Here is a 113,481-nt window from a genome sequence, read left to right on the forward strand (position 1 = left end):
TGGAACAGAATTGAAACACCAGAAATCAATCCAAACAGCTACAGCCAACTCATATTTGATCAAGGATCTAAAACCAATCCCTGGAGTAAGGACAGTCTATTCAATAAATGGTGCTGGGAAAATTGGATTTCTATGTGCAGAAGCATGAAGCAAGACCCCTACCTTTCACCTTACACAAAAATTCAATCAACATGGATTAAAGACTTAAATCTACGACCTGACACCATCAAATTATTAGAGAGCATTGGAAAAACCCTGCAAGATATATGTACCAGCAATGACTTCTTGGAAAACACCCCAGAAGCACAGGCAGTCAAAGCCAAAATCAACTATTGGTATTGCTTCAAATTGAGAAGTTTCTGTACTGCAAAAGAAACAGTCAGGAGAGTGAAGAGACAACCGACAGAATGGGAAAAAAATATTTGCAAACTATGCAACAGATAAAGGGTTAATAACCAGAATCTACAAAGAGATCAAGAAACTCCACAAAAACAAAACCAACAACCCACTTAAGAGATGGGCCAAGGACCTCAATAGACATTTTTCAAAAGAGGAAATCCAAATGGCCAACAGGCACATGAAAAAATGTTCAAGATCACTAGCAATCAGGGAAATGCAAATCAAAACCACAATGAGGTTTCACCTCACCCCGGTCAGAATGGCTCACATTCAGAAATCTACCAACAACAGATGCTGGCGAGGATGTGGGGAAAAAGGGACACTAACCCACTGTTGGTGGGAATGCAAATTGGTTAAGCCACTATGGAAGTCCGTCTGGAGATTCCTCAGAAACCTGTAGATAACCCTACCATTCAACCCAGCCATCCCACTCCTTGGAATTTACCCAAAGGAAATTAAATTGGCAAACAAAAAAGCTGTCTGCACATTAATGTTTATTGCAGCTCAATTCACAATAGCTAAGACCTAGAACCAACCCAAACGCCCATCAACAGTAGACTGGATAAAGAAATTATGGGACATGTACTCTATAGAATACTATACAGCAGTCAAAAACAACGAAACCCAGTCATTTGCAACAAAATGGAGGAATTTGGAAAACATCATGCTGAGTGAACTGAGCCAGTCCCAAAGGGACAAATATCATATGTTCTCCCTTATCGGCGACTACTAACTGAGCACCAAGGGGGAAACTTGTCGAAATGAAATGGACACTATGAGAAACAGTGACTTGATCAGCTCTTGTCCTGACTGTTGATGTACAATGTAATACTTTATCCATTTTAGTATTTTTTTTTGGTTCTAGTACCATTGGTTGAACTCTGTAATTAACACACAATTATTCTTAGGTGTTTAAATTTTAACTGAAAAGTGATCCTTGTTAGGAATTTGGAAAACATTATGCTGAGTGTAATAAGCCAATCCCAAAGGGACAAATACCACTTGTTCTCCTTGATAGGTGACAACTAACTGAGCACAAAAAAGGAAACCTGTTAAAGTGAAATGAACACTATGAGAAACGGTGACTTGATCAGTCCTCACCCTGACTGTTGATGAGTAACTTGATATGTTTTCCCTCTTAGTATTTTTTTTGTTTGTTCTACTTAATACTTTTGGTTGAATACTGTAATCAATACACAATTCTTCTTAAGTGCTGAAACTTAACTGAAAAGTGATCACTGTTAAATATAAGAGTGGGAATAAGAGAGGGAAGAGATGTGCAATTCGAGACATGCTCAAGCTGACTTACCTCAAACGGTAGAGTTAGAAACATACCAGGGGATTCCAATTCAATCCCATCAAGGTGGCATGTACCAATGCCATCTCACTAGTCCCAGTGATCAATTTTTGTTCACAATTGATCATAATGATAGGACTAAGAACTAAAGGGATCACAGAAACAAGAATAGTGTCTGCAAATACTAGCTGATAGAATAAAAAAGGGAGAGAATGATCCAACATGGGAAGTGAGATACACAGCAGACCCATAGAATGGCAGATGTCCTAAACAACACTCTGGCCTCAGAATCAGCCCTTAAGGCATGCGGATCCGGCTGAAAAGCCCATGAGAGTATTTCAGGCATGGAAAGCCAAGACACTCTGGGAAAAAAAAACTAAATGAAAGATCTCTGCGAGTGAGATCCCAGTGGAAAGAATGGGTCATCAAAGAAGGAAGTACCTTTCTCTGAAGGGAGGAAAGAACTTCCACTTTGACCATGGCCTTTTCTAAATATGATCAGAGTCAGTGAACTCAGGGGGCTTCCATAGCCTTGGCAGCTCATGACAAGAGCCTAGGGTGATTACTGAGGCCATAAACAAGAGTGTCATTTTGTTAACAACAGGAGTCACTGTGCACTTACTCCTCATGTAGGATCTCTGTCCTTAATGTGCTGTACATTGTGATTTAATGCTATAACGAGTACTCACAGTATTTTTCACTTTGTGTTTCTATGTGGGTGCAAACTGTTGAAATCTTTACTTAATATATGCTAAACTGATCTTCTGTATATAAAGAGAAACGAAAATGAATCTTGATGTGAATGGAAGGGGAGAGGGAGTGGGAAAGGGGAGGGTTGCAGGTGGGAGGGACGTTATGGGGGGATCCATTGTAATCCATAAGCTGTACTTTGGAAATTTATATTCATTAAATAAAAGTTTGAAAGCAAAAAAAAATGTGAGATCCCCTTGGAGGAGAGCCACCAGCTTTTGCTGATTCTATCTTTAAGGAGCATCTTTACCCTCCAGGATGCAGTAAGTCAAATGGGCAAGGCAGCGAACAGTGTATTCAGCTCACACTGCATGTACACAGTCACAAAGACACTGTTTGCACACAAGAGCTCACTTTCAAGAAACACTGGAAGGATGAACAAGGATGGATATACCAAAACGGATGGGGAAAGAATCGATGATGGGAACAAGTCAGAGTTCTCTGAGTAAAACTTACTATATATGGCTTGGGTTTTGAATTACATTACTGTTCTTTCTACAAGGTCAAACAAACATAAAAGGCAAATTCTAATATTGAAAATAAAAGTACGTATCCAATATATCAAATTCATAAGAATCAACAGAAAATGACTCATTAATAGTAAACTGGTAATATGCTGAGTGGGACAAAAAAATTGCAAAGTAGTATTTAGTTTCATTCAAATGTCTAACTTTTGGCAATTCTGCTATTGTACTTCTGAAACAATATACATACATGGTAGGACAAAAAATATGAGCCAAGATTTTCAGTGTTAGAAAAAATACACAATGACAAAATTAAAGAACTTAACACTACAGATTTTTAACTTTGACTTGGGACTGTCAACATGAATTCTTGATTAACACACACCCATATACCTTCCTTAAGCCCTGGTGACTGAAGACACAGAAACCATGATGTATCAGGCGAAATGAAGACCAGTGGTTCAGATGTGGGTTTCTAAATATCCTCCCTTAGTAACATGAACCTGAAACCCTTGAAGAAATGCCTGATTGCAAGTCGACAGCAGGTAAAGCACAAGATGAGAGCAGAAAACCTTGCTGTGACAGAAAGCAAGGGCCCCCCCCCCAGTCTAGGACTATTTGACCATCATAAAGGATGAACAACCATAACTGACTGTAAAACACCCAATAAATAAAAATCCACGAGTCCACAGTAATAATTCCCCAAAGGAGGGAAATAATGATTATTGGGAGAAATGGAACTGGAACTTGTTTAAAACTACAGCAGTAGTCTGCTAGATTAAATTGGGCTCTTCAACAGGAGAAAAATGAACATTTTCACTTCTTTCAAATCAAATAATATCCTAGCTGGAATTGTCAGAAGTTACAAATTAATCATAACTTCTTAATTACCTGTCACTCCCTGTCTTCGTGGAGGAACGACACAGGACCCTGCATTGTTCTTTTGTCTGCTCGGCCCTCCCCGGGTTTGCTGCTGGTTCTTCCCGGGTTGGCTACTGTCCCTTCCACCTCCGTGGAAGGGCGGTTCCCCCTGGCCACTTTCCCCACTTCCGCAGGGGAGTGGCACACCGCCGGCCGGCTCTCTCGGGGGCTGCACAGGTGTTCCCTCAGATGTTCCTGGTGCATGCTGTCTCTCTCCTCCTTTATAGTCCTCTTCCACCAATCCCAACTCTGCTACCCACACGCCGAGTACGCTGCTCTCCTCCAATCAGGAGTAGGTCCTACAGTTTATTGGTTGAACTGGAGGCAGCTGTGTAGAGGCTGTTTCTCCCTTCTCAGCGCCATATTGTGGGAAAGCAGATGCATAGAATAAGTCTTAATTCCAGTAACAGTATAGTCCGAGTTGCTCCCCACAATTACCCCTGCACAATTCACGGATAACTGCATGGAACCAAATTTGTAACTAGGAACTTCCAATCAAACCCTCACCACCACAAAATCCCCTTTGTCAGAAGGCAGCTCTGTGCAACTGCACTCTCGGACACTAGGTAGATCTGTGCCTGCTTCTTGGTTTGGTAAGTTTGGCTCAAGAACAAGGAAATTTGTCTTTCTGTTCCTGTTAGCTAAAGACTTCACATTCACTTTTCCTAAATAGTGATGCAAGGCCCAATTAAGAGCTGCAATAAAGCTCAAAGCTAAGGCACTGCACAGTGTCCCCAGCAATGCTGTGCTCTCTCTTGGCACTGGAAGGCCCTGGGAACCTGGGCTAAAATGTGTGCAGCTCTGTTTCTGCTCTGTGAGGCCACCTTGCTCCTGTTGGAACTTGAACCTCACGTTGGAGTGACATGAAGAATCATGCATATAGGCTCTCCTTGCCAGACTATATTCCAATCTGAGGCCCCGAATCATAGGTATTACGATGGTAAGGACAAAAACCCTTCAGTGAGTTCTAAGCCTCCAATCGAAGATTAAACTATCTTGTGCAGAATTTGGGTGCTGCTGTTATTTATGCCCACTGCAGTAGAGATAGTTGTGGGGGAATGAGAAGCCCTGACATCTATAACTACATAATCAATTATCTGGCAAGACAGACTCATTTCATTGCACTGGACATTTAAACTAATAAAAATATTCCATTTGATTACACTCAGATCTGAGGATCTAATAATACTTCCAAATACAAACATCTCCTTGTACTAATTTTATTCATTTCAAGCTTCCTTCTCATTTCTTAGACATTAAAATGGCCAAAAGGGGCTTATTTGGGGGCATAGCACTGTCCCCCACCACTGCCTTCCTGTTCAGTCTTACCACCTGCTATCTGGGGAGGAGCATAAGTGCTGACCCCTGTCAATCCTATCAGAGACTTCCACTGAGGAAGGGGCAGTCGGGGGCTGGTTTGAGATGAGTCAATGCGTACAGATGGGCTCTACAGAGGAACATGGGAGTGCAGTGGGCAGGGAGGTGGTCAGTGTTAGGATTCACCAAATACACTAGAGACGCAAAAATGGTAACAGATAAATGTCCACAGATACTTTCAAAATAAAACAATACTCAGACAAGATGAAATCATACCACTTTATATCCAATTCCCTATTCTAGAGTTAAAATGCAACATGTGCCACAATGCTGAATTCTTCCACACTAGACATGACAGATTTTATATCTGCAATCTTTTAAACCCGAGACAGACCCTACCAAACCAGTCTTTCTGGTAGTTAATAGCTTTAGTAGTAAGACACAACTGAGTTATCTCCAAGGCAAATCTTTATGATACCAATAACCAGTAAATAGGGAGATACTAGAAATATGCAGCTTAGTAAGCCACAGTGAACCTTGAAGTGGAGGAGCAGTGCACTGGATTTTTAATTGGTGAGTAAATTATTTCACCAGCAATTCCAATGTGGTCTTGCTTTCTCAGTGTATTTCTCCTAAAATAGATTCCTCTAAATGGGTCCCAGTGAGACTTAAAACTCTGAGACTGACGGCAAATCTTGACTTGGATTCATCTCTGAGGGCATAAAGGAAGATGGTCTGTTGTTCAGACAATGGCCTCAGTATTTATTTGATATGCATCAAGTTTTATGATATGAAATAAATTCAGAGAGTCAAAAAAATTAGTCATGGTGGGGCTATATAGTAACTCTGGAGTTTGCCCTGATTACATCTAACCTGTAGAAAGGTATGAGAATAATGTTTCATGTGTCCTGTGGAATACATCAGCACATCCAGAGACTCAGGGGTCTCAGCACAGAAGACCTGGCAATTTGAAAGAAATTTAGGAGAGAACACCAACACAGGCAACCCCTGGGCCACACCAACATGGAATACCTTGCTCCACAGGATGTGGTCTTTGATTCCCTACTTCATGACGACATTCCTTTTAATTATGCCAGATTTCCTCATTTTTGTCAATCTAATATGCATGTCTGTGGTTGCTAATCACAATGGGTGCTTTTCCACGTTTATTGGTCATTCAGTTTTCCTCTGCAGTTAAATGACCTTTCTTATCCCGTGCCCAAATTTCTATCTGGTTGTATTTTTTCTTATCCATGGTCACACATTCTTTATATACCACAGCAATGACTCCTTTTCGAATTACAAAAATCTTCTCTAAGTCTGGTTTATCCTTCATGGTACAAATTTTATATGACTTTAAATATATTTTCAAAACGTTGGGTGTTCCAAGATGGTAGAATAGCAACAGGGCAGTCTGCTCTAGGCTAGACAAAATTAGTAGGAAAAAAGTGGAGAAAGTACACTGTCTGGGGAAAGCTGCAGGGCAGACTGCAGTGGGAGGTCCTGTGACAGCAGTGGAAATGACGTGGACTTGAGTGGAAGGTGCACTCGTGCAGTATGAGCGTGAACACAACAAAGGACCCGGCAGCTTGCTCTGGCGAGCAAGGATAGGTCAGACTAAGTGGGCCCACCCAGTGCTGATGCAGCTGGAGGCAGAGCCTAGTAGGTTACTTTTTGAGTTTGGCCTGGAACCTTCAGGGGAGTGGGGTAACCAGGGGTAACTAATCACCCAGAGGAAAAATAAAGAGCAGTGTGTGTGTCTCTCCCCATATCCCCCTGCCACCAACATCAACACCCTGTGGCCAGATGTGGGAGGGCTGGTGCCATTTTGAATAAATTATCCCTATTTGTAGATGGCATGATTCTATAGATAGGGGATCCAAACAACTCCACACTAAGACACTACTGGAACTCATATACGAGTTTGGTAAAGCAGCAGGATACAAAATCAACAATACAAACATCAATAGCCTTTGAATACACAGATAATGCATGGCTGAGAATATTAAGATCGATCCCATTCACAATAGCTACAAAAAAATCTAATAACTTGGAATAAATTTAACAAAGGACATCAAAGATCTCTGCGATGAAAATTACAAATCATTAAAAAATATGACATAAAAAAGTGAAAAATATTCCATGTTCATAGAATGGATGAATCATCATCAAAATGTCTGTTCTACTGGAAGCAATTTTCAGATTCAGTGTGATCCCAAAGTACCAACAACATTTTTAGATCTAGAAAAAAATGATTTTAAAATTATAGGGAAACACAAGAAACCCCAAAAACTACAGCAATTTTAAACAATAAAAACAAAGCTGGAAAAAGCCCATGAGAGTATTTCAGGCATGGAAAGCCAAGACACTCTGGCAAAGAAAAAAAATGACATAAATGAAAAATCTCTGAGATCCCAGTGAAAAGAACGGGCCATCAAAGAAGGAGGTACCTTTCTCTGAAGGGAGGAGAGAACTTCCACTTTGACTATGGCCCTGTCTAAATAAGATCGAAGTCGGCAAACTCAAAAGGCTTCCATAGCCTTGACAGTTCATGACAAGAGCCTCGGGTGATTACTGACACCATAAACAAGAGTGTCAATTGTTAAATCAACAGGAGTCACTGTGCACTTACTCCTCATGTAGGATCTCTGTCCTTAATGTGTTGTACTATGTGAATTAACAGTATAACTATTAACTCAAACAGCGCTTTATACTTTGTGTATCTGTGTGGGTGCAAACTGTTGAAATCTTTACTTAGTATATACTAAGTTGATCTTCTGTATATAAAGATAATTGAAAATGAATCTTGATGAAGAATGGGATGGGAGAGAGAGTGGGAGATGGGATGGTTGCAGGTGGGAGGGAGGTTATGGGGGGAAAAGCCGCTATAATCCAAAAGTTGTACTTTGTTTTTTTTTAAAGCTTTTATTTAATATAAATTTCCAAAGCTGTAAGCATCACAATACCTGATCTCAAAAAATACTACAGGGTAGTTATAATCAGAACAGCTGGGTACTGGCACAAAAACAGATGTATAGACCAATGGAACAGAATAGAAACTCCAGAAATCCACACGTCTACAACCAACTTATCTCAATCCTTAGAGTCTTTTCAACAAATGTTGCTTGGAAAACTAAATATCTGCATGCAAAAGTATAAAACAAGACCGCTACCTTACACCTTACACAAAAACCCACTCAAAATGGATCAGAGACCTAAATCTATGAACTGATACCATCAAATTACTCAAGAACATTGGAAACCCTACAAGACATTGTCATAGGGGAAGATTTCTTGGAACAGACCATAGAAGCATAGACAAAGTCAAAATTTACAAATGGGATTGCCTCAAACTGAGAAGCTCCTGCACAGCTAAAGAAGCATTCAGCAAAGTGAAGAGGCAACTGACAAAGAGGAAGAAAATATCTGCAAACTATGCAACTGACAATGGATTAATTTCCAGAATCTAAAGAGTTCAAGAAACTAAACAGCCACAAAATAAACATCCTAGTTCAAGAAACTAAACAACCACAAAGCAACCTAGTTAAGAAATGGGCAAAGGACCTGAACAGCCATTTTTCAAGAGAGAAATTCAAGCGGCCAATAGACATGGAAAAATGGTCAGGATCACTAGCCATCAGGGAAATAGAAATCAAAACCACATTGATGTTTCACCTCACCCTGAAAGAATGGCTTTCATACAGAAACCAACCAACAACAAATGTTGAGGAGAATATGGGGAAAAGGGTACCCTAATCCACTGTTGGGATTATAAACTGGTGCAGCCACTTTGGAAGACAGTGTGGAGATTATAGACCTTACATATTACCCATTTATCTCACTCCTGGAAATTTGCCCAAATAACATGAAATGAGCATATGAAACATTTATCTGTACATCCATGTTCATTGCAGCTCAACTTACAATAGCTAAGATATGGAATCAACCCAGATGTCCATCAACTGAACAGATAAAGAAATTCTGGTATATATACACTATGGAATACTACACAGTGGTTAAAAATGAAGTCCTGTCATTTGCAACAAAATGGAGAAAACTGGAAACTATTATACTTAGTGAAATAAACCAGTGCCCATAAGACAAATACCATATGTTCTCTCTTATCTGTGATAACAGAGTACCTAAAAGGTATTCTATAGGAGTGAAACTGACACTTTTGAGATGCGATGATTTTGAACAGCCCTTTTCTTGACTGTTGATGAATAATTTTTTTTTCTGAGTACTATTTGTTGAACCCTCTACTTAGTGTTGGGTTAACCTTACAAGTATAAAGGTAACTGAAAATAAAAATTTAAAAAATAAGGTTGGGAATGGCAGAAAAGGAGGAAGAAGGGTGACAGTATCGGGGGGGAGAAGGTAGGCTGGGAAGAATCACTATGTTCTTATATTTGTGTATATGAAATACATGAAGTTTGTATTCCTTAAATAAAATTTTATAAAAGCTTTGATATTTTTTTCTTCAAGTCATAAACCTATTTTCCTGTGTATTCTAAATTACCATTGCAAAGTTTTAATACTTTTGATGGACTTCAAACTTAATTGTTTCTATGGTGAGATGATTTCTATTACTTTCCCCCATATGTAAACCTACTATATCTTTACTTTTTAATATAAACACAGATTATCATGTACATCATAGATACAGTTCTAAGGATATAATACTTTACTTCCTGCCTCTCTCCCTGTTCTCCCTTCGCTTCTTTCAGTTTTTACAATAGCATACTTTGTTATAATCACAGTCTTAATGTTGTACTATAGTGTTCAATAAGTAAAAGCTAGAAAGACCTCCGTTCCACAGAAATATAGACAATGGCTATAATCAAATTATGAATGTCCATTTCACTTATACATTCTGGTCTTTCATACTGTATAATTTTCCCAAATCCATTTGCTGAAAAGGCTGTATTTTCTTCAGGGAGTGATTTTTGCTCATTTCTCAAGTATCAGTTGATTATACATGTGTTCATTAATTTATGGGGTTTGTATTCTGTTCTATTGGTACACATGTCTATTCATATACCAGTACCAGGCTCTTTTGATTATAACTGCCCTATCTTGAAATCTGGTATTGTGATGCCCCAGACCTTGTTGTTATTGGTTTACATTATTTTAGCTATTCTGGATCTTTTGTGTTTCCATGTGAATTTTAGGATTTTTTTCTAGATCTGAGAAGAATGTCCTTGGTATTTTTATTGGGATCACATTGAATCTGTAAATTGCCTTGGCTGGTATGGACATTTTGGTATTAATTCTTCCAATATGTGGATATAGAAGATTTTTTCCATTGTTTTGTCTTCTATTTTTTCCTTAATGCTTTATAATTGTAGAGATCTTTCACCTCCTTTGATAAATTTTCCCAAGATATTTAAATTTTTTGTAGCTTCTGTGAATGGGACTGATCTTATAAGTTCTCAGCCATAGCACTGTTTGTGTGTACAAATACTGTTGATTCTTTTGTGTTGATTTTGGTAGATTCTTTTCATTCTATATATTTATGTATCTATCAACAATGACCTTGCCTAAGTAAGATTGAAGTCAGCGAACTCAAAAGGCTTCCATAGCCTTGGCAGCTTATAACAAGAGCCTAGGGAGATTACTGACACCATAAACAAGAGTGTCAATTTGTTAAGTCAACAACAGGAGTCACTGTGCACTTACTCCTCATGTAGGATCTGTCCTTAATGTGTTGTTCAATGTGAATTAATGCTATAACTAGTACTCGAACAGTATTTTATACTTTGTGTTCTGTGTGGGTGCAAACTGTTGAAATCTTTACTTATTATATACTAAATTGATCTTCTGTATATAAAGAGAATTGAAAATGATTCTTGATGTGAATGGAATGGGAGAGGGAGAGGAAGTTAGGAGGGTTGCGGGTGGGAGGGAAGTTATGGGGGGGGGAGCCATTGTAATCCATAAACTGTACTTTGGAAATTTATATTTACTAAATAAAAGTTAAAAAAGGATAATTTGAATTTCTCCTTTCCAATTTTTATCCCATTGATTTCTTTTTATTTCCTAATGGCTCTGGTAAAACTTCCAGAATCATACTGAATAGCAATGGTGAGAGTGGGCAGCCTGGAATTGCTTCCAGCTTTTCCCCATTCAATATGATGCTGGCTGTGGGTTTGTCGTATTTTGCCCTGATTATGTTTAGGTATATTCCTACTATACCCAATTTGGATAGGGTTTTATCATGAAAGTATATTGTATTTTATCAAATGCTTTCTCTGCATAAATTAGATAGTCATATGGGTTTTGTTCTTCAATGTTTTAATGTGATGTATGACCTTATATGATTTGCATATGTTGGGCATTCCTATATCCCAGGGGTAAATCCCACTTGCTCTGTGTGAATGATTTATCCTATGTGTTGTTGGATTCAATTAGCTAGTATTTTGTTTCAGGTCTTTTTTTTTTTTTTTTTTGCATCTGTGTTCATCAGTGATATTGGTCTATAGTTTTCTTTCTTAGTTGTATGCTTTCCTGGTTTTAGTAGTAAGGTAATACTGGCTTCATGGAGGAGCTTGGGTGGATTACCTCCCTTTCAATTGTTTAGAACAGTTTCAGAAGAATTAAAAGTAGTTCTTTAAAAGTTTCATAGAATTCAGCAGTGAAGCCATCTGGTCCTGGGATTTCTTTGTTGGGAGGGTCTTTATAACTGATTCAATTACCATCTTGCTTAATGATCTGTTTAGGTTTTCTATGTTTTCATGTCTCAATTTTGGTAGATTGTATGTGCACAGGAATCTATCGATTTCTTCCAGATTTTCCAATTTGTTGGCATATAGCTGTTTGTAGTAATTCCCGATAAGTGTTCTAACCCATTGTGATTTTGCATTCTTTTAGAATTCCTAAGACACATCTGTGCAGTCATTTGATAGTATATCGTATAACCCAAACACTGTTTTTTCTATTTTCTTCTTTTTATTTCCCCGTTTGAAATATTTCCAAAGATTTGACCTCTAGATTGAATACCCTTACTTCTACCTCAAAAAGTCTGCTGTTAAGACCTTCTAGGAGGGAGGGGCCAAGATTGCGGTATAGTAACAGGACATTCTGAGTCCTGTGGGGAAAAACAGATAATAAGAAGAGTGGATATAAGTGGCAACAGAATTGCAAAAAGTTCATGCAGAGTAGCCCAGGAGTCCAACAGAGAAAGCTCAGATCCACACTAAGGGAGCAAAGAGGAAAGAGAAGTGGAGGAGATTCAGCAAAGGCACAATAGAGAGACCAAAATGAGGAGATTGGCGCCTCTTCCACCAGGCAACCAGGTGGAGGTTATGAGTCCATGGAGCTGAGGATAGCAGCAGGCAGGGAAGCTTGGTGAACTGTGTTTGAAGATCCAAGTAGGAAGAAGGAGAAATCATAGGGGAACAAGCAGAGAGGATGGGCACACTATGGTCCATCTATGTCTCCTCCCTCCCCTCAACTGGACCTACAGCTGGGGGGAGAATCCATATTGATTGTTTACATTTTTGATTGTAATCATGGAGTTGCTGTGTCTGCCTCCCATGCACATACCCATCAATTGCAGGGACCACCTCACAACACCCTCAACCTGGGAATGAGGATCACAACTTTTCAGAGTGATTTATGCCCCACCACACAAGCTATACAACAAGGAGTAGTCCTAAACAGAGAGAACCTGAGCTCCTTTCACCCACCAGTGAGAAGTGAGCCCAGCCCCCATTAGGTAGGGCTTAGTGCACCAAAGCCCTGGCACCTGCCTTCATCATGATCTAGAAGTAAACAGCACTCCAGGAGAAAGTGGAAGCATGCAGCCCTGCCAAAGTACATAGCAGCTCATGGCAGAGGGAAATCGCAGGACAGGCACAAAGTCACAATTTAAAGATAAAATCAACCAGAAATGCCAAAGAACCAAGGAAAAACCATGAATAACAGTAAGCGAGACTATGAGTCCCCAAAGGAACAATATAATTCTTCAATAATGGTGGCTGAAGAGATCAAGGATGTACCAGAAAAAGAATTCAGAAAATTAACCGTCAGATTACTTAGAAGCAATCAGAAAAAAATTCATGACCTAAATGAAAAGTGCTTCCAAGAAACGGAGATTTTAAAGAGAATACAGAATGAAATACTGGAAATGAAGAATTGAATAGACTAAATAAAAAATGCAGTGGAAAGTTTTAGCAATAGAATAGATGAGAAAGAAGAAAGAATATCAGAACTAGAAGACAAATTTCTGGAAATAATACAGTTAGACCAAATACAAAAGAAGAAATTAGAAAATTGACAATCATAGTTGGAGATATACAAGACTCTATAAAATGACCCAACTTATGGATCCTAGGAATTCTGGAAGGTGTGGAAAGAGAATGGATTAGAAGTCCTTCTTAAGATGAAATAATAACAGAGAACTTCCCCAACCTGGACAAAGAGACATGCAAGTACTAGAAATACACAGAACTCCCCATAGACACTAACAGAAAAGGACTTCACCACGGCACATTGTAGCAAAACATAAAGAAGGGATCTTAAAATGTGCAGCAGAGAAACAACAAATCATATTCAGAGGAAACCCAAATAGACTCACTCTGGACTTCTCATTGCAAACCCTTCAGGCAAGCAGACAGTGGCGAGATATATTCCTAGCCCTAGGAGAAAAAAAACACTCTGAACCCAGAATACTGTATCTTGTAAAACTCTCATTTATGAATGAAGGAGAAATAAGGATCCTGCACAACAGGCAGAAATGAAAAGAATTTGTAACTACTCACCAGCCCTACAAAAGATGCTCAAGGATGTGCTACATGCAGAAATACAAAAACAGGAACATCAATACAATTTCCTTTTTTTTTTCATCATACTGTATGTTGAACTCTTTACATAACAGAGTTAATCATATGTATATAACATCAATTGAAAAAAAGATCCCAGTAAAAATTTAGAGGGGGAATAACAGAAGGAGGAAGTAGGCTATAATTGTAAAGCTGTATAGTTCTGCATACAGTCCTATAGACTTACTTCTAATGGTACAGCCTAAAACCCTGCCATGGGAAAGGTAAAAGTGATCATATAAATAACATCAAGTGCCTGATAATTTTTATATATATATATATAAATTTCTATATATATATATATAATTAAAAAGGAGGGAATCCACACAGCAGACTCTTAGAATGATATTTGCTGTAAACAACACTCTGACCTCAGAATCAACTCTTAAGGCTTCCTGGTCTGGCTGAAAGGACCGTGAGAGCATTTCAGGCATGGAAAGCCAAAACTCTGTGGCAAAATATATCCTACACAAAGGATCTCTGTGAGACCTCACTGGAAAGAAGGGGCCATCAAAGAAGGATGTACTTTTCTCTGAAGGAGGAGAGAACTTTCACTTTCCTTATGGCCATGTCCAAATACTGATGGAGTCTGGTCACAAAAGGGTTCCATAACCTTGGCAGCCCATGGCAAGAGCCTTGGATGATTACTAACATCATAAATAAGAGTGTCAATTGTTAAATGAACAACAGAAGTCACTGTGCACTCACTCCCCATGGAGGACCTCCGTCCTTAAGGAGTTATGCTATGAGTGTTGACTGGCGAACTTGTTCTCAAATTGTACTCTATATGTTGTGTATGGATGAAAACTGTTGAAATCTGTACTTAACATAGAGTTGGTCCTCTGTATATAAAATTGAAAATGAACCATAATGAAGATGGAGATGGCAGAGGGAGTCAGGGTGGGAAGGTAGGTATGAGGGAAAGGGTTACTATATTCCTAAAGTTGTACCTATGAAAAATGCATTCATTAAATAAAAGCTTAAAAAATAAATGAAAATAACTTACAGGCTAGTGCATGGAAAAAAGTCAAAATCAACATGATACAATGTCATTGGGCAGCTGCTATAGGAACATACACAGAAAATAAAGATTTCCTGTTGACTTATAGATTCAGAAAACCAGGGTTGGAGGTGGAGGATGTGGCACAGACAGTTCAGCAGTCACTTGGGATTCTTGCAACCCATATCAAGTGCCTAGGTTGAGTCCCACCTTTACTTCTGATCCAGCTGCCTGCTAATGCATATCCTGGGAGGAAAGCAGATAATGGCTCAAGTTCTTGGTTTCCTGCTACCCAAGTGGGAAAACCTGATTTAGTTGTTGGCTCCTGGCATTAGCCTGCCTCAATCCCAACTATTGTGGACATCTGGGAAATGAGCCACCAGATGGAAGACCTCTCTCTCATTCTGCCATTCTGCCTTTCAAAAATGGGGGCTGTCCCTGTGGCATAGCAGGATAAGCTGCTTTCTCCAGTGCCAGCATCTCATCAGACACCGGTTCAATTCCCAGCTGTTCCACTTTTGATCCACCCCCCCTATTAATGTGCCTGGAAAAACAATGAAGGATGACCCAAGTGCTTGGGCCCCTGCACCCACATGGGAGCTCTGGATGGAGTTCTTGGTGCCTTGTATCACCCTGGTCCAGACCCGCCTGTTGCAGCCATCTGGGGAGTGAATCAGTGGATGGAGGTCTCCCTCTGTCTTGCCCTCTATTTAATGTGAAAGGCAGATTTACATAAATATTTTCAATATATTAAAACATTTTAAAACATGAAAATCAGGGTTAGATTTTGCAGGATTCTCAATTCTTCTGGAATTTTCTCACTAAGAAATTATGTGCCAAATTTAATTATTCTCTTTTGTTTTTAAACTTCAACTGCATAAATACTGGTATGGAAAAAGCTTTGAAATTAATGCTGAACCTGTTACAGAGGAATATTTTTAATGACAAAATTCACAGAATAGCATAGATACTTTAAATTAAGTGAAATACTTTTGGCTATAGTTTTTATTATTTAAAATCAATATTGTATCATGAACTATTGATTTCCCTTATCTTTTTAAATAATAATTATTTCATTTTAAAAAGCTTTGTTTTATTTAAAAGGCAGAGACAGAGAGTGCAGGTCAGAGTCAGACAGAGATTCTCCATCCTTTTGGTTCATTCCCTGAACTCCTGCAACAGTTGAGGCTGGCCCAGGCTGAAGGCAGGAGACCCAAATTCAATCTTCAATGGGGATGGCAGGGCCCCAATCATCCAAGCCATCACCTGGCAAATCCCAGAGCACACACCAATAGGAATTAAGAATCATGTGTAGATCCAAGGTGCAAACCTAGGCCCCTCTGATATGGGATGCAACAAACAACATCCCAAGTGCTTCACCAAATGCCCACTCAAGTACTCAATCTTTAACCATAATTTGCATTCTGCAGGTGTTCATGACAGATGAAGATATGGGGGAGAGTAGACAGATGGAGGTTGGATAAGGAGTACCAAAACACAGGTAGACAGGACGAATAAGTCCTAGTGTTATGCAACGTAGTCAGTTGACATAGTTCAAAATAACCTGTTACATATTTTATGAACAAGAAGGAGAGGTTTGAAGATTCCAAATATAAAGGACAGGGAGAGGGAAATGTTAATTTCTATGGACAAGTACCCATTGTATACATATTTTGAAATGTGCAAACAGTATTAATTTAAAAACGCTTTTTAAATATTAAGGGAGAAAAATATGTTTATATAAGACAAAATAGTTTTTCACAATTGTGTTTAAACTCTTACATGGATAAGTGAGAGAAAGAGTAATACATTCAGGTTTTATGGCTATCTGGGGAAGAGTAAGTTCGGTTTCTATGACTTATTTTTGGGGAGGGATGAGGGATGAAATTAGGACAGCAAAAGGTCAGAGGGAAACTTGGGGGCAGCACTGTGGCCTCCACCTGCAGTGCCAGCATCCCATATGGGTGCCAGTTTATATTCCAGCTGATCCTCTTCCAACCCATATCTTTGCTGCTTATGGCCTGGGAAAGCAGTGTATGACGGCCCAAGTGCTTGGGCCCCTGCACCCACCTGGGAGATCCAGAAAAGTCTCCTGAATCCTGGCATCAGATCCACCCAGCTCCTGCCATTATGACCATTTGGGATGTAAACAACCAGATGGAAGAACTTTCTGTCTCTCCCTCTCTCTGTGATTCTACCTCTCAAATAAATAAATAAAATCATATTTAAAAAGACATGGAGTCAATCCAGATGTCCATCAACAGATGACTAGATAAGGAAAACGTAAAATATATACACTATTGCATCCTACTCATCCATAAACAGAATGAAATCATGTCTTTTGTAACAAAATGGGTGCACCTGGAAATCATTATACTTAGTGAAATAAGATAGTACCAAAAAGACAAATGTGTTTTCTCTAGTTTTTGGTGCCTAATGTACAGAGTACAAAAAATATTTGAGTGAAATTGACCTTTTGAGAGTATCAATACTCCTAAGTAACAGTGGCTGTTTTTCTACTTATTATCTGTTGATTTCTTAGGGGAGGGTTAAGTTTGTGATTATTGACTGAGGGTTCCAAGATGGCAGAACAGTGACAGGACAGTCCGAATCATGTGGGGCAAAAATACTAATTAAAACAAGGATAGAAACTACATGCCTGAGATAAAGCCGAGGGGAATCTGCAGCAGGAAAACCATTGAGTACAGCAGAGATGATTCAGGACAGCATTGAAGAGCAAATAAGGAAAAAAAAAACAGCAGAGGTCTGGACCCAGAGAAGAGTGCCGGCCCCGGGGGACCAGGTGAGAGGGGGAATCCAGGGGCCTGTGAACCTGCAGGCAGCAGCAGGAAGGAGTGCTTAGTTAACTGCTACTGAAGTTCCAGGCTGGGAAAAATTAAACGACCAAATAGTAAGGTGGCACCTTCCTCCCCCTCCCCTGCAGGGACCAGCAGCCGGCCGTTGAGGAGAAACCACTCTGTTCCTTTGGGTTTTTTTCCATTTCTGTTCTCAGGCAGGTGGCATATGGCAAGGGGAAGCCCTGCCTGTTGAAAGCTGGTGCCCATCCACCACCATGGAGAAGTGAGCTGGGCTCCTGTAGATGGTGGCTCTGTGCACGTGCCGGCAACCCACACTCCTATAACAGCACATAACAGAGGAAACTGTACTCACAGGAAATCAGGAAATATGCCACAGATCAAATGTGTAGTTTTTTTTAAGCAGTGTGAGCTAGTGCTGAAAATACCAGAGACTAACAACAGGGCATCCTGCAGCTGTGAGAAGGACAGATCACAACTGAGGTGAATACCATCCCTCTATCCCATAACCACAGGAGAGCTACAAAGCACCATGAGGGCCTTACCTTGGATACTTGCTCCACCTTGGAATACTGAACAGTGCAAGCAGGCCACACCCAGCACACACCTCTTGGTACTCACTGAAAGTATAGATGTCCCAAGCCACAGAGATAGAAAATAAAGAAAAACAACCAAATCAAAAAAACCTACATAAATGCCAAAAAAAAAAAAAGAAAGAAACTTGACTAGGGGAGGCATTAAGAGTCCCCAAAAGGAACTCTATGATGTTTCAACAGAAGGTGAAGATGAAGAGATGAGGATATGCCAGAATCAGAATTCAGAAAATTAATCATCACGTGATTAGAAGCTATCAGAAGCAAATTCATGAAATAAATGAAATTTTTTCCCATGAAATTTAGATATCAAAGAGAAATCAGAATGAAATACTAGAAATGAAGAACTCAGGGGCCGGCACTGTAGTGCAGCAGGTTAAAGCCCTGGCGTGAAGCACCAGCTTCCCATATGGTCACTGGTTCTAGTCCCAGCTGCTCCTCTTCCAATCCAGCTCTCTGCTATGGCCTGGGAAAGCAGCAGAAGATCACCCAAATCTTTGGGCCCCTGCACCCGTGTGGGAGACCTGGAAGAAGCTCCTGACTCCTGGATTCGGATCAGTGCAGGTCCAGCCATTGCTGCCATCTGGGGAGTGAACCATCAGATGGAAGACCTCTCTTTCTTTCTGCCTCTCCTCTCTGTGTAACTCTGACTTTCAAATAAATAAATCTTTGAAAAAAAGAACAATAGATCAAACAAAAATGTAGTGGGAAGTCTTAACAACAAAGTAGGAGAGACAGAAGAAAGAATATCAAATCTGGAAGACAAATTTCTGGAAATTTTAGTCACACTAAAAAAGGGAGAAATTAGAAAACTAAAACACACTGTTGGAAATCTACAAGATAATACCAAAAAGACCCAACATATGGGTCCTAGGAATTCCTGAAAGTGTGGAAAGAGATAAGGGATTAGAAGGCCTTTTTATTGAAATAATAAAGAGAAAACTTCCAATTTGGAGAACCAAGTACAGGAAGCATGCAGAACTCCTAACAGACATGACCAGAAAAGATCTTCAGCACGACACACTGTAGTAAATCTGTCTACTGTAAAACATGAAGATTCTAAAATGTGCACAAGAGAAATGCCAGATCACATATAGAGGAACCCCAATTAGACTCACAGCAGACTGCTCATCAGAAACCCGACAGACTAGGAGAGAATGGCAAGATATATTCCAAGTACTTACAGAAAAAAAAATTGTCAACCCAGGAGACTATATCCCACAAGGATCTCATTTATGAATGAACATGAAATAAAGATCTTCTATAACAAATAGAAATTGAAGGAATTTTAACTACCTGCACAGACCTTTAAAAGATGCTCAAAGATGTGATACAAACAGAAACACAGAAACACAGAAACAGGAACATCACTAAGAAATAAGGTGAAGGCAGAAAATCACCCAGTAAAAGTACAAAAGAAACCCAAATAAAAAATATGACTATTAATGGAAATATGGCAGGGCAAAGTCTTTACTTATCAATAATCACCTTGAATGTAAATGGTCTCAATTCTCCAGTTACAAGACAAAAATTGGCTGAATGAATTAAAAAAGAAAACCCAACTATTTGCTGCCTACAAGAAACACATCTCACCAGCAATGATGCATGCAAAGTGAAAGGATGGAAAGAGTTAATCCATGCCAACAGAAACCAAAAAAAGAGCTGGTGTTGCCATCCTAATATCAGACAAAACAGACTTTAACACAAAAACTATTAATAAAGAAGGGCACTATATAATAATTAAGGAATCAATCCAGCAGGAGAATATATTATAAATGTATATGCACCTAATTACAGGGCACCTGAATATGTAAAAAGAAATGTTAATGGACTTAAAGTGAGACAGACTCAAATACAATAATAATGGGGGCTTCAGTACCCTACTTTCAGCAATGGACACATCAACCAGACAGAAAATCAGCAAGGAGACAAACAATCTACACTATAGATCAAATAGACCTAATAGATATCTACAGAGCTTACCACCCTACAGCCACAGAATACAGATTCTTCTCACCAGTGCATGGAACATTCTCTAGGATTAAGTACGTGCTACACCATAAAGCAATCTCAACACATTAAAAAATATCAAAATCATACCATGCATATTCTCTGTCCAGAATAGAATGAAGTTGATAATCAGTAACTCAGGAATACCCAGAACATATGCAAATACATGGAGACTGAACAACATGTTCCTTAATGAACAGTGGGCCATTGAAGAAACCAAAAGAGAAATAAAATTTCTGGAAACAAATGAAGATGACAATATAGCATAATAAAACTAAGAGCACAGCAAAAGCAGTGTTAAGAGGAAAGTTTATAGCAATTGGAGCCTACATCAGGAAATCAAATAAATGAGCTGTCAACAAACAATTGGAAAGGCATCAAATAAATGAGCTGTCAACAAACTACAAATGCTGGTGAGGATGTGAGGAATACCAGGTACCCTAAACTACTGTTGCTGGGAATGTAAACTGGTAAAGCCACTATGGAAGACAGTGTGGAGATACCTTTGAGGTCTGAATATAGACCTACCATATAACCCAGCCATCCTATTCCTGGAAATCTACCCAAGTAAATGAAATCAGCTAATGAAAGAGCTATCTGTACCTCCATGTTTATACCAGTTCAATTTAGAACAGCAAAGACATGGAATCAACCCAATTTCCTGGCAACTAAAAACTGGATAAAGAAATTATGGCATATGTACACTATGTAATACTACACAGCAGGAAAAAAACAAATCCTGGTCATTTGCAACAAAATGGGTGAAACTGAAAATCATACTTGGTGAAACAGAATTTGTTCTTTGGGACTGGCTTCTGTTCTCCCTGACCTGTGATACCTGAGCACCTTAAAGACAACATGTGGAAATGAAATAGACACTTAGAAGCAATGATTTGGAACAGCCCTTCTCTCAACTGTTGAGGAGCTTTTTATTCTGTATTTTTGTTTCTCTTTTCCTTTATAATATTTTTCTTATCTTTTATTTTCATACAATTCATTGCATGCTATAACAGAGTTAATCATAGATGTAAATTATTAAAATGCAAATTAACAAAGTTAATCATAGGTGTATAAAGTTAAATGTAAACAGATCTTAGTAAAGAATAAGAGAATAAGAAAGGGAAGATGAAGGGGGGTGGGAATGTGGGTAGGAGGGTGGGTGCAGTAGAAGAATTACCAAGATCCTAAATATGTAATTGAGAAATGTATGAAGTTCACAACTGCAAAGCAGTATAGCCCTACATACATTCCTATGGACTTACTTCTAAGGGAAGTAACAACTAGCCATAGGATCCCAAAATCCTTCAAGCTGGTTGATAAAAATAGCGGCTTAAGTATTATAAAGATCAAATGGATAGGAATAAGAGGCAAAGTGACCTTACAGATAGGATCAAGTAAATAGGACTAAGTGTTTGGAAACAATAGAATTAAAAAGGAGTGAAGGCAGCCGGCGCCGCGGCTCACTAGGCTAATCCTCCACCTAGCGGCGCTGGCACACCGGGTTCTAGTCCCGGTCGGGGCGCCGGATTCTGTCCCGGTTGCCCCTCTTCCAGGCCGGCCCCCTGCTGTGGCCCGGGAGTGCAGTGGAGGATGGCCCAGGTGCTTGGGCCCTGCACCCCATGGGAGACCAGGAAAAGCACCTGGCTCCTGGCTCCTGCCACCGGATCGGCGCGGTGCACCGGCCGCAGCGCGCCGGCCGCAGCGGCCATTGGAGGGTGAACCAACGGCAAAGGAAGACCTTTCTCTCTGTCTCTCTGTCCACTCTGCCTGTCAAAAAAAAAAAAAGAAAAGAAAAAGAAAAAGAAAAAGAAAAAAAAAAAGGAGTGAAGGCTCCACCACGGGAACAGTCCATACAGCAGACTCATAGAATGACAATCACTTTAAGTAGCATTCTGACCTCAGAGTCAGGCCTAAAGGCATTCCATTCTGGCTATAAAGCCAGGAGGGGGGCCATTTCAAGCATGGAAAGCCAAGACACTATGGGGAAAAAACGTCCTCCATGAAGGAACCCTGTGGGTGAGATCCTAGTGGAAAGAAATGGCCACGAAAGGAGGATGTACTTTTCTCTGAAAGGAGGAGAGAACTTCCACTTTGCTTATGGCCTTGTCAAGCCAGTGGATCCAAAAGGCTTCTGTAGCCAAGGCAGCTCATATCAAGAGCACTGGGTGATCACTGATGTCATACATAGGAGTGTTGTTAAATAAACAAGAGACACTGTGTACTAACTTGCCATGCAGGACCTCTGTCCCCAAACAGTTGTATCATGAGACTTAATAGTAAAACCTGTTCAATAATCACTTCCATTTAGTGTACTAAATGGAGGATATTATGTCTCATAAGAGCTCTGAGAGCTCATAAGAGATGTACCATCCTTGGGTTCTTCTTTAAAGATAATTTTCTAAAAGAAGGGGGAGGAAGGAAGGAAAGGAGAAAGCAGGGGAATGAAAACACTTTTGAGAAGCAGTCACACAGAACAGCCCTTGTCTAGACTGTTGAAGAACAGTTCTCTTAGGTTTTTTTATTCCATTCTTTTTTTCTTTCCTTTTCTTTCTCGGACTAAACAGGAGAGGGAGAAGGAAGGATAGTGGTCAGTGGGTGGGAGAGTGGGTACGGTGGGAAGAATTACTTTGTTCCTAATGCTGTATTTATGAGATATATACAAATAAAATAAACTGAAAGTTTGTCATTGTAAAAATTAAAAGAAAAAATAAGGAAAGAGGAGGGAGGATGGGAATGTAAGGTAGGTGGTAGTGTAAGACATTTCACTGTGCCTCAATCTGTAATTATGAAATACGTCACATTTGTTCACCTTTTATAAATAAAAAAGTTTAAAAAGATTACAAAGACACCCCCAAAATGATTTTTGTCCCTGGGACTGTGCATTTCTGTAATGAGCACCTAAATATCCAACTGGATTTGGAGTCAGCAACAGTTGAAGACTGGAAGAAGTTTGAAGAGGCTGAGAAGGAGAACTGCAAAGGCACTGTGAACAGAACCAGGACACTGATACTGCCAGCGAAGGCTCAGCAGGTACTGAGGGGCACTGACAAATTTAAAATCCCAGTGTCTCTAATTGGCTAAGTATCAGTGGAGCACTTACAGTAAGATAGGATGTGTGATCTAGAAAAATATGTAAAATATATCAAAAGTAAAATTCTGTGACGTTCTCCATAAACATTTGCTCTGGTTCACTGAGTAACAGCAATATACACATGTTTGGGGAAAAGTGCCTGCTGCATTTTTACAAGAAAATAAAAATTTCCTTAATATTTTAAAGCAGTGTTTCTCCCTATGTGTTTTTCAATGGACATTTATTCCACCTCAGCCACTATGCTGCACTCCATAAAGAATACTTAGATACATATGAGAGTTTTAATCACCAACAGCTTAAAAGGGAGAAAAACAGTTTGCGGCCCCCCATATATAAAACAAAATGACATGAGATTTGGGAAGAAGTAATTACAATTGAGTTTCAGGTTAACATGAAATTTTATAACATCAGAGTCTGGTAAACTGGATCCCATCTTATTTAAATCAATATTCACATTTTTGGGGAAAATGCTAAAGAATACCAAATAATATTGGAAACAAAGGTTTCTAAACACCAGAATATGCTTAAATATCAGTTAGATAGTTATGACCATATTCCAACAAGGCTCTGTGGTCATAATTAGTAAAAAAAATTAGAACAAGAAGAAATGGAAATTTTCATAAATAGGGCAGCACTTTTCAAAGAGCTACAGGAATCCCATGGAGCATACAAGGTCTGATCATTTTAGCTCAGCAACACTAAATTTGAGCAGCTTGAGTAGCTTTTAATGAACTGGTGCTGAAGTTATGAATTCCCTTCTTTCAGGGGACAGACCAGGACACTTTCTGGGACTCCCAGTCTGTTGAGCTTATCAGCAACAGCATAAGAAAGGACTACCTGGTGCCATGAACCTCTGGGTGGCCTCCACAAAGCTCAGAAAGCTTTTTGATTGTTGAAAATCTCTCTTCTTCAAATCTTGTCATGGAAAAGCAGTCCTGTCTGTAGCAGCTGTCCAAGCACTCTGGACTTCCCAGAGTCTAAAGATTCCACAGTAGTCAGGACCACTCACCATTATGATGTCAGGATTCTAAGGCTCATGCCGTAACTGACAAACTCACAAGCTGACACACCGGCTTCGTTGGTTTTGGCCCCATATTTCAATTATTCCAAACTAATCTAAGATTGCTATTGATCCATAGTAAATTTGAAGAATTAAAACAGAGATTAAGAATCTTTCATCTACTTCCCAAAATGATAGTATTTCCCAAAACTATAATTGTGCCATATTATCCTGTATACAATGTTATATACAATATTATAACAAACAGGTGTTTGCTTTTTCTTTAAGGATTTATTTTATTTGAAAGAGTACAGGCTACTCTGCGGCTCACTAGGCTAGTCCTCCGCCTGCAGCACCTGCACCCCAGGTTCTAGTCCCGATCGGGGCGCTGGATTCTGTCCCAGTTGCTCCTCTTCCAGTCCAGCTCTCTGCTGTGGCCCAGGAGTGCAGTGGAGGATGGCCCAGTTCCTTGGGCCCTGCACCCCATGGGAGACCAGGAGAGGCACCTGGCTCCTTGCTGCGGATCAGCGCAGTGCACCAGCTGCAGTGGCCATTGGGGGGGCGAACCAACGGAAAAAAGGAAGACCTTTCTCTGTCTCACTGTCCAAGCTGCCTGTCCAAAAAAAAAAAAAAACAGTACACACAGAGAGAGAGAGAGAATATCAATTTTCATCCCCCAGCTCATCCCCCAAATTTATGACACAGCCAGGGCCTAGCCAGGAGCTCTATCCTGGTCTCCCACATGATAGCAATGGCCCATGTACTTTGGCCATATTTCAGTGCATTCCCATGTATATAAGCAGAAAGATGGGTGAGAAGGAGAGCAGCAGAGACTCAAGCCTGCATTCTGTTACGGGATGCTGGCATCACAAGCAGCAACTTAATGAACTATGCCACAATGCCAGCCCCCAAAATCAGGGCTGTGATCCATTTGGTTGTTTCTGTAGAAGCACCAAAGGCTGAGTAATATGTAAACAAAGGGTGTTATTTATCCTAAAGTTGTGGAGGCAGAAAGGTCACGATCAGGTGCCCACTGGTTCAGTTGCTCTTCCTGGCCTGCAGACATCTTCTTGCTGTGTCTTTGCATGGCAGGGAGAGAGAAAGCGCTGAGGGCTTCAACATGGGAATTTCGGAAGACACAGTTCCATCCAAAGAAATCTATTTTCATTTACTGCATTCAATAGTGGCTTTTCTGCCCCAAGGCCAAATAGACAGTACAAATAATACCAATGTTTCAGCACACAAAAACACAGAACTATTTTCTTCATTCTATGTGTTTCCTTACAATTAGAAATGGGGGCTGAATTGTCAACATAGAAAAGAACGTTGTGCCATAGCAATAGCTGGAGCTTTGGGATCAAACCATGTGGTTTTGAATCTGCATTCATTACTTACTGCCTATGGGATACGGGCAAATCAGTTATTCTGTTAAAGTTTCAGTGTCTGTGTCTGCACCCAGAGATGATGGTCAGAGCTCCTTCAGTGTGTCAGGATGATTGCATGAGGTTAGACTACAGAGAACTGAGGGTCCTACCTAACACAGCCATCCCATGAATATCAGGTATGTCCTGAGACAGGAAGACGTCTTGCAAATTCACAGACTGCATCACAGAGGTTTTCCATGCCCAAAGAGAAGGAGAGGGAGCAGGTGGCAGAATCAAACCCAATGAGTAATGACAAGTTCAAAGCTCCTGGGCAGGTAGTGCAGGGACAGCATCTCATTTCCTCAACATCACTTGGGAGGGAAGAATCACTGTTTCCTTCTGCAGACAGAGAACCTGGGGCTCCGTGGAGTTCACTGGGAGCCGCATGTCTAACAGTTTGTGGTCAGGATCCTGGAACTCCCAGGTCACACAGCGTTTCCACAGCTCGGCACTGCTCTCCCCCACAGAGGAGGGAAGACAGGCTCGCCTATGTGAATTCACATCCTGTCCAGGCAGGCTGCAGAGTCCTGTGCCTGGCACGTACCTGAGGCTTCATCACTGTCTCTGGACGTGGTGCTCATTCAAACCCACTCACTCTGCTCCCTGACAAGGCTGGTTCCGGACCCCTTAGGCTCTGTGGGCAGCTTGGTGCCGGCTCTCAGGCAGCAAGTCTGCATATGCCACCAGGGCTGGCAGTAGACCTCTGTTCCTTTAAGGAGCCGGATCTGGTGCTTCAGACAGGCTGAGAGGAGCAGTCAGGACTGAGAGAAGGGCTCGGATGATTCACTTACTGGTGTCTACTTGTGTCCACCTTCATGACAAAGGCCAGGCTCTCAACTGTGACTCCTTCCAACAACTTTTTCTGGGGCTGGTAGTGTGGTGCAATGTGTTCAGTCACTGTGCACAAGTGCCAGCATCCCATGTAGGACTGCTAGTTTGAGTTCTGGTTGCTCTGCTTCTGATCCCACTTCCTACTGATTAGCCTGAGAAAGCATCTAGACCCAGCCACCCACATGGGAGACACAGAGCTCTGGGCACAAGGCTTCAGGTCCTGGCCATTCCCTAGCCCTGGCAACCATTTGAGGAGTAAACCAATACATGGAAGATTTCTGTTTCTCCCTCTTTCTGTGACTCTTTCAAATAAACAAATATTTAAAAACAAATAACAAAAAGCCTGCTCAGGCTGATCTCCATCCTGGGTCACTGTCGCCGTGAGTAACCTTCTCTACCACTGCTGTTACTCGGGACTCTCATTCTTGCTCCATGAAGGGCACCACTGTCCTTTGCTGCCCTCTGCTGATATCACTGGAAGTCATATTTAGCTTTTCAGGCCCTTGGCTCAGGGCAAGGACTTTAATAAGATGAGTAGAACCTGGAGTGCTAAAGTAGGAAAGAGATATAGCAGGTTATGTCAGACACCAATGTACTCACTTTAATAGACTTCACCAACTATATCTTCCCCTCCAATATGCTCAAACTGGTGCTAAAAGTTTTGAGCTCCTCAAAAATCTTGGACCGCCATCCTGGGAGCAAGACGTTTTCAGACCTATGGAAAGTGCTTCCTCAAAACAACCTTCTGACCACCTCACTGACCCCTCAAATGGATGATCTGATGTCCCCAGAAGACATTGCAAACTGGCTCAGTGAAGGCTCAGATGAAAGGCTGTGAACACTAGCAGCTCTTGAACCAGAGGCCCCTGCACTTCCTGTGTCCTGTCACCCTCTGTCCCTTCTCCAAAGACCCACCATGGCTCTATGGTTTCTGGCTGGGTTTTCTGCACCAAGGAATGGCCAAGTCTGCCACTTGTGTATTCCACCTCCCTCAACAAGCTGCTTTGCCCTGTGCTACTGTGGGTTGACTCGGCACCCCCGCCTGGCACCCGTGTCTGGGCCACACACATGTACAAGAAATCTCAATGCATGGAGGTAGTTGTGAGGCGCTGCTCCCACCCCCACTGCTGTGCTGATAGCGATGGTCTGGTCCTGCTCAGCTTCTCATCCAGGTGGAAAGGCACATGCATGCCGAGTGTTGGATGGCAGAAATGCTTCCTGGCGTAGTTCTGAAGGTACCATCACCCGCTATAACAATTACATGTGTAACAGCCCCTGCATGGAAGGCAGCAGCCAGCGGCCCATCCTCTCCATGATCACACTGGAAGCCTCCAGTGGGAAGCTGGTGTCACAGAACAGCTCTGAGGTGCACATCTCTGCCTGTCCTGAGAGTGACTGTAGCACAGAGGAAGGAAATTTTAGCAAGAGAGGGGTCCCTTCCCCAGAGCTGCCCCTAGGAGATAACCAGCACCAGCTGTTTCTCTCTCCAGCCAAAGTAACCACAGGATGGAGAACGTTTCACTCTTAAGATCCATGGGCAGGTTCCAAGATGGCTGAATAGAGGAAATGACATACTGCCTTAGGCTAGGGAAAAACAGTAACAAAAAAGTGGAGAAAGTGCATTCCTAGGGGAGAGTTGGAAAGAAACCTGCAGTAGAAGTTCTATAGAAAAAAAAAAGAGGAACACCATGGGTCAGCATCGAAGGTCCAGACGCATAGCAACAAGCACAGACAGAAAACATAACTTCCTGCAGCCCAGAGCCAGAAGAAGTGCCGGCTTTGGAGAGTGAGGTAAGACTAGACTGCAGCAGCCTGGTGATAGTGCTGGAGGGAGAGCCTAGTGGAGCAGACTACCATTGAGTCTGACCTACAGTCCTAAGCAGGAGAGAGTGCCTGCCTAACCCAGAGAAATATGCAAATTTCTTTCTCCCTATTCTCACACAAGTGTGCCCAGCAACAAGTAGGAGAGACACAACTTTGAAAGTAGTAGCTACTGTGGCAGTTCTTGAGGACTTATGACTCAAGGATTTTACCACAAGGAAAAAACTATGTTCCTCACTGAGTCTGGCTAGGACCATTGATGGGGGCTGGATACCCATGTAGGACTGTGCAGTGCCCCCAGACTCTCAACATCACAGGCCCTGGGGATCAAACTGCCAAGGGGTATCACTGACATGCAGCCTGCTCTGGGAACTTCTCTGCTCACTCCATGGACTGGACAAGCTCAAAAGGGTATAGTAGACCCTCTATCCCCCACGATTCTGGGAGCCTTGTGTGCCTGAAACTGTGGGGACTCTGACTACACAGTAGGGCTCAGGGTGTAGCTGGGTCTCTTTGCCATCACTGTGTCTGCCATCTGAGGAACAGAGCTCTCTGACTGTCTGGGTGAGTCACTGCAGCCGATTCTGTACTCACAATGAGAACTGTACAAATATGTTGTGTGATTCATGCACCAGTGCAGAAGAACGTTTCATCCACTGTGGGATAATTCTGAAAGTACAAACAGCTAAATGCTAATCATCTGGAAAATCTAGAAGAAATCACTGGATTCCTGGACACATAAATTGAGCCATGAAGACATATTAAACCTACATAGACCAAGACAGAGATTGAATTAGTCATAAAGACACTCCCAATAAAGAAAAGCCCAAGACCACATGGCTTCACTTGCTGAATTCTACCAGACATTTAAAGACGAACTAAGGCAAATTCTTCTCAATCTATTCAAAAAATTGAAAGGGACAGAATCCTCCCAAACTTATTCTAAGAGGCCAGCATCATCTTCATTCCTAAACCAGAAAAAGATTCAACAGAAAAAGATAACTATAGACCAATTTCTCTGGTGAACATAGATGCAAAAATCCTCAACAAAATATCTGCTAATCAAATCCAACAAAACATCAGAAGAATCATTCACCCGGACCAAGTGGGATTTATCCCTGGTATACACGGATGGTTCAATATCCACAAGTCAATATGTGATAAATCACATTAACAAACTGAAGATTGAAAGTTACATGATTATCTCAGCAGATGCAGAGAAAGCATTTGATAAAATATAACATCCTTTCACGATGAAAACCTTAAGCAAATTGAGTACAGAAGGAACATTCCTCAACACAATCAAGGCAGTTTATGACAAACCAACAGCTAGCATCTTATTGAATGGTGAAAAGTGGGAATATTTCTACAAAGATCTAGACCCAGACAAGGATGCCCACATTCACTACTGCTATTCTATACATTCCTGGAAGTTTTAGCAAGAGCCATTTGGCCAGAACAAGAAATCAAACTGATACAAATGGCAAGAAGGAAGTCAAATTATTCAATATTTTCAGGTGACATGGTCCTATATATAGGGGAACCAAAATACTCCAGTAAGAGACTGTTTGAACTCATTAAATTATTTGGTGAGGGGGAGGTCAAGATGGTGGTATAGCAGCAAGATGTGCAGAGTCGAGCAGAGAAAAATTGATGAATAGAGGGGACAGTCAGGTGATGGAACCACAAAAGTTTGGCTAGAGTGACGTGGGAGCATGCCAGAGAGTGTGGGGGTCCACCCCAGGGCAGGTAGAGGGGCCCAGAACTGCAAAAAGGGAATGACAAAAAAAAAAAAAAAACAGCAGGAGGACAGTAGCAGCAGCCTCTACCACCGCTGCCGCTGCCACCAGTGCCTCCGACCCAACCTGGGACGTACAAGTGAAACACACGCATGGTTGAGTGGGGAAGAAAATCAAAACAAAGTGAATAGCACCCATGGGAAGAGGGCACGATCCAGGGGGACGAACTGAGAAATTAAACACGCCAGGATCCCTCGGTGCCTCTGCCCACCCCCCCAATCAGAGCTGCAGCAGGCAGAGAGCAGCCTTCTTGTTTGTTTACATTTGGGCGTGAAAGGGTGGGCTCTGTTTTCGCCCTCCAAATGAGGGAATTTCAGTGGCGGGGAGCGACTCCCCACTCGTCACACAGGGGGCGCAGTGATGGGGGTCTGAACAACGAGGCCCAGGCACTTTAGGGTGAACAAAGGAACAGGGAAACTGGCCCCAGGGGGCGAAGCTTGGCACCTCAAAGCCCTTGCACCAGCCTACTCAAGTTACCAGAAATAAACAAACGCTAGAAGGTAGAGCTGCCTGCTTACACTGGCTATCAGTACAGACCCATAGCAGCCCATAGCAGAGGAAAATCAACCTGAAAATAAAGCCAAACAGAAATGCTGAAGAGCAAAGGAAAAATCCTGAATAAGAATATAGAAGAACCTATGAACTCACCAATGGAGCAGGCTAAACCATCCATAATAGAGGCTGAAGAATTTGAAGTCATGCCAGAAAAAGAATTCAGAAAATTAATAATCAGATTACTTAGAAGCAATGAGAAACAGATTCAAGATCTGAACGAAAAGCATGCCCAAGGATTAGAGATCCTGAAGAGAAGCCAGAATGAAATACTGGAAATGAAAAACTCAATCGACCATATAAAAAACACTATGGAATCCCTCAAAAATCAAACAGATGAAATAGAAGAGTGAATATCAGAACTCGAAGACAAACTTCCAAAAAATACAGTCAGATCAAACACAGGAAGAAGAAATTAGAAAATTAAAAAATATGGTTGGAGACCTACAAGTTCCAATCAATCGTTGTAATGTCTGGATAATAGGAATCCCTGAGGGTGTGGAAAGAGAATGGATTGGAAGGCATTTTCAATGAAATACTATCAGAAAACTTCCAACAGAGTCAGATTGATAATAACAACCAAATTCAACAAATAGGAGCCCCAACAAGTTATACCAGAAGTGAAATTCACCTAGACACATTGTGGCAAAACTCAGCTCAGTGAAACACAAAGAACAAATCCCAACATGTGCCAGAGAGAAATGACAAAGCACATTCAGGGGTAATTTAATCAGACTCACCCCAGACTTCTCATCACAAACACTACAGGCAAGGAGACAATGGCATGATATATTCCAAGTTTTAAAAGACAAAAAATGCCAACCTAGAATACTAGACCCTGCAAAGCTATCATTTATGAATTAAGGGGAAATAAAGATCTCCACGACAAACAGAAACAAATAATTTGTATCCTCGCGTGCAACCCTTCAACACTGGCTCAAAGACATGCTGCACACAGAAACACAAAAACAAGAACTTCACTGCAAAAAAAAAAAAAAGGCTAGTGTAGAAAATGACACAACTAAGCTACAAACAAATCTCAAAATATATCAACATCTCGTTTCAGGAAACATGACTGGAAAAATACAGTACTTAATAGTCACACTGAATGTAAATGGCCTCAACTCTACTACCAAGAGACACAGACTAGCTGATTGTATAAAAAAAAGAGACTCCATCTATATGCTGCCTTCAGGAGACACACCTTATCAGCAAAGATGCATGCAGACTGAAAGTGAAAGGATGGAAGAAAATATTCAAAGCTAACAGAAATCAAAAAAGAGCTGGTGTGGCCATCCTAATATCAGACAAAATAGACTTTAACATAAAAACTATTAAAAGAGACAAAGAAGGGAATTATATAATGATTAAAGGATCAATCCAACATGACGACATTTCTATTATAAATGTATATGCACCTAATTACAGGGCACCTGGATACTTGAAAGAATTACTAAAGGACTTAAAGGGTGATATAGACTCAAATACAATAGTAACAGGGGACTTCAACACCCAACTCTCACCAAGGGACAGATCAACTAGACAGAAAATCAACAAGGAAACAGAGATAATTGATGCTATAGACCAAATAGACCTAGTAGATATCTTGAGAGCCTTCTACCCCACAGCCACAGAGTTCACATATTTCACCCCAGTACATGGAATGTATTCTAGGATCGACTATATGCTAGGCCATAAAGGGAGCCTCAACAAATTCAAAAAAATTAAAACTATACCATGCATCTTCTCAGATCATAGCACAGTGAAACTCGAAATCAACAACCCAAGAATCTCTAAACCATATGCAAACACATGGAGAATGGACAACATGATTCTGAATGAAAAGTGGGTCATAGAAGAAAAAGAAAAATCAAAAGATTTCTAGAAACAAATGAAAATGACAACACAACCTATCAAAACTTGTGGGATACAGCAAAAGCAGTGCTAAGAGGAAAGTTTATAGCAATTGGTGCCTATATGAAGAAATTGGAAAGGAACCAAAGCAAATGACCTCTCCATGCATCTCAAAGATTTAGAAAAACAGCAGCAAATCAAACCCAAACACCGCAGAAAAAAAGAAATACTAAAGATTAGAGAAGAAATAAACAGAATTGAAATAAAAAAATACGAAAGATCAACAAAACCAAGAGCTGGTTCTTTGAAAAAGTAAACAAAATAGACACACCATTGGTCCAACTAACCAAAAAAAGGAGAAAACCCAAATCTGTAAAATTAAACATGGTAATGGTTACAACAACAGATACAGAGAAAGAAAACTATAGACCTATCTCCCTGATGAACATAGATGCAAAAAAAAAACTCAACAAAATCCTGGCAAACCAAATCAACTATATATCATAAAGATCATTCACCCGGACCAAGTGGGATTTATCCCTGGTATGCAGGGATGGTTCAAAAATCACAAATCAATGTGACACAAAAATCATATGATTATCTCAATAGATGCAGAGAAAGAATTTGACAAAACACAATACCTTTTCATGATGAAAACTCTAAGCAAATTGGGTATAGAAGGAACACTCCTCAATACAATTAAGGCAATTTATGATAAACCAATGGCCAGCATCACACTGAATGGGGAAAAGTTGGAGGCATTTCCATTGAAAACTAGACCCAGACAGGAATGCCCACTCTCACCATTGCTATTCAATATAGTCCTAGAAGTGTTAGCCAGAGCCATCAGGCAAGAAAAAGAAATTAAAGGGATACAAATGGGAAAGGAGAAAGTCAAACTATCCCTATCCAGGTACTGGTACAAAAACAGATGGATAGACCAATGGAACAGAATAAAAACACCAGAGATCAATCCAAACATCTATAACCAACTCATATATATAGGACATGGTCCTATATATAGGGGATCCAATAAATTTCTCTAAGAGACTATTGGAATTCATAGAAGAGTTTGGTAAAGTAGCAGGATACAAACTCAGTGCTCAGAAATCAACAGCCTTTGTATACATAGACAATGCCATGGCCAAGGAAGAACTTCTAAAATCAACCCCATTCACAATAACAAAAGAAAATCAAGTACCTTGGGATAAATTTAACCAAGGTGTCAAAGATCTCTATGATGAAAATTACAAAACATTAAAGAAAGAAATAGAATAAGACAAAAAAAAATGGAAAAATCTGCCCTGTTCATGGATTGGAAGAATCAACATCAAAATGTCCATTCTCCCAAAAGCAATTTATAGATTCAATGCAATACCAATCAAAATACCAAAGTCATTCTTCACAGACCTAGAAAAAATGATGCTGAAATTCATATGGAGAAACAGGAGACTGCAAATAGCTAAAGCAATTCTTTACAATAAAAACAAAGCTGTAGGCATCACAATTCCAGATGTCAAGACATACTACAGGGCAGTAATATTCAAAACAGCCTGGTACTGGTACAAAAACAGATGGATAGACCAATGGAACAGAATAGAAACACCAGAGATCAATCCAAACATCTAACCAACTCATATTCGACAAAGGACCTTATAAAACCAACCCCTGGAACAAGGATAGCCTCTTCAACAAATGGTGCTGGGAAAACTGGATGTCCACATGTCAAAGTATGAAGCAAGAATCCTACCTTACACCTTATACAAAAATCAACTCAACATGGATCAAAGAACTAGAGATACACGACTACATAATGAAACTAATTGAGAGCATAGAGGAAATCCTTCAAGACATTGGAACAGGCAAAGAATTCCTGGAGAAAACCCCAGAGGCACGGGTAATCAAAGATAAAATAAAGAAATGGGATTACCTCAAATTGAAGAGATTCTTTACAGCAAAACAAACAGTCAGGAAATTGAAGAGGCAACCAATAGAATGGGAGATGTTATTTGCAAACTACACAGCTGATAAAGGATTAACAACTAGAATCTATAAAATGATCAAGACTCCACAGCAACAAAACAAATAACCCATGCAAGAGATGGGCCAAGGAACTCAATAGACATTTTTCAAAAGTGGAAATCCAAATGGCCAACAGACACATGAAAAAATGCTCAGGGTCACTAGACATCAGGAAAATGCAAATCAAAACCACAATGAGGTTTCACCTCACCCCGGTTAGAATGGCTCACATTCAGAAATCCAACAACAAACGCTGGCGAGGATGTGAGGAAAAAGGGACACTAACCCACTGTTGGTGGGAATGCAAACTGGTTAAGCCACTATGGAAGTCAGTCTGGAGATTCCTCAGAAACCTGAATATAACCCTACCGTTCAACCCAGCCATCCCACTCCTTCGAATTTACCCAAAGGAAATTAAATTGGCAAATAAAAGAGCTGTCTGCAACTTAATGTTTATTGCAGCTCAATTCACAATAGCTAAGACATAGAATCAACCTAAATACCCATCAGCAGTAGACTGGATAAAGAAATTATGGGATATGCACTCTATAGAATACTATACAGCAGTAAAAAAAATGAAATCTTGTCATTTGCAACAAAATGGAGGAATCTGGAAAACATCATGCTGAGTGCAATAAGCCAGTCCCAAAGGGACAAATATCATATGTTCTACCTGATCGGTGACAACTAAGCACCAAAAAGGAAACCTGTTGAAGTGAAATGGACCCTATGAGAAACAATGACTTGATCAGCCTTTGTGCTGTCAATGAACAACTTAATACTTTATCCTTTTTAGTATTTTTTGTTCTATTTAATACTATTGGTTGAACTCTGTAATTAACACACAATTATTCTTAGGTGCTTAAATTTAACTGAGAAGTGATCCCTGTTAAATATAAGAGTGGGAATAAGAGAGGGAGGAGATGTACAGTTCAGCACATGCTCAATCGGACTTTCCCCAAATGGCAGAGTTGGAAATGTGCCAGGGGATTCCAATTCAATCCCATCAAGGTGACATGTACCAAGGCCATCTCACTAGTCCAAGTCATCAATTTCTGTTCACAATTGATCATACTGATAGGACTAAGAGAAGAGTCAAAGGGACCACATAAAAAAGACCAGTGTCTGCAAGTAATAATTGATAGAATTAAAAAGGAGAGAACGATCCAACATGGGAAGCAGGATACACAGCAGACTCATAGACTGGCAGATGTCCTGAACAGCACTCTGGCCTCAGAATCAGCCCTTAAGGCATTCGGATATGGCTGAAGAGCCCATGAGAGTATTTCAGGCATGGAAAGCCAAGACACTCTCGCAAAAAAAAAAAAAAAATGACCTATATGAAAGATCTCTGAGATCCCAGGGGAAAGAACGGGCCATCAAAGGAGGAGGTACCTTTCTCTGAATGGAGGAGAGAACTTCCACTTTGACTATGACCTTGTCTAAATAAGATCAAAGTCAGCGAACTCAAGAGGCTTCCATAGCCTTGGCAACTCATGACTAGAGCCTAGGGAGATTACTGACGCCATAAACAAGAGTGTCAATTGTTAAATCAACAATATGAGTCACTGTGCACTTACTCCTCATGTAGGATCTCTGTCCTTAATGTGTTGTACTATGTGAATCAATGGTATAAGTAATCAAACAGTACTTTATACTTTGTTTCTGTGTGGGTACAAACTGTTGAAATCTTTACTTAGCATATACTAACTTGACCTTCTGTATATAAAGATAATTGAAAGTGAATCTTGATGTGAATGGGATGGGAGAGGGAGTGGGAGATGGGAGGGTTGCAGGTGGAAGGGAAGTTATGGGGGGGGAGCCACTGTAATTCAAAAGCTGTACTTTGGAAATTTATATTTATTAAGTAAAAGTTAAAAATACACATGATTGAAAAAAATATTAAAATATGAAGTGAATTAAAGCCAAATATGTCATAATCTGTGGTATGTATCTGTAACAATGCTTAGATGTAAAATTGTAGCATTAAATGTTTTCATTTAAAATAAGAATGTTAATTTTATCATTTACGTTTCTACCTCAAAAATAACAGGAACAAGATTAAACCAGTAAATGGAAAGAAGAAATTAATAGAACTGAAATTGATCAAATAGAAATGTACAATATCATTGTAAGTTTAAAAAAAAAAAGGCTGCCTTTTTCAGATGAAGGAAATTGTAGGCTCTAAAGAATGAATGATTAAGAAAAACTTGATACAGATTTAGCAATATCAAAGAGAAGAGGCAACAGTAATATAGACCCCAAATACATTGAAAAGTTTGAAATTTTTTAAGAGTTTTATACCAATTTAATCAATGTCTTAGTGAAATGGCAAATTCCTTGAAAAATAAAACCATAATGCTTGTTCTAGACAATACAGATTGGGGGAAAGCCACTGTAATCCTTAAGCTGTACTTTGGAAATTTATATTTATTATATAAAAGTTAAAGAAATTAATTTTTTTAAAAATTTATCCATAAGGAAATTTCTAGTTCCAGATGACTTTATTGGTGAATTCTACCAAAATTTAAGGAAGAAATAATGATGATTCTTAAATCCTCTTCACAAGATAGAAAATATGGTACATTTCCCAAATATATCTTGTGAGTGCAGCTTTACTTTTGACCTAGTCCTATCAACATATTGAAAAACATTTTTGGGGCCAGCGCGGTGGCTCAATAGGCTAATCTTCCACCTAGCGGCACCAGCACACCGGGTTCTAGTCCCGGTCGGGACGCTGGATTCTGTCCCGGTTGCCCCTCTTCCAGGCCAGCTCTCTGCTATGGCCCGGGAGTGCAGTGGAGGATGGCCCAAGTGCTTGGGCCCTGCAACCCATGGGAGACCAGGAGAAGCACCTGGCTCCTGCCTTTGGATAGGTGCGGTGCACCAGCCGCAGTGCGCCGGCTGCGGAGGCCATTGGAGGGTGAACCAACTCTCTCTCACTGTCCACTCTGCCTGTCAAACAAAAAAAAAGAAAGAAAAATATTTTTGGGTTACCATTAACGTTCTTTTGGAAGCCAATCTGAAAATCTCAAATCCCTACTTGGAATTTTATAACATGTAAATTTGATCTAATTACAAATATACTTTGAGCATAAATAAAAAATGCATCAGAAAATTTTTGCACTATATATAAAAGCTAATATTCATCACTGTGAAGTCTATTATAGGAATACAAGTTTACCCTAATATTGACAATTATTCAGTGTAAGTCACCACATTAACAGAAAAAAGGAAACAAATGATTATGTCAAAGATAAGAAAATTGCATATGATGCATATTGATGCACATTCATGATAAAAGTCTCTCAGTATACTATGATTAGTCTGAGAGCATCAGTGAAAACTACAGGTAAAATTATCCTTGTAATGAGACAGTAGAAATAAGGCAAGAATTTCCAAACAATTTTTATTAACACTAGACTTCTTACCTTACTGTAAGTACAATATGGTCAGAAGATGAAATACTTGTATATATAGTAGGATGAAAAAACTAAACCTTTCTTAGCTTATGACAAAATCACCAATATATAATATACTAAACAATCTACCCAAAGTCCCAAAACTCAGTGAATTCAGCAAAGTTGTTGGACACAGTTTACAAAATTTTTCATATTAGCAATAAATAAGTGGAAATTGAAATTAAGAAATTAAAACATTTTAAGAACATACTGAAAATCTTTGTCAAATGAATTGGTAGGAATTCTGTGAATTTAACAATTTTGTGACTTTTAAAAATTATGAGTGAAGTTTAACATCTTTTCACTTGAGCATTATTCTAGCACTTGCCTGTTTTCCTGATGAATTATGGTCTTAACATTTTCTTTGTTGGACTCTTTGTTTATTGCAGCATTAAGCCTTTGGCTATAATATAAATTAAAAACAACATCAACAATGCTAAACATTAAGTTTAAAAACTTAGAAATAAATGTACCAAATTATGTGCATTTTCTGTGCATCTGTAACTTTAAAAATGCTGCAACATAATTGGTGAATAAATGGACAAATGCAGTGTTCATGAAGATTTAGTTGTCAATTCTGCTGCTGCTATGGCAGCACATGTACTAAAATTGAAATGACAGAGAAGATTAGCATGGCCCTTAAAGCAAGGATGACAAACAAGTTCATGAAGCATTTCATATTTTTCCTGTGATAACTAATAGGGTAGCAAAAATGTATAATATTAGATGTGAAACTGACATTTTGCGATTCAATGTTTGTTTACAACCCTCTTCTCTGCTGTTGAGGAACAGTATTATTTTCTTCTTACTATTTGTTGCTCCCTTTACTTAGTGAAAGGTTAATCCTATGAGTATAAAGTAAACTGAAAGTAGATCATCGTAAAATTTAACAGAGAATAAGAGAGGAAGAAGGAGGAAGGGTGAGAGGGTGGGTGGGAAGAATCACTATGTTCCTAAATCTGTATATATGAAAGACACATAATTTGTTTACCTTAAATAAAATAAAATATATGAAAAGGAAAAAAAGAATACAGCAGTAAAAAAGAAATCCTATCATTTGCAACAAAATGGAGGAATCTGAAAAACATCATGCTGAGTGAAATAAACCAGTCCAAAAGGGACAAATATCATATGTTCTCCATGACAGATGACAGCTAACCAAGCACCTAAAAGGAAACCTGTCGAAGGACACTAGGAGAAACAATGACCAGATAAGCCCTTGTCTTGATTGTTGAAGAACTTACTATTTTATTCCTTTTAGTATTTTTTGGTTTTTGTTCTACTTAATACCATTGGTTGAACTCTAATACACAATTATTCTTAGGTATTTAAAATTAACTGAAAAGTGATCCCTGTTAAGAGTGGGAATGAGAGAGCAAGGAGATGTACAGTTCGGCACATGCTCACTCAGACTTACCTCCAGTGGCAGAGCTAGAAATGTGCCAGGGGATTCCAATTCAATCCCATCAAGTTGGCATGTACCAATACCATCTTACTTAAGTGATCAGTTTAAGTACATAATTGATCAAAAAAATAGGTTAAGTATTGAAGTGATTTCACAAATAAGACCAGTGTCTGCAAATAATGAAGGATAGAATTAAAAGGGAGAGAATGATCCTGCGGGAGAAGCAGGATACGCAACAAATTCATAGAATGGCAAATCCCCAAACAGCACTCTGGCCTCAGAATCAACCCTTGGGGCATTCAGATCTGGCTAAAAGGCCCAAGAGAGTCTCGCAGGCATGGAAAGCCACGACACAGTGGCAAAAACGACCTGAGTGAAAGATCTCGGTGAATGAGATCCTAGCAGAAAAATGGGCCATCAAAGGAGGCACCTTTCTTGGAAGGGAGGAAGGAACCTCCACTGTGATATGGCCTTGGCTAAATAAGTTCAGAGTTGGTGAACTCAAGAGGCTTCTGTAGCCTTGGAAACTCATGACAAGAGCCTCGGGTGATTACTGATGGCATAAACAAGAGTGTCAATTGTTAAATCAACAACAGGAGTCACTGTGCACCTGCTCCCCATGTAGGATCTCTGTCCTTAATGTGTTGTACTATGAGAATTAATGGTAAAACTAATTGAACAGTACTCTATATCTTGTGCAGTTGTGTGGGTGCAGTCTGTTGAAATCTTTGCTTTTATATACTAAGTTGATCTTCTGTGTATAAATATAATTGAAAATGAAACGTGATGAAGAGTGGGATGGGAGAGGGAGTAGGAGATGGGATGGCTGTGGGTGGGAGGGAGGTTGGGGGGGAAAAACAATGCAAAAGTTACACTTTATTTTTTAAATAAATATAAATTACAAAGTATTTGGTAACATTGTGGGAAATAAACGTAACACAGCAATCAATAGCTTTTGTATACACAAATGCAATGGCTGAGAAAGAACTTCTAAGATCAATCCAATTCACAACAGCTACAGAAAAAATTAAATGTGCTAGAATACATTTAACCAAGGAGGTGAGAGATCTCTGATGAAAATAACAAAACATTAAATAAAGAAATAAGAATTTTTCATGTTAGTGGATTGAAAAATTAATATAATAAAAACCCCCATACTTCACAAAGCCACTTACTGATTCAATGTGATCCCAATCTAAATGCCTATGATAGTCTCCTCATCTAGAAAAAATGGTACTAAAATTCACATGGAAACAAAAGAGACCCAAATAGTAAAGCAATCTTATACAACAAAAACAAAGCCAGACTCATAATAACAGATTGAGACAAATTCAAGGCAGTTTATACTAAAAACACACACACACACACACACACACACACACCTGATACTGGCATAAAAATAGATATGTAGACCAATGGAACAGAATAGAAACTTCAGATATTAATCCATGCATCTACAACCTAGAATTTGAAAACCGTGCTAAAATTAATCCCTGGAGAAAGGACAGTCTCTTCAACAAATGGTGCTGGGAAAACTGTTTCCACATGCAGAAGTATGAAATTAGACCCCTACGTTACATCACAAAAGTAAACTCAAATGGATCAAGGATCTAAATCTATGACCTTATACCATGAAATTACTAGAGAAGAATATTGGGGAAACTCTACAAGATATTGGCACAGGCAAAGACTTCTTGGAAAAGTGCCCCAGAAGCACATGCAATTAAAGCCAAAAGGGACACTAGTTCACTGTTGGTGGGAATGCAAACTGGTAAAGCCACTATGGAAGACAGTTTGGAGAGTCCTCAGAAACCTGAATAAAGCACTACCATACAACCCAGCCATCCCACTCCTTCGAATTTACCCAAAGGAAACTAAATTGGCAAATAAAAGAGCTGTCTGCACCTCAATGTTTATTGCAGCTCAATTCACAATAGCTAAGACATAGAATCAACCTAAATGCCCATCAAGAGTAGACTGGGTAAAGAAATTATGGGATATGCACTCTATAGAATACTATACAGCAGTAAAAAAAAATCTGGTCATTTGCAACAAAATGGAGGAATCTGAAAAACATCATGCTAAGTGAAATAAGCCAGTCCCAAAGGGACAAATATCATATGTTCACCCTGATCAGACAACTAACTGAGCACCAAAAAGGAAACCTGTTGAAGTGAAATGGACACTATGAGAAACAATGACCAGATCAACCCTTGTCCTAACTGTCAGGAACAACTTACTATTTCATTCCTTTTAGTATTTTTTTTTGTTCTACTTAATACCATTGGTTGAACTCTAATTAATACACAATTATTCTTAGTCATTTAAAATTAACTGAAAAGTGATCCCTGTTAAATATAAGAGTGGGAATAAGATAGAGAGATGTACAGTTTAGCACATGCTCACTTGGACTTACACCTAATGGTAGAGCTAGAAACATGCCTAGGGATTCCAATTCAGTCCCATCAAGGTGGCATGTACCAATGCCATCTCACTAGTCAAAGTGATCAGTTTAAGTTCATAATTGATCAAAAAGATATTAAGTGTCAAAGGGATTAAATAAGACCAGTGTCTGCAAATAATAATTGATAGAATTAAAAAGTAGAGAATGATCCTACATGGGAAGTGGGATACACAGCAGACTCATAGAATAACAAACTTCATACACTTCTAAACAGCACTTCTAAACTTCTAAATAGCACTCTGGCCTCAGAATCGGCCCTTAAAGCATTCAGATCTGGTTGAAAAGCCCATGAGAGTTTTGCAGGCATGAAAGCCAAGACACTGTGGCAAAAAAAATGACTTACATAAAAGATATCTGTGAGTGAGATCCCAGGGGAAAGAACAGGCCATCAAAGGAGGAGGTACCTTCTTCTGAAGAGAGGAGAGAACTTCCACTTTGACTATGACCTTGTCTAAATAAGATTGGAGTAGGTGAACTCAAGAGGTTTCCATAGCCTTGGCAGCTCATGACAAGAGCCTCGGGTGATTACTGAAGTCATAAATAAGAGTGTCAATTGTTAAATCAACAACAGGAGTCACTGTGCACTTACTCCCCATGTAGGATCTCTGTCCTTAATGTGCTGTACTATGCGAATTAACGGTAAAACTACTACTCAAACAGTGCTCTATATCTTGTGCAGTTGTGTGGGTGCAGTCTGTTGAAATCTAATTAGCATATACTAACTTGATCTTCTGTATATAAAGATAACTGAAAATGAATCTTGATGAAGAATGGGTGGGAGAGGGAGTGGGAGATGGGATGATTGCAGGTGGGGAAGGTTATAGGGGGAAAGAGCTATAATTCAGAAGTTGTACTTTGGAAATTTATATTTTTAAATAAAAGCTGAAAAAAAGCCAAAATTGATAAGCAGTATTATATCAAGCTGAGAAGCTCCTGCACTGCAAAGGAAACATTTAGTAAAGTGAAAAGGATGGGAAAAAATACTTGCAGGCTATGAAACTGATGAAGGATTAATATCCAGAATCTATTAGGAGCTCAAGAAAATCAACAAAACAGAAGTCCTGTTAAGAAAAGGGCAAAGGACTTGAATAGTAATTTTTCAGAAGAGGGAAATCAGACACATGTAAAAACATTCAGGACCACTATGCATCAGGAAGTTCAAATCAAAACTATGAGGTTTTACCTCACCCCATTTAGTATGGTTCTCATATAGAAATCAACAAACAATAAATAGATGTGGGGAAAAGGTACCCTAATCCACTGTTGTAGGAATGTGAACTAGTACAGCCATTGTGGAAGACAGTATGGAGATACTTCAGAAGTCAGAAAATAGATATACCATATGACCCAGTAATCTAACTCTGGGAATTGACCAGTAGTCAAAGGCAAATGAAATCAGCATATGACAGAGTTATCTGTACCCCCCGTGGTTACTGCAGCTCAATTCACAATAGCTAAGATATGGAATCAACCCAGATGTCCATCAACTGATTGGATAAAGATATTAAGGTTTATATAGGTATATATACACTATGGAACACTATTCAGCCATAAAACAAATACAATCCTGTCATTTGCAACAAAACAGATGCAACCTGAAACTATTGTACTTGGTGAAATAAGCCAGTCTCAATAAGACAAATACCCTATATTTTCCCTGATCTGTGGTAATTAGTAGAGTACCAAAAACATAGTATCCAAGAGTGATATTCACATTTTGAACTTCTATGATTGATAACAGTCCTTGTCCCTGTTGAAAAGTGTTTTTTTATTCTTTCTACTTGTTGAACTCTTTACTTATATAAGGTTAATCTTAGCAGTGCAAAGTAAACTAAAAGTAGATCACTGTAAAAATTAAGAGAGGGAATGATAGAGTTTAAGAGGAAGAAAGATAAGGAGGGGTGGGAGCATAGGCAGGAATGAGTGTAGGCAGGGAAGTATTACTGTGTTCCTGAATCTGTGTATATGAGATTTTCCCTCTCAGCCTCTACAAACTTCCTCCAGTCTCCACTTTTTGCTGACTCCAACTCCATGTTCAGATATTTAGGTGCTCTTTACAGAAACGCAGTCTAAGGGAGTGAAATCATTTTTTATGCAGTTACAATAATTATGAGAAACTTAGAGTATTAAGATCACAGGGATGTATTGATATAGGCTTGATGGTGAAAAGATTATTTGATTTTCTCTGGGTCCTCAGCTTAAGGTCTGCTAGGCCTGGTCATGGTGATAGCAAGCTACACTTCTTACTGGAATCCCTGGGCCACGATATGCTTAGGAGTTCATCTAAATTTTGGGTGAATTCAGTTATCTGAGAGTGAATTACTGAGGTTTCTCTTTCCCTACTAGCTGTAACCTGGGGGTGATGTTTGCTCCTGGGAGCTGGCTGTGTCCTGTCTCAGGTTTCCATTTGGGAAACACATAGATTGGAGACCTCCGCCTTTCAATATAAAAAAGGAAAGTTATTTTTAAAAATCACCATTAAAAGGTCAAGAAAGACAATGAAACAAATAATAGTAAGTTAAAACTCTTACATTGAGTTATTAATAGATTCAGGAATAAACCAACATCTTCACACTCTTGGTCCAGAGCTTTTTCACTAGCAAGCACCAGCCTACTAAGTGTGATTAGATGGGTGATTTTCTTCAGACTCTTATTGTTGGAAAGCTGCAAAAGCTTTCAGTTACTATGGCATTGGATCAAGTTTGTATTTTCAAATCTTATAATAGAATTGCCAACATTTTAAGTTTATGTTACATTGTTAACACGTACAAACTACATATTTAGGTGTTACAGGGTATTATCAAATAAATTGAACAGAAAGAACTTAAATATGCACATTAGTTTACCTTGATCATCAGAGATGGAAATGTAAGATAGAGGACAGGTATAAGATGACATTTTTCTGAGATATCAAAGATGGTGGATTAGGGAGCAGCATGATTCACAGTGTTGGGATTAAAAAATGAGAAAAGCGTAGGAGGTACTCTCCTTGGAGAACTGGAGAGAAAACAGCCTGGTAAGCCTCCTGGGAGGAGGTGAAACAGTGAACCTGCGTGGTGAGTGCTGACACATGCAGCCTGTGCAGCTGCAGCAGTGGAGAGCTGGAGCCACCAGCATTTTAGAGAAGGAGGGAAACCTGGTCTGCACAATCCATGCAGATAGAGCCAGAGAGAGAGGGTGGCATGGGTCGGGACTGGAGCTCTAGGGGCTGGAAGTTGCTGACAGTTGCCTGTGGTCCCAGTGGAAGTGAAGGGGGACTTTGATTCAAAACAAACTCTCCAAAACAGAATTTGCAATCTTGCAGAGAGAGGGCAGGTGCCATTTTGCAAAAGGGCAACAACAGAAGCCTTCAGGCATGCACTTAACAGCTCACTGAGATGGGGCACCTGAACACAGTGCTGGCAGCAGCTGTGGGCAGGCATTCAGCCAGTGGCTCTAATGTGAACTTGCCTCCCAGAGGCTCCAGCAGAGGAGACAGCCCAGAGTCCCCAGCGACTCAGAGCTTGGCTGGGATGAGGGGTGCCCATGCCAGCAGCACCCTCGGGACTTGGTGACTGTGGGACCCTTGTGTGCTGAGACCTTGGAGTCTGGGTGTCTACAGGAAAAGGTGTAAGATGTAACTGAGTATTGAGATCTACCACGCCCAACTTGGGTGTTACCCTGGAAATAACCCCAACCTAGAGCACTGACCAGAGCCCTCTAGCACACCCACCACACACCTCCTGGTAGTCACTTGTGGGGAGCCATTGCACTGCGCCCTAAAGATGGCGCCGGCTCCTTTCTCCCGGAAGGACTGGCAAGAAACAAACAACTCCTAATAAGGAGATGGCTGAGCTCCCTTCTGGCTTCCGCATTGCTGTACCAATCAATGCTTGCCACTTGGCTGCTTTTGATTGGTGCGCTGATGGATGTAAGAGGGAGGGGAGAGGAAAGGAGGCAGAAGAAGAAGTTTGTAAAAGGTCCCTGAATAAACTGCTGGAAGAGTTCGGGTCGTGTCTTCCTTGCTGGTCGAGGGACGCGACAACTGGTGGCCCGTACGGGGAACATCTCGAACGCAAACTCAGAACTTCCTGCAGTCAGGGCAGCACTGGTAATTCCCCCAGGAAAATAAGGTGGGGATCCGCAATAAGAGCGGGCAGTCCTGCGACAATAGCGGGAGGGTAGTTCTGCGATTAAAGCAGAGGAAGTTCTGCGACAAAAGCAGAAGGAGCTCTGACCCGTGGCCAGGGAAAGAGCGCAATTTTTGACGATGGGTAATTCACAGTCCCATCAAATTTTTCTGGCGCTGAATGCGCTGCTTCGAGAAAACGGTTTGAAACTTAAGCCTAGTACGTTGCATAGGTTTTTACGTAACTGCGATACCACTGCACCCTGGTATGGGGTTTCGGGAAGCCTTACTATCCCTTCATGGGACAAACTAGGCAGGGATTTGGATTTTGCATTTGAACAGGGTAATCTTGAAGGGGGAGTGAGACCAATATGGAAGTTAGTGCGAGCATGCCTCGAGGATGAGCAGTGTAGTGAAGCTATTCTGAGCGGTCAAGCTGCCTTGGAGGAGCTTCAGGAAGAGCGCTCCAAGAGAGCTGCCAGTGAAAAAGGGAAAACTTTGAAGGAGAGTCGGAAAAGAACTAGGAAAAAACTGTACCCCGATCTTTCCGAGTTGCGCAGCCCCTCCTTAGTAAGTAGTTCTAGTGCAGAAAGTAGCTCAGAAAGCAGCAGTGAGTCTGAAGAGTGTGGCGATAACAAAGAGTCTGATATAAAGCAAGTACGGGAATTAAATCGGCAAATGAGGAAGTTGCAACTAAAAGGAAAAAAGGAACTTAAGCATGGTACTTTCCAGAGGAACTTAGGGGAGGAGCCTGAAGCCTCTCCTCCTCAGTATGAGCCTCTATCTGCGCAAGGAAGAGGGCGGACTTTCTCTCCGGGAGTCTGGAAACAGGTTGGTGTGGAGTTGTTAAGTGCCTATCCTGTCTTCCAAGATCCGCAAGGGCAGAGGTACGAGGAACCCCTCGACATAAAGATAACCAAATCAGTAGCGGAGTCAGTAAGAGCCTATGGCATCAGCGGCTCTTTCACGCTGGCTCAAGTAGAAAATCTTCAAAGATACTGCATGACTCCAAATGACTGGAGCGGGTTGGCTCGTGCTGCATTGTCACCAGGACAATACTTAGACTTCAGAGCTTTCCTGATTGACTTTGCCAATGAACAAGCGGCAGAAAATGCAGCGGCAGGGAATCCGCATTGGGACAGAGATATGCTGCTAGGCATAGGGAGATTCGCTAACCAGCAGACAGGTTACCCACATGCAGTGTATGAACAAGTTAACAATATAGCCATCAAGGCTTGGAAGTCTATACCCAACAGAGGAGAGGTAGGTGGGAATTTGACAAAGATTACACAGGGACCCACCGAGCCGTTTTCAGACTTTGTAGCGCACATGGCGGAAGCTGCGGGTAGGATTTTTGGAGATCCAGATCGCGCCATGCCGCTGATAGGACAGTTGGTTTTTGAGCAGTGCACTAAGGAATGCAGAGCCGCTATAACACCATGGAAGAGCAAAGGGCTTCAGGTATGGATAAAACAATGCAGGGAAATAGGAGGGCCGCTATCCAACGCTGGCCTCGCTGCAGCAGTCCTTCAAATCACGAAGGGCAATAGGGGATCAGGGAACACTGGAGCATGTTTCAGCTGTGGAAAAATGGGACATATGAAGCGGCAATGTCCACAAAGGGGAAGAGGCAAAGAACAAAGACAGGAAGGACCAGGAATTTGTCCAAAATGCAGGAAGGGAAAGCACTGGGCCAACGAATGCCGCTCGGTAAAGGACATTGACGGCAACGTCCTTGCTTCTGGCAATGGTGGGGCGCGTCCAAAAAACGGGCAGCGGGGCCCTCGTCCCCAGGGCCCACAAATATATGGGGCATTTGAGAGTCAGCATCAGGGCCCCCATCAGGACCAGCAGCAGGGGAGGCAAAGTCAGTGGCCCAGCTTCAGACATCCCAGAGACCACGGAGAGCCACTGCAGGCTCCGCAGGCCTGGACCTCTGTGCCACCGCCAGACTCATACTGACACCAAAAATGGGAGTGCAAGCCATTGAGTCAGACTTTCAGGGACCCCTAGAGGAAGGGACAGTGGGATTGTTGTTGGGACGTTCATCCTCTACCTTGAAAGGTCTCATAATTCATCCAGGAGTCATAGATTCGGATTATACTGGCATGGTGAAAATCATGGTTGAGTCCCCTAGAGGTATAACAGCTATTAATCCAGGAGATAGGATTGCACAATTTGTAATCCTTCCTAGCAAGCATTTGCAGTTCAGTGCATCAAAGAAACAACGAGGAAGTGAAGGCTTTGGATCCACAGGCGTAGATTGTACCTTCTTGTCTTTAGAACTAGACCAGAGACCAACCTTAAAAATAAAAATAAATGGAAAGGACATTCTTGGCCTACTAGACACAGGTGCAGACCGTAGTATCATCGCCTCCAAGGATTGGCCTCCAAAGTGGCCTAAGCAGGCATCCTCACAATCCCTTCGGGGACTGGGATATTCAGAAACTCCTGAGATGAGCGCAGTAATGCTGCGCTGGGAGGATGCAGAGGGACATTCAGGCACGGTGCAACCTTATGTTTTGGATTTACCTATCTCTTTATGGGGCCGAGACCTTTTGAAAGACATGAACTATAAATTAAGTAATGAATACTCCCGTGTTTCTCAAAAATTGATGAAGGATATGGGACACCATCCGAATTATGGAATAGGAAAATTCTTACAAGGAAGAAATGAGCCCACTGAAGTAGTGCAGAGGCCTCCTCGCCAAGGGCTGGGTTTTTCATAGGGGCCGCTGAGGAAGGTATTCCCATTACTTGGAAGCACGAGGACCCAGTGTGGGTTCCTCAGTGGCCTCTGTCCTCAGACAAATTGGTCGCAGCGCAGCAATTGGTTCAAGAACAATTGAATTTAGGACACATTAGACCCTCTATCGCCTTGGAATACTCCTATTTTTGTAATAAAAAAGAAATCAGGGAAGTGGCGGTTGCTACATGACTTGAGAGCTATTAGTATGCAGATGCAGGTCATGGGGCCTGTGCAACGTGGGCTGCCTCTTCTATCTACACTTCCACAGGGATGGCCCATAATAATAATAGATATTAAAGACTGTTTCTTCTCCATACCCCTACATACAAAGGATTGTGAAAGGTTTGCCTTTACCTTGCCGGCGTGCAATCATGAGCAGCCTGACCAGAGGTATGAATGGGTTGTGCTTCCACAGGGCATGGCTAACAGCCCCACAATGTGTCAGCTATTCGTGGGTCAAGCGATTGGGCCTTTACGTAAGAGATTTTCTTCCTTAAAATGCATCCATTACATGGATGACATCCTCTTAGCAGCAAAAGATGAATTCGTATTAGATGATGGCTTTGCATATTTGATTCAGTTGTTAGAAAGTAAGAAGTTATTTATTGCCCCTGAAAAGGTTCAAAAAGGAAGCACTGCAACTTATCTGGGATCCAGCATAACTAGTACTCAAATTGTTCCTCAAAAGGTGGAATTGCGCAAAGATAGTTTAAAGACTTTAAATGATTTTCAGAGATTATTAGGAGATATAAATTGGGTTAGGGGTTATTTGAATCTTCCCAATTATGAACTTAAGCCACTTTATGTCATTTTGCGCGGTGATTCGGCGTTGGACTCACCGCGGTGCTTAACTCTGGAGGCCAGGGAGGCCCTAGAGAAGGTAGAAAAGAAATTACAGGAGGCATTCTTATGCAGAATGAATGAAAATCTGCCATTGTCATTATGCATTCTCCCAACGCTTAACCAACCTACAGGGCTAGTATGGCAGGAAGGTCCACTTTTGTGGATACATCCAAGGAGCTCTCCAGCCAAGTCTATTGAGTATTATCCGGCAGCGGTGGCAAAGCTAGCACTGGAAGGTTTGCAACAATGTTTACAATATCTTGGAAAATTGCCATGTGAAGTGATTGTTCCTTATGATGCCAAACAAGTCAACGTCCTATGTGCTCTTTTAGATGATTGGGCAGTGTTTCGCTGTGGGTTCCCAGGCTTTATAGACAATCATTTACCAAAAAGTCCATTGTTACAATTTTTTAAAGAACATCCGGTAGTATTTCCAAAAATTACAGCCGCTGAGCCATTACTAGGTGCTCCAAATATATTTACGGATGGGTCAAAAACAGGCTGTGGGGTTTATATGGTAGAGGGTAATGACCCGGTATTTCATCAGTGTCAGCCAGGCTCACCTCAAGTTGTGGAGTTAAAAATAGTTATTGAGGTCCTTAAGCAGTGCTCTTTTGCCTTTAATTTGTTGTCAGATTCCTTATGTGGTGAACGCATTAAAGATATTGGAAACCGCAGGGCCGATTAAACCTTCTAGCCCAATTGCATCCCTATTGCATATAGCCCAGCAGTTGCTTTGGTCACGGAAAAATCCCTTTTTTGCTCAGCATATTAGAGCTCGCTTGCCAGTGGCCAACTTGGCATGGCCTTCTCATTCCACCACATTTCCCCCCTTTTCATTTATTTTTGAGCAATGGGAGGCATGATCATTGGCCATACCATTGTTGACCCCATTTCCATGTGGTTTCCTCTTGCAGCTGTGCCTGTCAAAGGTTGTCCCCCAGAGGATCTTACCCATCAATGACTAACCAGGAGACCACAGGAGTGCTTACTCAAATGGGGCTAGGAATGAGGAACAATGGTAATCAAGAATGGCGTGACCACATGCAGGCTGTGGGCCATTCAAATGGCAGATGCATAAGGATGTGCTGCACACAGAATTACAGAAACATGGTCATAACTATGAAAGAATGTAAAGGAAGATAATCTCCAAGAAAAAGTACAAAGGAAATCCAAAGTAAAAGAATAGCAATAATAAAGGAAAAATTGCAGTCATTACTTAGCAATAGTCACCTTGAATGCAAATGGCCTCAACTGTCCAGTTAAAAGACACACACTGACTCAATGGATTAAAAAACAAGTCCCATCTATTTTCTGCCTACAAGAAACAAATCTCACCAAAGATGTGTGCAAACTGAAAGGATAGAAAAAGATATTCCATGGAAACAGAAACCAAAAAAAAGCTGATGTAGCCAAGCTAATATCAGACAAAATAGACTTAAGCACAAATAGTGTTAAAAGAGACCAAGAAGAGCATTATGTACTGATTAAGGGATCAATTCAATGAGATGTAACTATTATAACCATATATGCACCTAACTGCAGGGCACCAAGCTATTTTAAATAAATGTTAAGGGATCTAAAGGGAGAGAGAGACTCAAATGCAAAAGTTATGGGGGGACTTCAACACCCCACTTGCAGCACCGGACAGATCAAGCAGACAGAAAATCAGCAGGGAAACGCAGAGTTAATCAACACTATAGACCAAATGGACCTGATATATATATATAGAACTTTCCATCCTACAGTTGCAAAATATACATTCTTCTCAATGGTGTATGGAACTTTCTCTAGCATTGACAACATGCTTGGCAATAAATCAAGTCTCTGCAAATTCAAAAATTTGAAATCATACAATTCATCTTCCCAGACCACAAATGAATGAAGCTAGAAATTAGGGAATAAAACAAAACAAAAAAAAGGTCAGCAAATAAAGAGCTGTTTTATAAAAAAAATAAAATTGACACACCATTGGCCCAGCTAACCAAAAAAAGACCCAAATCAACAAAATTAGAAATGAAAAAGGAAATGAAACAGGCACCATAGAAATAATAAAGAATCATCAGAAATTACTATAAAGAACTAAATTCCAGGGCAGGCACTGTGACATAGCAGGTAAAGCTGCCACCTGCAGTGCTGGTATCCCATATGAGTGCCGATTCGAGTCCTGACTACTCCATTTCTGAACCAGCTCTCTGCTATGGGCTGGAAATGTAGTGGAAGATGGCCCAAGTCCTTGGGCCCCTGTACCTACGTGGGAGACCCGGAAGAAGCTCCTGGCTCCTGACTTCAGATTGGCAAGCTCCATCAGTTGCAGACAACTGGGGAGTGAACCAGCAGATGGAAGACCCCTCTCTCTCTCTGCCTCTCTGTAACTCTTCCTTTTCTATAAGTAAATAAATATTTTAAAAAATCAAAGAGCTGTATTCCAACAAACTGGGAAACCTAGAGGAAATAGATTCCTAGACACATACAACCTACCTGCATTGAGCTATGGAGACACAGAAAACCTAAACAGACCAATAACCAAGATTGAAATTGAATCTATAATAAAGACCCTTCCAACAACAACAACAAAAAAAAACCAGGACCGGATGGATTCACTGCTGAATTTTACCAGACATTTAAAGAACTAACTCCAATACTTCTCAAGCTATTCAAAATAATTGAAGGGGAGGGATTCTTCCCAAATTCTTTCAATGAAACCAGCATCACCTTAATTCCTAAACCTGGAAAAGATGAAACAGAGAAGAACTACAGACCAATTTTCCTGATGAACACAGATGCAAAAATCCTCAAAATTCTAGCCAATCGAATCCAACAGCACATCAGAAATATCCACCTGGACCAAGTAGGATTTATCCCTGTACGCAGGGATAGTTCAACATTCACAAATCAGTCAATGTGATACATCACATTAACCAAATAAAGAACAAAAACCATATGATAGCTAAAGCAATCTTCAACAAGGGCAAAGCCTGAGAATCACAATACCAGATTTCAAGACATAGTACAAGGCAGTTATAATCAAAGCAGCCTAGTATTGGTACAAAAAGAGATGGATAGACAAATGGAACAGAATAGAAATGCCAGAAATCAATCCAAACATCCACAACCAACTTATATTTGAACAAGGAGCTAAAATCAATCCCTGGATCAAGGACAGTCTCTTCAACAAATGGTGCTGGGAAAACTGGATTTCCACACGCTGAAGTATGAAGCAAGACCCTACCTTACACCTTACACAAAAATCCTTTCAAAACGAATCAAAGACCTAAATCAACAACCTGATACATCAAATCATTAGAGAACATTGGGGGAAACTTGCAAGACATTGGCACAAAGATTCTTGGAAAAACCCGAGAGGCACAGGCAATCAAAGCCAAAATTAACAAGTGGGATTACATCAAAATGACAAGTTTCTGTACAGCAAAAGAAACAGAAGTGAAGAGGCAACCTACAGAATGGGAGAAATTATTTGCAAATTATGCATCTGATAAAGGATTAATAATCAGAATATATAAAGAGATCAAGAAACACATGAATCACAAAACAACCAACCCTGTGAAGAAATGGGCAAAGGACTTAAATAGACTTTTGCAAAATAGGAAATCCAAATGAAAAATGGTTCGGGATCACTAGCCAACAGGGAAATGCAAATCAAAACCACAATGAGGTTTCATCTCACTTCAGTTAGAACGGCTCTCTTGCAGAAATCAACAAATGACAAATGCTGGTGAGGATCTGGTGGAAAAGGTACCCTAATCTGCTATTGGTGGGAATGCAAACTGGTAAAAGCCACTATGTAAGACAGTATGGAGATGCCTCAGAAATCTGAATATAGACCTACCATATGATCCAGCCATCCTACTCCTGGGAATTTACCCACACCAAAAGAAATCAGCATGTGAAACAGTTATCTGTATCCGCATGTTCCTTGCAGCTCAATTCACAATGTCCTCAACAATTAACTGGATAAAGACATTGCTGTGTACACACACACACACACACACACACACACTATGGAGTACTACTCAGCTCTAAGGAAAAAAGGCAATGAAATACTGTCTTTTGCAACAAGATGGTCACAACTGGAAACCATTATACTTATTGAAATACTCCCACCCCAAAAAGACAAATATTATGTTTTCTCTGATCTGATTCAACTAACAAAATACCTGAAATGTAACATACTGGAGTGAAATAGACATTTTAAGAATATGTTTGTTTATAGCCCTGGTCTCTTCCATTAAGGAACTATCTTTTTTAAATTTTCTTTCTTTTCACATTATTTGCTGAACTCCTTTACTTACAGTAGGAATAAATATATGATCACTAAGTGCATTGATAATAGAGGACTAAAATTTAAGAATGGGAATCTGAGAGGAAGGGGGAAGGGTTGGAATGTGGGAAGGAAGGAGGGGAAGTCCCACTATGTAGCTAAATCTGTATATATGAAATATATGTAACTTGTATAACTTAAAAACACTGTGCTATATTCAGATAAAGGAATATTACTCAGCAATAAAAAGGAATACACACTTGAAAGACTAACAGATAAATCTCAATATTCTGCATGAACTGAGAATTCCTCAAATCTCATACTTAGTATGATTCCACATATATGACATTTTAGTACAGACAAATCTATGCTATAGTGTGAAATAGTTAACAAATTGGTCTCAGATTGAAATGGAGGCATAGATGGACAGGGAATAGGCCTAGTGAGCTTTCCCAGGGAATATAACATTCTACATCCTTAAATGTCAATATTTTGATGCCTGTGGCACAAATGTAATAATTCATATCAGAGAATATACATTTAACATGTGCAATTTCCATTTTATAGAAAATGATTAGGATGTAATGAATCAGTGGAAAATGACTGGGATGCACAATTCAATGCAACAGTCATTCAATGCAATCCCAGTAAAAATCCTAGAAAGTTCTTGTCATGTGTATCAAACAACAAATTCTAAGTTTAGATGGAGATGGAAAAATTCCAGAAGAGTTAAGTCAACATTGAATATTTTCCAAGGCAACCAAGTTCATAACTTATAAAGTTACAGTAATGAAAGCTATTGTTAATAAAAATATATAAGACAAAAATCTCATACAGCCAAGAAAGACATATGTGTAGTCAATAAAAAAGTAAAAATTATATAATGCAAAGATTCTTTTCAACAAATTCCTCCAGAAAAACTGGATATACATACAAAAAATGTTTTAAAAAATCTAGACACACACTGTGCACTTAACTCCTCATGTAGGATCTTTGTCCTTAATGTGCTGTACATTGTGATTTAATGCTATAACTAGTACTCAAACAGTATTTTTCACTTTGTGTTTATGTGGGTGCAAACTGTTGAAATCTTTACTTAATATATGCTAAACTGATCATCTGTGTATAAAGAGAATTGAAAATGAATCTTGATGTGAATGGAAGGGGAGAGGGAGCGGGAAAGGGGAGGGTTGCGGGTGGGAGGGACGTTATGGGGGGGGAAGCCATTGTAATCCATTAACTGTACTTTAGAAATTTATATTCATTATATAAAAATTAAAAATCTAGACACAGATTAAATTCTTGACAAAAATTCACCTAAAGCAGGGTGGGTGTTGTGACACAGCAGGTTAAATTGTCACGTGGGATGCCCACACCCTATAAGAGAGTAACAGTTCATATTCTAGCTACTTTGCTTCTGATTCAGCTTTCTTCTAATGCATTTGACAGTGCAGTGGATGAGGGCTCAAGTTCTTGGAATCCTGCCACACATGTCGGGGAATCTGGCTTCTGGCTTCTGGCTCTGGCCTGGTACAGTCTGAGCTTTGTGGCCATTTGGGGAGTGAACCAACAGATGGAGGATCTCCACCTCTCCTTATCACTCTGCCACTCAAATAAATGCATCCTTTTTTTAAAAAAAAAAATGAATTCAAAATGGATCATAGACCTAAATGTAAAATATATTACTAACTCCTAGAATATAGTATAGGACAAAATCTAAATGATTTTGGGTATTGTAAAGCCTTTTAAATAAATCAAAAGCACAACCCATGAAAGAAATTGATAAGCTAGCCTTACTGCAATTAAAAAGTTATGCTATGCAAAAGACACTGAGAACAAAAAGATCACAAAAGACATCTGATAAAGAACTATATCCTATAACAAAAATAAAATAACTCAATTATTAAATGAGTAAAAACTGGAAAATACATCTTCCCCAAAGAAGATACAGATATAAAAAACAGCAAAAAGATGCTAAGATATCATGATTCATTTGAAATTGCAAGCTAAAACCTCAGTGAGATGCATTAAGCACTCCCTCACAATAGGCAGTATGCATAACACCAGGAATACCATATACAGGCAAGGACAGGGAGCAACAGAAAGTCTCATCCATTGCTACTGGGAATGTAAAATGGCACAGCTACCTAAGAAAAGAGTTTGATACTTTCCTCCAAAACTCACACACTCTGATACAGCAATCGTGCTACTTGGTATTTATCTGATGGAGTTGGGTAAATCGGTACATGGAAGTTTATAACAGTTTTATTCTAATTACCAAAAGTTGGAAGCAATCGAGATGTTCATCAGCAGGTGTCTGTATAAACAAACTGCAGTATGTTCAGACAACGGAAAGTTGTTCAGGACTAAAATTAAACAAGTTACCATGCTATGAAAAAACACAAAGGAACATTTTTTAATAATAGTACTAAGTGAAAGCAGCCAAGGTAAAAATGCTGAATAGTGTAGGATTCTAACTATACAACATTCTGAAAAGGCTAAAACTATGGAGATATTTTTAAAGATCAGTGATTCCTACAAATTATGAAAGAGGGAGAGATGAACAAGCAGAGCACAGCTTTTAGGGTAGTGAAACTACTCAGTGTGGTAGCAGATACACGTCAGGGAATTTTTATTAAAACTTACACAATGTACAAAACTAACAGTTGGCCGGCGCCGCGGCTCACTAGGCTAATCCTCCGCCTAGCGGCGCTGGCACACCGGGTTCTAGTCCCGGTCGGGGCGCCGGATTCTGTCCCGGTTGCCCCTCTTCCAGGCCAGCCCTCTGCTGTGGCCAGGGAGTGCAGTGGAGGATGGCCCAGGTGCTTGGGCCCTGCACCCCATGGGAGACCAGGAAAAGCATCTGGCTCCTGGCTCCTGCCATCGGATCAGCGCGGTGCGCCGGCCGCAGCGCGCCGGCCGCGGCGGCCATTGGAGGGTGAACCAACGGCAAAGGAAGACCTTTCTCTGTCTCTCTCTCTCACTGTCCACTCTGCCTGTCAAAAAAATAAAAAAAATTAAAAAAAACTAACAGTTAATCCTACTACCTACCATGGGTTTTGGGTGATAACGTGTTGATGTACATTCACAAATGCATTACTCTCATGTAGGAAGTTAAAAATGGGGGTCTGGGTATGTGATGAGGAACAGCAAATATGTGTGATATCTTTGATATCCCTGCTCAATTTTGCTATTAATCTAAATGGCCCTAAAATTAACGTCTATTTAAAAAAATGAAAGAGAAAACAGGCCCCCACCTGAATAAAAATCAAACCACATTGCCAGATTTTCTGGTAACATTTGTGAGCGAGCTTCTGAATTCCTATTGAAAACAGACACTTATTAGATGTTTCTACCAACTGGTTGCATAAGGATTGAATTTCCATCTTGGAAGGGGGCCCTGTGTTTACCCAACAAAGCTGAAAAACCTGGTGGTGAATATGTCTTCAACTAAGCATGCATGTGTTTCTTGTCCTTGGCTCAGCAAACACACTTAGCTACCCCAGTTTATTTTCCTGTAGACTATCTTATTTTTTTAAGATTTGTTTATTTGAAAGGCAAAGCTATGGGTGGAGGGGAGAGAGAGAATGAGAGTATCTTCCATCCACTTTTTCACTCCCCAAATGGCCACAAGGGCCAAAGCTAGGCCAACTGTACCCACATCTGCTGAAACTTGCGAGGAAAGACATGCACCTTCCAAATTCCCCAACACTCCTTCACATTAAAAAAGGTATACTTATTTGAAAGGCAGAATGACAGAAAGGCAAGAGGAGAGAGGGAAGGGGAGAGGGAGGGGAGAGGGAGGGGAGGGGGAGGGGAGGGGGAGGGGAGGGGGGAAAGGGAGGAGGAGAGGGAGAAAAGGGGAGGAGAGGAGAGGGGAGGAGAGGGGAGGAGAGGGGAGGGGAGGAGAGGGGAGGGGAGGAGAGGGGAGGGGAGGAGAGGGGAGGGGAGGAGAGAGGAGGGGAGGGGAGGGGAGGGGAGGGGAGGGGAGGGAACAGAGAATTCCCCTCCACTGGGAAGAGATGGGAGGGGAGAGATGGGAGAGAGGGGAGGGGAGAGATGGGAGAGAGGGGAGGGGAGAGATGGGAGAGGGGAGGGGAGAGATGGGAGAGGGGAGGAAAGGAGAGGGGAGAGGGGAGGAAAGGAGAGGGGAGGAAAGGAGAGGGGAGGAAAGGAGAGGGGAGGAGAGGGGAGGGGAGGAGAGGGGAGGGGAGGAGAGGGGAGGGGAGGAGAGGGGAGGGGAGGAGAGGGGAGAAGAGGGGACAGAGAATTCCCCTCCACTGGTTCACTCTCCAAAAAGCCCCAAACAGCCAAGACTGGGCCAGAAAAAAAGCGAAGGACCAGCAGAACAATCTAGATCTCCTGTCTGGAAGGCAGAAACCCCAGTCAGTTCATCTCCATGGACTCCCAAATTCTGCCTTGTTGGGAAGCTGGAGTCAAGACATGCAGCCAGGAATTGAACCCAAACACTTCCATGGAGAAACAGGCATCATAACTGCTAGGCTGAACACTCACTCCACAGCATGACATTAAATTAGTTAATATGTGGAAAGCACTGGCGCACAGTAAACACCCGATACACCTTATCTATTCTATAATTTCTGCCCAAATACTACTGTAGCTTCTAGATTTGTCTTCAATTACTGTTGGGTATCTGGTTTAGGATATTCATATGCCTTTGTAGGACTGAGAACAGACCAGTGGGTGGAGACAGAGGGCAGATTTACCACAGAGCAGAGCAGAGGACGTACAGCACTAAAAGCCATCAGTGGCATTTCTTCAGCATGTCCCTAGTTCATGAAACAAAAATTTACTCAGATTTGGTTTGAAATAACACCTATCCTCTAATTGGGAGAATGTTTTTCGTAAAAACTTTTACAACTTGAAAAATTTTTTTTAACTTCAGCAAATAATGGAAATAGAAAATTAATTCTGCTGAATTTCACAAATTTTCCAATTTCCACTAACAAATGTTATCATTCAATGGCTAAACAATTATATGCTATCGAAAATGGGCAGACTTTAAAATATCACTTACAATGGTATTATTACAATGTATTTTATTTACAATTCCAATGTAGATTTTATCACTTCAAAAGATATACAGCATTTTCATTATATTTGGGAGCTTAACCTTACACATCTTTTGAAATCTTGAAAAAAATTTAAGCAATCTGAAAAGCACTTAGCAAAATTGTAAGTCTGCATAATGGGATGCTGTTCACTTCACTATAAATTTTCATTTTAGGAGGTCACTATAAACACTCATTATTTTACAATGTGCATAGTCGGTACTGACCTTCCTGATCCTGAATTTAGCAGTACTGCAATTGTGCTTTATGGCAGTTAGGAAGAGCTGCAGAACCAGGGCATGGCAGAGCGGGCACTGCACAAGGCCAGCGGATTCTGGGCACCCAGCACCTGCAAGCTGGTACTAAACACTGAGTCCTGGGTCACGAGACTAGGAAGCAGGCTGGATGAGAGGAGAAGTGGCTCTCAGAATTATCCACCTATATTTTCAAGTCATTGCCTTAAAGAATTGTCATAATTATACATACTAATAGTTTCATTCATAAGATTTTTTATATTATAAAAGAGGAAAGGTTACAAGAGACTATGTCTTAGTTACTGGAACAAGTAGTTTTAATTTGGTTCTTTTAACTAACATCTGAATCACATAATCTTGCTCAACAGTCTAGAAATTCTTTAAAACATTTTAGAGTTATGACTCTAGTGAAACACAGCTTAACCCATTACTTCATTGACTTGCAAATAACCTTTATTGGCCAAGCTTAATTCATCTGATGTACTTGAGGCTTTAAGTGAAATATGAATTATATCACATTTCCCCAGCATGAGTGCTAACCAAACTTGTCCAAAAGCTTTATTTCTTCATTGCTCAAAAATCCTTACAAATGCTAAAAGTACATGAATTTTTGCATCTCGTCAATACATTTTAAAATAAATTTGGAAGCACTAAGTGACACAATTCACCCCAGCAAATTACTTAAGATGGTAACCACAAATTCATGTCATTTTTCTTGCTACCATATGAGGCAGCTAGAACCACTTACAACATTTAATTCTTTTATAAAGTCATTTTATGTATATAAGGAGAACAGATTTCATACATTTCATATATGCATATTTCCCACACTACCCGCCTTCACTGCCACCCTCCATAATCCTTTCTTATTTCTCTTAAGTTTTATAATGATACACTTTCAATTTACTTTATAATCATCAGCTTAACACCCCAGTAAATAAAGAATCCAATATGTGGTAAATGAAAAACCACTGTTTGTCAAGAGTACAGACAACAGCAATAAATAATAATCAAGTCTGAAAATGTCAATTTGACTCATACACATTATATTTGTGATATTTTTGTGGTATTCTAGTCTTTCATTCTTCAGAATTTTTTGTCTATACTTATAGCGTATGGATTTCCACTTCCTGTACTAACGGTTACTCTAGTATATTTACACTATTCCTATGATTATTAAAATTTCCAAGAAGACTCAACCATGACTTAAGGCTTTCATTAAATTGCCATATGACTTTTCAATTCTCTTGAAACCATTTCTATCACTGCAAAGGATATGGGGGAAGTAGCAGAAAAAAAGGATTCATTATAAAAGTATAAAAATAAGACTAAAAAGTGGTATAAATTTAACTTACTAAGTTCAAAACTTAAATATAAAGAAAACAAAAGATATTAATAGAAGCAGAGAAGTCATTTAATGGGCCAGCGCCGTGACTCACTAGGCTAATCCTCCGCCTTGCAGCACCGGCACACCGCGTTCTAGTCCCGATTGGGGCACTGGATTCTGTCCCGGTTGCCCCTCTTCCAGGCCAGCTCTCTGCTGTGGCCAGCGAGTGCAGTGGAGGATGGCCCAAGTGCTTGGGCCCTGCACCCCATGGGAGACCAGGAGAAGCACCTGGCTCCTGCCTTCGGATCAGCGTGGTGCGCCGGCCGCGGAGGCCATTGGAGGGTGAACCAACGGCAAAGGAAGACCTTTGTCTCTCTCTCTCACTGTCCACTCTGCCTGTCAAAAAATTTTTTTAAAAAGTCATTTAAGAAAGGTAAGTACTTGTTCCTTTCATATATCTTAGCAGTTAGGAATAGGGGATTTCTTTATATGCAGTTTCTAACTAAACATGCCAAGAATACTTTATTCTTAGTGGTGAGATCTAGGAAACAGTCTGTATAAAGTCACGACTAAATATCATTTTTGAAGACACCCAATCTATGGATTTTTCATGTAAGACAGAGTCACTACTATAAATCAATGAACTGCAGATTTCCACCTAAAGGTGATATAGAATCCAAGATTGCTGACTAGGGAAAAGACATACAGATACTGACCATGGGAAGATGCCTGAAGTACAGGGGAGGATTCACATTCTAGGGGACAGCTGGAGAGAAGTTTTGAGTGGAAAGCCTACAAATCAGATGAGAATCCATAGAACAGCAAAGACTGCACAAAACCACAGCTGGTGGTGATGCCATCTTCCCAGAGAAAAGTGAAAGGAGCCTGCAGCCCATGCACTATGGGTGATCTTTATTTATTTGAAAGGCAGAGTTACAGAGAGGCAGAGAGATCTTCCATCCGCTAGTTCACTCCTCAAATGGCAGGAGTAGCCAGAGCTGTGCTGATCTGAAGCCAGGAGCCCGGAGCTTCTTCTGGGTCTCCCACATGAGTGCAGGGGACCAAGGACTTGGGCCATCTTCTACTGCTTTCCCAGGCCATAGTAGAGAACTGGATCAGATGTGGAGTAGCCAGGACTCAAGCCAGCACATATGGGATGCCGGCGCTGCAGGCAGCAGCTTTACCCGCTACGCCACATCACTGGCCCCTGTGGGTGATAATGTCTGAGGGAACACCCTGAAGTCCCCACTGATGTTGAGTATGACCTGGAGAGATGGTTGGGGGAAGAGCACCCACTTAGCTCCATGAAGGGAGAGCACATTGCTTTCTTCCCCTCCCCACAAACTGCCAGGCAGCTGGTTGGAGGAAGCACAATCTCCCCAGAACAAGAGGAGCGGAGGTTGCTGTGGCCCATTCACCACTGATGGATCATGTCAGAGAGACCTCTGTGGTCCCCGTTAGCTCTGAGTCTGGCCTGGAGAGTTGGCAGGAGGAATGGTGCCTTTTAGCTCTGTAAAGGGTGGGTAAGATATTTCCCTCTTCTCCCCCCATCAGACTCAGATTGTCACTGCAGAATACCAGTTGATCTCTATCAGGTAGGTGGCTTGATCCAGGGACAGGCAGCTTGCTCCAGGGATGGAGAGGCTCACAAAGCAGAGAGTAAATTCCCTAAATCCAGTGACTGTGGGTGTCCTGCACCTTGTGTATATGGGAATCCTGGGGCTATGCGAGTTATACATAGGCTGGGGAACTGAGAAGGATGTGGGGCGTCACTCTTTGGGCAGTCACCCAGTCCAACTCCAGCGGGACATCACAGAGGGTTCTACACTGACACTACAGAGTTCATAAATACTTTGTGCAGTTTCTTTGCTTAAATGGATGAGGCATGCAGGCATCGTTAGCTCACTCTAGGCAGTTAATTCACAGTGCCAGAGAAGGGCTGAAGCTGTGAACACACCAGCCAGCATGATCATCCCATCCTCCTACTGATGATAGAGATTTACCAAACCCAACTTGGTGTCATCCTAGACTCTTGCACCACCCAAAATTCTGGCTGCAGTTTCCTGGCCCCACCTAGCACACACCTCTGGATATCTGCTGAAGATGCAGGCATGCCACTAAGCCACAGAGGAACATTTCCAGGAACAAAACCTCCAGATAAGATACAAGGATTTCCCCAGATGTGTAAAAATAAGTATGAGAAACATGAAAATGGAAGGCAACATGACTCTCCAAAAGGAACACAATACTTCAATATTAGTCTGTGAAATCAGGAGAATGAGGCAATGCCTGAAAAGGAATTCAAGAGTGATTATAGATTATTCAAAAACACAGAGAAGTGATTACATGAATTAGGAAATCTGAACATGATAGGGATGAGAAATTCTGCAGGAGGATAGAGATAAAGAAAATGAAACTGAAGTATTAGAAATGAAGAATTCTATATGTCCAATAAAAATACAGTAGAAAGTCTTAACAACAAACTTGCAGAGGCAAAAGAAAGAATATCTGAGCTAGAAGACAGGTCTTTGGAAATATTTCCATCAGGAAGCCGGCGCCGCGGCTCACTAGGCTAATCCTCCGCCTTGCAGCGCCAGCACACCGGGTTCTAGTCCCGGTCGGGGCGCCGGATTCTGTCCCAGTTGCCCCTCTTCCAGGCCAGCTCTCTGCTGTGGCCAGGGAGTGCAGTGAAGGATGGCCCAAGTGCTTGGGCCCTGCACCCCATGGGAGACCAGGATAAGTACCTGGCTCCTGCCATCGGATCAGCGCGGTGCGCCGGCCGCAGCACACCAGCCGCGGCGGCATTGGAGGGTGAACCAACGGCAAAAGGAAGACCTTTCTGTCTACTCTGTCAAAAAAAAAATAAAAAAATAAAAAAAGGAAATATTTCCATCAGGGATTAAGAAAAAGAAAAAAAATAGAAAAAACAGCAACAACGTTTGGGATCTATAGGACACTATCAATTGACCAAATAAACAAGTCTTAGGAATTCCCAAAGGAATGGAAAGAAATCTCTTAAAAAATTATCCAATTATCCAGTGAAATAATAGCAAAAAATGCCCCCAATTGGGAGAAATATGTGGTCATTCTCCAACATAGGCCTTGGCCTCCCAAGCACACACTCCTCAACTGTGGGGGCCACCCCACCACACTCCCCACCCAGGAGTGAAGTCCACGACATTTCAGAGAAATCACATACTCACCATGCAAGCCGTGCAACAAGGAAACTAGAAGCCAGCTGGGTCTCAGTAGGCAGGACTAAGTGCACCAAAGCTCATACCCACTCCCATCACGATTGACAAGTGAACAGGGCTCCAGCAGATGGTGCTCAGTGTATCCACTTGAAACACAGAAACACATAGCAGCTAATAACAGAGAAATTTCACAATAGAAATTCTCCAAATACACACACACACACACACAGAAAATCAAAGCAAAAACCCAAAGTAAGAATAAGGAAGACAATATGAGCCCCTCAAAGGAACACTACAACTCTTCAATAAGAGAAGATGGAGATGAAGAGATCAAGGATATGCCAGAAATGGAATTCAGAAAATTGTCAGATTACTTAGAAGCAATCAGAAGCAAATTCACAATCCAAATGAAAAGTGCTCCCCAAAAACTGAGGTATTAAAGAGAAGTCACAATCAAATACTAGAAATGAAGAATTCAATTGTTCAAATAAAAAATGCAGTGGAGCTGGATTCAGAGTCCAGAGCCTAGGGTGATTACTGATGCCATAAACAAGAGTGTCAATTTGTTAAGTCAACAACAGGAGTCACTGTGCACTTACTCCTCATGTAGGATCTTTGTCCTTAGTGTGCTGTACATTGAGTACTAGTTATAGCATTAAATCTCAAACAGTATTTTTCACTTTGTTTCTGTGTGGGAGCAAACTGTTGAAATCTTTACTTAATGTATGCTAAACTGATCTTCTGTATATAAAGAGAAACGAAAATGAACCTTGATGTGAATGGAAGGGGAGAGGGAGTGGGAAAGGGGAGGGTTGCGGGTGGGAGGGACGTTATGGGGGGGGAAGCCATTGTAATCCATAAGCTGTACTTTGGAAATTTATATTCATTAAATAAAAGTTTAAAAAAAATGCAGTGGAAAGTCTTAACAGAATAAGTGAAACAGAAGAAAGGATATCAGAACTAGAAGACAAATTTCTGGAAATATTGCAGTCAGACCATGAAGAAGAAATCGGGAAAATGAAAAGCACAGTTGGAGATCTACAAAATATTATGAAGTGACTTGGAAAGAACTTGTTGACACTCATCCAGCCTTATAAAAGATGCTTACGGACATGTTACACACAGAAAGAAAGCCATCATCATGAAAGAATGTGAAAGCAGAAAATCCCCCAGTAAAGTACACTAGAAATCCAAGGTAAATGACAGGAATAGTCACAGAAAAATGGCAGGGTCAAGCAGTTACTATAAATAGTTACTTTGAATGCAAACAGCCTCATCTCTCCAGTTAAAAAAAGACTGACCGAATGGTCTCAAAAAGAAGACCCATCTATTTGCTGCCCACAAGAAACACACCTCATCAACAAAGATAACGGTAGACTGAAAGCAAAAGGATGGGCTGGCTCCATGGCTCAATAGGCTAATCCTCTGCCTGCGGCGCTGGCACACCAGGTTCTAGTCCTGGTCGGGGCGCCGGATTCTGTCCCAGTTGCTCCTCTTCCAGTCCATCTTTCTGCTGTGGCCCAGGAGTGCAGTGGAGGATGGCCCAAGTTCTTGGGCCCCACACCCAACATGGAAGACCAGGAGGAAGCACCTGGCTTCTGGCTTCAGATTGGCGCGGTGCACCAGCCACAGCAGGCATTGGGGGGTGAACCAACGGAAAAGGAAGACCTTTGTCTCTCTCTCAATGTCCACTCTTCCTGTCAAAAAAAATGCTAAAATTTTAAAAAAAGAATGTGAAAGGATGGAAAAAGATAAGCAAATGAAAGGTTATCTGTATTCCTATGTTCACTGAACCTTAATTCACAATATGTAAAATATGGATTCAACCCATATATCCATTAATTTACTTGACTAGATAAATTATGGTATATGTACACCATGGAATAAAATACAGCATTACAAAAGAAATCCTCTCATTTGCAACAAAATTGATATAACTGCACACTATTATACTTAGTGAAATAAGCCAGTCTGAAGAAGACAAATACCACATGGTCTCTCTGATCTGTGGTAACTAATAAAGTACTTAAAGTGTAATTTATAGGAGTGAAACTGGCCCTTTAAGATACAATGATTTTGAACAGCCTTGCCTTGACTGTTGAGGAACAATGTTTTTTGTTTGGTTTTGTTATTTTCTTCTCTTTTCCTTATATTAGTAGGTGAACTCTATTTAGTGTAGGGTTAACCTTATTACTATAAATATTAACTGAAGATTGATCTCTTTAAAAAATAAGAATCGGAAAGGAAGGAGGAGGAGGAAGAATGGCGGGAATATGGGTGGGATGGAGGTGGGGGGAAAGAATCACTTTCCCAAATCCGTATATATCAAATGCATGAAGTTGTATTCCTTAAACAAAATTTTTTAAAAAATCATTACATCTCAAACTGTCTATTTCACTTCTATAGATTACTTTGTAGATACTCTATTACCACACATCAGGGAGAGAATATGGTATTTCCCTTTTTGTAACTGGCCTATTTCACTAAGTATAGTGGTTTCCAGTTACACCCATTTTGTTGCAAATGGCAAGATTTCATTTTTAGCTGCTGTATAATATTCCTTAGTGTACATATACCATAAATTATTCAGTCTTAAGTTAATGAACATCTGGGTTGATTCCATATCTTTCCTATTGTGAATTAAGATGCAATGAACACAAAGAATACAGATAATTTTTTCTATGCTAATTTTGTTTCCTCTGGGTAAATTCCCAGCAATGGGATGGCTGGGTCATATGATAGTTCCATATTCAGATTTCTTTTTTTTTTAACTTTTATTTAATGAATATAAATTTCCAAAGTACGATTTATGGATTGCAATGGCTTCCCACCCATACCGTCCCTCCCACCCACTACCCTCCCCTTTCCCACTCCCTCTCCCCTTCCATTCACATCAAGATTCATTTTCGATTATCTTAATATACAGAAGATCAGCTTAGTATACCTTAAGTAAGGATTTCAACAGTTTGCTCCCACACAGAAACATAAAGTGAAAAATAGATGATTTTTTTTAAATGATGATGAAATCAGATCAGACCTATTGTCATGTTTAATCCCAGTGAGAGTCAAGTTGGGAGTTGATAATTTCTTTTTTTTTTTTTTTTTACAGAATATCAGTTTAGTATACATTAAGTAAAGATTTCAACAGTTTGCACCCCCATAGAAACACAAAGTGAAATATATTGTTTGAGTACTCGTTATAGCATTAAATCTCAATACACAGCACATTAAGGACAGAGATCCTACATGAGGAGTAAGTGCACAGTGACTCCTGTTGTTGACTTTACCAATTGACACGCCTGTCTATGGCATCAGTAATCTCCCTATGCTCCAGTCATGAGTTTCCAAGGCTATGGAAGCCCTCAGAGTTCTCCGATTCTTATCTTGTTTAGACAAGGTCATAGTCAAAGTGGAGGTTCTCTCCTCCCTTCAGAGAAAGGTACCTCCTTCTTTGAAGACCTGTTCTTTCCACTGGGATCTCACTCGCAGAGATCTTTTGCCAGAGTGTCTTGGCTTTCCATGCCTGAAATACTCTCATGGGCTTTTCAGCCAGATCCAAATGCCTTTAGGGCTGATTCTGAGGCCAGAGTGCTATTTAGGACATCTGCCATTCTATGAGTCTGCTGAGTATCTCACTTCCCATGTTGGATCACTCTCCCCTTTATTTATTCCATCGGTTAGTGTTAGCAGGTACTAGACCTGTTTATGTGCTCCCTTTGACTCTTAGTCCTTTCATTATGATCAATTGTGAACTGAAATTGATCACTTGGAATAGTGAGATGGCATTGGTACATGCCACCCTGATGGGATTGAATTGGAATCCCCTGGTATGTTTTTAACTCTACCATTTGGGGCAAGTCAGCTTGAGCATGTCCCAAATTATACATCTCTTCCCTCTCTTATTCCCACTCTTATGTTTAACAGGGATCACATTTCAGTTAATTTTCAACACTTAAGAATAACTGTGTATTAATTACAGAATTAAACCAGTCATATTAAGTAGAACAGACAAAAAAACTACTAAGAGGGATAATGTATTAAGTTGTTCATTAACAGTCAGGGCTATGCTGATCAAGTCACCATTTCCCATAGTGTCCATTTCACTTCAGGAGGTTTCCTTTTTGGTGTGTTCAGTCAGTTGTCACCGATCAGGGAGAACATATGGTATTTGTCCCTTTGGGATTGGCTTATTTCACTCAACATGATGTGTTCCAGATTCCTCCATTTTGTTGCAAATGACTGGATTTCGTTGTTTCTTACTGCAGTATAGTATTCTAAAGAGTACATGTCCTATAATTTCTTTATCCAGTCTACCGTTGATGGGCATTTAGGTTGGTTCCAGGTCTTAGCTATTGTGAATTGAGCTGCAATAAACATTAGGGTGCAGACCTCTTTTTTGTTTGCCAATTTAAATTCCTTTGGGTAAATTCCAAGGAGTGGGATGGCTGGGTCGAACGGTAGGGTTATCTTCAGGTTTCTGAGGAATCTCCAGACTGACTTCCATAGTGGCTTGACCAGTTTGCATTCCCACCAACAGTGGGTTAGTGTCCCTTTTTCCCCACATCCTCGCCAGCATCTGTTGTTGGTAGATTTCTGCATGTGAGCCATTCTAACCGGGGTGAGGTGAAACCTCATTGTGGTTTTGATTTGCATTTCCCTGATTGCTAATGACCTTGAACATTTTTTCATGTGCCTGTTGGCCATTTGGATTTCCTCTTTTGAAAAATGTCTATTGAGGTCCTTGGCCCATCTCTTAAGTGGGTTGTTGGTTTTGTTTTTGTGGAGTTTCTTGATCTTTGTAGATTCTGGTTATTAACCCTTTATCTGCTGCATAGTTTGCAAATATTTTTTCCCATTCTGTCGGTTGTCTCTTCACTCTCCTGACTGTTTCTTTTGCAGTACAGAAACTTCTCAATTTGATGCAATCCCAATAGTTAATTTTGGCTTTGACTGCCTGTGCCTCCCAGGTCTTTTCCAGAAACTCTTTGCCTGTGCCAATATCTTGAAGGGTTTCTCCAATGTTCTCTAATAACTTGATGGTGTCAGGACGTAGATTTAGGTCTTTAATCCACGTTGAGTGGATTTTTGTGTAAGGTGTAAGGTAGGGGTCTTGCTTCATGATTCTGCACGTGGAAATCCAGTTTTCCCAGCACCATTTATTGAATAGACTGTCCTTGCTCCAGGAATTGGTTTTAGATCCTTGATCAAATATAAGTTGGCTGTAGATGTTTGGGTTGATTTCTGGTGTTTCAATTCTGTTCCATTGGTCTATCCATCTGTTTCTGTACCAGTACCATGCTGTTTTCATTACAACTGCCCTGTAGTATGTCCTGAAATCTGGTATTGTGATGCCTCCGGCTTTGTTTTTGTTGTACAAGATTGCTTTAGCTATTCGAGGTCTCTTGTGCCTCCATATAAATTTCAGCACCAATTTTTCCAGATCTGAGAAGAAGGTCTTCGGTATCTTGATTGGTATTGCATTGAATTTATAAATTGCTTTTGGGAGAATGGACATTTTGATGATATTGATTCTTCCAATCCATGAGCATGGAAGATTTTTCCATTTCTTGGTATCCTCTTCTATTTCTTTAAGGTTTTGTAATTTTCATCGTAGAGATCTTTTACGTCCTTGGTTCAGTTTATTCCAAGGTATTTGATTGTTTTTGTAGCTATTGTGAATGGGATTGATCTTAGAAGTTCTTCCTCAGCCATGGCATTGTCTGTGTATACAAAGGCTGTTGATTTTTGTGCATTGATTTTATACCCTGCTACTTTGCCAAAACCTTCTATGAGTTCCAATAGTCTCTTAGTAGAGTTCTTTGGGTCCCCTAAATAAAGAATCATGTCATCTGCAAAGAGGGATAGTTTGAGTTCTTCCTTCCCAATTTGTATCCCTTTAATTTCTTTTTCTTGCCTAATAGCTCTGGCTAGAACCTCCAGAACTATATTGAATAGCAGTGGTGAGAGTGGACATCCCTGTCTGGTACCAGATCTCAGTAGAAATGCTTCCAACTTTTCCCCATTCAATAGGATGTTGGCTGTGGGTTTTTCATAGATTGCTTTGATTGTATTGAGGAATGTTCCTTCCAAACCCAGTTTGCTTAGAGTTTTCATCATGAACGGGTGTTGTATTTTATCAAATGCTTTCTCGGCATCTATTGAGATAATCATATGGTTTTTCTTCTGCAGTCTGTTAATGTGGTGTATCACATTGATTGTCTTGTGCACATTAAACCATCCCTGCATACCAGGGATAAATCCCACTTGGTCTGGGTGGATGATCTTTCTGATGTGTTGTTGCATTCTATTGGCGAGAATTTTATTGAGGATTTTTGCATCTATGTTCATCAGGGATATTGGTCTGTAATTCTCTCTCAGTGCTGCATCTTTTTCCGGCTTAGGAATTAAGGTGATGCTGGCTTCATAGAAAGAATTTGGGAGGATTCCCTCTTCTTCGACTGTTCTGAATAGTTTGAGAAGAATTGGAGTTAGTTCTTCTTTAAATGTCTGGTAGAATTCAGCAGTGAATCCATCTGGTCCTGGGCTTTTCTTTGTTGGGAGGGCCTTTATTACTGTTTCAATTTCTGTCTCAGTTATGGGTCTGTTTAGGTTTTCGATGTCTTCCTGGTTCAATTTATGTAGGTTGCATGTGTCCAGGAATCTATCCATTTCTGATAGGTTTCCCTGTTTGCTGGCATACAAGTCCTTGTAGTAATTTCTGATGATTCTTTTTATTTCTGTGGTGTCTGTTGTTACGTTTCCTTTTTCATCTCTGATTTTATTGATTTGGGTCTTTTCTTTTTTTAGTTAGTTGGGCCAATGGGGTGTCAATTTTGTTTATTTTTTCAAAAAACCAGCTCCTCGTTTGGCTGATTTTTTGTAATGTTTTTCTTGATTCAATCCTGTTGATTTCTTCTGATTTTAATTATTTCTCTTCTCCTACTAGATTTGGGTCTGGTTTGCTGTAGGTTTTCTAGATCCTTGAGGTGAATAGAAAGCTCATCTATTTGGTGCCTTTCCAATTTCTTGATGTAGGCACCTATTGATATAAACTTTCCTCTTAACACTGCTTTTGCTGCGTCCCATAAGTTTTGGTATGTTGTGCTGTTATCCTCATTTACTTCCAGAAAGTTTTTGATTTCTCTTTTGATTTCTTCTATGACCCATTGTTCATTCAGGAGCATGTTGTTCAATCTCCATGTGTTTGCGTATGCTCTAGGGATTCCTGAGTTGCTAATTTCCAACTTCATTCCTTTATGGTCTGAGAAGCTGCATGGTATGATTCTAATTCTTTTGAATTTGCTGAGACTTGCTTTATGGCCTAGTATGTGGTCAATCCTAGAGAAGGTTCCATGTACTGCTGAGAAGAATGTAAAATCTTTAGCTGTAGGATTGAAAGTTCTGGAGATATCTGTTAGATCCATTTGGGCTATAGTGTCGTTTAAATCTACTGTATCCTTGTTGATCTTCTGTCCGGATGATCTATTTCTGAGAGTGGAGTATTGAAGTCCCCCAGTACTATTGTATTGGGGTCTAAGTCTCCCTTTAAGTCCGTTAACAAATCTTTTAGATAAACCGGTGCCCTGTAGTTAGGTGCATATACATTGATAATTGTTATATCTTCCTGTTGAATTGATCCCTTAATCATTATGTAGTGTCCCTCTTTGTCTCTCCTAACGGTTTTTGTGGTAAAGTTTATGGTGTCTGATATTAAGATGGCTACGCCTGCTCTTTTTTCATTTCTGTTGGCATGGTATATCTTTTTCCAGCCTTTCACTTTCAGTCTGTATGGATCTTTGTTGGAAAGATGTGTTTCTTGTAAGCAGCAAATAGATGGGTTTTGTTCCTTAACCCAATCAGCCAATCGGTGTCTTTTAACTGGACAGTTCAGGCCATTCACGTTCAATGTGACTAATGATAAGTGGTAACTTTGCCCTGCCATTTGCCAAAGATAAGTTCTAATATATGCTTTGAATTCCCTGTGATCTTTTGCTCTGAGCTTTCCTTCCTTGGTTTCCTTCCTTTACCTTCTTTCATATTGATGACCGTGTTTCTTTGTTTCTGTGTGTAACACATCTTTAAGCATCTTTTGCAGGGCTGGACGAGTGGCAACAAATTCTTTCAATTTCTGTTTGCTATGAAAAGTCTTTATTTCACCTTCATTCTCAAATGATAGCTTTGCAGGATATAATATTCTGGGCTGGCAGTTTTTCTTAGTACCTGGGCTATATCTCGCCATTCCCTCCTAGCTTGTAGAGTTTCTGATGAGAAGTCAGCTGTGAGTCTGATTGGAGATCCTCTGAGAGTAATCTGACGTTTCTCTCTTGCACATTTTAGGATCTTTTATGTTTCACTGTGGAGAGTTTAATTACTACGTGTCGTGGTGAGGATCTCTTTTGGTCGTGTTTATTAGGGGTTCTGTGGGCTTCCTGTACTAGGATTTCTCTGTCCTTCTCCAAACCTGGGAAATTTTCTGCTAATATCTCACTAAAAAGGCCTTCTAATCCTTTCTCCCTCTCCATGCCTTCAGGAACTCCTAGAACCCGAATGTTGGGTTTTTTAATAGTATCCTGAAGATTCCTGACAATATGTTTTAGATTCCTAATTTCCTCTTCTTTTCTTTGGTCTGACTGTATCCTTTCCTGTTCTCTGTCTTCTAAGTCCGATATTCTCTCTTCTGCTTCACCCATTCTGTTTGTAAGGCTCTCTATTGTGTTTTTCATTTGATCTATTGAATTCTTCACTTCAGTCACTATCCCAGTTTCCTGTTGTACTAGTTGTTTCGTTTCATTTTGATTCCTCCTTAATATTTCATTTTCATGAGAGAGATTTTCTATCTTGTCCATTAAGGATTTCTGTAGTTCAAGAATTTGTTTTTGAGAACTTCTTAATGTTCTTATCAATTTTTTGAGATCTGCTTCTTGCATTTCTTCTATGTCATCATCCTCATAATCTTGAATTGGGGTGTCTTTCATTTGAGGGCTTCATGGTGACTTCCTTGTTTTTATTACCTTGGTTTTTGCGTTTGTTATTTGGCATATTGGAGATATTTGGTTTCTTCACTGTGGTGCTTTTTCTTGTTATACTATGACTCTAGATTAAGTGGACTATCTGTTTTTGATGGAGCCTTAAAGGCTTGAGATGGGTGTGGCCTGAGAGCTCTGTTTGGTGTGCCAAAGGTGACACTCCCAGGTTAGGCGTGGTAAACCTCTCTCTCTCTCTCTCTCTTTCTTTTTTTTTTTGATTCAAAAGGGAAGTTATTCTGCACAGCTGAACGAAGTTGGAGGTAGTTAGCAGGCAAATGATATACCCACAGGAGCCAGAGATCAGCTCTTTCCCAAGGACCACACAGGGAATCTGTTCGACCCTCAGAGTGGGCTCAAATTCTCCTTCAGTCTCCCACTGGATTGCCAAAGTTACGGAATTGTAGCGTCTCTGGAGAGTGCTCACGTGAATTCCATGAGTTCTCTCCCCCACCATCTCTTTTTTCACAGTCTCAGTTCAGTAGCACCACAAATTTACTAGGTCCTAATCTCCTGTTAATTCGCCCCGCCCAGAGTCAGGTTTTTCTGCTAGGCTCAGGGCCGGTGCAGACCTGAGGTCGCTCTGCTTATGACATATGTCCAAGATGGCGCCTGCTCTTTGTCTTGCTCGCCCTTGAGAGGTGAGCAGAGAGAGAGAAACCCGTGTCCGTACCAGTCACCTTTTTTTTTTTTTTTCCTCTCTCTCTCTTCCAGTTAGCCTGGTGAAGTTTCCGCCCCCCCCCCCCGGGGGTCGTTCCCTCTAGTCTCCTCTCTCCGTTTGCCTGTCGGTGTCTCGGGCTATTGAGGTTCGGCTCACCTCGCGTTCCAGTGCTGGTGTGTTGAGTCTGCCGCTGGTGTCCCGAACTGTGGGCTCCCACGCTCTCCATGCAGGTCCGCTCCCCTTCCAGCGCCGATGTGTGGACTCGGAGCCCTGGACGTCCCAAGTCTCCCCGCTGTTGTCTGTGTGGCACGCACTCCCCTTCGAGCACTGGCGCGCAGACCCTGCAGCTTGGGCGGCCCCATATTCAGATTTCTGAGGTATCTCCATATTATCTTCCACAATGGTAGTACCAGTTTACATTCCCATCAAACAGTGGATTGGGGTACATTTTTCTCCACATCCTCAACAGCATTTGTTGTTTATTTCTGTAGGAGATCCATTCTAATGGAGGTGAGGTGAAACTTCATTGTGGTATTAATTTGATCCTGAACATTTTTCCAAGTATCTGCCGGCCATATGAATTTCCTCTCTTAAAAAATGCCTGTTCAAGTCCTTTGCTCATTTCTTGACTGGATCGCCTATTTTGTTGTTGTTGAATTTCTTGAGCTTTTTTTCAATTCTGAATATTAAACTCTTATCAGTTGCATAGTTTGGCTTTTCAGTTTGCTGGGTGTTTCCTTTGCAGTACAGAAGTTTCTCAATTTGATGTTATCCCACTTGTCAATTTTAGTATTGATTGTGCTTCTGTGGTCTTTTCCAAGAAATCTTGGCCTATGCCAATGTCTTACAATGTTTCCCCAATGTTCTCTAGTAATTTGATGGTATTGGGTCATAGACTTAGATCTTTGATCCATTTTGAGTAGATTTTTGTATAAGGTATAGATAGGGGAATAGCTTTATATTTCTGCATGCAAAGATCCAGTTTTTCCATCACATTTTGTTGAAGAGACTGTCCTTGCTCCAGGGATTAATTTTAGTTCCTTTATCAAACAAAAGTTGTTTTTAGATGCATGGATTGATTTCTGGAATTTTTATTCTATTCCATTTGTCTGTAGGTCTGTTTTGTGCCAATATCGGCTGTTCTGATTGTAACTGCCCTGAATTTGTCTCGATATCTTGTATTGTGATGCCTCCAGCTTTGTTTTTGTTGTATAATAGCTAAAGCAATCTTCGGGGTCTCTTGTGTTTCCATAAGAATTGCAGCATGATTTCTTGTAGATCTGAGAAGAATATTGTTGGCATTTTGATTGGAATCACATTGAGTCTGCAAACTTCTTTGAGTTGTATGGATATTTTGATGATTTTAATTCTTCCAACACACGAACATGAAAGATTTTTCAATTTTTTGTGTCTTCTTCTCTTTGATGTTTTTTAACTTTCATAGAGATCTTTCAACTCCTTGTTAAATTATTTCCAATGCATTTTAAAAGATTCATTTATTTATTTCAAAAGCAGAGACAGAGAAGGAGAGAGGGAGATCTTCCATCTACTAGTTCACTCCCCAAATGGCCACAGGGCTGGGACTGGGCCAGGTCAAAGCCATTAGCCAAGAGCCTCTTCTGCATCGCCCATGTGGGTTCAGAAAACAAGCACTTGGATAATCTTCCACTGTTTTCTCAGACACATTAAAAGAAAAACTTCAGTAGAATACTAGCCAATTGAATCCAACAACCCATCAAAATATCACCCACCCAGACCAAGTGGAACTTATCCCTGTTAGACAAGAATGGTTCTACATATACAAATCGATAAATGTGACACATCACATCAACAAGTTGAAGAATAAAAGCCATATGATTATCTTAATTGATTCAGAGAAAGTATTTGATAAAACACAATATCCTTTCATGATAAAAATCTTAAGCAAATTGGGTATATAAGGAATATACCCTAACACAATCAATATGATAAATGTGCAGCCAGCATTCTTATTGGATGGGAAAAAGCTGGAAGCATTTCCATTAAGATCCAGAAACAGACTAGACAAAGTGGCAGCTAAGCCTGTTCTGCCACAGTGCTGTCCCCTCCATTTACATTTCAACTCAAGCTACAATGACAGACTTGAGGAGTCACAAGGGACCCCATGCTTCAAAGCCTGAACTATCTGTTATCTGGCCACTTACAGGAAGTTTGAAATTCCCTGATCTATTAAGTCATTTTTATCAAACATCCACATGTCTTTCCCTCATCTCCATGCACACAGCTGGCTTCTGTAACTATACATTCTACACCCCCACATTTTTGACAGAGTTAGACAGTGAGAGAGAGAGAGAAAGGTCTTCCTTCCATTGGTTCACCCCCCAAAATGGCCAAAGGGCCGGCGCACTGCACCGATCCGAAGCCGGGAGCCAGGTGCTTCCTCCTGGTCTCCCATGTGGGTGCAGGGGCCCAAGCAGTTGGGCCATCTTCCACTGCCTTCCTGGGCCAGAGCAGAGAGCTGGACTGGAAGATGAGCAACCAGGACAGAACCAGTGCCCCAACTCGGACTAGAACCCAGGGTACCGGCGCCGCAGGTGGAGGATTAGCCTAGTGAGCCGCAGTGTCGGTGACACCTCCACATTTAACCAGCTGTGGATCAAGAAGACTTGAAAAACAGATCTGCATGTGTACTGCACATGTAGAGACAATTGTCCTTGTCAACAGTTCCTATAGTGTAATGACTTTTTCCAAGCATTTAGAATTAGATACAATAATCTAGAGATGATTTAAAGTAGCCTGTAGATCAAAAATAAATACATCAGTATTTTACATAAAGGATGTGAGGATCTGAAGAATCTGGTATTGATGGGGGTCCTGGATCCAACTTCCTGATGATAGAACAGACAACTATACTCCCGAGTCCCACAGAAGTTTGGCTTGTTTCATGAGATTTGATCATGAGGTTAGGAGCATACAAAGTTACTTCAATATAACATTTGCTAAATGCAACTAAGTCCACCAGTATTTGATTCTCTCTCATGCTCTCCTACTCTCCTTACTCTCTCTCACCCTCTCCCCCTGGCCCCTCAGGCTTCCCCCACCCTACAATAAACCTTTCCTCTAACTCTGGTGTTTAGTGTGTTTTGTGGCGACCTTACATTGGTGCTGTGACTTGGAGCCAGCCTCCCCCAATTACCTTTGGGATCTCTGAGTTCCCTTGGGATCCTGGATTTCTACCAGTCACAAAATACACCCCTGGACCTCCTTCTGCACCACCGAACAATCCATGATCTCCATTCACACACCAACCCCTCAAATTCTTGAGGTAAGCTGGGGCGGGCAGAGAATCCTCTCAATGCAACTCCATTATGGATGGTGGCTGCACTCAGCTTTGTCTTGAAGTCCTGGTATCAGGCACCAGAACTCACACGGCCTTGTGCCTCTATGGACTCTGTGTCCAGGCAACATGAGTGTGGGTGTTGACTGAACCTATTTCCCTTCGACAGGCTAGCCCTTAGCTTCAGTGGACACATGGGTGTCCCCTACCCTCTGTTTCCACATCCTCACCTTGGACAGCCGTGATCTCATCATGCCTGATATCCACAAATCTGACTCTATGGGTCGCCATGGGAACTTCTCTGTCCCGCATTCCATGCAACCCTCCTCTTGGTTGTCTCCTACCTCAACAACTCGGTCCAAATGCCTGCTTAATGGCATGTTTAACCCCAACACTATTGGGATCTCTATGACATCTGTGAGCATTCAGAAAAGTGGATGATTTCTTATGTCTAAGCCTTCTCCTATCTCAGCTCTAAATTTCCTCTGGCTCAAACTCTTCTAACTTCCAAAGCTCTTGACAAAAAGCCAGAACCCCTTTCTTCTACATTTGCGGCCCCAGCTCTGTCTCAGCCCACTGTACCTCCCCCTCCCACCCAGGAATTCAGACCTTATCTCAGAACCAGGCTTGCTCCAAAGTCCACTCCCCTGTCTTATCAATGATCTTCTCTAACACCCTCCTCCTGGAGAAGCAAGGGCAAGTCTGGGAATGGGCTATCTCCATGCCTTCAGCCTCTGGCCCTTGTCCTCCAACTGGTTTTTGCCCCTCTCCCCCCTATTCCAGCTTTTCCATAAGAATAACAAGGGAGTGGTGATTCCATCCTTCACAGCTCCCTGTTTACTGCAAAAACAAATTAGGTATCCCACCCTCTTGATGGCTCTTTTGTTTTACCATGACCAAGCCAAACAGGATAATCAGATCTTCTGAATACCAAGTTGACCTGCTGGGTCTCCTCAATTCCTACAAACTTGATTTTCTGGTCTCATTAGTGAGCATTTCCTAGACTGGCCCTTTAAACCAGCCGGCTCACTGGGTTAATTACTATTTTCAGACAAATCTCCTTTTCCCTAATAGTCCCTTCAAGAGAAGCCATATGAATGTTTATATTCTTGAACATAAGCCTTGGCCTCCTGAGAACATACCCCTCAACTGCAGGAGCCACCCTACCATACCCCCACCCAGCAGCACAGTCCGAAACATCTCAGAGGAACCTCTTCCCCACCTCACAAGCTGTGCAACAAGGAAGTGATCCAGATCTCAGTAGCCAAGGCTAAGTGCACCAAAGAACACACCCGCGCACAACCACAATTGACAGGTTAGCCTGTAACCACACTTCCATTTCTGGAGGCATCAATACTCAGGAGTCACTGATAGCGACTTTAAATGAGGCTCTGAATCCACTTTTTTTTTTTTTTTTTTTGAGACTTCATGTTTGGTGTCTGTCTCATATCAGAGATTAAGAAAGCATGAGAGGAAATGAGAATCACCATGGATAATAAGGCCAGATGCCTATGGTTAATGAGATCAACCACCAACAGTATCAGAATGGAGGAAGGTAACATCTTCTGCGTGGACATAATACACACAGGTTATCAACAGCTCATCGATATTTCCTTCTATGGTAAAACATATTATGGACATGTGAGTATCTTCTTGTTACATAAATCTCTGAAATACATCAAGATCAATGACATTCACCTAAATGCAGGTCATCTAGTAAAAGGTAGAACTTCTGTGATTTCAGTTGTTTTACAGCTTTTATGAAAATATAGAGCTAATTATTAAATTGTGAGCATATTTCTAGGATAAATATCTACCAGAATATTTCTAGCAGCACAACTTTAAGGTTAAAGAAAATAAAACATGACTTTGCTTAAAAAATGCATGTTGAATGTCATGTATTTATTCATATACATTTTATTTTTCCCATCTTCTGACATTGAGAAGACAATATCTAAAGCACTAACACAGGAGATTGGTCACTTGATGAAGATGGGACCACAGGTATCTGAGAACAATGAATTATTGTAAGTTAGTTTCCTGCTCATTAAAATGACAGTATAATATTTCTAAACAGACCTCAGCAGAAGGTAGGAAAGCCATAAGGACCTTCACCCTTGTAGAGGTAAAGGCCTTTTGATTTTTATTGGTTTTCAGTAGTCAGGGACATAACCAAACACAGACAATTTTTTATCCAAAGGAATCTCAGCTACTTGAACAGATTATGTGGAAGGGAGCAAAGAAATTTTACTGACTCTTAAAAGCAAACTGAAAGCTCCCACATCAATTTGTCATTTTATTTTTATTTTTAACCTTTTTTTCACCTTGTCATTTTAAAAGAGAACTACATTATAGTTTTGGTAGTGTAATATGTTAGCAATAATCAATTCAATAGGTTTTTTTCACCTTACAATTAAACTCAAAATCTAAGCAATCTTCACCAAAATTGAACTCAAAAGGCTTCCAAAGCCTTGGCAACTCATGACAAGAGCCTAGGGTGATTACTGATGCCATAAACAAGAGTGTCAATTTGGTAAGTCAACAACAGGAATCGCTGTGCACTTATTCCTCATGTAGGATCTCTGTCCTTAGTGTGTTGTCCAAAGTGAATTAATGCTATAACTAGTACTCAAACAGTATTTTTCACTTTGTGTTTCTATGTGGGTGCAAACTGTTGAAATCTTTACTTAATATATGCTAAACTGATCTTCTGTATATAAAGAGAATTGAAAATGAATCTTGATGTGAATGGAAGGGGGGAGGGAGAGGGAAAGGGGAGGGTTGTGGGTGGGAGGGACGTTATGGGGGAGGAAGCCATTGTAATCCACAAGCTGTACTTTAAAAATTTATATTCATTAAATAAAAGTTAAAAATCTTCACCAAAATTATAACGACTTTCCTTGCATCTTGAGATTTTTTTCTTGTAACGACTACAAACTGAGACAAATAAACTGCATTTTATACACCCCTTTGATACTTTCTCTTCCCTTACAAGTTTTCTTCCTCCTCATCCTCTAATTTTCTGGATAACCAGACTCTTGGTTTTAACACAAAACTATTTCCTTTTCCCAGAGAATAAAAATACATCCCAATACTTTGCATTCACCTTGAGCCTTTTTCTGAAATCACTGCTTTCAGGACAGCTTTAACACGCTTCTCTAACCAAATATCTAACTGCTCTTTCACATACAAAGCTTACCTTGAGAGGTAAGGAATTGGGCACACTTTAAAACAACTATCTACATCTACCATTTCTACTTATATTGCTGAACATGGTTTGGCTCTTTAATTAAAAGACATAGAATTTCATAATATGAAAATAAGCAAAAACTCACCATATTTCAGTAATTTATCTTTCATAGAAGTAATCCATCAATTAATCCAATTTACTGTTAGTCTGGGATCCTAAGTCAGTTAAGACTATGGAAATTATGTTTAAGTAGACATACCTCTGAATATAATTACTATTATAAAAAGTTTTTCAAAATTGTATTTCATGTAAGAAAAGGAGATTCCAAGATGGCAGATTAGAGGAATGACACTAGGCTAAGGATAAACAGCAAAAAAAAAAAAAAAAAAAAAAAAAAAAGTGTAGGAAGTGTACTCTCAGGGGAAAATTGGAGAGAAAAACCACACTGGAAATCCTAAAAGAGGAAGAGGAATGCTATGAGCCCATGTGGAGGGTGCGGACTCACAGAACACACACAGACACAACTACAGCAGACAAGAGCTGGAGCAGACAGCAGTTTGGAGACAGAGGTGAGACTGGACTGCGTAACCTATGGTGGGATAGCCAGAGGGAAGGCATGGAGTGCATCTGGACTGGAGCCCTGGGGGCTACTGGTTGCCTGTGGACCCAGTGGAAGAAGAGGGGCATATTAATCTCATTTAACTTCCCCACAATATCATGCACTGCCCAGCTGAGAAGGGGCAAATGCCATTTTGGGTTTGGGTGGCAGCTTTGGAAACCTTTGTGTGTGCAGAGCAACTGGCTGAGACACGAGGCCTTCTCGGCTGTACTAGTGGCAGTGGAGGGCAGGGAGCACACTTGGCCAGTGGCTCTTGTGTACACATGTGATCCAGAGATTCTAGTGGAGGGAATAATCAGCAGTCCCCACCGACTATGAGCCTGGCTGTGAGGTGGCTGGGTAACCACGCAGGACAGTGAGGCCCCCACAGCATCCCAGGATCAAGACTACTAGGTGGAGCTGTCTTGGGGAGCATCTGTCTGTTGACTGGACAAGTTTGCAGGACTGAGAAAAATCTCTGCACCCAGCGACTGTGGAGCTGTCTTGGGGAGCATCTGTCTGTTGACTGGACAAGTTTGCAGGACTGAGAAAAATCTCTGCACCCAGCGACTGTGTAATAAGCCTTGTGTGCTGAGACCGTGAGGATTCAGTGGTTTCATGAGAAGGTGCAAGGTGTAGCTGAGTATTGAGATTGACCACACCCAACTTGGTTACCCTGGATACTGGCCTCACCTTGGAGCACTGACCAGAGCTCCTAGGACACACCCACCACACACCTCTTGGTATTCACTGAAAGTGCAGACATTCCACTAAGTCACTGAGGCACAGCTTAAAGATAAAAGCCATCAGAGGAAAAAAACTCCAAAAATGTCTAAAAACAAATGCAGAAATTCAAGAAATAACAATGAGGAGACACCATGACCTCCTCCCAAAGGAACACAACAATATTTCAATATTAGAATGTGAAGATGAAGAGATTGGGGAAATGCTATTAACAGAATTTTAAAAAAAAATTAACCACAGGATTACTCAAAAGCAATCAGAAGCAAATCCACAAACTAAAGAAATGCATACATGAATGACAATTTTCCCATGAAATTGAGGTTTTAAACAGAAATCAAAATAAAATATTAGGATGAAGAATTCAATAGATCAAATAAAAAATGTGGTGGAAAGCCTTAACAGCAGACTTGGCAAAGCAGATGAAAGACTATACAAACTAGAAGATAAATCATTGGAAATCTTACAGTCAGACCAAAACAAAACAAAGAGGAAAATAGAAAACCTAAAAACAGTGTTGGAGATTTATGGGATACTATCAAATGACCCAATAGATCATAGGAGTTCCTGAAGCTGTGGGAAGAGAGAATGGACTAGAAGGTTTATTTAGTGAAATAATTACAGAAAACTTCCAATTTGGAGAAATGAAAGGATGTCCAAGTACAGGAAGCACATAGAACTCCTGACAAAACCAGAAAATATCTTCACCACAACACACATTGTAGTCGAATTGTCCACAGTAAAACATAAAGAACATATTCTAAATTATGCAGGAGAGAAATGCCAGATTATGTTCAAAGGATCTTCAATCAGACTCACAACTGACTTCACATCAGAAACCCTAGAGAGGCTAGAAGAGAATGGTGAGATACAGTCCAAGTCTTAAACGAAAAAACTGTCAACCTAGAATACTGTACTCTGCAAAGCTCTCACTTACAATTAAGGTGAAATTAAGACCTTCCATAACAAGTGGAAATTTAAAGAATTTGTCACCACACAACCAGGCTTACAAAAGATGCTAAAGAATGTGCTACACGCAAAAGCACAGAGACAGACATAATTATGAAAGATTGAGAAGGCAGAAAATCCCCAAGTAAAAGTACAAAAGAAATCCAAAGTACACAATAGGAATATTTATGGGGAAATGGCAGGGTTAAGTTATACTTATCAATAGTCACCTTGAATGTAAATGGGCTCAACTTTCCCATTAAAAGATACAGACTGACTGAATGCTGCCTACAAGAAACACATCTCACCAGCTAAAGATGTATGCAGATTGAAAGTGAAGGATGTAAAAAGATATCCCATGTTAACAGAAACCAAAAAAGAGCTGGTGTAGCCATCCTAATATCAGGCAAACAGATTTTATCGTAAAAACTGTAGAAAGAGATGAAGAAGGATAATATTTAATAAGTAAAGGATCAATTCAACAGGAAGATGTGACTATAATAAATGTATAAGCACCCAATTACAGGGCACCTGGATATTTAAAAGAAATGTTAACGGAACTCAAGGGAGACATAGACCTCAATACAATAGTAACAGAGGACTTCAATACCCCATTTTCAGCAATGGACAGATCAACCAGACAGAAAATCAGCAAGGAGACAGAGTTAATTAACATGACAGACCAAATGGACCTAATGAGTATCTACTGAACTTTTCATCCCACAGTTGCAGAATACACACTCTTCTCATAAGTGCATGGAACTTTCTCTAGCTTAGACCATATGCTAGGCCACAAAGCAAGTCTCAAATTCAAAAAAATTGAAATCATACCATGCATCTTCATTGACCAGGATGTAAGAAAGCTGGAAATCAACAACTCAAGAATCTCTAGATCGTATGCAAACACATGGAGACTAAACAACATGGTCCTGAATGAACAGTGGGTCATGGAAGAAATCCAAAGAGCAATTTAAAAAATTTCTGGAAACAAATGAAGATGACAATGCATCATATCAAAATTTAAGGGATAGTTTAAGAGGGAAAGCAGTGTTAACAGGGAAGTTTATAGCAACTGGTGCCTACATCAGATTTGAAAGGGACCAAATAAATGAGTTATCGATGCATCTCAAGGACCTAGAAAAACAAACCAAACCCAAAATTAGTTGAAGGAAATATATAATTAAAATTAGAGAACAAAATTAAAATCAGAAACAATACAAAAGATTGACAAAATGGAGAGCTTTTATGAAAAAATACATAAAATTGATACACCATTGGCACGACTAACAAAAAAAGAGGGAGAAGACCCAAATCTATAAAAATCAGAGATGAAAAAGGAATTGTAACAAGAGATACCACAGAAATAAAAAATAGGAATTACTACAAAGAGCTATATGGCAACAACCAGGAAACCTAGAAGAAAGGGATAGATTCCGAGACACATACAACCTACCTAAATTGAGTGATGAAGATATAGAAAACCTAAACAGACCAATAACCAAGATGGAAATTAAATCAATAATAAAGACCCTCCCAACAAAGAAAAGCCCTGAAACAGACAGCTTACTGCTAAACTCAAACACATATTTAAAGAACTAATTCCAATGCTTCAAGATATTCAAAACAACTGAAAGGGAAGGAATCTTCCAAAACTCCTTCTATAAATCCTACATCACCGTAATTCCCAAGCCAAAAAACAATTCAACAGAGAAAGAACTACAAACTGATAGCCCTATGAACAAAGATGCAAAACTCAACAAAATATTAGCTAAAATTAATCCAAAAACACATCAGAAAGATCATTCATCAGGACAAAGTGGGATTTATCCCTGGTACACAGGGATGGTTCAACACCCAAAAATCAATTAATGTGATACATCACATCAACTAATTGAAGAACAAAAATCGTATGACTATCTCAATAGATGTGGAGAAAGCACTTGATAAAATACAGCATCCTCTCATGATGAAAACCTTAAGCAAACTGTGTACAGAAGGAACATTCTTAAACACAATCAAGGCAATTTATGACAGACCCATGGCCATCATATTAAACAGGAAAAAGCTGGAAGCATTCCCACTGAGATCTGGTACCAGACAGGGATGCCCACTCTCACCATTGCTATTCAATACAGTCCTGGAAATTTTACCCAGAGACATTAGTCCAGAAAAAGAAATCAAAGGGATACAAATTGGAAAGGAGATAATCAAACAACCCCTATCTGCAGATGACATGATTCTATTTATAGAAGATCCACAAGACTCCACTGAGAGATTACTAGAACTCATAAGAGTTTGGTAAAGTGGCAGGATATAAAATCAACACACAAATATCAATAGCTTTTGTATACACAGACAATGTCATGGTTTAGAAAGAACTTTTTAAGATCAGTCCCATTCGCCGGCGCCGCAGCTCACCAGGCTAATCCTCCGCCTAGCGGTGCCGGCACACCGGGTTCTAGTCCCGGTCGGGGCACCGGATTCTGTCCCAGTTGCCCCTCTTCCAGGCCAGCCCTCTGCTGTGGCCAGGGAGTGCAGTGGAGGATGGCCCAGGTGCTTAGGCCCTGCACCCCATGGGAGACCAGGAAAAGCACCTGGCTCCTGCCATCAGATCAGCACAGTGCGCCGGCCGCAGTGCACCAGCTGCGGCGGCCATTGGAGGGTGAACCAACGGCAAAGGAAGACCTTTCTCTCTGTCTCTTTCTCTCTGTCCACTCTGCCTGTCAAAAAAAAAAAAAAAGATCAGTCCCATTCATAATAGCTCCAAAAAGAATCAAATACCTTGCAATAAATTTAATCAAGGATGTCAAAGATCTCTATGAGAAAATTACAAAACATTAAAGAAAGAAATAGAAAAAGACACTTAAAAATGGAAAAATCTTCCATGTTCGTGGATTAGAAGAATCAATACTATCAAAATACCCATACTACCAAAAGCAATTTACATACAATGGGATCCCAATCAAAATACCAGGTACATTCTTTGCAGATCTAGAAAAAAATGACACTAAAATTCATGTGGAAACACAAGAGACTCCAAATAGCTAAAGCAATCTTATACAATATAAACAAAGCTGGAGGCATCACAATACCTAATTTCAAGACATACTACAGGACAATTATAATCAAAACAGTCTGGTACTGGCACAAAAATAGACCTGTAGACCAATGGAACAGAACAGAAACTCCATAAATTAATCCATGCATCTACAACGAACTTATCTTTGAAGAAGGAGCTAAAATCAATCACTGGAGCAAGCATAGTCTCTTTAACAAATGGATCTGGGGAAACTGGATCTCCATGTGCAGAAGTTTGAAACTAGACCCATACCTACCACCTTATACGAAAATCAACTCAAAATGGATCAAAGACCTAAATCTATGGCCTGATGTCATCAAAGTACTAGAGAACATTGAGAGAACTCCAAGATAGTGGCATAGGCAAAGACTTTTTAGAAAAACCCCAGAATCACATCACTACATCAAATTGAAAAGCTTATGCACAGCAAAACAAACACTCAGCAAAGTGAAGAAGCAACTGACAGAATGGGAGAAAATATTTGCAGACTTCACAACTAATAAAGGGTTAACATCCAGAATCTAAAAAGAGCTCAAGAAACTCAACAACTAAACAACCCAGTTAAGAGATAGGCAAAGGAAATTCAAATGGCCATGAAACACTTGAGAAAATGCTCAGGTTCACTAGCCATCAGAGAAATGGAAATCAAAACCACAATAAGGTTTCACCTCACTCCAGTTTTAGACTGACTCTCATACAGAAATCAACAAATGATAACTGCTGGCAAGGATGTGGGAAAAAAGTACCCTCGTCCATGTTGGTGGGAATGTAAACTGGTGCAGCCACTGTGGAAGACAGTATGGAGATATCCTCAGAAATCTGAATATCGACCTACCATATGATCTAGCCATACCACTCATGGGAATTTACCTAAACCTAAACCAAAAGAAATCAATATGAAAGAGTTGTCTGTACCCCCGTGTTCATTTCAGCACAATTCACAATAGCTAAGATATGTAATCAACCTAGATGTCCATCAACTATTGACTGGATAAAGGAATTATGGTCATTTACACTATGAAGTACTACTCAGCTGTAAAAAAATAAATAAATAAAATCCTGACTTTTCTAACAAGATGGACACAACTGAAAACATAATACTTAGAGAAATAATCCAGTCCCAAAAAGACAGATATGTTTTCTGTGATCCAAGGTAACTAATAGAGTACCTGAAATGTGATGTATTGGAATGAAATAGACATTTTGAGATTTGATGTTTGTTCATAGTCCTTGTCTCTTCTGTTAAGGAATAGTGGGGTTTTTTCTCTTCAAAGTATTTGTTTAACTCTTTTACTTATAGTAGAATTAGCTATACGATCCTAAGTATACCAAAAATAGATCTATGTAAAAATTAAGAGTGGGAATGAGAGAGGGATTAAGAGAAAGAGTTGTGCATTGAAGGGAGAAAGGATGGGGGAGAAGTGCCACTATGTTCCTAAATATGTATATATGAAATATATGAAACTTGTATATCTTAAAATTTTTAAAAATATATCTCAACAAGCCGGCGCCGCGGCTCACTAGGCTAATCCTCCGCCTAGCGGCGCCGGCACACCGGGTTCTAGTCCCGGTTGGGGCGCCAGATTCTGTCCCGGTTGCCCCTCTTCCAGGCCAGCTCTCTGCTGTGGCCAGGGAGTGCAGTGGAGGATGGCCCAAGTGCTTGGGCCCTGCACCCCATGGGAGACCAGGAAAAGCACCTGGCTCCTGGCTCCTGCCATCGGATCAGCGCGGTGCGCCGGCCGCAGCGCGCTGGCCATGGCGGCCATTGGAGGGTGAATCAACGGCAAAGGAAGACCTTTCTCTCTGTCTCTCTCACTGTCCACTCTGCCTGTCAAAAAAAATATATATATATATATATCTCAACAAAGCTTAAAATATTTATGTACAAAGTGCAAAGCAGTAAAGAGGAAAAGATAAAAACCTGCCCAGTCTAACAGAATGTGATAGTGAGCTACCAAAAACTGATAACTATATGTATGATAAATTTTGCTCAAACGATGTGTGGAAATAAATTCTAATGCATCCATATTTTCAATAAATGTAAATGGAGTCTTAAAACCTCACGTGAAAAGGCTTAAACTAGCAATGACATTTCAATTGAATGTTAAGACTCGAGCCATATTTTGCTTGTAGTAGAGTTGCCTAAAACACAAGGACAGAGAAAACTACAAGTAAAGTGGAAGACCTGTATCAGGTTATTCATGACGACACAGAATATAGGTGGGTGTGTTACTTTCAGAATTTTTATGATTAAAGAAGCTTAGCACTCCATATTTATAGCAAATTAATATTTGAAAATTATTCCAGAAACTACCCAATGGGGAAAGGAAAACTGGGTATCCATATGCAGTAGCATGAATTTAGAGTCTTGTCTTACTGCATAAACAAAAGCCAATTCCAACAGCTTAATGACTTAAACACAGTACCTGAAACTGAGGAAGTACTAAAACAGCAAAAGCTCCACAACACTGGTGCAGGCGGTGATTTCTTTGGTATGTTCTCAAAAGTACAAGCAAAAATTGATACCTTGGATTTTATCAAACTAAAGAGCTTCTTCTGTACAGCAAAGGAAACAATCAACAGAGTTGAGTCAACCTTTGACATGGACGAAATGTGTGTAACCACGTAACTGATAAGGAACTAATATCCAAAACACACCAAAAAAAGAAAGAACTCAATAGTAAGATGACAAATAACCAGATTTAAAAATGGACAAAGAACTTGAATAGACATTAAAAGGAGACACACAACTGTATTTCTTCAGTATATATGAAAGAATCTTCAACATCATTAATTCCCAAGGAAATTCATATTAAATCTATGAGAATTACCTCACACCTGTCACAGTATACAGTGGCTATTTGAATTTTTATTGATTTTCAGTTGACTTGAAGACAGAGAGACAAAGGGGGGGGAGGGGGGGAGAGGGGGCGCTGGAAGGGTCGGAGGAGACAGTACTCATCTGCTGGCAGAATGGCTCCTTAAATGTCCTCAACAGCCACAGCTGGGCCAGGCCTTGAACTAAAATTGAGTTCCAGCACCCTTGAACTCAATCTGGGTCTCCCACATGAGTTGCATGAAACCAACTACTTGACTCCTCACCTGCGGCCTTTCAAGTATGCACTAGCAGGAAGCTGGATTAGAAGCAGGACTCAAACCCAAGGACTCTGATATGGGATGTGGACATTAAAATATGGCATGGTAGACACTGAGCCAAACCCCACAAGGACTATTATCAAACAGATGAAAGTAACAATTGTTAAAAAAAAAATGAAACAATTGTTGATGACCATGTGGATAAAATAACCCTGTTTATTTATTATTTGTATTAAAAAGCAGAGAAACAGAAGAAATCCTTCTTTCTGCTGGTTAACTCCCCTTACACCTGCAACATCATGCGCAGGCTGAAGCCAGCAGCCCAGAACTCCCAGAAAAGGGAAGGGGGACCGAATTATGCACAGCAGGTTAAGCTCCTGCTTGAGCCAACTGGATCCTGTGTCGGAGTGCCAGCTGGAATCCTTGCTACTCTACTTCCAATGAATGGAAGATCAATCTCACTCTTTGTTTATATGTTTTTACTCTACTTCAAACATTTGAAAAAATAGGAGAAAATATTAAAATGATACAAGTGTCCAATATAAGAAAATACAGAAGAGTAACCAAATACAGATAAAGTAAAATGAAAGAAATGATCAAATTAATAACAGAAATTAGGGGCAGCATTATGGTTTATCAGGTTAAGCTGCTGCCTTTGATGCAGGCATCTGCAGGAGATCAGCTGGAATCCTGGCTTCTGTTTCTGATCCAGCTCCTTGTAAATGTGCCTCAGAAGGCAGAAGATGGGCCAAGTACCTGGACCCCTGCCACCCATGTCAGGAACCCAGTTGGAGGTCCTGGCTCATGGCTACAGCCTGGCCCAGCCCTGATTGCCCCAGCCATTTGGGAATTGAACCACTAGATACTCTTTCTACTTTCCCCTCTCTAGTTGTCAATCTGCCATACCAATAACCTTTTTAAAAAAAAAAAGAACAGAAATTAATGTAAACCATTATAAATATCATTCAAATACCAAATGCAATGTCAAAACAAATCAAGTTATATTCATATAGATGTTTTAAAGTGTGAAGATACTAAGTATTAGTGGAGATATGAAATAACTAGAACTCTTCTTGTATATTACTAATGTGAGCAGAAATTACTAAAAAGCACTTGGAAAATGTTTTAGCAAACTTTAGCAAATTCATGTATCAAAAAAATACATCTCACTTGAGAAGGCTGCAATAGCACAATTAATAATGTTCTAGGTAAGTCTCAAAAGTATTACTCTAGGCCGGCGCCGTGGCTCAATAGGCTAATCCTCTGCCTGCGGCACCAACACCCCAGTTCTAGTCCCGGTTAGGGCGCCAGATTCTGTCCCAGTTGCTCCTCTTCCAGGCCAGCTCTCTGCTGTGGCCGGGGAGGGCAGTGGAGGATGGCCCAAGTGCTTGGGCCCTGCACCCACATGGGAGACCAGGAGAGGCACCTGGCTCCTGGCTTCAGATCAGCACGGTGCACTGGCCACAGTGGCCATTGAGGGGTGAACCAACAGATAAAAGGAAGACCCTTTTCTGTCTCTCTCACTGTCCACTCTGCCTGTCAAAAAAAAAAAAAAAGTATTACTCTTGGAACACCTCAAGTCCTTCTCACATTGCTCTGATCTGTAATTTCTTGTTTATAGGCACAAAGATTTGCTGAATGTCAATTATCAATGGGGAATCATCCAATGAGCTAGAAAGACACAATAATGAACAAGGAGCCTTTGCAACAAAGAGATTGAAGGATGGTCTCAGGTGACCGACCAGCACCTACTCTAGTTCAGACCATGGAAGTACAGGAGGTATTTACTAAGGAGTATGATGAAAGCTAAATTGCAAATAAAGATGAGTTTTCTTCAAAGCAGCATGGACAGAAAACGCACAGAGAACATTTTCTACAAGTGGTGATATTTGAAGACCCTGTAGGAAGAATATGAGCTTTCCTTGCAAATAGCCGCAACGGAAAAGATGGAGATAGAATTTTAAATAGAATCACTGCCATCCAGAAAGGTGCAGAGATGAAGTGCGTGGTATATTTGAGGGGCATGTGCAGTGATCAAGGAAGCAGAAGCAGCACACTGGGGCTGAATACTGTGAGAAGTACTCAGTGGTGCATACTCAATATAAAATAGTACAAGGGAAATTACTGGCAGTAGCCCACTCGAGCAGTTTGCTAACATGGTAGCTGCAGCAATTCAGACACCCAGGAAGTCCTTAAGTAAAGAACTGCAGTAGGGCCGGCGCCGCGGCTCACTAGGCTAATCCTCTGCCTTGCGGTGCCGGCACACCGGGTTCTAGTCCTGGTCGGGGCACCGGATTCTGTCCCGGTTGCCCCTCTTCCAGGCCAGCTCTCTGTTGTGGCCCAGGAGTGCAGTGGAGGATGGCCCAAGTACTTGGGCCCTGCACCCCATGGGAGACCAGGATAAATACCTGGCTCCTGCCATCGGATCAGTGCGGTGTGCCAGCCACAGCGCGCCAGCCGCGGCGGCCATTGGAGGGTGAACCAACGGCAAAGGAAGACCTTTCTCTCTGTCTCTCTCACTGTCCACTCTGCCTGTTAAAAAAAAAAATACCCCAGTAAGGTACAGCCCTTGATTCAATCACTCAGCTCTAACCCTTGGTACTTTCATCACCTTGGAAGAATAGAAACTTAAGTGGAGAAGAGCATAAGGAATAACCTTATATGGGAATTCTGAAACTTGGGCCACATCTGGGAAGGCTGTATACCCCACAGTATGCAGCTCATGAGGACACTGGGAAGGGACCTGTGTGCTAGAATAAAATGCTACTGCAATGGACGCAGGTATGCCTGCTCACCAGATACCTGATCTTGCAAGACTGTTAATAAAGTCTTGCTTCCACTGCATTTCCTGAATCCAAGTCCATCTTTTCAGTGGATGGGCATGGAATTTTTTTCATGATTCCTGGAGGCTAGTCCGGGATCTCTATGTGCACAGGGAGTTGCAGCTCTGGAAGAGAGGGGAAGATACATTCCACCAGATTTCTGACAGCCTGCTCTGTCCAGGTGCTCCATCTCCCTGCTGAAGCCATAGAAAAGTCTGAGACTTATTTATTTAGAGGATAGTAGAGACGACACAGGCAACCACGTGCACCAGCCAAGGTAGGAAAACTGGACTATAAGTATTGCCTTAAGAGTGTGTAACTGAGACACATCTTAGATATGATGAGAATGTGGAGTCCCACTCCTTGGTTCTGGCTACAGCAAAGGAAGTAGCTGTAGGTAAAGAAAATCTTGGGGTGTGTAAGATACCTCCAGTGGGGAGTGGGGTTGAGTGCATAAAGAAACCCAGGCACAAGAACTGGGGTACACACTTAAGGCATTAGGATCTGGCTGAAGAGCCCATGAGAGTATTTCAGGCATGGAAAGCCAAGACACTTTGGAAAAACAAAAATACCTATATGAAAGATCTCTGCGAGTGAGATCCCAGTGGAAAGAATGGGCAATCAAAGAAGGAGGTACCTTTCTCTGAAGGGAGGAGAGAACTTCCACTCTGACTACGACCTTGTCTAAATAAGATCAAAGTCGGCGAACTCAAGAGGCTTCCATAGCCTTGGCAACTCATGACAAGAGCCTAGGGTGATCACTGACGCCATAAACAAGAGTCACTGTGCACTTACTCCCCATGAAGGATCTCTGTCCTAAATGTGTTGTACATTGTGATTTGAAGCTATAACTAGTACTCAAACAGTATTTTACACGTTGTGTTTCTGTGTGGGTGCAAACTGTTGAAAGCTTTACTTAATACATACTAAACTGATCTTCTGTATATAAAGATAATTGAAAATGAATCTTGATGTGAATGGAAGGGGAGAGGGAGCGGAAAAGGGGAGGGTTGTGGGTGGGAGGGAAGTTATGGGGAGGAAAAAGCCATTGTACTCCATAAGCTGTACTTTGGAAATTTATATTCATTAAATAAAAGTTAAAAAAAAAAAGAACTGGGGTACAAAAAAATCTCCAGTAGGGGAGATCAAGTGCCAAAACTTGGAAATAAAAATTCTAGGACTAGGAGACCAAGAAAAGGGGGAACCAAGGAGGCTCCCTCAGACATTCCCCCAGATAGTCCACTGGGGATAATACTGGTGACCTGGGGCGGGGGGTATCCTTTAGACCAGGAACAGAGAAAAGCCAAAAAATAAAATAAAATAAAATAAATAAAAAAATAAAGTATTGCTGTTTTTTTTTTTTTTTTTTTTTTTTTTGGCCTAAAGGTCCAGTTCACAAACCCTTGGTCTTTTGGCCCAAATTTGGCTCAGATGAAGACTGGGTGTGTCAAGCTTTAATTCTCCATGTATATGACAAAATCTCAACCTCACAAGAAGAGAAAGACTATGCTCCCTGTTGGATAAAATAATTAAATAAATCCCAATGTTCCCTCTTAAAGAGGAACAGGAGGAGCCAATTAAAAAGCCTTGGGACCCGTTACTGTGCTTGCCCAGTCCCCGCTTCCTAGGGTAAAAAACAAAAGCATCACAGGGCAGCAAGAGAGGCAGAAAAACTGGAATCTGAAAATCTGAGAGAGAGTGGTTTCAACCAAATGTACCTCTAAATCCTTATCTAATTGAAGAAAAGAATTAGAACACCTTTGGTTTGGCCAAACAGACCCAATTATTAGGACAAGTTTTATATCTGGGCTGAAATGATGTCAATAATGAATATATTATTTTTTTTTCTTTTTTTTTTTTTTACAGGCAGAGTGGACAGTGAGAGAGAGAGACAGAGAGAAAGGTCTTCCTTTGCCGTTGGTTCACCCTCCAATGGCCGCCGCGGCCGGCGCGCTGCGGCCGGCGCACCGCGCTGATCCGATGGCAGGAGCCAGGAGCCAGGTGCATTTCCTGGTCTCCCATGGGGTGCAGGGCCCAAGCACCTGGGCCATCCTCCACTGCACTCCCTGGCCACAGCAGAGGGCTGGCCTGGAAGAGGGGCAACCGGGACAGAATCCAGCGCCCTGACCGGGACTAGAACCCGGTGTGCCAGCGCCGCTAGGCGGAGGATTAGCCTAGTGAGCCGTGGCGCCGGCCTGAATATATTATTTACAGGAGACGAGGAATGATTAGGAGGGCAGCCATGGCCATTTGGGGAAAACAGCACTCTCCTGGACAAGTGGTTTTGCCAGCAGAACAAAAACTCTCCAATACTGATCCCAGTTGGAATAATAATGCTCCACGGGATAAGGCACAAAACCCAAGGCCTCAGGGAGCCAGTAATTAAAGGAGTCAAAGAGTCTACTCCCAGGTCACAAAATGTTACCAAGGCACTAGAAATTCAACAAGAGAAAGTAGTGACAAAGACTTAGGGATCAAATGAGAAAAGTGTTCTGGGTTAGATCCTGAAGATCTGGCAAGAAAAGGTCTCTTAAAGGTTTAACTCTGTAAGTAAAAGATGGCCTATATTAAAAATTTATAAAAGCTTGAATGATAGAATGAGAGGTCAACTGAAGAACTGAGAGAGGCTCAGCAGGTTTTTGTAAGGAGGGAGGAAGAAAAACAAAAGCCAAAAGCAAAACTCATGGTCTCTATGGTAGAGGAGGAGATTTAAAGAGACATCTTGAGGGTCAGAAAGGTACTATATACACTGATTCCAAATATGCTTATGGGGTGGTACATACTTGGGAAAATTCTGAACAGAAAGGGCCTTATGAAGAGTAGGAGAAAGGAACTAGAACATAGGGAATTAGTAATACAAGCTCTAGAAAGCCTCTTACTTCCAACAGAAGCAGCTATAGTCTATGTGAATGGTCATCAAAAGGGAAATTCTATGAAAGTTGTAGGGAACAGACTTGCAGAAGAGGCCACTGAGCAAGCCTTCCTGGAAGAGAAAATTAAACTACTTAACCTAATCCCAAACATCCCTAAACTAACATCAAGGCCCAGGTTTACTAAAGAGGAAAGAGAAGAACTAGACAAAATAGAGGCCACCCAAATTGAAAATGGAAAATGGATGCTCCCTGGTGGGAGAGAAATGATAAGTAAATCCAGGATGAGGAAACTAATGTTCATATTACCTACAGCGAGTCACTGGGGCCCCCAAGCTCTGTGTGATGCAATACTTTGAGACTATGGCTATGTGGGAATCTATACCATCAGTAAGCAGGTGTATGGAGGTTTGTGACATGCCAGAGGACAAATAAAAAGATAATTAAAAAACAAACTGCAGGAGTTTGAGAAGCTCCTGGGTTAAGGCCGTTTCAAAGTATTCACGCAGACTTTGCAGACATGCCTATGGTGGAGAGGCTGAAATATCTGCTGGTAGTTGTGGGTCATTTCTCCAGCTGGGTGGAAGCTTTCCCTTTCACAACTGCCACAGCCAGAATGTTATCATCAAGACAGTACCAGAACAAATTATACCCAGATTTGGCCTGTTAGAAAATATTGATTCAGACAATACAAGTCATTTCACATCAATGGCACTGAAAGGAGTTATGGAAAGCTTGAATATTAAATGATACTACCACACTCCCTGGCAACCTCTTCAGGAAAGGTACAAAGGACACAAACTTTTAAAAAGCAAATTACTAAACTAATCTTGGAAACTAAGCTACCTTGAACTAAGTACCTCCCAATAGCACTCTTTAGGATTAGAACAGCTCTAAGAAGAGATGTGGAGGGCTGGCGCCACAGCGCACTAGACTAATCCTCCGCCTGCGGTGCCGGCACACCGGGTTCTAGTCCTGGTTGGGGCGCTGGATTCGGTCCCGGTTGCTCCTCTTCCAGTCCAGCTCTCTGCTGTGGCCGGGAGTGCAGTGGAGGATGGCCCAAGTGCTTGGGCCCTGCACCCACATGGGAAACCAGGAGGAAGCATCTGGCTTCTGGCTTCAGATCAGCACAGTGCGCTGGCCGCAACGCGCCAGCCATAGCGGCCACTTGTGGGGTGAACCAATGGAAAAAGGAAGACCTTTCTCTCTGTCTCTCTCTCTAACTCTGCCTGTCAAATTAAAAAAAAAAAAAAAAAAAAGAAGAGATGTGGGATTCTCTCCCTATGAATTGTTATAGGGGCTTCCTTACTTATAGGACTACAGCCTTTCCTACCATGGAAACCAAAGCCCATTTTCTAAGAAGTTATACAGTGACCATGTCCTCTAAAAGGTGGCCAGACTCTTCCTCTCCAGGTTGTAATTCATCACTTCTAACTGAAGACTTGGTGCTGGTTAAGACCCGGAAAGAGGACAAGCTCCCTCCACACTGGGAGGGCCCCTACCAAGTGCTCCTGACCACTGGGACAGCCATTCCAACTGCTGAAAAGGGGTTGACTCACCATACTGCCGTTAAGCAACTGGTAAAAGAAACTTTGAAACAAAGAAAAGGATGCCAGAGGAGGCACATGGGTCACTGGAAAAGCCCTCAAAAAAACAGGAAAAAAGAAAACACCCAACCCCAATGAAAATTGGTGGCTTCCCCTTTGGAAAGTATTATGGCTGAGGTGTAACAGGGAAGTAATTGTAAACCCAAGAGCAGAGGGAAAGTTCATATAATAGGGGATGTGTCTCAGAACTGACAGGAAACAAAACTACCCAATTAGACTAGTGATCAATGTTACCAAGACCTCAGTTCCACAAACTATACAATTTGATACTTTCCAGCTCATATCCTGTGGGAACTTGGGAAATCTAAAGTAACTAGCTTGAGCAGATAAATATCTGTGCCCAGAAATTAACCATCACTGGTGGAAGCCTTGTATTAGTTGGGATGATGTTTGGTGGACCACTCAATATCAGGGGTGGACAGCTAGTCCCTCAAGGGATAGGTCATTAAAAGACAAAAATCATTTATATAAGGGCTCCATGCTACTAAACTGCCAGAGCTTATAGTACAGTCCCATACTTATAACTAACAATAATCCAGCCACCATAGACCAAGATCCAAAATTGGCCACTAAGATCTATGGACAAGGGGCAGATATTACTAGAACAGATCCCTTGGGATGACTTTCTTTCCAGTTAAGTAAAAACACAACCTTGCCCCAGGTAGCTACTGACTTCAACCCCTGAGGTGTACCCCAACTCACCAAATAATGAGACAAAAGACCCAATATAGGGGCCAGTGTTGTGGTGTAGCATGTAAAGCTGCTGCCTGCAATGCCAGCATCCCAAACGGGCTCCAGATTCTGTCCTAGCTGCTCAACTTCTGATCCCTGCTAATGGCCTGTAAAAAGCAGAAGATGGCCCAAGTGTTTGGGCCCTTTGTCACCCATGTGGAAGACCCAGATGAAGCTCCTGGCTTTGGCCTGGCCCAGCTCTGGCCGCTGTGGCCACCTAAGAACTGAACCAGTGGATGGAAGGTTCTTCCCCCTCATCCCCAGCTCTGTAGCTCTTTCAAAATAAGTAAATCTTTAAAAAGACCTGAGACAAACTTCAGAAATTAAGACAGTAGATGGAGTTGTAAATGCCTGGGTAGAATGGGTAACACTTTCATTATAGGCCCTCAATAAGGGTGACTGATATACATATGCTGCAGGACAGCCACAGGTACAAATGGTTCCATTTCCCCTCAGATGAGACTCTGAGCCTGGGGGGTGTCTTGCATGCAGGTCCCATTCCAGAGGAAGGATGCACAGGGAAATGAGGCCTCCGAGCCTGTTGTTGCTCTTTCCCGAGCTATGGAAGCTCAGACCCCAGGGTAATCCCCTTTCTCCACAGGGAGCATGAGCTGATCATCTTGCCTCTCCAGGAAAGGGGCTGAGTTCATTAAACCTACAGGAGAACCCTCAGCCTGCACTAGTATCCTTATTACTGACTGATGGGCCTGACAGCAGTAATGACTCAGCCCTTCACACATCCTGGGCTGATGCGTGATGGTACTATGGGAAGAGAAGGCTCCAGCTGCCTCCCAATTGCACTGGAACTTGTGCTTTAGTTCAGTGGGCTAGCCCCTTCACCCTGGCATAAGATAACCAATAAAGAAAAAGATAACTAAAGGGCTCCTTTGACTAATACAAATATTGAGTCAATAGGAGTCCCAAGAGGAGTACCTAATGAATTCAAAGCTTGAGAGCAGACAGCTGCAGAACTTGAGACTGCTTTTTTCTGGTGGTCCACTATTAACAAAAATGTTGATTGGACTAATTACATCTACTACAGTCAACAAGATTTATCAATTATACCAGAGACGCCCTTCAAGGAGTACAAAGTCAATTGAATGCCACCAGTCAAATGGCTTGGGAAAATAGAATTGGCAGAAAATAGATATTGGCAGAAAAAGGGGAGTCTTTCTGCTGTGTTAGGTGGACAATGCTGCACTTTTATTCCAAAGAACACTGTCCCTGATAGAAGGATTTCTAAGGCATTACAAAGCTTGACTACTCTAGCTAGTGCATTAACTGAAAATTCCAGGATAGATGACCCATTTATGGACTGGCTAAGGGTGGTTTGGAAAATGGAAGGGCGCAGTAGCTTTAATTCTAATATCCCTTATAATTGTAGTGGGGATCCTGACAGCAGGATTCTGCGTTACCCCCTGTGCCAGGGGACTTGCACAGAAGTTACTAATGAAGGCCATCAACAAATTCCCATGACATTCCAACAAAACAACTTACTATTCTTAGAAACTAAACCAGACTCACTCACCTGTGAAGAACAAAGTCCACATACTTTAGAAAGACATGAAAACCAAAGATACCAGAGTAAAAATGAAAATGGGATCAAAGGGTATGAAAACAAAAAGAGGGAAACTAAGAAAGTCAGTGGTCCATTTTCAGTATAAAATAGTAAGTGGAAAATTACTGGCAGCTAGCCCATTGATGCACTTTGCTGACGTGGTAACCACAACAGTTCATACACCCAGAAAGTCCCTAAGTAAATAAACCCAATAAGATATGGCCCTTGCCCAGCAACAACTTCAGTCAATCAGCTGGAACCCTGTCTACATTCCCTGGGTGCTTTTGTCACTGTAGAAAAATAGAAACTTAACTGGGGAAGGGGATAGGAAATGACCTTATATGGCAATACTGAAATTCAGGTGACATCAAGGAAGACTGTACACCCCATAATACTCAGCCAATGAGGAAATGGGGAAGAGACTTGCATACTAAGGGGACAAAGCTGACTTCAATCTGCCTGGACATGCCTGCTCGCCAGACACCTGATGTTTCCAGACCATGAATAAAGCCTTGTTTGACTGCACTTCCCGCGTCGGAGCCATCCTTTGAGAGGATGGGCATGGAAGCCTTTCCCACAGTATCAGAGCAGTGTGTCACAAGGAGGAGACAGTCTGGGGCAAGCACTGGGAGCTGTCATCCCACACAGGAGGGCTGGTTCAAGAGTCTGCAGCATGCTTCCTAGCCAGCTCCCTGCTAACGCACCTGGGAAAGCAGCAGAGGGGGGCCCAAGTGCTTGGGTCCCTGCACCCAGGTGGGAGAAGTGAATGGAGCTCCCGACTCCTGCCTCTGGTCTAGCCCAGCCCCAGCAATTGCGGCCATCTTGGGGAGTGACCCAGGAGATCAAAGATCCCTTTCCCCTCTCCCTCTCCACTTCCCCCACCCCCTTCCTCTGCTCCCTCTTCCTTTTGCCCCTCTTCCTCTCCCTTTGTTACTCTGCCTTTCAAATAAATCAATCTTAAAAACAAGGAAGAAAGTCCTACTATGAATTCCCAGTACATCAAAGGGGTTTAAGTTTGTTGCTAAAACCTGACACACGCCAGTCAAGGAACACCAGAGGGCTGCTTTAAACTCCAGACTTAGCAGGGATTACGGACTGCTGAGAAACCGCAAGAAACCTCTTAGGCTCCGGCTCACAAGATGCTGTGGGGAGCCTAACGGAAGGGCTGGGGACTTCCTGCCTGGCCTTTCTCACCGCCTCCCTCGGGCCTTACCTGCTGCTCCCAGGGTGAGCGCGGGCCAAAGCCGGAGTCAGAGCCCAGACAGCAGCCAAGGCGCGGGGGCGCGGTGTGCAGGCCCCGGAAGCCGGAGCAGAAGCAGCCGGCACAAGCTCCTCCTTAAGCGGCCCCTGCGGGAAGCCCCGCCCCTCCACGCTGCTCCTGTGAGTGACTGCACCTGTGCGCAGGGGTTTTACAATGGAGAACATGGCAGGGTGTCTCTAACAGTGTTTCACCTACATCATACACACGGATTCTTCGGGTTACACGCAAAGACGTCTACTCCAGGCCGGGGGTGGGGAGTGTGGCGTGGAACGGCCGGCCCTGGGGAAGGCGGCCCTTCCCGTTACCCATCAGGAAACCGAGGCTCAGCTGGTCGGCCTGTGAGACTGGCTACCTTCCTCGAATGAGCGTCAGGTGATGCCCAGAGGCCGGTGGAAGGAGAGAGCTGAAATCCCAAGAGCTGAAACATGAAGGGCTGTGCTACTCCTAAAAAACCCAACAAGAAGAATCCACCAAGATACGGAGCTGAGCAACCAGAGCTGTAGAGTCTTCCTGCCCCTGCTCATGACACTGACTCCAGAGCTCCTGCGACATGTATGGGAGCTCACCCGGGATTCCTGGAGAGGTGAGTGAAAGCAGGCTGAGACGTAGTTACTAATCCTCGCCTGCTGGTTGGTCATTATTTGGCACCCTGATTGGTTAATCTATTTTCACTTCTTAGAAAGTGGCCAATCAGAAAGAGAGCCACTTTGTGCATAAAAGAGCCAGCACTTACAGGCTTCCCTGGCAACTCCTCCCTTGGAGTCCTCCTGACTGCTGTGGCAGGAGGTTTCTCACTTTCAATAAATTTCACTTCGCTCACTGTCCCTGTCTGTGGAACTTTTTTTTTTTTTTTTTTTGACAGGCAGAGTGGACAGTGAGAGAGAGAGACAGAGAGAAAGGTCTTCCTTTGCCGTTGGTTCACCCTCCAATGGCCGCCGCGGCCGGCGCGCTGCGGCCGGCGCTCCGCGCTGATCCGATGGCAGGAGCCAGGAGCCAGGTGCTTTTCCTGGTCTCCCATGGGGTGCAGGGCCCAAGCACCTGGGCCATCCTCCACTGCACTCCCTGGCCACAGCAGAGGGCTGGCCTGGAAGAGGGGCAACCGGACAGAATCCGGCGCCCCGACTGGGACTAGAACCCGGTGTGCCGGCGCCGCATGGCGGAGGATTAGCCTAGTGAGCCGCGGCGCCGGCAGGAACGTCTACGATGTGAGACAAGAACCAAGACTGCCTCACCATCCCACAACACTACTACTATTAGTTGTTATGAGGGCATTCTAAACAGTTTGAGGAAAAATTGAATAAAACGGTAAGTGTTGCTAGAAATTTTGAAACCCATGCAATGTTTTCAGCTGTTGAATAATTACTGCCATATTTAGAGGCTTAATGTAGAACACATTCATTATCTCATGGCCAGGAGTCTGAGCACAGCTTAGCTGAGTCCTTTACTTGGATCTTAAACACAGCTACCATGAGGGCTCTGGAAGGGGGTCTTCGGTCTCACCTGAAAGCTCAACTGGGGAGGGATTTTCTTCCAAGTCTGTGAGGTCATGGGCAGGACTCAGATCCTTGCTGGCTGTGGCTGGGAAGCCTCCCTCAGCCTCTTGCCTCTCCAAGAGGACAGCTTACAATTTGGCAGTGCACTTACCCCAGCCAGCTTGGGAGCCAGTCTGCTAGTCATACACACCCTAAGCTTGTCACCCCTCACAGAAGTGACTTCCTTTCAGCTTTGCTTTGCCATTGGTTTCCATCGAGTCACAGGCTGGCCCTCACTAAGTGGAGGATGTGAATACCAGGAGGCTGGGAGCTGTCTACCACAGCAATAGCCAGGGGGAGAGAAGAGCCGTGCCTTAGAGGGTCCTGGATCCTTGCATGGCGGGGGACAGAAACCTGCCTTCCTAAAGGGTCTGGGCCTTAGGCAGTCCTGCCTGTGCTGGGTTGTTGTGTTAGCCTATATTTCATGACTATAATGAAACAGCTAGGCATGATCACTTCATCACGAACAGAGGTTCACAATTTTGGAGGCAACTCTGGGGAGGGCCCCCTGGCTGCAGCACCTTATGGCAGATGGCAGTGGTGGCCATTTTTGTGGGAACCGAGATAACACAGACAGGGATCCAGGCTAGGGGGTTATGTAACAAACCACTCTGGAGAACCAACGAGGGTCCTACAAGAAATATTTCACCCCATGAGGGCAACACCCTCTTGCCGTGACCTCCCACCCAGCCCTGCCTCAAAGCTCCTAGCAGCTCAACATGGCCACACTGGAGACCAAGCCTCCACCACATGGATGCTGGCTGGCCCAGGCCCTCCAAATCAGCACCTATTTTTTTTTCCCTTTGACCTGTTTCCAGTACTGATTCTGCCATCAGGACCTGGTCTCCTTCAGACTCAGGCATTCCGACCCCAAGGGGTGTGGAGCCACCCATAGGCCTGACACTTGGCTTAGAGTCTAGAAGTTTTTGCCACAAGGCACCAGCATAACTGAATTCTCTACCCAGTGCAGGAAAATCTCACTAGAAGATTCATGGACTGAAATGCATCCAGGAAATGCACCAGGTGGAAGATACCTGCTCATGACAAGGACACACAGCTGACAATCTTCTGATGGAGATGTTGCTTGCACAGATGAGTGGTTGGGGGACCTGCCCAGTATCCTATATTGGCTGTCCCACCCTCTGCCCCACCAAACTCACCTCTGCCCCTCCAGTACACAGGGCTTAGCAGGTATCCCAATTTAGCAACTGTCCTGACTCAGAGCGTTCCCTCCCTAGACAGACCTGTGGTTAAGCACACAACTGGGACTCTCTAGGCCTCTGCTGGCTCTGGGTGCAGGCACTCACCTCAGCAGGGCCCTCATGCAGGGGCACTGAGAGTGCAGTGGTCAGGGCTAGAGCAGTAACCAGGGGCCTTTCGCTCAGTAGCAGCCACAGAGACCAGCTCTGGTTGGGACCGGTGACAGAGGACAAGAGGCCATCCAGGCTTCCTTGGCAGTGGACTAAAGGAGTCAAGACCAAACTGGTGCCTGGGTTCAGCCAGAGCTCATCAGGGGAGGTGCCTGACAGCTGCAGGGGGCATCTGAGCAGGGAGATGAGAGGAAGAGGAATGGAAAAGTCTAGAAAAGAGGGTGGAAAGTCCAAGCATAGAGAGAAATGAGGATTATCAAGTACTTACTCTGCACTTGACTTTGATGTCCACAATCTAATATTGAGTCATAACAACCCCATGTGGAAGGTCTTGTTTGCTCATTTCACAGATGAGGACACAGGCTCTGGGCAGGGGATTTGCTGGTGCCAGGCTCTCTCGTGGACAGGTTCCAGGCCAGGTCGGCCTCTCCCTCTGTGTCTCCTGAATCCCCCTCAAGCTCATGGCCTCCTATCCCAGCCTTCCCTGGAGATCCTTTCTCAGGGGTGAACCTCCCTTCCCCATTATTCCCTCCAATGAGAAATGCCCCTGTCTCCCAGTTAATGCTCCTTTCCCATCCTGGTCCAGGTCATCCCCCACCTGTCTGCTCCCCACTCCCTGTGTCTCTCAGGAGGCCCCAGTGAGGCCATCTCTGTCAACAGTGGCTGCATGATAGGGCTGGGCCTGTATTCCTGCAGAAGAGGACATTTGGGATGGGGAAGAGTGAGGCAAAAGGGCACAATGAAGGTATCACAAGGAGGTCACAGAGGTGGCCACACCAAGGGGGACTTCTGCCCTCGGGCCAGGCAGGGCGAGAGAGGATCCAGCCAGGTGGGCTCCAATACTGCTCATTTGTTCATTGGTTAATCCTGAGCACCTACTTGGTACCAGGCACTGTGCTATATGGAAACCAAGTGGATAAGGCCCTACTCTGATGGTGCAAACACTGTAGTAGTGAGAAAGACAATAAACAGGTAAACATGAGGCATAAATTGTGTGTCACACTTTCAGATCGAGTCAAGGGCAAACTGAAATTTGCAGGGGTGTTGAAAGCAATATTACGAGGTGGTCAATGTGGGGAGCAACTCGGACTAGACTAAGTTACTGGAATTAAGACTTATTCTATGCATCTGCTTTCCCACAATATGGCGCTGAGAAGGGAAACAGCTTCTACACAGCTGCCTCCAGTTCAACCAATAAACTGTAGGACTTGCTCCTGATTGGAGGAGAGCAGCGTACTCGGCGTGTGGGCAGCCGAGTTGGGATTGGTGGAAGAGGACTATAAAGGAGGAGAGAGACAACATGCACCAGGAACATCTAGGAGGAACATCTAAGGGAACACCTGTGCAGCCCCCGAGAGAGCCGGCCGGCGGTGTGCTGCTCCCCCGCGGAAGTGGGGAATGTGGCAGGGGGAACCACCCTTCCACGGAGGTGGAAGGGACGGTAGCCAACCCGGGAAGAACCAGCAACAAACCCGGGGAGGGCCGAGCAGATGAAAGAACAGCGCAGGGTCCTGTGTCGTTCCTCCACGAAGAGGGGGAGCGACATAATGGTGCCGTGACTCGGATAGGAAACCTAGGAGGGAAGAAACAGGAAGAAGTGGGAAATTACCGGAGAGAGAGACTAGCAAAGAGCCTAGGGAAAGCCGGACGGAAAATGTGCCAGAAGAAGCTATCGAAAGCCTAGGCATAGACTCGGATACGGACTGTGGGAAAGAAGTTAGGATTTAAAGTGAAAGCAAGAAGAAACTTAGACTCAGATACGGACTGCAGGTTGAAAGTGAAAGTGAAACCTATAAGAAACTTAGACTCGGATACGGACTGTGGGGAGAAGCCAGGAGAAATGAGGGAGGAATATTGTTGGAAGAAAACTTAGGGAAACATACCAGGTAGAGAAAAATGTTAGGGAAATTGAAGCCGTGGGGGCAGGCTGAGGCGGAGACGGAAGCCATCTTGGAATTCTTCAAGTCAGCCCGGGGAGCAAAAGGCGAAAATCTGGAACCAGAGGCAGAGACGTGGGCCGCCAGGTTGGAATTCACCAGGTTAGTCTGGGGAACTTGGATTGAATGCCAGTGGCGGAAACGTGAGCTACGCTGTGTGATTCGCGGAAGCCGCCGCGTGCAGAGAGAGCACGGGGCATGAATAGATAGGGAACGCGGGGCTGGCGCGAGGCCGTGGTGTGGGTGCGAAGTGCGTGGAGACCGCGTAGTGTGCGCACGATGCCGAGCCGTGCAGAGCCGGGAGCCCGCCGCAGGGCGGGCGCCGGGAAGCCGCGCAGATGAGAGAAGCGCAGGCTGAAGCGGTGCAAGGCCAGGAAGCCGCCGCGGGGTGGTGAGGTGCCGAGAAGCAGCCTTGGGGCGGGCGCCGGGAAGCCGCGCAGATGAGAGAAGCGCGGGCTGAAGCGGCTCAGAGCCGGGAAGCCGCCTCGGGGCGGGCGCTGGGAAGCCGCAGGGATAAGAGAAACAGAAGTTTAGAAGTAAAATGAGAGAAATAGGAATGCTGGTAGATAGAAGTAAAATAGGAGAAATAGGAATGCCCGGAGATAGAGAAATAGAGAAAAGTAAGGCCTCCCCACAGCACGGCAGTGAGAGAGCTTGGATTCGGTCTGCCTGATTAAGACGATAAGTACCTGTGGGCGGCTGCAGGTCACCGAAGACAGGCACGAATTAACATCAATAAGTCTTCCCACAATACGGCAATGAGAAGGCTTGGATTCGGTTTGCCTGATTGATAGGACTTGTAAGCACCTGTGGGCGGCTGCAGGTCACCGAAGACAGGCACGTTATCAACACCAATAAGTCTCCCCACAATACGGCAATGAGAAGGCTTGGATTCGGTTTGCCTGATAGGGCTTATAAGCACCTGCAAGCAGTTCTAGCAGAGCAGAGCATGCGCTGCAGGGCACCGAACACAGGCACGCATCAGCGCCTAGAAACCTCCTCACAACATGGCGAAGAGAGGACCCGGATTCGGTTTGCCTGATTGGTAGGCTTGTAAGCACCTGTGGGCAACTCTAGCGAGCAGAGCAGAGTGTGTGCCGCGGGGCACCGAAGACAGGCGCGTATCAACGCCAAAAATAAAAAGAAAGGGGGATCTGTGGGGAGCAACTCGGACTAGACTAAGTTACTGGAATTAAGACTTATTCTATGCATCTGCTTTCCCACAATATGGCGCTGAGAAGGGAAACAGCTTCTACACAGCTGCCTCCAGTTCAACCAATAAACAGCAGGACCTGCTCCTGATTGGAGGAGAGCAGCGTACTCGGCGTGTGGGCAGCCGAGTTGGGATTGGCAGAGGAGGACTATAAAGGAGGAGAGAGACGGCATGCACCAGGAACATCTAGGAGGAACATCTAAGGGAACACCTGAGCAGCCCCCGAGAGAGCCGGCCGGCGGTGTGCCGCTCCCCCGCGGAAGTGGGGAATGTGGCAGGGGGAACCGCCCTTCCACAGAGGTGGAAGGGACGGTAGCCAACCCGGGAAGAACCAGCAACAAACCCGGGGAGGGCCGAGCAGATGAAAGAACAGCGCAGGGTTTAGTGTCGTTCCTCCACGAAGAGGGGGAGCGACAGTCAGGGCAGACTTCTCAGAGGAGGTAACATTTGAGTTGAGATCTGGAAGATAAGACATGGCCAGCCAAGCTCCAAACCGGGGGAAGAACGTTCTAGGCAGAGGACACAACAGTAAGTGCAAAGGCCCTGGGGTAGGATTATGGCTGGCTGGTGGGGATCAGAAAAGTGTCGGTGTGCTAGGAGGGCATTGGGTTGCTGAGTGGGGTGTTTGACAGTGCAGAAGAGAAGGTTGTGTGACACTGTTGTGACATAGAGCTGCTCTCATCAGCGCATGGGGGCCACTTTGCACAGCTGTTCCCAGTGCTGTACATAGCTTGGTAGCTTAAACTTGACCGTGATGAGTTTTTCTACCATGGCAATTGGCAAATGCAGCAAATCAGGTCTTTAAGAGAAAGGCAGGAGAAGGAGGGAGAGGCAGGGGTGTGAATGTGTGCAAATGAGCAGTTCGTCCCTCCTGTTCACAAACTCCAGGACTGATGTGTGAGTGAGACTGGCATTAAGCTCCTGTAGTGTGCAGACACCTCCTAGGCCCTTTCATGTACCTATTGCCGTATCATCCTTGTAAAGGAGCTCAGAGAGGTTAAGGAGCACAAGCAAGCTTACCCAGGTCGTCTGTGATGGGGCCAGCTGAACCAGCTTCCGCCAAACCCCTTTACTGGCTCTTCCACCTTGCCAGCTCTCTGTGGCCCCTCATCCACCCTTTGTCATAGCCCCTGTAAACACTTTGCATGGCTATCACTCCCTACAGAACTGAGTGGGGGTGGCAGGGAAGAACCAGCAAAAGGTATCCATCTCAAGTAGATTTTCCACCGTCCTGTGACATAGCCCTGTTTACAGACAAGGAAACTGAGAGCCCAGACTCTAGGTTCCTAGGTGCTGTGGCTCATGCTGTGTGATAGAGGGAAAGAGGCTGGGTCTTTGTGCTCCCAGACTATGGGCCAGCTCTGGCCAACAGGTGCCTCTGCTTCCCACCAGTGCTGCTGCTTTCTGCCAGGTTCATTGACTGCCGCCAACTTTTGGGCTGCTGCTTCTCTTCTCTGCTAGCTCCATCCAGAATGCCCCCCCTTCCTGGGTTGCTGCTTCCCTTCTGTGCTGGGTTCCTGACTCTTGACCACGAAGAGTGAGTGAAGCTCTCCAGTAGCCAACAGGACCTGCCGTGAAAGGCTGGCTGCTCTGGAGGGTTGCCTGCCGGAAGCCCCTGCTCAATATTGGCTGAATTGGATTTGCATGCATTTATGAAGCAGGAAGTTCCTCCTGATTGGTTGATATGTATGCTAATGAGGCATGCTACATGAACCAGTCAGAGAAATGAGGTTGGAGTAGCCTGTTTTGCACGGAAGTGTTCAGAGTTCCCAATCAGGCCGGCTCAGCAAACTCAGCAACATCTGAGGGTTACATTGTATGTTTCTTCTGTCTCCTGTCTCCCTCAGAGCTCCTGGACACTTACACCATGTGTTCATGTGTTTTTCCTTGCTATGTTTTTCTGTTCCTTTCCAGGAGCCCCTGGAATCCCAATCAATAGCATAAATATACTTTCGGGGGCCAGTGCTGTGGCTTATCAGGTAAAGCCTCTATCTGAAGTGCCCACATCCCATATAGGCGCCAGTTCGAGTCTCATCTGCTCCTCTTCCGATCCAGCTCTCTGCCATGGCCTGGGAAAGCAGTGGAAGATGGCCCAAGTGCTTGGGCCCCTGCACCCATGTGGGAGACCGGGAAGAAGCTCCTGGCTCCTGGCTTCAGATCTGCTCAGCTCTGGCTGTTGCGGCCATTTGGGGAGTGAACCAGAGGATGGAAGATCTCTCTCTCTCCCTCTTTTTTTTTTTTTTTTTTTTTTTTGGACAGGCAGAGTGGACAGTGAGAGAGACAGAGAAAAAGGTCTTCCTTTGCCATTGATTCACCCTCCAATGGCCGCCGCGGCTGGCGCACCGCGCTGATCCGATGGCAGGAGCCAGATACTTCTCCTGGTCTCCCATGGGGTGCAGGGCCCAAGCACTTGGGCCATCCTCCACTGCACTCCCTGGCCACAGCAGAGAGCTGGCCTGGAAGAGGGGCAACCGGGACAGAATCCGGCGCCCCAACTGGGACTAGAACCCGGTGTGCCAGCGCCGCAAGGCGGAGGATTAGCCTAGTGAGCCATGGTGCCGGCCTCTCTCTCTCTTTCTTTCTCTCTCTCTGCCTCTGCCTTTTTGTAACTCTGCCTTTCAAGTAAATAAATAAATCTTTAGAAAAGGAAATATGTTTGTATATTGAGCACCTACTGTGTGTAGGCACCACTTTCAGTGCTTCAGATGCACTGTCCTATGTATGCTTCGCAATAACCACAGCCGTATTGTGGATGCCGTTTACAGCAGAGGAACTGAGGCTTGGGGGTTAAGGTGACAGGAACACACCAGAGCAAGGCCCGTCGGCCAGCTCCATGCAGAGACCTGGCTGGAGAGGGGTGCTGGCCCCAGGGGCAACAATCCCAATACCCTTTATCTCCCAGATCCATTACACATTTTTTGTCACCCACAGACGCCCATGCAACACCTTCCTGCGGATGTATTTCCTAGAAACCTAATACCAGTGTTACCTGCACTTTTAGTAAGCACTTAACTCTGAATTGTCTGCTGGTCCAGTTGCAGGGGAAACCAAACTACTTGATCATCTCTCTCTTCACCTGCTCTAGATTCTAGAAATATATTCGGTTTGCTAATTGGACTCTCTAATTTCCTACAGGGAGGACATAGCAACTGCAGGTGGATTTTTTTTTTTTTTCTGACAGGTAGAGTGGACAGTGAGAGACAGAGAAAGGTCTTCCTTTGCCGTTGGTTCACCCAATGGCCGCTGCGCTGCAGCCGGCACACCGCGCTGATCCAAAGGCAGGAGCCAGGTGCTTCTCCTGGTCTCCCATGGGGTGCAGGGCCCAAGCACTTGGGCCATCCTCCACTGCACTCCCGGGCCACAGCAGAGAGCTGGCCTGGAAGAGGGGCAACCAGGACAGAATCCGGCGCCCCGGCACCACAAGGTGGAGGATTAGCCTAGTGAGCCATGGCGCCGGCCTTGCAACTGCAGGTTATTTAACCTCTTTCTAGCTGGGAGAGTTCCATGGGGTGGGGACATTTTTAATCCATGCTTCACTCTTGCTGTGGATCCCTGATGAGGGAGGAAAGGACAATCAGGAAGAAGAAGAACAGCTAAGTAGTGCACAGCTGTGTGACTGTAGTAACCATTGGAGTGGAAGGGCCCAGGCCAGGCTCTCTGGTGGGTGCCCACCTGCCTGCCCAGGCACTCAAGCCAGGCTCCCAAGTCCTCTGGTCTTTCACTGACCATCTGGAAAATCCCCAAAGTGTGTATGTGGAGGGGGTGATCAGGATGCCACAGTGTGTAGGCAGTGTCTGTGTCATGAGCTGTGCGGCACACAGCTACCCCTAACCTCTCTGGCCCTGGCCCTCAGCTGTGTGATGGGAAAGCCAAACAACCCCAACCTGAGCCCTCAGAGCATCAGATCTGACAAGGGTGTCAAATAGAAACGGGGGCTTTGCTCATGGCAAAGCCTAGTCCCCTGGGCAGTGCTAGTTTTAGGGGCCAGACTCAAAACACCCACTCAGCCTAGATTCCCACTTCTCCCTGCACCCACAAACTCCTAAGGAGGTTTTCCTTAGTAGGACCCAAATCTTTCTGCCCTTAAGGGGGTTTTCTAGATAGAACTGTTTCTTCCCACGCAGTGGTAGCAAACAGCATCTGTGCACTACCCCTTCCCCCATACACTCAGACCTGGGGAGATGTCTGTGGAAGAATGTTCCAGAAGCCAAAAACACAGGGCACTCGCAGGTGGGAACAGAGGGGCTGAGTTTCACATGCGGCCCTCCTGTGCTGCGAGCACTGCTTCCCCTTCCCCCTCCTCGCTGGCTCCCTGCCTCTGAGCCTCTCAGGCCCAGAATAAAACACTCCTGGTATACCAGCTGCTCCTGATGTGGAAGCAGAAGGGCAACACTGTTTCAACTGGCAGGCAGGCGAGCAGCTCTGCCAGCCAGCATTTATTCCATTTTATAGATGAGGGAGGCACAGCGAGCTGCAAGATATGGACACAGGTTGGCCAGGTCCCAGGAGGCCCTTGCTCCTAGGCAGACATCTCCCCCACCCCCTGCCCTACCAAAGCCCAGGGAGCAGCTGCTTCTCCCTGAGCTGGTTCCCTTGGGTTCCAGCCACTGCTGGGGTTGGACCAGGCCTCCTGCAGGAGCTGGGTTCCTTTCCTGCCTCCATGGACGGGCAGACAGGCCCTCACCCGCTATCCACCATTCTTCCCTTGGGAAGAGGGCCCTCCAAAAAGACGTGCCTCTTCAGGATTGCCATCTCTGCCCAGGCCTGTTCCCCTTTGTGCAGTGAAGGGAGACCCAAGCTAAATGGTTTGGTGCCTGTGGAGGCAGAGGACTCCCTGTCCAGAGGCCCAGGTGGGTGCCCTCCCTGTCTGAATTTGGGCCCTCACTGCACCACAGGCCTCCTGGAGCAGGCCTGCAAAGCCCCCCAGGGCTGAGTCATGCATTTCTCTGTAGATGTGCTGGGGACACAGGGCAGGTCCAACTCCAGCTCCCCACCCCGGCGCTGCTGTTTTCATAGTCAGGTGCCTCACTGTGCTCACCTAACACGTCCATGGGTGTCCTGCCCCCATGTCTCAAATGGGGATGACAGTGGCAACAGCTTCCTGGGTGGTGGTGGGATCAGATGAGACGATCCTGTGTGGCAGAGGGCAGGGTCCTGGGGCACCGTCAGTGCACATGCAGGGAGCCCAGCCCAGCCCATGGTGGCCTCCCCAAAGGTGGCGTGAATAATGGGCGGGCAGACGTTCGCACTCACTGTGCACAGCACTCAGTACTCACATACCGAGCTCACTCAAACCCCACAAAAAAACCCTTCGCACAGGAAACAGGCACAGGAAAGGGAAGTAACCTTCCCAGTGTGATACAGCACTGGGGGAAGCACAGAATTCAAACTGAGAAGTGCTCGAACCAAACTGTGTTCTCCGGGGAATCAGCCTCAGCTGGAGGGTGGAGGGGGGCACCTGAGCCCTGGGCCAGTGTCCTGGTGGAAAACCATAGCCCCTTGTTAGCGTCAGCACAGCCAGCCCCTCTCTGCCTCCGCCAAGGGGCTGCAACAGCCCAGCCTCCCCAGTCCTGGCAGGCCGGCTTCCAGTTTGGGAAGCAGGTGGGCACTGGCAGGGTGGGGCCCAGGAGGAGAGACCAGGTCGGAGACCCTCTGGGGCCCCAGATGGACACAGTCTTAGTCCTGCTGCCCCCACTGCCTTGGGGAAAGTGCCAAGGGAAAAGGGCTGGGGTGACGGGTGGGGCTGGTGGAGGCCAGGTTCTAGCCTCAGTTCTGCATCCGTCTTGCTGTGTGACCTGAGAAATTCCCTGAGCCTCTCTGGGCTCCAGTTGCACTGGAAGAGGCGAGTGTTGGGTCAAGTTGGGGACTGCCAAGTGACAGTACTGCAGTTTTTCAATCAATGCAGGTGTCTTTGTTTTTGTTTGTTTTTTAATTATAACTGAGAGGCCAGCATTGCAGTTCAGTGAGTTCAGCTGTGGCTTGTGATGCTGGCCTATGAAATCAGAGTGCTGGTTTGAATACTGGATGCTCTGTTTCCTATCCAGCTTCCTGCTAATGTGCCGGGGAAGGCACCAGAAGATGGCCCAACTATGTGGTTCCCTGCTATACATGTCAGAGAACAGGATGGAATTCCTGGCTCCTGGCTTCAGCCTGGCACTGACCTGGCTGTTGCAGCCATTTGGGAAGTGAACTAAGGGGTGGATGATTCTCTCTCTCTCTCTCTCTCTCTCTCTCTCTCTCTGCCTTTTAATAAGCAATAAATAAATCTTTTATAAAAAATTTGAATTGGCTGGCTCTTTCCCCAGAGCAGCCTAGCAAGGCAGGAGCCCCACTTCCTCCACTAGTTTCTGCCAGCATCTAGAAGTAGCATCCACAGCCTTGGGTACCACCACCTCTTGATTAAAGGCCAGGCTCATCAAGTCACCTGGCCCTCTGCAGATAATGAGAAAGCAAAGCCAGCAGCCTTCCTTGAGGCAGCAACTGGACCAATTTCTCACCTGCCCATTCCCAGGAAGCCCACAGGGTCCAGAGCAGCCTGTCCCCTGAGGGAGGGGAAGGTCAGCTTCAAGCATGGGTGACAACACATCACTTACTTAAGTAGCTTCACTTTTCTCCTCTGTAAATATGGGTCTAACCCAGAATGGTTTTAAAGTGTGAGATTTCACACGAAGAGGCTCCAAAACATCATGGGAAAGCATATTATGAAAATCCTGTGCATGGAATTCAAAATCATTTTGCATCAAAATAGTGTTTTGTATATTTTATATATATATATTTCATTTTATATTTAAAAAAAAAAAACACTGGTTGTAAAAGGACTTTGAAGATAAAATTAAGTTTCCTACTCATCTGGCTCTTTTTTAAAAATCTTATTTATTTGAGAGGCAGAGAGAGTATGATAGAGAAAGCTCCCATCTGCTGATTCACTCCCCAAATGCTCCCAACAAAAGGGAGTGGGGTGGGCAAGATGCAGGAACCGGGACCTCAGTATAGTTCTCTCATATGATGGCAAGAATCCAACCATCTGAGCCATTGCCGTATTCCAAGGTTTACAAGAATTGGCATTAGGTTTGCAAGAATTGCAAGAATTAGAATTAGGGGGCTGGTGCTGTGGTGCAGTAGCTTAAGCTGCTGCTGCTGCAGCATCAGCATCCTATATGTGCGCCAGTTTGAGTCCCAGCTGCTCCATTTCTGATCCAGCCACCAGTTAATGCACCTGGGAAAGCAGCAGAAGATGACCCAAATACTTGGACACTTGCACCCATATGGGAGACCCAGATGAAGTTCCTGGCTCCTGGCTTCAGATTGGCCCAGTTCCAGCTGTTGCAGCCATCTGGGGAGTGAACCAGCAGTTCTCTCTCTGTGACTCTAACTTACAAGCAAATAAATAAGTCTTAAAACAAAACAAAACAAGGCAGGCGCCGCGGCTCACTAGGCTAATCCTCCGCCTAGCGGCACCGGCACACCGGGTTCTAGTCCGGGTCAGGGCGCCGGATACTGTCCCGGTTGCCCCTCTTCCAGGCCAGCCCTCTGCTGTGGCCAGGGAGTACAGTGGAGGATGGCCCAGGTGCTTGGGCCCTGCACCCCATGGGAGACCAGGAAAAGCACCTGGCTCCTGGCTCCTGCCATCGGATCAGCGCGGTGCGCCAGCCGCAGCGCGCTGGCTTCGGCGGCCATTGGAGGGTGAACCAACGGCAAAGGAAGACCTTTCTCTCTGTCTCTCTCTCTCACTGTCCACTCTGCCTGTCAAAAAAAAAAAAAAAAAAAAAAAAAAAGACTTAATGTATTGGCCTAAGATTATTTATAAGATTCTATCTTATTTATTTTAATCCAGGCAGAGTCTCATGTTCCTTTTGCATCTCCAATATTACTTATTTTTGCTTTCCTTTGTCTTCATCTTGCAAGAGATTTGATATTTTTAGTCTTTTCAAAGAAAAATATTTTGTCTTTGATCATCTTTTCTCTTTATGTTCATTTGTTTTCTG

At 42.5% G+C, this 113,481-nt stretch overlaps 1 long non-coding RNA gene, 1 other non-coding gene and 1 pseudogene across 4 annotated transcripts; 2 read left to right on the plus strand and 1 right to left on the minus strand.

The window, feature by feature from the left end:
* Window positions 1-27,312: 27,312 nt before the first annotated feature.
* LOC138846162 (cellular tumor antigen p53 pseudogene) lies at window positions 27,313-28,263 on the plus strand (annotated as a pseudogene).
* An 8,408-nt stretch (window positions 28,264-36,671) lies between these two features.
* On the minus strand, window positions 36,672-100,039 carry LOC149128609 (uncharacterized). 3 transcript variants are annotated; one of them, XR_016221919.1, is made up of 4 exons: window positions 99,397-100,039; window positions 63,952-64,088; window positions 38,569-38,647; window positions 36,672-37,734 (listed from the first exon to the last, which is right to left on the minus strand). It is a non-coding gene; the product is annotated as an uncharacterized LOC149128609 (long non-coding RNA). The 3 variants fall into 3 exon arrangements; XR_016221915.1 differs by lacking the exon at window positions 63,952-64,088 and having other exon boundaries at window positions 36,673-37,734; window positions 38,573-38,647; window positions 99,397-100,012; XR_016221913.1 differs by lacking the exon at window positions 63,952-64,088 and having other exon boundaries at window positions 36,676-37,734; window positions 99,397-99,787.
* Window positions 38,828-38,929, plus strand: LOC127485056 (U6 spliceosomal RNA). The gene has a single exon (XR_007912259.2). It is a non-coding gene; the product is annotated as a U6 spliceosomal RNA (small nuclear RNA).
* Window positions 100,040-113,481: the final 13,442 nt, after the last annotated feature.

This window comes from Oryctolagus cuniculus, chromosome 1 (assembly GCF_051225735.1).
Source record: "Oryctolagus cuniculus isolate XC-2025 breed Fujian yellow rabbit chromosome 1, ASM5122573v1, whole genome shotgun sequence".
Classification (NCBI taxonomy): Eukaryota; Metazoa; Chordata; class Mammalia; order Lagomorpha; family Leporidae; genus Oryctolagus; species Oryctolagus cuniculus.